Below are 109,939 nucleotides of genomic sequence, written 5' to 3'. Positions count from 1 at the left end.
GGAGTGCAGTTGCAATACCTGAACGTACATTTGGCGGGGACAAGTGCAGACACAGCATTTCGACCTCTTGGGTCTTTATAACACATAACCTTTTTTCTTTTAAATGACACTAATGTGAAGTAGTAACTCCCTTTGTGCACATAAGAAAATGACAAGTGACTGCAAGCTATGGCAGCCAATAAAGCAGAGAGTTTCTGTTCTTTATCATCTGATTTTTCTTTTTTTGCCCTATATACCAGCCCTGCCTATTACGTATCCTTGCAGTAGTTCATGGCTGTGGCCACTAGATGGCAGTGTAGTGCATGCCTCAATCACCATTGCGTTCTGTACAAATCCTTGCATAACTTCAAATTGTCTATAGGTGGCAGTAGAGAGGTTTTCTTTTTTCTTCTTTTTCTAGGAGATCTTATTTGCATAAAACTCAATTCAGAAGAATAACCTGGAATCTAAAGACAAATGCGATGAAATCTGCTGTGAGCAATTTAGTGCAGATAGATAGATGTTCAGCAACCTTGACAGAGAGTGATAAAGTGGCTATGAGACACCTCTGATCCTGCAGATAAAACAGAATGATCAAATAGCCCTCATACCACATATCACTTTGTGAAAAAAAAACAATGACGTAGAAATTAGGGTAAAGTTAGCTGGATTATCACCTAGAAATGTTACAAGTATATGTTCATAAAAGGTGTAACAATAAAAAAAAAGGCGGCCTGTTTTTAGTGCACCGCCATATAGTGTCACCCTATGAGAACTTTTTATACTACAGTATCTGCTGAACATTCCACAGTCCATCAATATGAAATAGGTGTGACCCATTGACTTTTATGGGTGTGGTATTATGTACAATATGGCCATATAGTACATAAAATACTGCAAAGGATCATGATGGTCCACTCCACTAAACATATAATAGATATCAAATACTTTTCAGGTAGAAGCCCACATAGTCGTCATGTTGTGCTGACATTGATTTATATTATGACTACAACTTAAGTGTTCTCCAGTGAAACTTGACCGATGGTGAATGATGTTCTTATCTACTGATCCGAGTAAGTGACTGCTAGGTGTAAATGTGTAGGAGGCCACTGAATGCCATTACTAAAAGTGATGATTAACTTCATATGAGTCACCGAGTCTTATGGAGAGGGAGGCGGTCCCATACATGAAGACAGATGGGCTGCAGAAAGCTCAAGTGGTGTAAAAACAAATGGGAGAAAGGTTAATTATACTAATGGCAGGACGTGTGGGGTGTCCCTGGTGTGTAGTGGTTAGTATCTGCCAGAAGTCGTCCAACGAGAGATAAGTAGTGGTGACTTGGGACGTGGGTGTCTGAGGCTCATGGATAGTCTGACTAGTCCTATCCCACATAAGTGCTAGTCCAGAACAAAAATTCTGATAAAGTTGACGCTGGTTATGATAGAAAAGAGTCATATCCCAAAGGCATTGCGGTTATACAGTATATGCAAGACTAGATTGTCAATGCTAATGCACCAAATTGTCTGCAATGGACATATGAGCATCAGAACTGGACCATGGAACGATGGAAGAAGATGCCTGGTCTGATGAATCACGTTTTCTTTTACAACATCTTATCTAGGGAAGAGATGGAACCAGGATGCATTGTGGGAAGACAACAAGCTGTGGAGGCAGTGTGATGGGTAATGTCCAGGATCTGTGTACTGGTATCATGCCTAACCACTGTACAGCCAAGTTCTCTCCTTCATGGCAGTGAGACCCCCTGATGGCAGTGAACCAGCATCAGCAGTATAATGCCATGGCCACACTGCAGACATTGCTCAGGGATGAGGAACATAGTGAAGAGATCAAGGTGGTGATTTGTCCTCCAGTATCCAGTCCGATCATTTGTGCCAGAAAACAAGTCAGATCCATGGAGGCCACACCGCGTAGGACTTAAAAGATCTGCCGCTTGGTGCCAGATACCACAGAACACCTTTAGAGGACTTGTGGAGTCCATATATTAAAGGGGTTATCCAGCGCTACAAAAACTTGGCCACTTTTCCCCCTCTCTTGTCTCCAGTTCAGGTGCGGTTTGCAATGAAGTTCCATTTACTTCAATGGAACTGAGTTTCACAACCCCACCCAAACTGGAGACAACAGTAGGGGGAAAGTGGCCATGTTTTTGTAGCGCTGGATAACCCCTTTAATGGTTCAAGGTTCTTTTGGTGGCACAAAGGGACCTACACAATGTCAGATAGGTGGTTTTAATGTAATGGCTGATCTATGCACAAGATCCACTATGAACAATACACAGAACATGGCCTCTATATGAAAGCAAGTGTACGCCTCAGAAATATTTCCCACTGATCTTGTGATGCATTGCTGTCTTGTTACGCATTAACAGAAGCCATGTGTTATTGGAGGGACGTTTCACAGCTACCATTTGAATTTTGGCCTCCGCCCTTTTGCCATCTGACTCCTCGCTTCTGGGACACACCTGAAAGAATAGAGACAGCACCCTGCCTTAGAGGCCTGTACATGTGCTGACGAGGCAGGACCAGGGCTGCATGTAACACAAGACTGATCGTCTTACAGACGCCTCTCAGATGCATAGAATTCCGCCAGTGTAAAATGTGAAGGAACCGTCTGGTTAGAAATTAACCAACTCACTAAGGTCCTTAACATTAGGTTAGTTTCCTTACCACAATCCACTCTACATAACCAAAGCCAATGGTCTTGCACCAGAATAACTGGAAGAAAAAAATCAATGACCTCAAGGTGCCAATGGATAATTCAAGAAATGGGGGAGCTCACCTCGGTCACATAAGACCGAAATAACAAGGGGTGCAGCTAAGTGTCCAAAAAACTATCACCAGAATATAAAAAAAGGAAAAAAGCTGGACACTATATATTAAAGCGCACACCACTATTACAAAGAATATACCACTTTTATTGGAACAAAATACATGACATCACAACAAACAGCAGAATAAAAACAATTAAAAAACCACAAAGGTATATACAGAACAAAGTAGGGGAACAAAATACCTCCCTACTAAACCAGGGAATCAGGAATATTAATATTGCTCCACAAGAAAAAAGTATATCAAATAAACAACAGATATGGCTCCTCAATAAATACCAGTAATAAATATGAATGTACTCAATAGATACTAATTATAAATATAAACAGACAAATTGCTGCAGTGCAAATGTGCAATAAACAATCATAGTATCTTTGAATCATGAAATAGAAACCTGATATAAGAGAAGGGGGAGCCAAACCATAAGTATAACACTAGTACAACATGGGAGCAGATGCCCTGGTACGGACCCAACGCGTATCGTCAACAAACCACAACCTAAGATGACGTCAACGGCGTGTCTCATCCAATACTGCGCACGCTCAGTTGGACTATGTCACACGGTCACATTAATCACCATACCCGTAAGTCCATCGGCAAGCTGCGCATGCGCTGGAAAATAATACCACATGGCATGTTCTAGGACACATCACGTGACCGCGCGTATTACCATCACAAATCTAATCATTAAAAGAGTATATCACATAAATTATAGTACAAACGTGACCACGCACATCTCATATCCAATCATTAAAACGAATATATCACATGAATTGTAGTACAAACGTTACCACGCGCATCTCATATCATTAAAGAGTAGAATATGCATCCTGCGCATGACTAGTATAGACATGTCACATGACCCAGTGCGTTCCACCCTGCGTATCAAGGTGAAGAGTGGAGTATAAACCCTTTTAAGCATGTCCAACATCAAACATGTCATGTGACATCATGCGTTCCATCTTGCGTGTCAGGTGTCCCATGATCTCTCATGACTTTTCCTGCCTCTTACGCCGATCGCATATTACGCTTATTAAAATGTGAATATACTTACGATGATATAATAAGTATAATGTGATACGGCGATACTATGTAATAATATGATACGTATAATGTACTACGGCACTAATACAATGTGACATAATACAACAACGATAGTATGATAAGTGTAATACAATACGACGATACTATGATGTATATAATAATAATAATAAACCACGGCGATGATACAATGCGCATTCACAAAAGGACCTAGAAATACAAGAATATAATTTATTGCATAATCTCCCCACCAATAAATCTCCTATATAGAACAATCTAACCTATTTTAACTTAAATATAATACACCAATACCTTAATAAGTGATAATAAGTGATAATAATAATAATAATAATAATAATAATAATAATAATAATAATAATAATAATAATAATAATAATTTGGTCTTGCACCAGAATAACTGGAAGAAAAAATCAATGACCTCAAGGTGCCAATGGGACATGGCAGGACATATAAGGATGGATTATTAATGCAATTCTCCCAGGTCTTCAAGAATGTTCTTCTCCACTTTCCAATCACGATGACATATGCAAAGCTTCATGTGACACCTTGTTACCCTACTCAGAACCCAAAAATAGTAATAACATATCCTTGGCCCTAACGTCTTCGAGAAGTTGCCTATGGTAATCAAGGTGGTCTTCATAAAGTTGGGTAGATCTTGTTGGCATCTTGGTGGACATGTGCATTGCAACACTATTAAAGGAGATGTGCGGCGCCCAACCTTTTTTTCATAAGAGCCAGGAGGTAGCTGAACCCAACTACATGCACCTACCTCCCAGGCTCAAGCACTGGGGTCCGCTGTCTGCCCTGGTTCCCGGTACCCCAGCCGCTTCCTGGTCTGTACAGGGACCGGGGTCTTGACGTTGTGCCCCCCCCTCAGTCAGTCAGTGGTCGTAGTGGAGTCCCGCGAGGATCTATAGAGGGAACACAACAGTTGAGTTGGTCCCATAGAAGCTAAGTTAGGTTTAAGTCTAGGGAATTAGGGGGCAGAGGTCTAAATCTGGGAAAATTGATGAGGTGCAGTGACTATCTGTCTGCTCTGGCACCGCATATGCAGTAGAGTTCACTGAACTCTTCTGTTCGAAAGACGTTTGGTAGCCCCTTGGTTCATTTTAGTGGTGAGCTGCTCTGATATAGCGGGTCGGTTTGCCCTCACACACCTTCGTAGTCAATACTCACTTCTCACATCAATGACATGTGACTCTCCATAGTTTCCATTTTGCTTCTTCATAATCATGTTGTTTTTCCTGTCATGATACACTTTTACCACAGCGGCAGCGAACAATTCACAATGTCAGAAACACTTGGTCCGCAAGCCAATAATCATCCCTTTTTTTAACTCTACTAGTCTCTTTTACCCATGATAGCCACGAGGGATACGTGTGCAAACGCCTATCACACACCAAACCGGCTCACCACACGTGACTCTCTTCATGTGCTACGCGTCTGCCGACGTCAAAAGTAGGAGGTGCTCAAAATAATGCAAGACGCAATGCACAAGGAGGTTCTCTCCTTGTAATGTATCTGCCAGTATGGGACGCAGTGTTGAGATAGGACAAACAGGAACATTGTTAATCCAGTGAAGGGCAGACATCACATGGAAATTTTTCTTTTCGTTAACTTAATGAGAAGAGACATTTCTTCTCGGATCACCTTGTGTGAGGAGCTGCTGAGCCATTATAATCGACAGACGCTAAACGTTATCTTCTATGGTTTGGAGAGAATCAAATTTCTTACTGATGCAGACTTTGATGTTGTTACAAAGGGACAAAAAAGAGATTGAATAATAGTAGAGCGTCTGGGTCTGTGGTGGTTCCAATGCGATTGTTCTCATTTTTGGCACAAAATTTGCACATTTAAAATATGTTCACTAATGAAACTGATTGAAGAATCTGAATTATAGCCATTAGTTTTTATAAGGTTTAGAAATCTGGAACCATTTTATGGTAATAAGGGGAACGTGATGATCAGGAGCTTTAGTCTTTACTCATTACCTATGTGTTTTATTTTTTTTTTGTCCCATGACTTAAGGGTGGCCATAGACACAGGTTAGGATTACAAATGAGCGCAACTTTAGCATGCTTGAGGGCAATCATTTGGCATTTGAATACTGGTAGCTGATAAAGCTGGATGCAGCCTTAGGCTGGGTTCACACTACGCAAGTTTCCGGCCGTAGCACGTTCCGTGAATAAGCGGCCGGAAACTTACGTAGTTTGCGTACAATGTAAAGTATACGATCTACGCCGCACAGTTCACACTACGTACGAACTTACGCCCGGATCGTATGCGGCGCCGTAAAAAATGAACCAGACTATTATTTCGGGACGGAAATGCCGTAACTTACGCCCGTAGCGTTACATGCGGTCCTGTACGTAGTGGTGATTTCTTCATTTTGAAAGCTTTTTGTGCCGATCCAAAAGGTTCTGTGGGGTGTCCGGGGCTAGGCGAAGATTTCCAAGTAAAAGACCGCTGTCAGATCGCTACGAAGAGCGCTCAGGAAGCGTAAGTACACTACGGGCGTAACTTTGCGTTCCGTACGTATCCGGCCGCAACTTGCATAAAGTCCCAGCCGGAGTTTCATACGTATATGTCCGGCCGCGGAAAATATGCGGCCGGACATATACGTAGTGTGAACATAGCCTTAGGTCGCGTTCACACAATGTCACAGAACGTCCAGTGTCAGTGAAGTTCATCCCTGCAGAACTTCACTTCTTTAGAATTGGGATACGGGCACATTCCGGTGTGCCCAAATTCCAATTACTCATAGCACACAATGTAAAGTGCGGACAGAGCTGTACTTTACATTGTCTGCACAGTTAGTTTTGTTCGGCCGCTATTCAACGAATAGCACCCACACAAAACTGACATCTGTTTTCGCTGCGGCTGCTTGAAATCCCGGCAGGAGTGTATACTATGGGGGAGATTTTTCAAACATGGTGTAAAGTGAAACTGGCTCAGTTGCCCCTAGCAACCAATCAGATTCCATCTTTAATTTCCCAAAGAGTCTGTGAGGAATGAAAAGTGGAATCTGATTGGTTGCTAGGGGCAACTGAGCCTGTTTTACTTTACACCATGTTTAATAAATCTCCCCATATGTGTATACACTACGGCCGAGATTCCATAGACTTCAATGCAATGTATATTTTCAATTAATCACGGCCAGTGATGCAATTTGCAACAACGGCCATGATTAATTGAAAATATACGTTGTGTAAACTTAGCCTTAGTGAGTACAGCCATAGCCTGTATCCATGTTATCCCGGATTTCCTAGGGCTGTATACAACTCCTTCAGCCATTGGTATTCAAATGCTGAACTTTCGCACTTGAGCTTGCTCAAGTTGTGTTCATCTCTTTTTTAGGATCAGATATACCTGATCAAAATAATTTCAGTTTCAGATAGTAAAGCCATACTTTAAGGTTCCTATGGTGAGGCATAGCTCATGTGGTGCACATGTTGCAGCTGTAATACAGACCATAAAATGCATCTTTAAAACAGCCATATAAAATTGGACTACATGCATGTGGTAATGTACGGTCATTCAAAAACCTTCATGGGTTGTATTACAGGCTTGATGCTCAATGTCACTGTCTTGATAAAGTAATGCTCCACTGGAAAAAGAAAGGAAGAAAATGGTCTCTCTTGTACCACCTCTAGGTAACTACCCTGTAAGCCAATGAAGTATGGACGGGCACTGACTGTCTGAGACGTCACAACCAGGGGTCCCTGCTCAGACCAGGAAGCGGCTAGGGAATCGGGAACTCGAGCAGAGGACAACGGACCCCAGTGATGGAGCCGGGGAGGAGGTGGCTGAACATAACAACTTGCACCTACCTCCTTGGCTCCTGGGGTCTGTTGTCTTCCGTTCTTTTGAAGAAAGAAAAAAAAAAGGACCTGACTTTTCCTTTAACTTTAGAGGAGAACTGTCCAAATTGCCCAAGATTTTTGCGATTCATTGAGGTTCATGGAGATTGTAGAACTTCTGAGGCCTTCTCACAAGGTTGAGTTAAAGCTCATGAGAAACCAACACCATTGATGAAGATCCATCAACATAATGTGAGTTTTGTATACAACAATCCCTATAAAAGTATCTCACACCACATCCACATATCTAGCTTACCTGAATTACTCAACGCTTAACTATTTAACCATAATTTTTTTATATAGTTTCGTAAAATGAGTCTGGCCAGGGTGGGGAAAGGCTGGGGTGCTGCTGACATGACTTACACATTATGCACCTCCCCTGTTTTCCTGGCTATAGCACAAGGTGATACAGGGTTGTAAATGGAAAAGTGATGTAACCTGTATTTCAGTAACATCTATAACCAGGCTATGCAATCTTCTAGGCTTGGTTTTAACACGGGATCCTGATGGGATTAATGTAGATTAGAATATATTATGTAGCACAAAAACAATAACAAAAGACAGCCACTAAGGCCACCCAGGACCTATTTTGCTGAAATCTATTGTTTGCCTTTCAGGACATCAGGGTGAGGCCTTTGGTGCTACAGAATCCTGTCAATCAAAGAACTACAGGATTTGGTAACAATACATTTCTTTCATTGTTGTTTCTGGTCAAAGGTTTGTCTTATGGTGGCTATAAAGCTAAAGGCCCTATTACACAAAGCGATTATCGGCTGTATTCAGCGTATACCCACCATTACGGCCGCTAATCATTTCGTGTAATGGAAGACAACGATCAGCTGACATGCATTACCAGGCTGAAACTGCAACGATCAGCCTGTTAACGATCCGCCGCTGTCTCCCATGGGCTGCCCGGACAATCTGACGATCGCCCGGGCAGACGTACCCCCCCCCCCTCCCCTCCGCAGCTCCCCGTGCATGTCAGCGCGAGTAATAGTGATGGCAGCGGACGCTGACCTGACTGGTTGGCGCTCACTTTCTCTCTCCGTGTAATAGGGGCTTTAGATAAACATTGGCTAAACCCAACAGATTTGTCAGGAAAGGCCAGCCAGCCAGCCGTCTAATGGGGGTCTCTTGACTCTCTCGACAGCAGATATTGTGGAATCAAGAATCGAGCATGTTGTATTTTAACATTCCTATGTTATACCCTTTGAAAAATCTCCCCCTCTGTTCCTGTCTGTGAAGTGACACAGGAATAAGGCTGGGGGACACCAGGGGATCCTAGACAGGTAAGTATGTTTTTTATTTTTGAGCAAGCCGATTTCGAGAAACGTGTTGGCCTTTTAGAAAATTATATGAATAAAGAATTGAATTTTAGCGAGCTGGAGAGAATCGTTTTGTTTGCGTACACTGACCTATTTTACTATAAAGTGGACAACCCCTTTAAGCGTAAGGCCACCTTTAGTGCCATCACTGTATTCTCCCAAAAGGTGAAAATGTATTATAATGGTCTGTAAGCATACCCCCCACTAGCTATACCCCTATAGGCCTATTTATGTATAGCTTTGGGATTACCACAATAGTCACGTATAGGGATGCGTTGCAGCCCTGTGAGTTATTATAATGTTGCTCATGAACTGTATATAGTGGAACAATGTCAGGTTTATGTGTCCAATAAATGTAACTATACATAACCTGAGTTAGCGTGGCCTTCCATTACATAATCCATTTACTGCTCTGTAATTTAGGATGAGTGGTCGTTTCATCCAAGAGGCGTTCGGCCCCAGCAATATAACTCAGTGCAGAGTCAGGTAGAGGTCAAACAACTTTTCCCAGAATTCTTTGAGCTTCCGCCGGTCAAGGGAATCATCATCCAAGCTTCCCAAACTCCCTTGTCCGCTTTATCTGTAACACGACGAGCCATATCCCCCAGGAAATCTCTGCCGTCTAACCTGATTTATCAATTTACACTGGAACTTAATTACAAGGCGTTCTGCTGCTCTGTAATGGACGCCCGGCTCTGTATTCAATTACATACTGATGGCGGAGAGCTCTGCGATTTCTTGCATTGATAAATTTGCTTTCTTCTTGAATTGCGCTGATCACCGCATTCCCTCCACAAAGAAAAAAATCAATACAAAAATCAGCACGGATAAGAAAAACATAATATAACATTAGAATGAGCTTCTTTGGATTGCTTTATGGTACAGGTAAACTATTGTCTATGCAATGGGTCTGGGTCTCCCATCATCCTTAAAGTGTTGATAAAGATATAAGACTGCCCTTTTGAAAACTACCTAACCTTAGCCATGGCACCCAATATGTCCATGGGCAGCCTATACTGGACATAGCCATACTATACTGGAAAATGTGTAATACTTAAAGCGTTACTGTCGCTTTATGAAAACTTTTATCATGTTACACATACATGTCAAAAGTTTTGATTGGTCTATGAGTGCCATAGACTTACTATAGAACCCATCTCCTGCAATGAGTCAGACAAAGCAGTGAGTTAGGGAATGAAGCACTCAGCCGTGCACTTCTACCAGCTCTATTTAATGATCGGTAAGGGTCTAGACACACAAATCCCAACCAATCAAAACTTTTCAAAAGTTCTTAAAGTGACAGTTATGTATTTATTTGCCCCTGGGTTTCGCCAAAGCTAATAATAAAAAAAAAAGCTGCTTTCTTCCAAAACTAGCGCACCCGCCAGGTTGTGTATGGTATTACAACTTCACTTAATTTACTTTAATGGAACTGCAATACCACAAGCAAACTGAAAGAAAGCTGACAATCAAAATCAGGTTTGTGAGGCTCCGAGACCTGACAGGTTTCCTTTAAAGGAGAAGTCCAGCGAAAATTTTTACTTAAGTATTGTATTGCCCCCCAAAAGTTATACAAATTACTAATACACATTTATTATGGGAAATGTTTATAACGTGCCTTTTTCCCTGCACTCACTACTACATCAAGGCTTCACTTCCTGGATAACATGGTGATGTCACTTCCTGCATAAGATGGTGATGTCACGACCCGACTCCCAGAGCTGTGCGGGCTGTGGCTGCTGGAGAGGATGATGGCAGGGGGACACTGAGGAACACAGGGCACTGGAGGGACACTGAGCATCCCTCTGCCATCATCCTCTCCAGCAGCCACAGCCCGCACAGCTCTGGGAGTCGGGTCGTGATATCACCATTTTATCCAGGAAGTGAAGCCTTGATGCAGTAGTAAGTGCAGGGAAAAAGCACTTTTTAAAGCATTTCCCATAATAAGTGTATATTGGTGATTTGTATAACTTTTGGGGGGCAACACAATACTTAAAGGAGAAGTCAGGCTATTTTTTTTTTTTTTTTAAGGCCACCAAATGGATTTGGGAGAGAGGGCTGTTGGCTGAACAAGCATTGAAAGCTATTTCACGTATGGCTACTTTTATTCAATTGGGTGATGCCTACGACATGAGCCCTACAACATTACCACACAAGGGTGTGGGTAAAACCCCAAGGACCATAGAAAATAGATGGGAGTGTGATACGGTGTGGGGTGCCAACCAGCACTGGAGTGGGACTCCATTTCACTATCATCCAATAGGCCTCTATACCCCAAACTGTGGTTCTCCAGCTGGTGCACAACTACAACTCCCATTATGCCCAGACAGCCACTTTTTGCAACAGCTGTAGGGCCACAGGTTGCAGAACACGACTACTGTAAGCAGAGGAGCAAGTTCCTCCCTGAGTAAAGAACCTGAAATAAATACTCTATCCCCAGGCATGATGCCAGTAAAATTCAGAAAAAAATGTATAGAAAAATAATTTTGAATACCTTGTCTACGGAGTTTGAGCTACTAAACTATTATAGCTTATATCTGTTGTGTCTACAGCTGATCCCTCAATTAGAACCCATTCGTAAAGAGGGCTCTAATCCAGATTTGTATGATTCAGTCCTCACTGTCATAGGCTTCACTCGTCCTCCTCACCCCGACATGTGCCAGCTTTCTATGGAAACGTCTGGCAGGACCAGTAGAGAGTGGATGCGCCCAGACAGGCCAAGCATCTCAGATACTCAGTCCATGCACACCCCTGGGTGGGAGAGGTTTTGAAACTTGCTGTATAAAAAATTTCACTAAAATATAGTCGCGATTCTGAACTTACTTCTGTTTCTAGGGGAATAACATGAATAACATCTCATGTTGGGCTGGCAAGGATTACAAAAAAAAATATAATTTTTTTTTACAATGAATTAATTAGAAATGTCTCATGCACACAACTCACCGGGTGTGGGATGGTGTGGGATGGTTGCCTCATCAATCGGAACCCCGACATAAGCTGCGTTTCTCTATGGCAAATCCAGGGAAACTCAGGGACCCTTTAAAAAGTTCAGTGTACACAGGTCGATTACCAGCTGATCATTCCCAATATAAATTTAACGATAAGCCGGAGAAAATGCTTGTTCATCAGCAGATCAGATCTTCTGAGCAACCATTAAAATCATCGCTATGGTCGGCCACAACAGGTAGTGTGCAGGTAACAATGAAATTAAAGGACAACTCCGGCGGTAAACTTTTTTTCATTAATTAACACACATTACAAAGTTATATAACTTTGTAATGTATGTTAATTACCTATCTGGCAGCATTTCCCCCCCTCTACCACTCCCGGAAGTAAAAGAAAGCCATACTTACCTAATCACTGTCGACCACGTCCTCTTCTCCCACCGCCATTTTGTGACTGTCGTCATCGGCGTCTTCTTGTACAAACGAATGGTAGAGAAAAGGCTGCTGGTGCACTTGCGCCCCAGCAGCATTTTCATTGGCTGGATCGTGTCACATGGCTTCCAGTTTGCTCAGCCCTAATTGGCTGGAAGCCATGTGATGCGATCCAGCCAATGAAAAGGCTGCCGGTGCGCATGCCCACCTGTAGCCTTTTCTCATCTATTCATTTGAATGGAACCCAGAAGTCAATTAAGATGCCGACCGGAGCTGATGGTGGCTGCGACCGGTGGGAAATTCAAGTTATAAAAAACATGGATATAGCCATATGCTCCTTAAGGCCAGGTTCACACTACGTATAACACTGGTAATTCTGTTCATTTCTGGTAAATTCGGATAAGGGAGCATCCATGTACGCCAGCATCACAATTTACCGTTGCACACAATGGAGCGTGCGGCAGGAGCCGCACGCTCTATTGTGTGTACTGACATGTGTATACACTCTGGCTGAGATTCTATTCATTCACATACAACGTATGTTTTGTATAAATCCTGGCCATTGTTGCAAATTGCAACAACGGCCGTGATTTATGCAAAACATACATTGTGTGAACATAGCCTAAGGCCTCATTGACATGTCCAGGGTTTTTCACGTCTGTTCATTGCATCCGTGTGCTGGGTTGGAGCAGGGGAAATGGCAGCCCGGAGCCAGTGACAGGAGCAGGGGAGATGGCAGTCCGGACCCGGTGACGGGGGCGGTGGAGATGAGAACCGGGAGCAGGGAGATGAGAGCCAGAGGCGGGGGACATGAGAGCCGGGAGCAGAGACAGGAGCGGGGGGAGGCATCCGTGGCACCATCTGCACAATGACCTGTCCTATTTTTTTGCGGCAATTATCCTGGCAAGGATGATGTGAATGCCCTAAAATTGTACGTGGTCTCAGATCTGCGACCACTTGGCTGCATCCAACTTTTTCATCCACCAGAATTCAATGGGCGCGAGCATGCTCGAGTTACACTCATCTCTAAAAAGGGCTCACAATATAAGCCAGGGATGGGGAACCTTAGGCACTCCAGCTGTTGCAAAACTACAATTCCCATCATGCCTGGACAGACAAAGCTAAAGCTTTGGCTGTCCAGGCATGATGGGAATTGTAGTTTTGCAACAGCTGAAGGGCCAAAGGTTCCCCTATTCCTGCTGTAAGCAGAGGAACCCGCAGAAGAGCATTTCTACCCTCTGTATTTCTGTGTGGATGCATTTTCCATCTGTATATCATCAACCATGATCGAATACATTCCCGCAGTTTGCCAATTCTGAAAATTCGTCAGAGGATTTGCTGCAGTTGTTCTTGCAGAGGAGCCATTACCTACAGCAGAAATGAGGAGGTTAGTCCATGCATTCCATCAGCAATGATAGGGTTAAAAGTTGTCAACAGCGCAATTGAATCCAGGCTGCCCCCAGGTATAGGGCAAAGGGTCTCGAAGCTGGAGATAAGGAGGGGGGGACCCTGGAATGCTGTCTGGCCCTGGATAGCATCTGTAGTGTAGCGGGATAGGTTATGTGTGGGTAGCAGACAGCTGCGGGGAAGATGGATGGCCATCTCACAGGCTCTGCAGATAAATGCACATTACAAATACATTTTATCATGCTGAATAAATAAGCAGTTCTATGGCATAACAGTCCCGGTCCAGGGCATCATTTATCGAGCAGACTGAGACGGCAATGTCATGAGTAGATGACAAACAGACACAATGGGGTATATACATCAATATCATGGATTAGAATAGCGGAGCGCCTGCTATCAGTCTATCATACTTTTCTGTCGAGGAAATGAGGCGTGCTGCCTAATATTTCCAGATATATGGTCTTCGCTCAGCCTCTCGCATTACAAGCCATCAATAGAACTTCTCCTGTGCTGCACTCATTCTGTGGAACTCACTGCCACAGGCCATTACACTTTCTGCTTACCCGCCTGCACTGTAAAAAGGTCTGTAGAAGATGTCAACCCGCTGTGTTGCTAAAGGGTTTGACTTATGGCTAAAACTGGAAGCAAAGTCTAGAAGATTCTAAGTTCTTCACTTTGCAAGAAGGTCAGGGCTTTCCCACAAGAAATCCACAGGACACTACCGTAGAGATGTATCTGCTAGTAGCAGCTGACAAGAGGCTGAACAGATGAGACCAAGTAGAGTGAGGTACTAAGTCAGCAGTCAAAAGTCACCGTCAGGTGGAGCAAGGATCATGCAGAAAACGTTCAGTCACCAAAGGTGGACAGGTATACGACTGGAAACAATTCAATATGCAAGCTGGGTCTGTACCATAGATATAACACCTTGGCATGGCACTGGAACCAAATGGACTTTGAAGAAGAAGAAGGGTCTCTTATTAACACTCCAGTTCCCTAAACATTGGATAATGACAATGGAATTTGGTAGTCCAAGATAGGAGACGGTTACTGAATATGGAGTCGCCAGACACCGAGGAATTATAACATGTTTCCATGTTTGTTTGGTCCCTTTATCAGGTTCAAATATCAGTATGATGACCTGATGAAGGGACCAACCCAGCCCTGGAATGTGTTATTTATTCTCTGTAATAAATTACGGACACCTTGAAGAATACCTTGGTGTGTGGAGCTTCCATATCCAGCGATCTTCTCTTATTTTGGACTACTGGTTATATTTGTTGTCTGAATTAGCTGCAACCAGTCCATTCTGTTCTTTAAAGTGTTGTGACTACACGCAACCAGGTCAGCATGATTCTGCATCGTTTTCAGCCAGATATCACACTATTGGCGTGCTACACCTGCTTTTGTGCTTTTTCGTGACAATAGAATTTGGCACTACTGACCCTCTAAAAGAGCAGAGGTTGGCACATGTGCATGCCTTGGCACAGTGACAATGCAGTATTTGTCAGTAGGAAGAAGCCAGACCCGATGCAGGTATGCTTGCAGATTGTGACACATGCCATGGAAACAAATGTCTTCATGGAGGCCTCATAACCATAGTCTATGGCCCACATACAACCTGACCTAGTCTCAGATCTCTTCACTTGGCCATATATTTAAAGGGGTTCTCCAGCTAAAATATTTTCTCTAATGTAGAACAGTTGATACCTATGGGAAAAACAAGCATTCGGCTGATAGCTATTTTAAGCTACCTCACGTGTATGGCTACCATTATGCTGGGAACTCTTATGGGATGGGACTTCTCTACCTTTGTCTCATTGCTTTTTGTTCTGACTATTTGTACGTGACTCCATAATACCACAGCAAAGCACAGTCTATAGCACCAGTCAGTGACCAGCTGGAAGTTTCCCTATAGGTAAACTTGGGTATTTCATCCCGACCACTTTGTCCACCCACAAGATGAAATTTTGAATTGCTCAGCATCTAGGATAGTTTGCTCGGCTCTTCTATATAAACACACTCCTCTGCAGTACTGGAAGGGTTAAAGCTTCTCAAGTTCTAAGACTGTGAACTATATGCAGTGCCATCACTTTCTGGTCAATTCCCTATAGTCCTAAGAGGGAGACGCCTGTAAAGTGAGTAATCCTGCCCCTTGGCTTCCTGAATGAATAGCTGAAAATCCATTAGGAACACAGAAGATACAATGACCTTCAGGCTCCTTCCCTCCGATAACACTGAGATAACCGGATGAAATCAATTAACTGCCCCAATACCCTGGGGCTTGTGGGTATTCTACCAATCCCTGTGGTCAAGTGATCTTTGTTGCCGGATTCACGCAGTGGAGGTAGCCATGGGCTGCTTAACATCTACTACAATGGGACAGGGTTATCAATACCAACAAATTCATGTAAAGTGGGGATCTGAACCAAGAATCTCTGGTTACCACAATAGTTTCATGTAATATAGATTTTCCACTACGAATGGTAGGGATCGGGACCCGAGTGTGTAGAAGAACCCAGTGTAAAGCATCTTCTTAGAATGGAAGAATAGTCTGGTCATAGAGTTGGCTGCTGCTCTGAACCTGACACCAAGCCTCCATTTTCTGTGCAGCACCTCCAGAGGAAGAATGAAGAATTACATGCTACACATTGGAATCAATGTGATATAGATGTGGTGGGTCCTCCTGAGAGTGACGCTCTTCGTAGTTGATCTCTACTCCAGCTATTTGATGTAGGTCCACAGGTTGCGTTAAAACGGAAAAACCAGCTGAACCACTTGGTGAGTAGAAAAGATACAACTCAGTAGCTCCAGTGATATCAGCTACTAATTATTCAGGTGAAGCTATTCCTCTCAGTGCAGCAGCATGGGGAAAGCAGAATACGGGCATCAGGCACCTTTAAAGGAGGATTTGGTGTTGAAATTCAACAAGCTCAATTCTTCCTGACAACAACAGAATGAATATTGGCAGGTCTGGCACCTCTACTCAAAATTCTTGAAAAGTGCACCGACAGAAATGGCCACCTCTAAGAGGGGTTGTCCTGGGAGGAGAAATGGTATTACCTTTCCTCGCTCCCTAATGCTCCACTTCTGTATATCTTTAGAGACGCTATTGGAATCAATGCATGTGGGTGCAAACGACACCACTCGGCGGTAAACTATGGCCGCACATTGTAAATCTTCTGATATTGATCCATTGAACAAAATCTGATCAACCAAGTACCTAAGCAGGGGGTTAAACTCTCCAGCTGCTGCAAAACTAAAACTCCCATCATCCCTGGACAGTTAAAGCCAAAATATACTGTATATGACGAGGCTGAAAGCCAGCATAATAAATGTGACCCCAGTTCTTGAGCTACCCATTAGGTTCCTCTCCCTTGGAATATGTTGACAGGTAAGTAGAAGGATCTCACACTCATACCTCAGTACATATGACTCTTAGTCTTTCGAGTGTAGACACTGCATGGTTGTATGACACATGTCTGGGGAATGCTGCTGGACCGCGTATGTTTTGGGAATATAAGGAGGTGGATCCCCTTACACAAAGAGGGAGAGCAAAGCGAAGACAATACAGCGAGACATTGCATTGTATACATGTCTTTTCTACTTTCTACAAGACAATAATGTTATAGGATATATAAAGTGTCACGGTCGTTAAAAATATTTTTGCAGAAATCAATAGTCCAGGCGATTTTAAGAAACTTTGTAATTGGGTTTTTTAGCCAAAAAATGCATTTTTATCATGAAAAAGCAGTTTGAAGCTCTCCCCCCTGTCTTCATGGTTCTCTTATGGAGAGGGGAGGACAGGACAACAAAGAGTATCTCCTCTGAAGTTAGCACTGACCTCTCTGACCTCTGAATACCGCTTTCACACAGGTCCCGCTTTGTTCTCTGCTCTCTGCTGGCAACTAATCTCCCTCCTCCCTCTTCCCCCTCCCCTCTCCATAGGTTACACAGGGCCCGACTGATGTAAAAGAGTCGAGATTTCCTGATAATGAGCACTGAATGAGAGAGAGGAGGGAGGGGGGACCTGGGGAAAGGCTTTTTGAATGCAGATAATGGCATATTTGCCTAATAAACCCAATTACAAAGATTCTTAGAATCGCCTGGACTATTGATTTCTGCAAAAAAAATATTCACATGAAAGACAGAGCTGGGCTGTTTACAAGAAGTACTCACACAGGACTTCATTCCCGTACTTCTCTGGGAAATCACAGCACAGCACATACTCCTCTCTGCTATGCCTTAATGTTGTGTTGGTGGATGATTTAGGGCAGGGATGGGGAACCTTCGGCCCTCCAGCTGTTTAAAAACTACAATTCCCATCATGCCTGGACAGCCAAAGTTTTAGCTTTGGCTGTTCAGGCATGATGGAAATTATAGTTTTGTCATTAAAAATAACTCTTAAATTGTAGTTTTTGTCATAAAAAAATAACTTGACATGTCATGACATAATGAGTCAGAATTAGCAAGCCTCTGGGGAGTAGATCACACAACCACTGTGCTCTCTTCCCAGTTATATCGCCTGATCACAGTGGGGTATTTTTAATGACAGTGCCTTTTAAGGCTCAGCTTGCAGGTACACAACCCAGCCTCTCCCCTTTCTCCTGCACATACACATGCTAAGCTCCATCTCTGGTGTTCTGTCCGGATCTAGCTGTTACTAGAGACAGACTTGGCCTAACAACAGGCACTGCACACCAGTTTGCAGCGAGACACCAGTGACCAAGATTATGGCCTCCTCCACTACAGAGGTCCCACAGTAACTGCAGTGTCTGCCCCTGGTATGTTCTTGGTTATATATTATGCATTTATTTATTTATGTATTTTATTCATTCATTAGTTACATTTCCAATCAGTCCTATCCAGTTGATCTGTGAATGTTTTATTCAGCATTCCAGTAAAACCACCGCTATCTCTGTTATAGCTAATTAAAAGATTGGTGTTTTCATTGGCAGCCTGAAAATATGCGAATAAATAGAACAAGATGTAAGATCAGATGAGAAGACTGCACAGAGCTGCCGTAATGTCACAGAATCAACATGGCAAAAATCATTAACCCCTTCCGGACAGTTTTTGTTTTTACCTTTTTCACTCTCCGATTCAGAGTCCATGTGCGGCACACTTGGTTTTTAGAGAAAAGCCCACCAAAAATAAAAGGGGTAAAACCCTCAGCCATATGCATTTTCATGAACAGTTTTAGCTTTGGCTGTCCAGGCATGATGGGAGTTGTAGTTTTGCAACAGCTGGAAAGCCAAGGCTCCAGGGGCTGGCTGGCAGATTTTAGCCTGGGGGGCAAGCACACGGCACTGGCCCTTGACTGGCAGGCTAGCGGCCCATCCTTTAAGGACCACTCTGGCCCTTACCTGGTATTACCCTCCCCAAATAAGTGCGGGAAAGGAAGATACTACATGCGCCACAGAATTATAGTATTGTGGCCAGTGTTCCCAGCCACGAAAAGCCCTTGTAATTGTCTCACCTCCGGATGAAATGTCTCAAGCCCCTGAGTACTTCTTTAAACCTAGTGGTCTCTCACATGCTATATAGTATGTAATGAGAGCTATCCCAGGATATATATCTATTGGATTAAAGGGAACCTAGCTCAGGTGCACAGCATAGTACCTTAGGGGGCCTTTACACAGAGAGATTTATCTGACAGATGTTTGAAGCCAAAGCCAGGAACAGACTATAAGCAGAGAACAGGTAATAAAGGAAAAACTGAGATTTCTCCTCTTTTCAACTCCATTCCTGGCTTTGGCTTCAAAAATCTGTCAGCTAAATCTGTCTGTGTGAATGCACCAGGGTTAAGGTACCATGCTGTGTACCTGGTGACCCTGTTATCAGTGCTGTAATCATTTACAATGCCCTTCTGGTTCTCTTATGTTACAACCATCAGCCCTGAATCTCTACAGCACCAGCTGTTATCATAGGAGGTACTACAACTCCCAGCATATCCTGAGGGCTGCAGACTGTCAGTAAATGCTGGAAGTTGTAGTGTTTGCAGCTGTTGTACTTGGAGGATTCTTGGTGTATTGTATACTGGAGGCTTTGTGGGAGATCAGGATACAGAGTTCTGTGGGGGCTCAGTATGTGGATGTGACCCCAGAACAGAACTGATACAGTTATATACCGTTACTGACCAAATCAAATACACCAGTATATAAGAAACATATATTATCACTGTGACCACAACCATTACCACCCCATACTAACTAATACCACCAAACCATAACTGAGATCCAGTATACCCAGACCAATAATACCAGTATAAAAGAAACAAATATCACAACCCCTTCACCACCACCGCCATTACTAACTAACATCCACTGTACAAATACCAGGATCATCCCCATAGAACATGGGTCTCAAACTTGCGGCCCTCCAGCTGTTGCAAAACTACAATTCCCATCATGCCTGGGACAGCCAAAGCTTTGCTTTGGCTGTCCCAGGCATGATGAGAATTGTAGTTTTGCAACAGCTGGAGGGCCGCGAGTTTGAGACCCCTGCCATAGAAGGTTCTCATTATTAAAATGTGTCTGCTGGTCGAGATATCATGTGTAATCGAAGATACATAATGAGCTGCTAGATAGCCACTTCCTACTATCTATCTCCTATCTATCTATCTATCTATCTATCTATCTATCTATCTATCTATCTATCTATCTCCTATCTATCTATCTATCTATCTATCTATCTATCTATCTATCTCCTATCTATCTATCTATCTATCTATCTCCTATCTATCTATCTCCTATCTATCTATCTATCTATCTATCTATCTATCTATCTCCTATCTATCTATCTATCTATCTCCTATCTATCTATCTCTCCTATCTATCTATCTATCTCCTATCTATCTATCTATCTATCTATCTATCTATCTATCTATCTATCTATCTATCTCCTATCTATCTATCTCCTATCTATCTATTACCTATCTATCTCCTATCTATCTATCTATCTATCTATCTATCTATCTATCTATCTATCTATCTATCTCCTATCTATCTCCTATCTATCTCCTATCTATCTATCTATCTCCTATCTATCTCAGGTATAAGAACACAGACAATAGAGCACACTTGTCAAACTCCGTCCCTCCAGTTGTTACAAAACTACAAATCCCATCATGACTGGACAGATAAAGCATGATGGGAATTGTAGTTTTGCAACACTTGGAGGGACGGAGTTTGAGACCCTTGATAAGTTATAAGACCTTATAAGTGATTATAAAGCAGTTACATTCAGTGACTCACAGTAGGCGTCTTCTCTGCATGAAGAGACGTCCACTTTTCTTTTTCTTCTCCATCTGGCATCATGAAGGCTTCTCTGGCCATGACTCCTCCTCTCCACGGGATCTGTCAGACAGACATTTTAGGCTTCTTGCTCCAGCAACATCCTCATTTGTACATCCCTCCATATAGAATGCCCCCCCCCCCCGCTGCACATCTCTCCATATAGAAAAGCCCCCCTGCTGTACATCCCCCATATAGAATAGCCCCCCTGCTGTACATCCCTCCATATAGAATAGCCCCCCCCCCCCCGTGCACATATCTCCATATAGAAAAGCCTCTCTGTGCATCCCCCATATAGAATAGCCCCCCCCCTGTGCATTCTCCCTTATAGAAAAGCCCCCCGGTGCATCCCCCTTATAGAATAGCCCCCCTGTGCATCACCCTTATAGAATAGCCCCCCTGTGCATCACCCTTATAGAATAGCCCCCCTGTGCATTCTCCCTTATAGAATAGCCCCCCCTGTGCATCCCCCCTTATAGAATAGCCCCCCTGTGCATCCCCCCTTATAGAATAGCCCCCCTGTGCATTCTCCCTTATAGAATAGCCCCCCCTGTGCATCCCCCATATAGAAAAGCCCCCCTGTGCATCCCTCCTTATAGAATAGCCCCCCTGGGCATCCCCCCCATATAGAATAGCCCCCCCTATGCATCCCCCCATATAGAATAGCCCCCCTATGCATCCCCCCCATATAGAATAGCCCCCCCTATGCATCCCCCCATATAGAATAGCCCCCTGTGCATCCCCCCATATAGAATAGCCCCCCTGTGCATCCCCCCATATAGAATAGCCCCCCTGTGCATCCCCCCTTATAGAATAGCCCCCCTGTGCATTCTCCCTTATAGAATAGCCCCCCTGTGCATTCTCCCTTATAGAATAGCCCCCCTGTGCATTCTCCCTTATAGAATAGCCCCCCTGTGCATTCTCCCTTATAGAATAGCCCCCCTGTGCATCCCCCCTCATAGAACAGCCCCCCTAAGCATCCCCCCTCATAGGATAGCCCCCCTGTGCATCCCCTCATAGAATAGCCCCCCTGTGCATCCCCCCTCATAGAATAGCCCCCCTGTGCATCCCCCCTCATAGAATAGCCCCCCTGTGCATCCCCCCTAATAGAATAGCCCCCTGTGCATCCTCCCTAATAGAATAGCCCCCCTGTGCATCCCCCCTAATAGAATAGCCCCCCTGTGCATCCTCCCTAATAGAATAGCCCCCCTGTGCATCCTCCCTAATAGAATAGCCCCCCTGTGCATCCCCCCTAATAGAATAGCCCCCTGTGCATCCTCCCTAATAGAATAGCCCCCCTGTGCATCCCCCCTAATAGAATAGCCCCCCTGTGCATCCTCCCTAATAGAATAGCCCCCCTGTGCATCCTCCCTAATAGAATAGCCCCCCTGTGCATCCCCCCTCATAGAATAGCCCCCCTGTGCATCCCCCCTCATAGAATAGCCCCCCTGTGCATCCCCCCTAATAGAATAGCCCCCTGTGCATCCTCCCTAATAGAATAGCCCCCCTGTGCATCCCCCCTCATAGAATAGCCCCCCTGTGCATCCCCCCTAATAGAATAGCCCCCTGTGCATCCTCCCTAATAGAATAGCCCCCCTGTGCATCCCCCCTCATAGAATAGCCCCCTGTGCATCCCCCCTAATAGAATAGCCCCCCTGTGCATCCTCCCTAATAGAATAGCCCCCCTGTGCATCCCCCCTCATAGAATAGCCCCCCTGTGCATCCCCCCTAATAGAATAGCCCCCCTGTGCATCCCCCCCCTAATAGAATAGCCCCCCTGTGCATCCTCCCTCATAAAACAGCCCCCCTAAGCATCCCCCCCTCATAGAATAGCCCCCCTGTGCATCCTCCCTGAAGGGGTTTAAAAAAAAAAATAAGATAAACAACTCACCTCTCCTCGGGCCGGATCTTCAGTCTGCAGCAGCTTCTCCCTGCTGCTGCAGCAAGGCGGCTCCTCTCTCCGTTCTCAGGTCCTCAGCGGCGCGTCAGGGAAGTGACGTCACCGCTGGGGACCTGATGTAGGTGCCTGCAGACGTGCCTGCGCGCGGCACGTCTGCGGCTACTGGGGGGGATCAGGCGGCCTGAAAGAGACTGAGGGAATAGCGCGGCGGCCGGCCGCGCTATTCTTTCAGTCTCAATTATAGCAGAGGGTCGGCCACGGGTCGCGGCCCACTAATTGGTGGGGAAGACCAGCCCGGGGGGCACATGCCCCCTTGCCCCCCGGCCCAGCCCGCCCCTGCAAGGCTCCCTACCCCTGGGTTAGTATATGGATAGTAAGTACCTACAGTCTTCATATACATGGATCTATCTTTGTGACTGTGTCATCCCTGACTGACATACACTGCTCTCTATCTGCACCTAGGTTTCCTTGTATGGTATATTACGTAAATTACATTTACAAAATTTCCCCCCAAAAAATTCTGTTGCTTACTTTGTGAGGTGAGATATAACTAAGACCCTTACCAGTGTTGCCCGAGGCCCGATGTTCAGTTCCCAGCTTTCTTCTCCTTACAAAAACCATACGAAACCACAACACATCCATAAATATAGATGAAGCGAGCGCTACATACACACGGCATGTCCATATAAAGGAAAAAGAAACAGATTTAGACATAGAATATTTATGCGGTTAAAAAAAAGGAAAACATGAAGATGAGCGAACGCTAAAAATAAAGCACATAAAGTAATAAAGCTGGGTATTTCCGATATGGACGTTTATGGCTTAGGCTGCGTTCACATCTGAGTTTGAGTTCTCCGCTTCTTTTCCATTTGTCTGAACTGTTCAGACATCAGAATAACTGATTCGGTTCATGTAAATTTTCAGTTTCAAAAAAAGGGGAAAAAACTAACAACAAACGGAAATCAAATAAAAAGTTTTTCCCTGATGTAAACAGAACAGTGTTCAGTTTGCATCAGTTTGTCATCCTTTTTTATGAGTGGATCAGCTCTGAACAGATGCCAAACACATAAGTAAACTTAAAGGGGTAGTCCGGCGGGGGGGGGGGCACTTTTTTGCTGGGACCGCGGCGCTCCGGTGCCCGGCCTCTTCCTGGTGTCTGACACGGGCCCGAGACGTGACGTCTCAGGTCCGCTCAGCCAGTCAGTGATGGAGGCGGGATCCGTTTCAAGTCCGCTCAGATCCCGCCTCTGTCACTGACAGGCTGAGCGGATCTGAGACGTATTGTCTCGGGCCCGCGTCAGACACCAGGAAGCGGCCGGGAACCGGAGACCGGAGCGCCGCTGGAACCGGGGAGGTGAGTGGACGTCTTTTCCCTCAGCCACCTCCTCCCCGGTTCCAGCAAAAAAGTACCCCCCCCCCCCGCTGGAGTACCCCTTTAACCGTATTCATATAGAGGCAGGTCCCACCTCTGAGACCTATGTTGAGAATTGGGGTCCCCTGACCTACCTAGGGAGACAGCTGGAGAATGGAGAGGTGGCTATTTATTTGCAACGTGCTTAAAGGGGTAGTGCGGCGGTAAAGAATTATTCAGTTATACAGTTATGCAACTGTTATACAACTTTGTAATATTTGCTATGTCTGTGAATGGCCCCCCTCCCCCACCCGTGTACCCGGAAGTGTGGTGCGCTATACTCACCTGTCACGTGCCGACACCCGTCTCCGATCTTCAGCGAGTGACGTCTTCTTCGGGCGGCCGGCGAACAGCTCCGACTGTCCCGAATGCCGGCCGCCCTCTGCAGCGTCATTCGATGCTCAGCCGCGATTGGCTGAGCATAACTGTGCTCAGCCAATCGCGGCTGAGCACAGTTGTGACGCGGCGGAGGGGGGACGGGCGGCAGCGACTCGGCCGTCCGTCCGAAGATGGCGTTTGGCACAAGATGGCGGACGGCCCTCGACACGGATCAGGTAATGTATAATGCACCAACACTTCCAGGTACACAGGTGGGGGTGGTGGGACACGGAAAGGGAGCAATTCACAGACATAACATACATTACAAAGTTGTATAACTTTGTAATGTGTGTTATTCTGTGAATAATTTCTGAACGCCGCACTACCCCTTTAAAGGCAATGTATCACCTAAATTTTCTTTTACTGATTACAGTTAGATACTAAAACTTGTTCTTTTATTCTAATCTGTTTCTATTTTCTGACTTTTTAATTTTTTTTATTTCACTTTTTGTACACAGTTATGGGGGCTGCCATATTGCTTGGGCTGTTCTTAACAGCATTTAGGGACATACTTTACAGCAAGACTCATGGACATAGATGACAACACTCTGTCCACTTGAGATGAATGTGAAACATCATTGAGCGCACTCTGTGACCTGTGAAGAGGTCATTCCACACAGAGCTGCTATTGTCTTGTAATGATGCTATCTACCTACTGGTGTTACATGTTGCTGCAATGCTGTACAGATCACTTTACGGCAGTCTCATCACCACAGACAGACCTGGAAGTCTCAGCTTTATTTTATAATCTATTCTAGGTAGAAAAATCGAAAATTAGAAAAAAATTAGACAAAAATTCTTTAAAAATATATTTAATGTAAAAACAATATTTAAACAATAAGTCATTTTCAGATGACACATTCCCTTTAACTGTTACAGTAACTTTTAAATAGAGAGACAATGTACATGCACAATTACCACCTCCCATTAAAAGGGGTTATCAAAGTTTCTTTTAGAAACAGCTCCACTCCTGTCCTCAGTTTGGGTGTGGTATTGCATCTTAGTTCCATTAAAGTAAATAAAGCTGAATTGTAATACCACACACAACCTGAGGAAAGGGGTGGCGCTGTTTTGCAAGAACCTAGCTGTGCTTTTTCTTTTCCTGGATAAGCCCCCTTTACGCGTCAGTGTCAGTTTTTCCGGTCAGGAAATCCTGATCAGGAGGCAGATAATATCTGCGGAATTCAGCTGTCTGTCCGCGCGCACGGCCGCGCGCCTTTCCGCAGGCTCCATAGACACCATTCTATGGGCCGGCGTATTCCGCTATCCGTCGAAATAAATGGCATGTCACTTCTTTCGGCGGATAGCGGACTACACCGTCCCATAGAATGGTGTCTATGGAGCCGGTGGAAAGGCGCGCAGCCATGCGCGCGGACAGACAGCGGGATTCCGCGGACATTATCTGCGATAATTCCTCAGTATGAACCCACCCTATGATAGGGTTCCATTGATTCTAATGGAGTCATGTCATGGAGGGGCTGGAGTTTCTGCCCACTAAGGGTGGGTTGGCTCGCCTCCTGTGCTTCAGCCTGGGCCTGCTGGTACAGTCACTTTAAGTACACAATGAGTCCTACAACCCCATTCAAATAGCTGAACTGTGGGGGTGGGGTTCAGACCCTGCTGATCTAATGTGGATGCCCTATCCATATAATAGGCTGGATAACCCCTTTAAGGCGGCCATACACTTTCAATAACTGACAGCGAAACGATTGTTTAGTGTTCAGTTACATCTCCTGTCCGGCCGCCGCCTTCCCCATCCACTCGAACATTCTGTATGGCTGACCGATCCTGTGTTCTCTATGGGGAGGGGAAGGAGAAGTCCTGCCAAAACTCCTAATTACAGGGCCTGCTGGGGGTGGGGGGGAACATAATAAACAACCTATCCTTACCTGTGCCCATGCTCTTGCTGCGCCACATCATGGAGCTCCTGGACCCCCGTCATTATCTCTCCTTTTCTTAGTACATCATGATGCGTCAGGGATGGGTGGGGGATAGTATGCTCAGCCAGTCAGTGACTGCAGCGGTGTCCCGTAGCGTAGAGCATCCATTAGCCGGGTGGTGACGTAGTGGGAATGGGGTAAAGAATCCCGGAAGGGGTCCAGGAGTGGGGGGGTGCTGCAAAGGCATGGGAACTGGTCAGTATTGGTTGCTTTTTATATAACGTCCACCCCCTGCCCATTCTGATTCTTTTTTTATATTTGGCCAAACTTCTGTGGCAGCAGCTTATCTCTCCTAGAACAAAAGGGTTGGACTGTCATTGTCAATCACTCCTCTCCATATTAATACCGACATCATCTGTGGGTGGATGGTAGGGAGAGCCCCATAAACTTGATACCAATGGCCGAACCCGCCGCAATACGGAATACAAAAGCGTAAGGTGTATGAGGATCTTTAAAGTGTCTGTACCACCAGGCCCAGGCTGAAGCACTAGGGTTTACTCCCACTAAGGTCGGCCCGCCTCCAGTGCTTCAGCCTGGGGCTGGTGGTACAGTCACTTTAAATTCAGAGGCACTGTCCCTCACCTATCTGTACACTGCTGTTCTGCATGATTTGACTGCCTGCTGTCAACCATCATAGGGACAGGTAGTAACTGCTTGGAAGAACAGGAAGCCTGTAGGGCCATGTGATCCTAAAGAGAGATATTACACGGCTTACTTTCCACTATACCAGAGCAATGTACAATGGTCTATGGCTGCTGATGCCATGTTCCCGCCCCCGAGGAGCTCAGGTACTGGCCTATCAGGTTAATCCCAGCACAGGACGGTTTCCCCTCCCACCTGTGAGTTTCTGGACCATCCGAAGGCAGCCATGATGTAGTAGACCGCCGATATATAACCCATAGTAATCTGATTAGTTGGAAAATTACAACTCCCAGCATGTCCAAACAGCAGTTCAGGGGTTGTCGTTTTGCAACAGCTGGAGACCATTGTTATACACGGCTGAGCAACAAATGGGGGGTATAGCTATTAGGGCATGCTGGGAACTGTAGTCTTATAACAGATGGAGAGGCCCAGAATGATTATCACCACCCTATACCAGGGGTAGGGAACTTTGGCCCTCCAGATGTTGCAAAACTACAACTCCCATCATGCCTGGACAGCCAAAGCTTTAGCTTTGGCTGTCCAGGCATGATGGGAGTTGTAGTTTTGCAACAGCTGGAGAGCCAAGGTTCCCTCCCCCAGCCCAGACCCCCAGTAGTCAGCCATGACTGGCCCTCCGTGTTATTATGTGTCTGTCTGGATATACAATGACTAATCCCTGACTCACCAGCCCTACTACTCCTCACCTGCCCAGGTGAAACCATAACGTCATCCCAGGGCGGGGCCCCCACATAAAACACAACGAGGCGGCCGCAGGCCTCCCTATAGGCTCAACTAGATTTAAATGACATGAATAATAGCCAATCAGTTTCCACGCTGTGAACTTGTAACCAATCGCAAGTCGGAAAAGAAGAAGAGCGTGCGGCTCAACCAATCAAATTCGGAAAGGGCGTGTGCGACAGGGTAACCCTGGGAATGATAGATGGATGTGTAGTCCAATAGAAGATCAGAGAGGTGCGGTAGGTGGGCGGGCATAGGAGAGGGGCGGTTCCTTATTGGTTGGGAGGGGGTGTCGCTGTCAGCAAGCTTTCTGTTCGGGTTAGTTGTTAGAGCGCTAAGGTCTGGGTGAGTCCGGAGTAGAGAGAGGATTGAGGCGCTTCTTCCAGCGACTTTCACCGCAGGGTAAGAGCCCGGATTCGGTCTGTGAGGGGGGAGGCGATTGGCTGTGCGTTACCTGTGTGGGCGAGTTATAGGGAGGGTGCTGGGCATTCACCTTGTATTGTGTTATACCAGTGGGCTAACGCTGTTGTGGGACTACATATCCCAGCATGCCCCCTACGCTTGCAATAGTAAGCCTAGTCTCTAATTAGTGTTAGGAAAACTACAACTCCCAGCATGCTCTCTGTGCTTGCAATAGGGCATGCTGGGAGTTGTAGTGCTCTCCTGTCTGCCCACTCTTTAGTGTTAGGAAAACTACAACTCCCAGCATGCCTTCAAGGTTTGCAGTAAGCAGTGCTTGCTGGGATTTGTAGTCCCCCCCCCCCTTAGCTGTAGAGTTACAGGTTGGTCCAATTTAGTATTCTCCAAGCAGTGGTTGTTGCAGAGCAGAACTCCCAGCATGGTGCATGCCACTGCTTGTGGAATATATATATATATATATGTATATATGTATGCATGCTGTGGCTTTACACCGCTTTAATATATAGTAGTGTGCGTTACATTCTGCTCATTCACGATTTTTTTTTCCCTATGGTCGATGTAGCAGAGTTGAGTTTGTCGCTGATCGATTGAGCTCTGTGTGGATTAAGTGTGGTGGGTTGTGTCAATACCCTTTCCTTTTTTGCCCTTTGCTCCCCCATATCCGTATATGACGGGGTAGGGGACCTTGGCTCTCCAGCCTTTGGCTGTCCAGGCATGATGGGAGTTGTAGTTTTGCAACAGCTGGAGAGCCAAGGTTCCTTACTCTGGTGTATGACCTTCAGTGTAGCGGAGCTGAATTAGTCATGGGCGTGCGCTCCTATGTTACCAATGCAGCTTATAACAAACTCCTCTCTGCTGCATCTCCAGCCTGGGCTCTGCTTCCTTTGTATGACCTCATTGTGGGTTGGCGTTGGCTCCTTTGTCATGGCTCCTCACCTGTATTACCCCGTGGTATGGTTGTGTCCACCATATGACAGGCAGCAGCTGGATCCTTTCCTGCCTGTCACAATATTGATTGTAGGGTGTTGTGCAGTACAGGGTGTACGCTGTATTCCCCCCTCCTCCGCTGTCAGGAAGGCAGCTCATCCCCTGAACTTTGCACATTGTGTTTGGGCAGGGCGCCCGCCCACATGCCCGCTGCTGCCACTAATGGAGAATATTCTGTAAACTATCCGGCTTTTATTTGCTGATCGAGCAGGACAATGGCTGCCTGTGTGGGGGGGGGGGGGGAGATTCCGCCTTTGTCATCAGTCCCAGCCTGATTGAGGCTTCTGGATGGCCCCGGGCAGTGTTGGTATATAGGGGTAAGCGTACAGAGGCGGGCATGTGATGAAGGATTACTGAAGGGGGGTGCTTGCTGAATAAAGATAGGGAATAATATTACGGTACGCTGTGGGTTTGCGAAATTCTGATTACGTTTCCTATAAAAGTATTGTATTAATGCACTATATGGTGAGAACAACTGCTAATCGGGCAGAGGTAGGGAACCTTGGCTCTCCAGCTGTTGCAGAACTACAACTCCCATCATGCCTGGTCAGCCAAAGCTAAAGCTTTGGCTGTCCAGGCATGATGGGAGTTGTAGTTTTGCAACAGCTGGAAAGTCAAGGTTCCCTACGCCTTTCAATGGTGTGTAATGTGGATGGCCCCTTAAAATTTCTAATTTTTAATCACTCATTGTTCAATAGCAGCCTCCATAATTTTTTTTTGTAGGAGTTCCCCTTTAAATGATATCTGGGTTCCTAATGTCAGTAAGACAACTAAGTGCCGCCAGCTTATATCAAACGATAACTAATAGCTATAGATAGTTACTACTTTAAGGGTAGGGATGGGGAATTCCTAGCTCTCACAGTTGTTGAAAAACTACAATTCCCATCATACACGTTGGCTGTCCAGGTATGATAAGATTTGTAACAGCTGGGGGTGATGATTCCCCATCCCTGTGGGTGTCCTATCTTTTTAGGTTGGCAGTCTGTATTCTGCAGACAGGTTCAGTGAAGGGAAGATAGTATAGCAGAAGTGGCAGTGTGCATGCCTGACCACCATTATGATGTGTTTATGATGTTATTATTGAAGCTAAAGCCAGGAACAGACTATAAACAGAACAGGTCATAAAGGAAAGACTGAGATTTTGCCTCTTTTCATGTCCATTTCTGGCTTTGGCTTCAAAAATCTGTTTGTGTAAACACACCATGACACTTAAGCAGGACCACTAATCCTATGACTAGTTGGGGGTCCCAGTGGGCAGACTGTAAATGGGGATAATGTTGGCATGACCCTTTTAGGGTATGTTTAAACACAGCAGGTTTGTTGCAAAGTCCAAATCTGCAGCAAATCTTCCACATGGGCTATAAACCCCTTTAAGGGTATGACCGAAACAGTGCCACTCTGGTCCAGTAGCTGTACCTGGTATAGCAGCGTGGGTTCAATCTCTTGGCCTGTGGCTTGGTAGTTGTAATTCTGAAACAGCTAGAGACCACCAGTGCTGGGCTGCAATACAAAGCTACAACTCCCAGCATGCCAGGACAGCTGTTGGCTTTGTAGTCCATTGTAGCAGTATAGAGTTAAAGGGGTTATCTAGTGCTACAAAAACATGGCCACTTTTCCCTCTACTGTTGTCTCCAGTTCAGGTGCGGTTTGCAATTAAGCTCCATTTAGTTCAATGGAATTGAGTTTCAAAGCCCCACCCAAACTGGAGACAACAGTAGGGGGAAAGTGGCCATGTTTTTGTAGCGCCGGATAACCCCTTTAAAAATACCATTGCTGGTTTCTTCCAGAAACAGCGCCACTCTTGTACGGTGGTTGTACCTGGTATTGCCTCGTTCTCTAAAGTCAGCAGTCTCTAACTCGCTGCCCTCCCGTAGCTGTTGCTATATTTTCTCATCTTGGATAATATCTTAAAGGGAGTTTCCGTTTGGGATCCCCCGTGTAAAACACCTTTCATAAAGAGGAGGGTCTTGGTGTCGACCTTATTTTAAGAAGCAGTCGTCATTGTGAAAATCCCTTTAAGACACGTTGAGGACCCCCTGATGACGCCGGGAAGGTCTTGGTTCTCCATAGTGTCCTGTGGGATCCTGTACAGATTAGATACGTGTGGTTCCTCACAAATGTGGCTCTCTCCTCAGATTTACAACTTTATTTCCCTCCCTCTCGCAACATCTCAAATGTGGAACTAATTGTCACCGCCGCAATGGGGACATAGAATATAGATTGGTTTTTCCCGTCGCCGTGTCGGGCAGTTTTTTTTTTTTTTACGACTTTCTGGCGTTGCAGGGGTTAATACCGCCAGGTCTTTCCATATCTCATCCATGTGAGAAATTTCAGGGCTACTCCCTAGTTTAGTCATGGGAAGGTTTCTCACTACAAAGAGTAATCAGACAAGGGCAGGGCCTGGGGCGAGGCTGAGACGCTACCAGGTTATAGGGAGCTGAAGGCAGCTGGGCGTTGCTGGCTTGAGGAAGACTTGTCCTGGGTGACTAGCCCCTAATCTCTCCCACTGCACTACCTGCAAGGAGAAGCTGAGTAAACACTTTGACGGGAGTTTCTGTTGACACATCGGCGCTTTCCTGCAGGGGGTGGTGGTGTGCGTTGGCCCTTACCTGCAGGGGGCAACGTCCTGAAGGGAGGGGGAGGTATCATGTTTTGGCCCACCATGGATGCCTTTTTACAAGTGGTGACCATACAAGTCCGGTGTGTCAAACTTTAGGGCCCTATTACACCGGACGATTATCGTGCGAAAAATCGTTAAATTGTACGAATTTAAACGATAATCCTTCTGTGTAATTGCAGGCAACAATCGAAAAATCGTTCGTATGTCGTCGATTGTTGATTTAGCTCTGGACCTAAAATTATCGTTAATCGTTCGCTGTAATTCCGCATTCGGCATCTTTTCACTAATCGTTCAGTGTAATTGCACATTGTCCATTCTTTAGCTGGGATCAGGAGTGGTAATGGTGCTTTTACGCAGACACATTTATCTGACAGATTTTTGAAGCCAAAGCCAGGAATGGGTTAGAAAAAAGGAGAAATCTCAGTCTTTCCTTTGACCTGTTCTTTGTCTATAGTCTGTTCCTGGTTTTGGCTTCAAAAATCTGTCGAATAAATCTGTGTGTGTAAATGCACCATAAACGATCCCTAGTTACGACCATTACTAGGATCGTTATTACGATTATTGTTCTGTGTAATATGGTGAATTTCAGGTTAACAATAAAGAATCTCGTTTGCAATCGTTAAAAATTGCTCCATGTAATAGGACCCTTAGTCTAGTGGGCGAATATTGGGCTATATACAAGATTTAAAGGGATTTTCCACTTTGGCTACCCCTGACCATTAGTCCAGAGCTAGGACACCTTAAAGTCTAGGGGTGTAGAGCAGGCATGGGGAACCTTCAGCCCTCCGGCTGTTGCAAAACTACAATTCCCATCATGCCTGGACAGCCGTTGGCTGTCCAGGCATGATGAGAATTGTAGTTTTGCAACTGCTAGAGGGCTGAAGGCTCCCCATACCTGGTGTATAGGGACAATTATTCACCTATGGGTAGTGGGAAAAATCCCCGCACTCTTGTGACATGGTGTAAAGTGAAACTGGCTTAGTCGCCCCTAGCAACCAATCAGATTCCACCTTTCATTTTCCAAAGAGTCTGTGAGGAATGAAAGGTGGAATCTGATTGGTTGCTAGGGGCAACTGAGCCAGTTTCACTTTACACCATGTTGGATAAATCTCCCCCACTGTTTACCTGTTGAGAGAAAAAGTTGCGAAAAAGATACAACATTGAGTCTCTCCATCCCCTTCCTCCCCTTTTTGCCGTTTTATAATTTCCGCAACCAGCGAACATCTATACAGCTAACTGTAAAGGAAATCCCTCAGTACAGCGTGACAAAGTTAAAGGGGTACCCCGGCAAAGTGTTTTTTTTTCTTTTAAATCAACTGGTTTCAGAAATTTATATAAATTTGTAATTTACTTTTATTTAGAAATTTATAGTCTTCCATTACTTATCAGCTGCTGTATGTCCTGCAGGAAGTGGTGTATTCTTTCCAGGCTTACAGTGTTCTCCACTGACTTCTCTGTCCGAGACAGGAACTGTCCAGTTCAGCAGCAAATCCCCATATGAAAACCTTTCCTGTCTCAGACAAGGGTGGCAGCAGAGAGCACTGTCAGACTGAAAACAGAACAGCACTTCCTGCAGGACATACAGCAGCTGATAGGTATGGGTAAGATACTTTCTGATACCAGTTGATTTAAAGAAAAGATTTTCACCAGAGTACCCCATTAAATCATAGTCTTCCAGAAACAGCGCCCCTCTTGTCCAGTGGCTGTACCTGGTATTGCAGCTCGGCCTCATTCCCTTAGATCGGGGATAGAGAAGCTTCTGCCCTTCAGCTCTTGCTAAACTACAGTTTCCATCATGTTTGAACCACCATAAGACACACTCTCTCCATGTTAAATGGTGCTAAGCTGCAATACCCGACACGACCTGCAGACAACTGGGGTCACTCTTCCTGCCGGAAAGCTCCCTCCTGTTCTCAATGTATATTTTTGTTCTATCTGTTCTTGGGAAAGCTGGTTGGCAAAATGGCAACAATTACAGCTCCTAGAATCTTGGAGGGTTTATCTTCTTATCGGCCTGACTAAAGCCGTTTGTGGCGATTTGTGCGCTGGCAGCCATATTGGTTGTCGCCCAGCTTTCCTATGTCTGCGGCTACCTGCGAGCAGAGGTTGTGCGGGTAACTAGTGAGCACCGCGGGCTATAAACCATATTGCCCCCCCGTTGCTCTGCTGTTATTAGCCGGCTCGTCCGTACGCTCACAACCTCCGCTTCTGGCGGTCGCGCTCCGTTCGCGCTGGCTATTTTTGGCACGGTCGCCCTGCCAGTTGGAATCTTTTTGTTTTTTGCTTTTCAAACAAATGGAAATTCTTTTCCTGGCAGCTTCTGCCGCGTCTGAAATCTGATTTCATTGTGTACGGCGTGATGCACTTCCTCGTCCTTAACCCTTGCCGTGCCCCATCTCTGATACTGCCATGTCCACAGGCACAGCAGGGTTGTCCCATTGGCATCTTCGCTGCCTTTCAGGACCCCAGCAAACCTCCTCTTGTCCCTTATAGTGTTGGTTTGGGGTAGGATAGATATCGGATAGACCTGGTGTACTGCTTCCCTGCCCCCCGTCCTCTATTTAGCTTCAGATTTATGGTAGCCGGGTTAAAAGGCTAGAATGCTTTTGCTAAGCTTCTGTCAGCAGTCCCACACAATGGCCGACAGAAGTTGCCAGCGGATATTTCGGCCATAACCCTACATGTGAGAACTTCCTTTCTTCCTAGCCTTTTGTTGTCCTGACCCTAGAAGGCTTTTTCCTGTATGAAAAGGGACGCCATGTGAATTTGGAGTCAGTTGTCCTAAAGGGCTTGATCATTTTTCTTTATTCTCCGTTATGGGGGTATCTGGGCCTCGGGTTTGTATTTGTAGCATGGGTTTTGGGTTGACCATGGTTCGTCTTCTGCTAGGCTGGATGTGTGTTTGGTATATTGCCTGTGACCATAGGGACAGTCTTGGAGAAGATGTAATTATTCTGTGGTGACAGTCTCTACTATACAGGAAGCAGGTGAAACAGTCCCTGCTATATAGTGAATAATTTTAAACATATCTCCAAAAAATGTGAGTCTGTCCATAAGATGGCCGACATGGAGGAGCATGTGACCATGCCCCGTCCTGCAGTGTCCACCACTGAGCCTGTATATGCCTATGGAGAACACTGGGGAGTGGAGCATGATCGCATGCTCCTCCATGTCAGCCATCTTATGGACAGACTCGCCACAGAGCAGGACAGCTCAGCCTGGAGGAGAGGAGTCTGATTTTAGCTGATATTACTATAAAGTGGCCAACCCCTTTAAGGGTGACAGATAACGCCAGTTCCGGACAGCAGGTTTGCGTTGCAAATCTTCTCATATGTAGGCGTACGTGTGTTTATTTAGAGCAGGTGGTGGCTGATGTCTCTGGCATCTGCTCATACATAGGATGCTAGAGTGCTTCAACTGAAGGCTGTCAGGGCATGCTGGGAGATGTAGTTTTGCAACTAAAAAGCTGGAATATGGTGGGATTCCATAAAACTGTTCAAATGGATGTGTACAGTGTATGTTTCATTCTTTGATATGATGTAGGTGATTCATGACATCACATCCTATGGTCACAAGAAATTGTCACATTAAGGTAATTGGTAATGGAGGAAGGGGCAGCAAACAATATAGTACATTCTTTTAATACTCCATGGCGGTTGTCAGCTGTTATCTTCAGCCAACTACTCTAGTCAGTGGCCGTGATTGGCGATAACTCTGATCCCACCCATTTACCCCCTACATGCTTTGTTGAAACTTGACTTTGGCATCTAGGTGGCTAAATCCCACTTGTTGGTCACATCTTAGCCCTCCACGGTACAGTGTAGCTACTTTCTGGATCATTGATCGGTGATAGAGGATGGGCTAGTATCTCCTGTTTCTTTAGCTCTCCCTATCAGATTATATTGTGGTAATGCTGTGTTATTTTGAGTAGCCGCTGCTTCTTTGTCTTGGTTTGTCGTGATCTGAAGCCTATTGGAGGAATCCACATAGTCTCTGCTGGTCCAGGGCGGCCATTGTCCGTTGTGTACTCTTTCTCTCCTAGTGTAGGGGACGGTTTTTGCTGCCGGCGGCCCCTGTGGGTGTAGAGAAGCTGCACCCATTGCTCGCATTGTTTTGGTTTCTTGTAATCTGGAGGGGGGAGGCGGAAGGCCCCCACATCAACCTGTTTTCAGGCTACATTCACATTCCTCACATTCTGACAGCAGGGGCCCGGCCTCTCTTTACCCTTGAGAGTCAACAAGCAAATCTGCCCGGCCCAGAGCTCTGTGATCCCAGCACTGATCCCTGCATGGGACAACGCTGATATTCGACATGACAGGACTCTGTGTGGGTGGCCATAGACAACAATTACCCCAGTCTCCCTGGCACCCAAAAATAAATTTCTTAAAAAAAATCAGCATTTTTGATTTTTGTTTTCTGTTTGGTTTTCTTATATACGTTGTCACAGTTCTGCAGTGTTTTTCAAAGTCTGCTTGCTGGCGGTGGATGGAAACAATCCTGGTTATGTACCTGCAATATTACTGGTAAAATTGTGCATCTGTTTACTGCCACATGTGGGCGTAGTTTCTCTTGCGGGAGAGTAGCCGAAGGGCAGTGTTCATATGTAGTTTAGTGCATTATAGCCATAGAACTAAATGATTAACACTTAATATCTGACCATATTTCTTCTACCTTGTGATGCAGGACAAATCATCAATTTGGGTGTGAAATTGCTTCTCTGTTCAATTGACTTGAATGGAGAACGGTTGCAAAACCACACTCAGTCTGACAACAGGGGTGGTGCTGTTTTTGGAAGAGACTGTGTTTTTCTAATCCTGGATAACCTTCTTTTTGAATATTGATTCCTGATTGTCACTGGCCGTTTTATGGATAGCATCTCTCCTCTATGACCGATGACTGGCCATCTCGCTGCCAAAAAACTGCCCTATTCTTGTCCACAGGTTGTGTGGTATTGCAGCTTAGCCTCTTTTACTTGAATGATCCTAAATTGCAGTCTATCCATGGGCAAGAGTGGTGCTGTTTTTGGAAAATAGCAGCCATGATTTTTCTAGTTTTCATACAACCCTTCAATGCAAAGTTGTTTTTGGGTCATTAAAGGGAGCCTGTCACCGGGGACGAGGGCACAAAGCCTGCCCGAACGTCGCCTCCCAAGCCCCCCCCCCCCCCCCCCCCCCCCATTCCTGGAGCTGGTCCCGGGATGCAGATATCAGTGCCCGAAGCCATCCCCGGTGAGTCCGATGCCCATAAAGAATGACCGCACGGCTTCAGGGGCGCTGATATCTTCGTCCTGGGGCCGGCTCCAGGAATGGGACTCTTCGGAAAGGGTAAGTATCCGGGGGCTGCATCGAGGGTTTGGACTGGCTCTGTGCCCGCATCCCCGGTGACAGGTTCCCTTGAAGTATAGATCCTTTTTTTTTTTTTTTTTTTTTTTTTTTTTTTTTTCTCAGATAGTGTTTTAAATCTCGCAGCTACTGCTTTTCCAGCCAGATGACCGCGCCACGCACTTCTGTCTGTGGCTGACAAATTGTCTATATAATTGTCCATATTGACCTCTAGTTGTAACTGGCGTCAATACGCGGCACTCGGGCCCATAGGGATTTTTTTTGATTACTGCCGATTCCACCTACTCAGTTTTTTTTGTTTGTTTTTTTTTTTTAATTTAAGCTTCTCAAGCGACAATTAATAGATTTTGGGAGGAGGCCGCTCTTCGGCGTAAACCATGGGAAACTGCACATTCATCACAATGCCTGTCTGCAAACGCGTCTAACCAGAGAGGTCACATTTTCAGGCTTGTTACTTCAAGTGAGTCTCGAGCTGGCGGCAAGTCAGACTATATAACCTGTGTATTATTCACATTGTTCTGCATGCAGCCAAATGCATTCGATCTGTGCCCTACAGCTGTTGCAAAACTACAAAGTTTGTCTTTGCATGCTGGGAGTTGTAGTTTTACCATGGCTGGAGAACCACAAGGTGAACATAGATGTATCAGTGCAAATAAACTTTGTTGATTTTCCCCATTGAAATTAGTGGAGAAGGTCAAATTTCACAATGTTTAAAGCAAACCTGTTGTCTTTCATACTGCCCCAACAATCTTGATAGATCTTTACCTGTTTACCCATTGTGCGATTTATCAATCCAAGGCTGGTGAGGTAGCGAGAATCTGCTGGGCACTGCCCTGATGACTCTTGGTTCGGGCAGCATTAAAAGGATGACAGGTTCATGACATGGTAAAAATTACTGATTGCAACAGGCCTGAGATCCTGAGATAAGAGCAGGAAAGGGCAGCACTCTTCACTCCTCAGTTGTTCGTTAAATCAGACTCCTTCCCTCCACTAGAGTCTATGGAGTGAAGAGGTAGGATGTTCTGCAGACAAGGCACTGCTGTTCACCCCCATCACTCCTGAGACCCGGTGTGATCATAAACTTTTAGGGTACAAACCCACACAGCAGATACGTAGCAGATTTGATACTGTGTTCAGTTATTTAGATCTAATCTGCTGCGTATCGCAGCAGTAAATACGCAGCGTATATGCCATGTGTGTTTGTACCCTAAACATGTGAAACGTTACTAGAAATCACAGAAATCACGTGTTCATGCTACTGTACTGACAGTAGACAGAAGACTGACAGAAGATTTAAACCAATGTGGACTGTGCAAAGAATGTGTAAATGACAGTAACTCTTCAAAATCTGGAAAACTTTTGGCATATCCGTCTTGTGACTTTATCCTATGGGAGCATATAGAACCCTATGGCCTGCCATAGGGATTGGGACCATACCGGCTCTGTGTATGAGACCTCCAATCGAGAAGATCACCCAATGATCGACAGCATTTTTGCCGCTGACCCCCAAACGACTTTGACACAGACACGTTTCCTCCAGCCCGCGTATATTATCGCCCTGTAATGAATAATGTAGTTTGCCCAACCCAGATAACTTACTAGGACCTTTGCCCGGCACAATGGGAAGCGATCATCACTGCCGCCCTCCCCGCTCAGGATTACATAATGCATTTACTTGCTGTATATAAGCAGTCGTTGTCAGATGCATTGTGTGCTAATGGATTGGGAATGGAAGAAAGGTCTAGCGGGGGCTCCCCATCTGTACGAGAGCAGAAAGCAAAGCGCCGTCGTCCAATTATACCGTCCTCCTATGCTGAAGTCTGTAATTCTTCTGCACATCCGAGAGGCCATTATCCAGATTTATGTGCGTTTCTCACCACGGACCTTGCTGCCTGGGGGGGGGATGGAGTTGTTCTGGCGTGTCTGTTGAATACTTGCTTGATGTTTCAGTGCAGGGCTAGTGCAAGTTTGCAGGTCTACGGTACATTTCTCTCCATGATATAGTCCAGACTGACACTATGAGATAATGGCATCTTGTGTTGAAATCTGTATATATATTGGTGTGGTACATATTGGTTCCATCCCATTTGCTCATTGACCTTTCTTTCTTAAGAAACTGGAAGAAATCTTGGGGCCCTATTCCACCGGACGACTATCGTTTGCATAATCGTTAACGATTAGCTATCTCAAACGACCGCTATTGCGAAAGACCTGAAAACGTTCACTCATTTCCATGAAACTATAATCGTTGCTTATGATCGTATTTGCGATCGTTTTATCTTCGCTATTGCATTCGTATCTACTGCAAACGACGTCTTCAATGTGAAGGATTTGCGAACGTTTTGCGAATGAGCAACGATAAAAATAGGTCCAGGTCTTATAAAGCGATCAACGATTTCTCATTCGGTCGTTAATCTTTAACTGCATTTCAAGCGAACGGTTATCGTTTAGATTCGAACGATTTAACGATAATCGTCCGGTGGAATAGGGCCCTTAGGGTCCATTTACACAGATTATCTGACAGATTATCTGCCAAAGATTTGAAGCCAAAGCCAGGAATGGATTTGAAAAGAGGAGAAATCTCAGTCTTTCCTTTATGACATGATCTCTGTTTAGTCAGTTTCTGGCTTTGGCTTCAAATCTTTGGCAGATAATCTGTCAAATAATCTTTGTGTAAATGGACCCTTAAGGCCCTATTCCACAGAACGATATTATCGGCTGTTACGGCAGATAGTCGTCCCGTGGAATAGGAGGTAACGATCAGCCAACATTGTTCATGTCGGCTGATCATTGAAGTTGTTTGTCTTTCAACATGTTGAAAGACAAACGGCTTGTATAGCAGCGATCTGGTGGCCCCGCTCCGTGGAATAGGAGTGGCGGCAGCAGACCGCCGCTATATCCTATGGGCTGCCCGGACAATTAGCGATCACCCGGGAAGCCCTGCCGCAGCTCCCCCCGGCCCTTCCTGGACTCACCCTCTCGCTGTAGCCGTGTGGAATAGCGGCAGCAGCGAGCGGGGAACGAGGAGCAAACGAGTGCTGACAGCGCTCGTTTGCTCCTCAGAGTCGGGCCGTGTAATATGGCCTTTAGGTGCTCCTGTCCCTGGGACACAGTTTTTGGTGTCCTTGGCCAACACCTGGTGATCGCCAGTCTTGCTATGCCCCTTCCACCTTTTAACCTGGGAAATTCTCGGTCATGTCTGCCTCCATGACTTTCAACCTTCTGCTTCCCCATTTGGAAGCCCTCACAACCCCCTAAAGTACTATCCTGCCCTTTTTGTTCAGTCTGTTGTCCGTTTTGTGACCTGAAGCTCCAGGAATGTCCCGGGACGCGGAGGCCCTTGGGTGTCGGGTTCAGGTCAGTAACCAGGAATGCCGCCCCTCCTTGCCAGAACACTGAACTCTTTGCTTGGTCATGTGTCTTTTTCACACCAAGCGGAGAGACTCTGGTTATGTTGGGTATCCCTAGTAACCAGATTGTCAGACATGATTCCGATGGTGTAAGTCACCATTGAGCTAAACATGTGGATGAGGACTGGGAAGGAGCGGCAGGTGTGCACAGTATGGCAGAATTTTTCCATTTGTGTTATAGACCCACTGCAGTTCTACTGATCCAGAGATGCTATAGAACCATATAGGTCCAGGACTTGAGGGCTCTCTAGTACTAAAGGATTTATGACCCCTGAGTGGTAATTCACACGGTCTATAAATACGGCCAATGTTCTACGGAACAGACTTTGGAGTTCCTGCCATTATTCATTATAATGCTGGGAGCTCCAAAACTCTCTGCTGTGTCAGTACAGTAGCGCAAAGACTTCCGCAACTTCTGGCATCACCATGAATGATGATGCTGGGAACTTCAGTCAGTTTCGTAACACATTGTCCTTATCTATGGACCATGGATGGAATGTGTCAGTGACTCCTAATGTTGGTTCCTATTCCTAACCAGCAGTAATTAATAATAATAATAATTATTAATTTTTATTTATATAGCGCCAACAGATTCCGCAGCACTTTACAATTTTCTGTGGCAAAACTAACTCCCACGGCATGCTGGAATCTGTAGTTTTGCACCAGCTGGAGGCTACAGATCTGTATACTTCTCTATGGTTTTACAGCCACTATGCTAGTATTGCTTCAGTCCTCAGGTTCCTTTCGACCACGAAGCTCCAACACCGTTTTGATTGTCCCAGGGACACATTACGGCGTGACACGATTCATTAACCCGTTCCCTCCCACCGGCTCCATTAACAGATTGGACCCATCATTCTAATTAAAATATCTTGCAGCCGCATGGGCACAATTTCCACTTGCTCTCGGTTTCTATTCAAACAGATGCAGCTTAGCATCTGTTTTAGCTGCACTCGGCTGCCTTAATCTCTTGCAGCAGGGAAGGTGGTGATTGCACCGTAATTGCTGTTCAGTGGGATGGAAGAACGGCTCGTGTGACCTTACGAGACCTGAATGTACACACCACTTTATAAGAAAGCACAATAACCACCCCCTTTGCAGATGGTTGATGGCGGTTCATCTAATCAAGTGGTATCCGTGATGACTGATGCAAAGTGGAAAGAGGGTGCAGCCCCTAGCAATTAGTCCAGACTTCTTATAGCTTTATAGCTGTTCAGTATTCACTTCAGTTTTAAACTAGGTTGCTATTATATGCTATGGCCTATTTACGTAGTGTCCGTTTTTAAAAAGTGATTTGTATAGAGTACGCAACTTTTGTAATTTTAATTATAATTTGGGCTATCTGAAAGTTATAAAATCTGTACCACTATTTATGGCTTTCGCCCTCTAAAGACTGATATTCCACGGAAAGTGAGGGTCGGCATGTCAGTTTGGTGCTCTCTTCCCCCTTGTTACCTGCTTGCTGTCTGTGCTAATACACACACACGGGGAGCAGCTCGAAGGGCCACCCGAATGATCCTTAGATTGTTTGGGCAGCCCATTGAAGTCAGCAGGGGTCTACTGCCGCTGTTTCTATTACATGGAGCGATAGGCAGCAGACTGCTACTGAACAAATCTTGATCTTTCAGCGTGTGCTATTGGGTCGGGTTCACACTGAGCAAAACTAGCGGAATTCCGCGGCGGAATTGTCCGCAGCGGGATGCCATTAGCCTCTATGGGAGGTGCGCGCTCCTGCTCTGTCCGCGCTGAAGAATGAACATGTTCATTCTTCAGCGCAGAGAGACGCGCGTGCCTCCCATAGACTCCCATTATGAGAGGGAGGCTAACTGCATTTTGCGGCTAACAATTCCGCTGCGGAATTCCGCTAGTTTTGCTCAGTGTGAACCCGGCCTTAAACTAAATGATTATAGGCCTGCAATCGGCCAAGTAAGGCCGATAATCATTTAAAGTCTTAGGTAAAGGCCTTATTACACTAAGGGGGTTATCCAGCTTTAGAAAAACATGACCACTTTCCTCCCGAGAACACACGTCTTGTCTCCAGTTCAGGTTTGGTTTGCAGTTACCCTCCATTAACTTCAATGGTACTGAGTTTATGTGAAAATTCAAACGATAATCGTTCAGTGTAAATGCAGCATTACTATCGCATATGAGCGATAATTGCACCGTGCTGAAAATTCGCAGATCGTTTCGTGTAAACAGTCTTTCACCCATTTACCCTATGTAAAAGATGGGCTTAAGGGATCTTAAAAATGATCGCAATAACGATTTCTTACGAATCTTCAAACGATTTTTTTTAACTACTTATTCGTCTAAACGCTGATCGTTATAAAAACCAAATTGTTGCTTCAAAATCGTTAAACGATCGATTGGGCCAATTATCGCTCCATGTAAACGTAGCATAACAAAATCCCACCCAAACTGGAGACTAGAGTCTTGTGGTCTCTGGAACAGAGGGTCCATATTTTTTTATACCGCTGGATATCCCCCTTGGTATGCACTATAGCTGAATTATCTCTGAGCACTCGCCTGATCTAAAAAAGTGCCCATCTTAACCCACACCCAGTGGGTCACCCTGTAGGCCACATGGTAACAGGCCTTTAAAAGGTACAGGACTAGCAAAATGAATCTTTATTATTTTATTTATTATTCTAGTACATTGAACTTAGTGGGTCATCTGCCTTCTAGTCATATTGCCAGGCCAATAATGTAGTGGTCACTTATTTTCCAGACCCAGAAACCACCCACCTTGTGTTCCAGAATCGCCCAGTTCATCTTGCAATTCCGGTTGTGTCTCTTTAAGAGTATTTAGCGGATCTGTATTTTAGCTGCCGCTTCTCTGCCTTGCAATGAAACCTATCAAGAAGAATAAGTAGATTCCTAAAAGCCTGGAGGCAGTGAGCCGCCCCAATTCTGTAGCGTTCACACCGAGAACCACAATGCAGTGGTAGTCAGTTCTCGGCTTCGTACAATGCCTTATCTGGAGGATGCAGGGAATTTCTGCTCATTTTCTGAGTCATCCTGTCCTTGCTTCACTTTCCTTATTGTCTTAGGATAAAGAAGCCCCAGAAGCTTGCTCAGCCACGTATACAATAGTAGCCCTGTACGATGACCCGTGCCTTCCTCACTGCTTTATATAGCCGGCTAATTGCTATGAAATCTCAGTGCCGACTTTCTACAGTAGCTCTAGTGGGTATGGAGATGCTTCCGACAGACACTTGAGTCTATAGGGCTTTAATACCCTTATATTTAATGCTTATCCGCTTCTGCCGACTAGCATGGTACTGTTTTGTTTTTTTTTTAGAGGAGATTCCTTTGACCCCCATTGAGGTGATTCCTTAGAGGAGAAAAGTATGTATTGGTTTGCCTCTGAAAGCATGAATTTTCTAATGCCACCTATAGGTTACAACCTATAAGTCATTGTTGCATGCCTGTAGCTTAAAATTAAAAGCAGTCTTCCTATATACATAGATTTTCCCATGAATCCTTGCTGCAAGGCTTCTTGCAAACAGCCTATAGTGGTTTTACGGTCAGCAGAACCACTTATCGGTTACCAAATGCCTCACAGGGCGTCATTCATGGACCATACAGGCAATAAAACCACCGGAGCCGTGGTCATGTGCGTTGGCCTATAGAATAGAATGGGTCTTATAATTGCCGATTGTATATGGACTGTTTTTAAGCAGCATATGGACTGTTTTTAAGCAGCCTAAGTGGGCATTCACATGTCTTATAATTACGGTCCATGCACGGATGATGTGCTAGGGAATGGAATTCGGAACTCCGAACAAGTTTAAATTTTCACTCTACTGAAATGCCGTGTCAGTACAGTTCTGGAGCTCAGGGCATAATCAGGAATGATGATGCCGGGAACTCCAAATTCGACTGAAAGCTTTTAGAAAGGTAATACTCTCCACAGATAAGGGTCCACCTCTGCAGGGTGTTAGACTCCCGATGGGATCCTTTATTTGTAATTCTCTGACCACCCTGCCAGTATCTTCCGTTCTCTTCAATAGTTAATTTAGTTGTACTGAGCCTGGAGTCAAGTGCATACTAAAGCTCCGGAATGGATGAGACGCTAGACTTCTGGAGCCAGACTAGACGTAGACATGATTCGCTGACTATTACAAAAAAGAGCCAGGTATCAGAGGCAGGTAGCCGACAATTACAGGGAAAAGAGAATTGTAGAGTCCTAGGTTATGGGTGAGTTACCTGGAGAGAGCTCAATGGTTAATTACAACTCTTGCCTACAGCATGATGAGTGAACCAGTGTGCCAAAAATGTGCCAGCTGGGGACATGTGAGCTCAGTAAATATTTGCTTGCGCTCTATAGTCTTTGATGTTTTGGTCTATTGAAGGTGGAAATGGTGGATAATTATGTGTGTATACACTCACATGATCAACATGCTCTTCATGATGATCTATAGGAGTTAGTCGGAAAAAAATACTGAAATCATGAGTGGCTGCAAAGTGTCTTTTGCCCTGGAGGACTTTGCACATCCATGAGTACGTGTACAGCCTGTTGCCTTCGAAGGTCGCTGGTGGGGAAAGAAATGGACAAATTGGTTCTCCTTCAGGGTATGTGCACTCTACGAAATCCGGGCGGCCCACACGCATGTCCGCCCATGCCATAGACTCCATTCTATGCACAGACTGATTCCACCATCCACCCAAAGAATGAACAGGTTCATTCTTTGGGTGGACAGTGGAATCTGACTGTGCATAGAATAGAATAGTCTATCGCACGGGAGATACGCCGGAGCGAGCGGCGAAATCCGCGGCAGGTTGTTCTCCCAGATTCTGTAGTGTGCGCATACCCTTAGATAGTAGAAAGGTGTCTCTAATGTCGCTTGTTGGTAGCTACTCTGTAAGTCAATGTTCGACCCATAAAAGAGACCATCAACATGGTTAGAGGTATAAGCCTAACCAGATACCAATATGTAGACAGCTGTTTTGGATGTCTATTCACATAGAGGGTACCCAGCTGGTATATGGAGTCTTACAAGAAATACTCCATTGAGGAACAAGTGTGCAGATTAGTTGAAGACCACTGTGTTTTAAGTGCCACTTGTAGCTATCCTGTAAGACAATATCCAACCTGTAAAATCTACCTTGTCGGGTTTGTTTGTTCTGGAGTAGAGCTCATTTGCATTGCCTGTAGGAACCTATACACCAGCTGGCTGTCCTCATGGCGAACTAGTACCCTAGAGAAGCTCCCAAAGCATACTACTCTGTGGGGGCACAGGAAATTTTTAACAAAGATTGTCAAACGTGGACAACCCCCTTCAATAGTCGTAGTATAAAATGAAACCACACCCCCAGTCTTGTGGAGACATAAAATTGACATAAAATGCAAAGTACCTTGCTCTTGAGAGCTAAATGTGTGTTCGTTGGCCAAATGTACAGTCTACTCCTTGGTCGATTATGGTATAGAAGGTTTGTCAGGTTTTTAGCTTCACAATGGAAAATGAACGCCGTTGTTTGACTTCAGCTTAGTCCTTGTTGACTCTCCTCACCTTGTGATCATTTGTTACACCTCGCTGGTGCTCACTCCCTCGCACAGTGCCTGTAAGTGAATTTCCTGCTCCACAAAATCTAGAAGTTTTGGGATATCCACCGGTTACCTGCACAGTCATGTCTGACATTTCATGTTAATGCCGCTAGGTGCACACAACCATTTTGTTTGTCGAAAGCCTACCCTTTGAAGGGAAAGAGAGAAGAAAAGCCACAACAGAATGGATTTAATCTGAGGACATCGTTTATACAAGTTATGATCCCAGCTAGACACAGGACAATAGGAGCAGAATCTTCTAATTTGAACCATCTAAGGACCCTATTCCACAGGACTATTGTTTAGATTATCGTTAAATCGTTCAAATCTAAAAGATAATCGCTTGTTTGAATAGCAGTTAACGATTAACGACCAAACGAGAAATCGCTGATCGTTTAAGAAGACCTGGACCTATTTTTAATCATTGCTTGTTCGCAAATCGTCCGCATTGAATAAGATGCCGTTCGCAGTAGTGACGAACACAATAGCGACAACAAGACGACCGCAAGAACGATCATAAGTAACGATTATCGTTCCATGTAAATGGGTGAATGATTCCGGGTCTTTCGCAATAGCGATAGTTTATCGTTAAGCGAACCATAATCGGCCCGTGGAATAGGGCCCTTAGGATAAGTTGATCTTTCAATGAAAAACTTGAAATTGAACCTCATGAAGTGAGTGACTGAATTGAAGCTGGCTTTTTAGTCTGGGCCGCTAACAATGTCACTTCCTGCCCCTCTCAGGAAGGATCATTCTCATTTCCATCTGTCTCTCCACGGGAACTTCATCCTTTTTTAGTTTAATGCCAACAATCACATAACCTTCTGTAACCCACCAGCCCCAAAAAAATTCTAGGATTAAAATGTTTCAAGCATATGATTGTACATACCATGGATACTATGGGACCATGGAAAGAGTGGGTCCAACCTTGATCTCGGTGGTAAGGGGGAAAAATGGGTCTAGAGGGGTAACAAATGTCCTGTTCTGAGTGGTAAAAACCACTATTGTATTGAACTTTGCTGTAGTACCACCTTTTATGTGTGCCACAATCATATTGGTCCTTTAATGTTAGTACATCAGTTGATCACTTTGATCAAGAGCCATTCAGTGCCTCTATAGTAATAACCTTTTCACCACCTGACAATGTATTTACTTCCTGTGTTTTAGGTGGGCAGAATCATTGTGATTACTTTGATGTAGTTTCCTGCTACTCCTGGATTCCATAGTGCCATCTAAAAGTATCTGCAGCTACATCTCCCTCCTCCCCGCCTTCTACTTTTTTTCTTTCGCCCGCTCAATAAATCACATCACAATTCTGCTGATCATGTGTATAGGGGAATCAGGAGGAATAGATGACAGCTGTTAAGGGTAGATGAGCACCTGTGGGTGGATTGACCGAACTCTGTGCCTTTATCAGGACAAAGCTACATTGCAAAGGCGAGAAATGTAGCTCGATCACGCAGGGTCTCTCCATGATGTCGCTTATATACAGCTCTGCTAATTGACTGACTTGACACTTAGTTTTTTTTTCCTAGCTGGAAGGATTCTGTAGGGTAAATTGCAGATTTTTTTTTTTTTTCTTCAAAGTCTATTTTGAAGGTTGTTAAAGAACATGTCCTGGATAATGGCGTCTCTTCTCCCACCATGCCCTGCAGAAAGGCTCATTCTGTTCCCATTAAGCAGATAATTGTAACAAGCAGCAGTGAGTGGAGGCAGTCAGGGCCTGTTAATCAGAATTAACTTGACATCTTTGGGGTTTTCAGAATTACAGCTCATGCTTGGGCTGTCACATATCCGCGCAGTTACTGGAGCTGTCAGCGGTGCTGGGGGACTCCTCGCCGCTTTGCAGTGCTGGTAACTCATCAATTGCTCAAGTTGAGAAGACCAATTTGTCTATGAGCGAAGTGGAGGAGGGGTGGATCAGACATGATGATAAAGAATCGGGGATCTAAAAAGTCAAATGTATGATCTTGATGGAAATTTGCTTGTACTCGGGGGGACGAATCCTTGTTTTATGTTAAAGCAAAGTGTCAATATTTTTGACAAGTCTCTTATTATGGATTTGGATTGGTTTGACTCCTTCTGCATCAACAATCAATGGGACGATCAAGAGTACATACTTCAATCATAGAGAGTAAATAGAGGTCAGCACCCATCTTTGTACTGCACCACTCGTTTCGGTATTTCCTGGAGTCCTTTTATACGGCCCAGTTTTTGAGATTTGCACTATTTTGAACATTGTTCAGTGTAATAACACGTCGTTCCCTGGTCTATCAGCCAGAAAAGGACGAGCACACGAAGGTCCGTAAGGTAGAAAAAAGAAATCGTCCCTTTCCCTACAAGGGTTTACACGTAATGGCTTACAATGTAAGGTTTAGGGTGTTTTTATACTGTTGGAAAGGTCCCAGCTTATATATCCATTGTTGTCCATCCACCCAGGTATCATTTTGTATGTCTGTACAGTGGAATATGTTAGAAGTATATACTTGTTGTAAACCTCCAAGGGACCCTTATGCTGTTTTCACAATGCACTTCCCAATAGTCATTGGAGGTATAGATTTCCCAAAGGATGCCACTATATAGGCTTGCCATGGCATCTGTTGCCCGCAGTCTTCAGTGCAGTTCAATGCAGCCCAAAAAAATTATATTGATTTAATTACAAGCTGTTGGCACCCTAAAAAACTGTGAAATTCCACCAATTTGGTGTCCAATTTGTTCTAGAGAAACAAATGGGAATTTACAGATTTTCTAATGACACACTTGGCTTTTCTTCCTGAAGGTTCTCTCCTCTTATAGGTGAGCTGTCTATACAGTACTTACTCACAAACTAATATCCTAATCCGAGTATCTGGCTAGGCATTGTGAACATGGCAATTTCATATGCAGATCTATGGTGCCTCCAGATAAGTGGTTGGCTGAAACCTAATTAAATTTTTTATTTTTTTTTCCTTTTTGCATTATTATTTTGCAATGCAAAAGTATAAAACATTATGAGAAGGCTATAGAAGAATCAATTTGTCTAGAATGGAATTGTTCTGAGGTTGTTCAGGTCTTGTCCTTGTTTCATGGAGCGGAACCATTGTCTACTGGAAGCTTTGGTCCTCGGGTTGTATATTTTACGGTTGAAGTCTTTCTGTGCGCTTTCTTAATCTCATTTCGAGTCCCCATCCTTCTCTTTGTCTCCTCTAATGGCCACGCATCAGCTGTGTGTGTCTCTCACTTGGTTCCAGCAGAGATCAATGCAATCTAATGTGTCCCCTCCGGGGAGTAGCGCCTCGTCTTCTATGTGGCAACTTTCACTCACAGCTGTAATGAACAGAAAATTGAACTTTTTTCAGTCTACAGCATCCGTATGTTGGACACCGTTCACTAGTTCAGAATGGAGCTGTCTTTGAGATGTCACTGAGGCAGACGTGGAGGAGTAGGGGTTAGTCTTATCCATTCATGTAGAACAAGTGGCATCGTGAAGCCATTATAATGATAGTGGACATTTATAGGGTTAGGGTTGACCTTTTTTGTAGGCAACTTTTTTGGATGAGATCTGCCAAAGCAAATTCTCTATGTTCTTTGCATATTTCTATTGTAGAGTTCAAAGTTTTTTGAGAGCCAATTAAAAGATGCCTATGCCCTCCCTATCTACATGCTTGGTCCAACTTCATCTCGGTCTGGCCTCATACTACAAGGAGTCCATCTAAGTAGTAATCAAAACCTGTACCCAGAAGATGTCATCACTTTCATGCTGCTTGAACTACAAGTCATTTAGGTGATCCTCAAAGCCTTGTCTTGATGTTCCCTATACCTAAGTAGGGGAAGATCTAGCCATTAAGACTGGTGGGATGGGGGAAAAGCTGTCAGGAACCACCCTGATGACTCTGGATTTGGCCAGCATGAAAGTGATAACTGGTTCCCTTTAAGAAACTGATTATCAATGACCTGCAAGTGAGAAGCCTGAACAAGTGGATGAATGTAATCCATCGTGGCTCATCCATCCTTTAGCAGATAAGCGTCCAAAACCAAGAAGGATGTCCTTTTTATCCACTACACACTCCACTAGCTTGGCTATAAAGGCAGCTTAAAGGGATATTATCCCAAGGTTATAACTTATCATGGACTTTGCTGCTCCATTAGCTCGCCATTGGGACAGCTAAAGATAGCCAAGCGAGCGTTGTGCTTGACTGTCTCTATCAATCTAAAAAAACATTGAAATCTAGGGCTTATGCTTGACTTGAGGCCCCATTCACTTGTGGGGGAAAGCTTTCTCATATATAGACATGTGAAGCCAAATCTTATTACAACTGATCACCGAAGTCAAATCTATGTGTATGGGGGTGACTTTGGGGGTTCAACATGCCTGATCCTTTTTCACTCAAGATTATCCACCAGTGGGGTCTTCAGTGGCTTATTCTCCTCCCCATTGAAAAACATTTTCCCTATTCTCCTCCCCATTGAAAAACATTTTCCCAATGTCCATCTTTAGGGTATGACCAGCTCTAGTTCACCTGACTACTTATTGCAGAAAGAGTGGCGAGAGAGGCTACGTGAAAGAAGGGACATATATAATGGATGCTCCAAGAAGAGAACAACATAGTGTTTCTAGTATTATCTGTGCTCCCTGTATTACAACTCTTGCAGCAGGGTATAGCCAGCATTGTGATTCACCTTTAAAATTAACATGAACATTACGGAGTTACTAATACTGTGTATTGGATCTGACAGATGTCATGGTAGTTTAACAAATGGATTCATAATGTCCCCCGCCCCCCCCAATCCTCCTTCAAGAGTATTTCTGTCAGCCCTGAGTGATTCACAGTGCGGTAGCACATGTATACAATACAGATGCGATGTGGACACCGGACACTAAATAATTGATGCTGCCATTTGTTTTTAATTTGGGGGATTCGCTATACTTTAGTATTAGGCAAGACAGATCCTTTGTGACTGTCTTGGTCTCCCCCATCAGACGGGAAGTGAATGTGTCACTTGGTGCATTATTTAGCAGTGTGGCAGAGCATGCCTGGCAGTGCAGGATAATGTGCCTGACAGGCAGCCCCCGGTTTACCGTGGCAGGGTAGAGACGTCGGTGCCCCTCACGCTGTTGTGAGCTGACAGCACCGACAGATAATGAAATATCATTGGCCACGCCATAGTGCCAGTCTCTGAAGACCAGGGTGTACTGGTAAGAGTCAGCAGTCCCAGCCATGTGTGAATACGCTGCTTGTGGTTGGCTTTCTCCTCTCACCCTTATCTATAAAGGAATTTATGATGAATATGAGATCTGCGTGAGCTTGTTGTTAGCGCAGCATTCCTGGTTTGTGTCATAGCTACAGGGTGGGGGAGGGCGGCACATGGCAGAATCAATTACCCCTGCCTAAGGAGGCGTCTGTACATATGCTAAACTCTGAGCAATGAACTCATGGTATCTATCATGGTCTGTAAACAGAATGCAAGGGGTACTGTGTACACTGACACATGTGGAAGAGGAATATAAATATGTAGGTGATCACTACCTGTAGCTCCTAGTCCTCCGTGTAATATCAGACAGAACTCGGGCATTATATTTCCAGCTTCTATTTGTGCCATGCATTATTAATAAACCCGGTGTGAATGCTGGGACATTACGTCCCTTGTTCTGCCAGCTGTAATAGTCCAGGTGCTTCTCATGATTGCCGTACACAGATAAGTGCCCCTCGAAGCCTGGCATCAAGTGTGGGCTCATTGTTCCCCCCTCAGACTGGGAAAAGCAGACATGCTGCCAGTATAACAAAACCTTGCAGCGGCTCATTGATGTAACAATGTGTTGACATGCACTTCACATTGTGAGACCGATCGGGGCTATGAGTGGCCCTTTTGTCCGCCTGTCCCGTGGGGCGGCTGCAAAGAGATAAGCCTGTGCCTGGAGAAAGCCCTGCGAGCCCTTCTCTATCCCATCCCTTCCTCTCCTAGGTAAACCAGCTTGGCTGCTTCTCCCCCACCCTGTAACTCCAGAGGAAGCCCTGAGCGGGGACTCTGTGACAGGCTGACATTCCAGATCAGGGTGTGCCGCCCTATGACGAGCAGCTGGCTTTGTCTCTGCTTGTTTATTGTCTTCCTTATTTTTCTCTTCTCCGCACCCCCATTTGGCAGATTATCCTGTAACAAGGCGTCTTCCCTCCTTCCCTGCCCCCTGTCTTCTCTTCTTCGGCCGCAGAATCCTTTGCGCTGCTTTGCTGTAAGTTTTTATATTTCTCTTTTTGAGTTGGGGCCATTTTTCTAAGGGTCTCCAAAGTTTTAAAACTCTTGATCCTTTTTTTTTTTTTTTTTTTTTTTTTTTTTTGGGTGGATGGGGGGAGAAGGGATCGCTTAATCGATCAATTCTACATGTACAGTTGGCCAACTTCATTGGGCGGGACTGGCCGACTATCTTGTGTATAAGGTGGTATTGACTCTTCCCCCATTATCTAAAGCTAGCACACACGTTAGTGGGACTGGCCATCCATCAAATGGGTATGGTGAACTTGTAATGCCATCAGTGGCAGATGTTACGAGAATAGGATCTGCCATGATGGATTTCAGGCATCTAAACCTATGGCCACAGGAAGAAAAGCCACTGCCAGATGTGTGTTTGGCTGCAGCTTTATCCTATTCCCACTTAAGAGAGCATGCACACTCAGCCAAGCATGCATACGTATGCTGGGACCAGGAGTGACGTGCTTCTGACATGCCCAATGGCCGAGCATTCATATGTTTAAGGTGCAGTCTGACAGCACTGGCTTATCCCTCCATTAATTGGGTCAGGAGGCGAAATCAAACATGACTCAGCTGCCATTTTCTCCAGACATAATTCACTAGTGAAGGGTCAGGAGACTGCCATAAAGACTCTGCAGATAATGACCGGTTCGGTCTACTTTAGTCTAAGGTATTTTTGCACCTTAAGGCTAAAAATATTGAATGTGGTCATGGGTCTCATGACCAATGGGTCCATCCATGTTGCCGTGAGATTTCTGTCAATTAGTGTATGACAGGCTGTAAGCCACCAGCTGTTGAAGGTGTATGGCCACATTTCATTCATACATTCAATTCTGATTTATTGCTTAACAATATTTCCATACCTGTCTGCCCCCTTCCACTCGATTCCTTAGCTGAACAAATATTTGCATTCATGGTAAATTCAGCCTTTTAGCTGCCCAGATTTGGTTATGACCCTTGAGCTGTCTCGTCTGTCTGCTGCGTATTGCAGTAATCATTCAAAATGTCTCGTGAAGTAATTGGTGTGTTTCAGAGTAAAGGGGTGGACACAACCATATGAGAGAATATCCGACTGCAGGGTTTGTGCCTACTACATCTACCTTTTTGAGTTCTGATTTGTTACTTATGTGTTTGAATTTTTACTATATGAGATTGTTAACCATATTGTATGTGATACTGGGCTAGCTCAATTCGATGACCGAGAGGGCTTAGAACGTGGTCTTTTTGCTTCTGTAGAAACGGGCTTTGTCAGGTTGGCCAAGCACGGTGAGATGTTTTACTGTGAGAAGAGAGTCCGATGTTTTGCTTCTCTAATAAAAGAAAATGTGGTGGAATGAGAACATTTTGGGTCATCTGAACCTCTACTGTACTGCCAATAAAGAAGCCATATTATGTAAAGGGTTTCTTGGCAGATGTCACAATGTTGGGGGGGCTCAGGCGTTGACCCTGCATTGCCTATTAGATGGGGAGATGTGTGATCATCCATTTTTAGGCATGTTGGAATTGCCCAATATGGCTGATAATCTGTCCTTGTAGCCCTGCTACAATTGTAAGGTGTATGGGCACCTGAATGTCTATGTTGTCTAGATCTATCGGATAATATGTTACGTCTATGACCTTGTTAAGTTAACAGCGAAATCTCACATTCTAGCTTGACTGGCAGCCAACTATACTCTTGTCTATGGATGTAGTAATAGTTCTGCGTGATTTGCACTAAAGACTTGTCTTTTGCCATGAACGCTCACTGGTAGAATTGATAGCAAGTTTTCCTCTGTTGAATGAAGAGGATAAGAGGAGGCGATAATGGGTTTTTGGTTTGCTGATTCCTTTAGAGCCCTGAGACTACTCAATTTATTCTCCGTTCCAACACCCCCTTTATAACGGAATTTTGCCAAGCATCTGCCGATCTCAAACTGGGAATAATCTTTTCTAGCATCTGTTCTTTCGAGGCCACTCGTGAGATGGAGCAACCCGACTGTGTATCTAGTTATTAGTGACATTGCTATTAACATGGTCACGGTGAACATAGTGTAGTAGCACTTGGATTAGGCTATGTATGGACCTATATACCACCCACCAGACTGACTGTGCACCGAGAATCCCGGCCACTTAGTTCCCATTCCATTACTGTATGCCAGCTGTCTCCTGCATAAAACATACCGCCATGTACACCAGCTGTACATATCCTGTGAGGTTTTTTGTTTTTTCCCTATGTAGGACAGCTGAATGTCTTACAAAATCCAGTGGGCTCCTTAGAAGGGGCAGCACACATTACTTTTACCTTCAGTGATATACAGATTTAGGGCAATGTCTTCCTTTGACTGCATTGTTTGCTCCATACCTGTCCGTATGGATTTAGCATTGAGTCTTGCCATTATGTTCAGCTTCTGGTTATTCTTGCAAACAGATGGCTTCCTGTGGACTCGGTGCGCTCTGTGTATAGCAGGTAAATGAGTTGAGCAGACGTAGCTGATTCTTGCTGTTTCCTTCTCCACAGAAGTAGAATGGAGTTAATTGACGTAGCGGAGCGGCCTATTAAGGTCACGGAGTGGCAGAAAACTTACACCTACGATTCCGGCATCAACTCTGGTATAAACACCTCAGCGCCATCGCTGAACGGCAAGACCGTGCTGCTGGACGATGATGACATGGGCTACTCTAAACAGTACACGACGGTGAAGACCACCACGTACACGCAGCAGCAACCTTCAGGTATGTTCTGTCAGAGTAAAGGTAGCCATAAACATATAATAACTCGGCTCTACTTGTTTCCCCCTCCATACACGTGAACGCTCTACTTGATTATTGGTCTTTCTGAGAACAATAGATTGGGTTGCTGAGATTCAACATGCCTAATCCTTCTTCTCTTTCCCAACATCCTCTGTCTGATCAAAATTGGGATATCTCCATAAACCTGTAATGGTCAGATGTTCCTACCAAAGTAATCAAGTTTAGCCAACGCGTCTAATGTGTATCAAGGCCTTAAAACATTGTGTGTCTATCTCCTGGAAGGTCGGGTAACTCTGGACACATCCACACTGGGCGAGTTCTGTGCACAAACCTTATTCTGACCTAATATTTGTGCCCTAAACCCACCCAGTGTGGACATTTCTGTGGTTAGCCGATCCTCCGGTGACAGAAGCCAATCAGGAGAAGTTGCATAATGACTGGTACACTTTACAGCGTGGGTGCAGAACTTGTGGCTCACTAGCTGATGCAAAACTACAACTGTAATCATGTCTGTACAGCGTTTGGCTACCAGGCATGATGGGGAGTGTAGTTGTGCAGCGTCTGGAGGGTCACAGGTTGTGAACCTATGCTTCAGGGTCCTTGCACACAAAAGCAAAAGCTGCTCCTCTCTCCATGCTAAAGAATGAACATGTTCATTCTTCAGCGCCGAGAGATGTAGCACGCAAGCCTCCCATAGAGTGTCATTATGACAGGGAGGCTGGCGGCATTGTGCGTTTGCTCTGTGTGCACGGGGCCTTAGAGGGAATGTTTTGCCTAGATGTTGATGTAGAGCCAGATACTGAAACATGTACCTTTCTGGTGTCACTTTTTGCTGTAATGTTGTACAGGTCACTTTACAGCAGCCTCCTCATCACACACAACAGGAAGTTTTCATTTTAGGCCTAGTGGTGAGAACGGAAACGGCAGGTTTTCAGGATTATTTTATAATATAAAAATTGTTAATGTGTTTGGCATAAAACTGACAAATTTAACCTGCTGATGGCTCCCTATTGCGCACGGGATGCTGAGAATGAAGGTATGTGTCTTACCTTCATCCTTGACCGTTCCCGTGCAGTGCTCTGTCCAGTAAGGCTGTTTGGAGCACTGCCCCGCCTACAAAACACAGATCCACCCCCCAGCCAGTTTGGGGCTCTGGGACGGGGCAGTGCTCCAAACAACCCTACTGGACAGAGCACTACATTAAAACTGCACAGGAACGGCTCTGAGGATGGAGGTAAGAGACACTCCTTCATCCTCAGCACCTTGTGCGCAATAAAAAGCTATCAGCAGGCTAGACTAATCTAGTTATGTAGTTCCCCTTTAAATGTTACTACTTTAAGTGTAATGTTCGTCAACTACCAATTACTCATCCAAGAACATTTAGTTACTGGTTCTGGTGGTAATAGCCATAGTGTTTAAATGGCTACTGTATGATGCAGTAAAGCTGGCACCTACCTAATCTGTTAGTTCACTTTTCTTTTCGGCCCTCAAATTTCGATCCTGTCAGTCTGGAGGGGCGTCCATGGATAGCTCCTTCCGAACAAGGCTATTGTTTGCCTGTTCACGCAGTATGTCTCGTCCGTGTGAATTTCCAGGGGGAACTGTAACATTTCCTTTTATTGCAGCTGGCACCGGCAGCCTTAGCGTGGCAGCAATCCTGACCTTGGGCAGCGGTATAAAAGCTTCATTGTTACTCTGCACTTGTCTGCAGCATATTTAAGCAACCTCTTTAGAAGCTGTTTGGGTCTTTATGGCAACTTCCCATGATGTCGGCCTTGACTGCAGCCCTTTAACGCCCGTATCATAAAGCTCATCATGGCTTTTGGGACGACATTTTAGGGTTTTGCTAAAAGCGATCAATGGTCGTGAAAGCACAACTGTTACCTGGATGCACGTTTCAGCCCCGTTGTATTTGCTCTATGGATATGTAACCAACCTATAGTGTTCATGCTAAACAGTCCTGGCTTTGCAAGGAGAATTTTAATGGACTGTCTTTTTTTTTTTTTTTTTTTTTTTTTTTTCTGTAATGCATTGTATATTTGCCAAGTGCGTCTTGTTAGGCATTTTCTTTGCTTTTAATTAACTCCCCGGTTCTCTCCCGTCTGTAACGGTTTTGGGTTATTAGCCAAGTGCACTGTAAATAGGGATGATAGGAATAGCTGCTGGAAGAGACTGCTCAGGAAAGCTGCCCAGATCTGGGGGATGAATCACGTTACGAAGTCTTTCTTAGTATAGTGGCTAATGTCTAGGATCTATGAAGTTGCAGGTGGGGCTTGTCTTGGGCTGCTCCTCTGATCATACAGCAAGTACCTCGGCTCCATTATACAGGATTACTGCTAGTAAAGTTGCCCATACACATACGGCAAAACTAATTGTCTAGACAACTCTGGTAATGGAGATTTAAAAAGATTTTGGTATGCTGAAATCAATCAGTTGGGGACAACATGGGGAGCCGCCATACTCACTAAATGGTCAGCCAATCCTACCAGAACCATTGTTTTTAGCCAATTCCTATGACCAGCTTTATTTAGTTTCTTTTTTTAACCTAAGTCCTTGAGATCTCAATATACAATCGAGCAAGTAATTTTTTTGCGTTTTCTGTCCTCCTAATTGTGTTCTGAAACTTTCTTTGCCACACAGACATGGAGTCCCAGATGGCCATGACCCGAGCCCAGCGCGTTCGAGCAGCTATGTATCCAGAAACGGTGGAGGACTCCACTTATCTGTTGACAACACAGATTGACGGACAGCAGACCAATGTGCAGAAACTTGCAGAGCCCTCTCAGATGCTGAAGTCTGCCATTGTCCACCTCATCAACTATCAAGATGACGCTGAGCTGGCCACCCGTGCCATCCCTGAGCTGACCAAGCTCCTGAATGATGAGGATCCGGTAAGGGCACATTGCATCTTCAGTAGATATAGATGGGTGAGACTTTAAGTAGGTACGGTGCAGTACAGGAAGACTAAGGACCTAAGTATAGTCTTTTTTTTTTTTCAATCAGGTGGTGGTAAACAAGGCCTCCATGATTGTCAACCAGCTTTCCAAAAAGGAGGCGTCCCGCAGAGCTCTGATGCAGTCCCCACAGATAGTCGCAGCCGTTGTGCGCACCATGCAGAACACAAGTGACATGGAAACTGCCCGTTGTACTACCAGCATCCTGCACAACTTGTCCCACCATCGAGAAGGACTTCTATCCATTTTCAAGTCTGGAGGAATCCCTGCTCTTGTTCGTATGCTCAGGTAACCATCCCACCATCTTACTTTATACTCCGTTCTTGTGTTCTATAGACCGGCATTGGATCATATACGTTTTGTACGTTCTAGCTCTCCAGTGGAATCTGTGCTATTTTATGCAATCACAACCCTGCACAACCTCCTGCTGTACCAAGAAGGTGCCAAGATGGCCGTACGCTTGGCTGACGGGCTGCAGAAAATGGTTCCCCTGCTCAACAAGAATAACCCCAAATTTTTGGCCATTACAACAGACTGCCTGCAGCTCTTGGCATATGGAAATCAGGAGAGCAAGGTAAGGTGACATCACACATAATGGATTATTTAGCCCTCATCTAGTTTCCAGTCTCTCATTGAGGTTTGGCATGTTAGAACTAGTGTGTTCAGCCACCCTAGTAGTTAATAAACCTGAGTGCACCAACCAGGATCAAGCTGTTGGTTTTTAACATGTTAGATCCTTTACCTCTAATGGGAGATGAGCTAACCTTGCAGATGTCTGGCAGTGGCTTACAGAACTCATGCACACTTGGCTGTTGGGTTTGAGGGGAATAGTCGTCTACTGTTTACTTAGAGTGTTTGACTTATCTTAAAGGTGGTATCCCAAGATTATAATCACCTATTCTGTAAGTAGACTAGAACTACTTGATTGATGGTAATTCGATTGCTGGTATCTCCACCGATCACTAGCATAGGGGTTCATTGTCCCCTGAGAAAATGGTGCTAATTGAGCATTAAAGGATATGTCCAGAATTAGAAAAAAAAACATGGCTGCTTTCTTCCAGAAACAGCACAGCTCTTGTCCTCGGTTTGTGTCTGATATTGCATCTGAAGCACATGAATGTTTATAGGGGAGTTGGGAGGTATAATGATCCGGCAGCTGAAGCCTCTGAATCTGAGCTTGGAGACAGCTTCTTGTGACTACACGTTTTCCCCTGCAGCAGCCACTACAGGAGACGCATGGTATTACATGGAGACCATGCAGATGATGTCCTCCCGCTGTTTGCTGTGACTGTCCACTGTGATAGATGGGAGCAGCTCTTTCTCAGTTGTCCATGAGCCTTAATGGGACACTGTAAGCAACATTGCTTACAACACTCAGCAGAAAAATGGAACAAAAGTTGACACAATAATGATGACCTTGTCTATTCATACAAAACATTTTACCTTCCAATGTGCAATCACTAAACATTTTAATGCAGACGTTTTGTCTATTGCAACAAGACAAGATGCTAGCGCACAGTCCTTACTTTGCCCTTGATGGTAATAAACGTGTGCTGTGCCCATTGTAACAAGCTGTCATCCAAACCACATAAATACATAAAGCGTTACAGGGTCTGAGATCTGTATTTCGGGAATCTCTGCAATGTCAAAAGTAGAACTATGGAAAGAAAGACACATCCTTGTTAAAAAAAATATTCATATTCAGAAATTACATAGAGGCAAGGACATGTTTTAAGATGCTTGATGGGATCAAATGGCTGTAAATGCGAATCTATAGAATATACTAGGTAGGACGTATAGCATGGCTAGTTTGTCTCCACCGCTTAAGCTGAAAGTATAAATGGGATTGTGCCGAAAACATGACCTCTTTTAAAGTTAGAGATTGTGCCAGGTTAGAAAAACATGGCGGCTTTTATCCAAAAACTGCGCCATACTTGTTCAGGGGTTGTGAGTGGTATTGCAGCTCAGAGCTATTCATTTAAATGGGGCTTAGCTTCAATACAACCTGTGGTTAGGTATAGCACCATTTCTAAAACAAAGCAGCCAATATCTTATCCTGAACAACCCTGTGAAAGCAATCGACCACCCTTTTGAGTTGAAAAAGATTTGTTTTCTAGAAGCATTGCCTCCCATGACAATGGCTGTGTCTGGAATTGTGGCTGAGACCAGGTCAGGGTATGCAATACCAAACCTGACCTATGATTGGTTTTATGACTGAGTTGTATTAACCTTCAAGGTTCTACTTGAGTTGAAGGTCCACTAAACCCTTCCATTTCCACAGCTCATCATCTTGGCCAATGGAGGACCTCAAGGTCTTGTGCAAATCATGAGGACCTACAACTATGAGAAGCTTCTGTGGACCACCAGCAGAGTGTTGAAAGTCCTCTCCGTGTGCCCAAGCAACAAGCCGGCCATAGTTGAAGCTGGTAAGGACAATGTGATCATCTGGGTGGCATGAAGGTCTTTTTTGTGTGGTACAGCAAGCCATTCTTTGTCTTCCTTAATTTCTCCTGTGTTTTTAGTCGCTAAGCTTGTGACAATGGTGGATTCTTCTGGAGTAATTCTTTGTAGATCCAGCTGGAGGAGATGTTTTAGCTGCAACATTTCCTAGTGTTTTTGTTTCTTTCTTTTTTTTTTTTTTTTTTTTTTTTTTTTTTTTTGATAGGGTTTCCCAGCTCTGTTTTTAGGGTCCAGCTTACATTAAGATTCCCATGAACAGTGCACTATAAATAGTGGGTTTGGTTTAACCCCTTTAGTGACTAGTACTTTGGCCCTAAATACCAATACTGCCAAAAAGTTCCAGCATATGTGTGTGTATAGTGTATGTGTGTCCTGAGGGTGTCCAGTGCTGCAATATACCTATCTATGTGCAGTGTTGCAGTTTAGTCCCAAGAGAATGTGGACAGATTTGGTGCTGTTCTGTTCCTGGACAATCCCTTTAAATTTACTATGTTGAACATGAAACAGGTTATGCTCTGGAGGTGTCTCCAAAACCCCTTTAGGCACTGAAAGTATCGTAGGCCGCCATCAACCTGAGGGGTGGGGACTCTTTCTTGCTTTCTTGTGATTTATGATTGAAACTTGCTGTCTTGAGGAGGGGACAGTATTCCTTTAATCTCACATTTTAGTTCTGTTTACCCCTATGTAATCCCTCCGCCACTAATTCCGCTGAGTTGCACTCAGTGAGTCAGCTGCCCAGCCGTCTGTTCTGGGCCGTCAGACATCCCTTTGTGATGCGTTCTGGCAGGGATCGAAGGCAGTGAGCGTACAAAAGCTGCTCCATAACCCGTCACACATGTCTGCGTGCAACGCTGGCCCACAAGGGAGGCTCAGCCATGTACTCCTATCCCCAAGAGTTCAGATCCTGGTAGTCTTGTTTTATGGTGTGGAAGTAATCGCCCTCCTTGGTTGTGCTGCTTTAGTGCAGGTCACAAGAGTTTGACTTCTTACATTTTATATCCATCCTCTTGTTTAAAAAAAACAAAAAAAAAAACAAAAGATCTGTAGTCCTGTTTTGAGTGACCCCAGTTTAAGGTTGCGGTGGGTTAAACATTCTGTATTCATTGTATGTGATCCCTCTGTTATTGATCTAATAGTGTCTGAAACTTCCGGGACCAAGCTTCTATCCTCTGCTAGAGTTGGCTTTCCTATACGTGTGTTGGGGCAATGAAGCTGTCCAGTGCTCATCGTGATTGATCAGAGATGAAAGGGAAGATGATCACTTAGGAATGTTAATAGCATAGTGTTCTGTGTTGGAGCCTGAAGGATCCCGTTGCGTTTTTTTAGGCTGCTGTAGACCCTGGGAGCTGGCGCATGTCATAGCATGTGCTTTATGGTTGCCTTGGGTCTCCACAACCTTTTCATCATTTCATTTGCTTAGATTGTTCTTCTACATTTTTATCTTTTTGCTTCTAGGAGGAATGCAAGCTCTGGGGAAACACCTCACCAGCTCCAGCCCCAGGCTTGTACAGAACTGCTTGTGGACTCTAAGGAACTTGTCTGATGTGGCCACCAAACAGGTGAGCAGCTTGACCAGCCATGCAGAGGGCCGGCAGATGATTGGCAGGTATCACTGATGTACGTCCGGTTTATACTCGTTACCGTATTTGGCTTGGAAGACAACAACCAGGCATGACGTCAGTAATCCAGTAAGATTCATGACCCACAGCAAAACAACTTGAGATCCAACATTTTTTTTTTTTATTTTTATAGATCTCTCAACTTGGAAAAGAACATAGGATATTGTAGCTAGTAGAAATACTGTGTAGACAACCGTTTCAGGCATAATGAGTTGTACTAAAGAGTGTTATGCCTGAAATGTCTGTCTGCACAGTTACTGCTTTTAAAGATGTTAGGGATCACACTACGTTTTTGCAATACTTTTTTTGGCAAAAAAAACTGATGCATTGGTGTGCATCCATTCTTCCATTAACTTTCATTATAAAAAAAACAAAAAACGATCAAAATGGATCCCTTTTTTTTAACAGACACAGAAATAAGGTTGACTACATTTTTGTGTGCGTTAAAAAAAATAAAAATGGATCCGTTTTGAAGGTTCAGGAGCTTCTCTGTTGTGCAAAAAAAGAACTTCCGATTCTTCACACGTTTATAATTACAATTACTTCAAAACATGAATCAGAACATAGGAGACTAGTAGGACATGGTAACAAGTCGAAACACTGTGCAAACCAATGAGTTTCAGACCAACATCTTTAGTGTAAACCGTTACATATCAAACGTGTCTGTCTTATCACTTAAAGGATCCAGGATTTTAAAAAAAAGCACAACTCCTTTCTTGCAGAAACAGCACCACCCCTGTCCTCAGGCTGTGTGTGGTAGTACAATTCAGCTCAATTCACTGAACTGAGCTGCAAAACCCCACACTGAGGACAGGTGAAGCGCTGTTTAGGAAGAAAGTGGCCATGTTTCTCTAAGCCTGGATAACCCTTTAAGTCTGGGAACATCCATACAGGAAGGTTTTTATGAGAACGTGGTGGCTTTAAAGAATTAACAAGTTTCATGATCTTGCAAAAGGGAAGTGTTAATTTTTTTTACTGAAACTCTGACTTGTGATTTGTTGGGCAATACAGTATACTAGGAAGTAGTCAATGATTACACCAGGCGCGTACACATGTGTTCACTACGTGACTACTTTTTCACCCCGTTTCATATAATTACACGTGGTCATGTGACCGTTTCATAGTTTATTACAGCAGGCAGCTCTAATACCTTTCTCATGTGGTCATGGTTTCAAGCCATAGCTGTGTTTTTGCTGGGCTTTTAATGGGAGTCCATGCAGATGGGTCCATATATATTAAAATATCTGCGTTACGATCTGGTATAGAGAAGCAGAACTTCGCCCTGATTCACATTGTATGTCCTGTGTTCTACGTGTGAAGTGCATAGCCACCTTGGTTCAGCGATGACGGCTGATGTAAATGATCCCACAATGACCTGCCATTTATGGAGCCGGCCTCATTTCACTCCTGAAGAGCAATATTCTAGGGCAGCAATTAAAGCAAACATGGGTGTGGGCCCTTGTGAGATACTGCACACACCTTGCTGTAAGCCTGCAGAGGTTTGTGGTTTATGAGCGGACCACACCTCGGCGTGTGTTGGAACACTTGGCCCTTGTGTCCTCTCCCATTTGTCACCACTTACACCTTCATTTGTAGCCATGTAATCCGGAAGAGCGGATATATATGCACAATTGAAATCTGTGCTTTTTGAAAGGCAAATTACTCCAAAAAAGGGGCCTTTGTGGCTTTGTGAAACTATAAAATTTGTTTATTTTTTTTTACCATCTTTTTCCATAATATAAAAATTCAATACAAAACATCAGAGTATCGTTATACAAGCATCACATAAGGAGGAAAATTAGGAGCCAGTACATTTCCAGCAATACAATAATGCAATGCCACTTATTCAGCCATATAGTCATAAAATACACATTAAGCCCTTGTCATTGTAATTTGCTCTTTTAAAGTGACACTGTCACCTCCTTTTTGCATTCTGACATCTCTACACACGTTTAAAGGGTAAATTTAGCGGTTTTCATACCTTATTTTATATCATACGTCATGGTGCTTGTTCAAGTAAAGTGTCATCTTTTATCAACTGCAGATTGTGTTAAGTGGGCGGAGCCTTGCAGCATTGGCGCCCCGCCCCTCGTCGGCCGTTGGAACAGGCTGGCCGAAAAGTGTAGACCCCACCGCCTTTACATCGGCCAACCAATGGGCGTTAAGGGGGGGGGCAACGGTGCCGTTGTGGGCGGGGGCAACGGTGCCGTTGTGGGCGGGGCTAAGTGGCGCTAATGCCACAAGGCCACGTCCACTTAATACAATCTGCAGTTGATAATAGGTCCCTTTTTACTTGAACAAACACCATGACGTATGAAAAACGCTAAATTTACGCTTCACACCTGTGTAGAGATGTCAGAATGCACAAAGGGGGTGACAGTGTCACTTTAATGGGGTGCTCGAGCAAAAAAAAATTCAAATCAACTGGTGACAGATTTGTAATTTACTTCATTAAAAAAATCATCAGTCTTCCAGTACTAATCATCTGCTGTATGTCCTGGAGGGAGGGGTATATTCTTTCCAGTCTGGAGACAGGAGAGGTTTTCCATGGGGATTTGCTATTGCTTTAGACACTTTGTCACAGAGGTGGCAGCAGAGAGCACTGTCAGACTGGAAAGAATATACCACTTCCTGCAGGACATACAGAAGCTGATACACATACAGTGTGACACGGTGCTCTCTGTTACCACCTCTGTCCATGTCAGGAACTGTCCAGAGCATAAAGAAAATCTCCATAGAAAACCTCTCCTAGTCCCCAGACTGAATACACCACTTCCTGCAGAACATACAGAATCTGATAAGTAATGGAAGTAAATTACAAATATCTGACACTTTACGACACAAGTTGATTTGAAAGCAGAACAATTTTGCTGGAGTCCCCCTTAAATAATCATATAGCATATTGTCTTTTAGAATTCCTAAGGTTGTTTTTTTTTCATCCACTGGAAACCATCAGCAAGTATCTAATTTATGTTCTATTATCAGTTTATAATGTTGAATGGCTCATTATTATATGTATATCCTGAGTCCTCTATTTGGGGCATACAGTAAGATCTGTCAGTAGTTGTAGGTCGTGTTTCCATGCACCATTAATGGAAAAGAGAAGAGAAAAATACCTAAAGTGAAAGATTAGTGAAGAATTTTGATCACTGATAGAACAGTGTTGTCCTGCACAGACTGGGAGAGACCCCACTAATACCCTAATCATAGTGTTTATAGGGTGACATTACCAGGGAAGATGTCCCTTGCGGGAGTGTGAGTCTTGAGGAGTGATACTAAACTCCCCATAGGATTAAAGGGTCTTATGTGGTTGGAGCCCTGATTTTTATATGGCACAATAGTGAAAGTGTGCGCTATACTCCATAGTTCACCACAGTGATCGTAGGGCAGAGTTCACATTTGTTTAGTTGTCTCAAGTCACAATAACACTGTTTGCTCCTTTTGCTCAATGACGTCTTGCTTTTGTTTGCAGGAGGGCCTGGACAACGTGCTGAAGATCCTGGTGAACCAGCTGAGCTCAGATGATGTCAACGTCCTGACCTGCGCCACCGGCACCCTGTCCAATCTGACCTGCAACAACGGCCGCAACAAAACTCTGGTGACTCAAAGCAACGGTGTTGAGTCTCTGATCCACACCATCCTCCGGGCAAGTGACAAGGACGACATTGCCGAACCTGCAGTGTGCGCTTTACGGCATCTCACTAGCCGTCACCCCGATGCAGAGGTGGCTCAGAACTCGGTGCGTCTACACTATGGCATCCCCGCCATCGTCAAACTGATCGGTCAGCCCTTCCAATGGCCATTAGTCAAGGTAAGATACCGCTACTTGTAAAGCAGGAAGAAGCACTCCGCTAAGATCTTCTCTCCCATCGGGGAGCAGGCGGGCTCCATAGTCTGGCCATAAAATCTATCTCCTGCAGCAATGAGAAAAGCTTACCCAAAAACTTCTACCAGCTTGTTCTTTTGATCGGAAGGGGTCTCCACACCCAGACCTTGGCCAATCAAAAGTTTTAACAGTATTTAAAGGGGTTATCTAGACCTACAAAGCATGACTGCTTTCTTCCAGAAACAGCACCACTCTTGTCCTCAGTTTGAATGTGCTCATGCAGTTAAGCTCCATTCCCTTTTATAGAACTGAATTGTAATACCGCACAAAACCTTAGGTCGGGTGTGGTGCTGTGTGTTTTTACTAATCCTTTGATGATTGACCTGCATGGCTCCCATAGAACTCTTGACTAGTTGCAATACCAGGTACGGCCACTACCAAATATATGGAGCTGTGCCGGTTAGGGAATAAAAAGTTTAGTAGTTTTCAATCTGATTACTCTGTCATTTTGTTCGAACAGGCAACCATTGGCTTGATCCGAAACCTGGCGCTGTGTCCTGCCAATCACGCCCCACTTCATGATGCAGGGGTCATTCCCCGTCTGGTGCAGTTGCTGGTTAAAGCTCATCAGGATGCACAGAGACATGCAGCTTCAGGAACCCAGCAGCCATACACGGTGAGTTTAGAGGAGAAGTAATCCCAGTGTCTGGGGGGTTATAGTAGGGCTGAGATATACTTTGAAGGTTCCTATGCAGCGCTTTGGCAATAGGCTGTGGCAAGGTGCCTCAGACGGTGCAACTCTCCTTGTACTCCCCACTTAAAGGGGTACTCTGGCAAACAAAAAAACTTGTTTTCAAATCAACTGGTGTAAGAAATTTTATACAGATTTGTAAATTTACTTCTAAAATCTCCTGTACTTATCAGCTGCTGGATGTCCTGCAGGAAGTGGTGTATTCTTTCCAATGTGACAGTGCTCTCTGCTGCCACCTCTGTCCATGTCAGGAACTGACGGCAAATCCCCATAGAAAACCTCTCCTGCTCTGTACAGGTCCTGTCACGGACAGAGGTGACAGCAGAGAGCACTTTGTCAGAGTGGATAGAATACTCCAGAGTATCTTTTTAACTCTCCTTAGGGGAAGGGTTGAGCACATAAACTGCTGCATTCTGAGACTTAGAGGGGTTGTTCATGGTTGCAATAACGTGACTGCTTTCTTCTAAAAAATCACCCTTTTAATTGTAGCATACTGTACCACCTTAGTTATATACCCATGGCCTATTCACCTGCCCTTGCCGCCAGGCTCACATTTTACATGTCCATACTTGGTCCCCAAACAGAATCATCCGGATTGTTGTCACCGTCCCGCAGACCTGACAATATGAATTTTTCATGTCCAGCCATTCCCTTGATTCGGGCTGCTCTATATTTTGAGGACATTATTCATTGTGCTAAGTAGAGTGGAAACCGGTCGGGCTAGTCCTCATCTGCTGTCACATACTATTTCCGCAGGATGGAGTCAGAATGGAGGAGATTGTGGAAGGCTGCACCGGAGCCCTGCACATCCTGGCCCGAGAGCCCATGAATCGCATGGAAATCTACAGGCTCAACACCATTCCCTTGTTTGTGCAGGTAAGGATGCGTTACAGCCATTGTACTGGGGCGGTATGGTATATATAAAACGTGAGCAAGCATATCATATGAGTTTATCCACCCCCAAAATACTGGCGATTATAGCGCCACTCTTGTCCATGGCAGTGTGTGGTATTACACCTAGCTATAATATCAGACCCATTTAAGGTGGTGCCACGACTATAACAAGTTTGAAATCACTTTATATTACAGAGCAGTTTGGTTGTATAATATCATAGCAGTGAGTGTCATATCTCTGAGGGTGTTGCCACATGGTACATAAAACCAAAGGGCGGCATTTTATAGGCCATAAAAACATAGCCTGCTCCTATGCGATGATTTATTTATTACAGAATATAAAACCCATCACCCGTTCAGAGGCTTAGTGTAACATGCTGTCTGGATGCCCGATCCCTCATTGTATTAGTCACCGCACCGCTTGCCCTTTTCCCGGCCTTGGCCATTAGGGCCGTCATGATGGCTGCTGGAAGCCTCCAAGTAGGTAATAAATGCTGACAAATGTGCCAGCTGCTCTGCAGAGGAAGTGTTGTGCGGTGGCGGTCCCTGGATATTCCAGAGCTTAGCGGCTGATCGCCATCATTGATCAGCATGGACATGCAGCGCTGGAGGCCTCCGCCTCATGAATTAGTCATTTGGGCTTCTAATTGCTCCATTAACTTCAGCCATATTTCCGGGATAGTGATGGGCAGGGTTACTGTTTTAGCAGAGGTTTCTTCAATGAGACATGGTGGATCAATACTCCGTGTATAAGATGTGCTTATCGGATTGTTTAGTGTATGTAACCCTTAATGGTGTGGGCCATGGATTAGCTGCTTATAGAGATCAATGCAGCTGCGTATCACTCAGGGGACCCACTGGGCGATCCTCCGGTGGGCCCCAGAGTCATGTGCAGATGTAGGTCCGTCCCTGGTGAGTGCTTTAAAAACAAAACTCACCGCCCACATGCTTCTCCATCACCCGACTCTGCTCTCCCCTGTTCTTTTCCGGCACAGGCTAGCATCTATTTATCTACTACAGGGGGCCGCAGACTAAAGGGGGACCTACGTAGTGCGCCATCTACTATATACAGAGTGCACTGATATGAGCGAGCTTGTCGCTCTAGGGTCCACCACCTTTAATCCACCGCTGGCCGTTGATTTAGGCAAAATTGGGCATGGTTTTTATTTTCCGATCTGCAATACAGTGCAGAGTGCCACATAATGCTCAGGACAAGCATCAGAGACCAGTAGTTGGCTCCTGCTGTGTATCATCCTAAGGAGTGTGATGGAGCTCACAGGGTATTGGCTTCTTCCATTGTCTCTATAATCTCGCCCTGGCGGCATATGAAATGTAGCATGCACATAGGCCTATCGTAAGCTGTGTGATCACATGATGTGATTTCTGATCCCCACAGCTCCTGTACTCCCCGGTGGAGAACATTCAGAGAGTGGCAGCCGGAGTGCTGTGTGAACTGGCACAGGACAAAGAGGCAGCAGAGACCATTGATGCAGAGGGAGCCTCCGCCCCGCTTATGGAGCTCCTGCATTCCCGTAATGAGGGCACAGGTAAGGTTCATAGTTTGCCCCAAATGTAGGGGGGCATCGGCTTTGGGTGCACATCCATTAACCCCGGTTCCTCTTATTACCCAGCCACCTATGCTGCTGCTGTCCTGTTCCGTATCTCCGAGGACAAGAACCCCGATTACAGGAAGAGAGTATCTGTGGAGCTTACTAATGCAATCTTCCGCCAGGACCCCGCAGCCTGGGAGGCGGTGAGTAATTACAGCTCCGCTAGATTACCTGTAATAACATTGCTATTCATGTTCAGACCGTTAGGATTTCTGTGCACGTTCTACATCTGCAGATTATCGCACCAGGTGGATATGATTTAGCCTGACTAATCTCCTTTATTCTTTTGTAGGCTCAAAGCATGATCCCCATCGGAGATCCTTACCCAGATGGTAAGTCGTACAACCTATTGTCCATAGGTGTTGACCTGCTGTTTTACACTTTGAGGTGTAGCAGAGCTGAGTTGGTCACTTAATACTTAATGTACTCTAAGGGGGAGATTTATCAAACTGGTGTAAAGTAGAATTGATTTCACTTTTCATTCCTCAGATTCTTTGAAAAATAAAGTGGAATCTGATTGGTTGCTAGGGGGAACTAAGACAATTCTAAACAAATCTCCCCCCTAAGACTTTGGAAAAAAAAGGGTGGTTTTATGTAGAATTATTTAGAAAACTTCTTTCTCATCCGCTATAATTGATGACATGGTAATTGATTGGCTGCAGCTGCTGTTAAATCATGTGAGTCCCAGTCATGGTGCACAGCTCTTTCTAATGGTGCGTTTACACACAGATTTATCTGACAGATTTCTGAAGCCAAAGCCAGGAATGGATTGGAAAAGAGGAGAAATCTTAGTCATTCCTTTATGACCTGTTCCCAGTTTAGTCTGTTCCTGGCCTTGGCTTCAAAAATCTGTCAGATAAATCTGTGTAAACGCACCATTATGCTCTCCAATTTAGTGTCAAGATGTTCATCAGCAGTATAAACACAGGGACTTCTTTCCCTTAGTTCTCTGGCCAATCAAAGTACAACACTTGCTGCTTTCTGGTGAAAGCGCCCTGCAGAGAGGTGGAGAGTGCAGGTTTATAGAAGTGTTCCTATGCAGTTTTGGGAGGGGGTTAGGGGCTATATATATCTTTAGGTTTGGAGTTAAAGGAGAAGTCCGGCAAAAAAATGTATTACAGTATTGTATTGCCCCCCAAAAGTTATACAAATCACGAATATACACTTATTACGGGAAATGCACATAAAGTGCATTTTCCCTACACTTACTACTGCATCAAGGCTTCACTTCCTGGATAACATGGTGATGTCACGACCCGACTCCCAGAGCTGTGGCTGCTGGAGAGGATGATGGCAGGGGGACACTGAGGGACACAGGGCACTGGAGGGACACTGAGCATCCCTCTGCCATCATCCTCTCAAACAGCCACAGCCCGCACAGCTCTGGGAGTCTGGTCGTGACATCACCATTTTATCCAGGAAGTGACATCACCATGTTATCCAGGAAGTGAAGCCTTGATGCAGTAGTAAGTGCAGGGAAAAAAGCACTTTAAGCATTTCCCGTAATAAGTTTATATTGGTGATTTGTATAACTTTTGGGGGGGCAATACAATACTTTAATAATAAAAATTGTCACCAGACTTCTCCTTTTTTTATTGGTGAGAGTTTAAAGCGTTACGTTTTTTCAAAGGAATGGATCTTCGCCAGGCCGGGGTAGCCGGTGCCACAGTCCTCCCTTTGGAGCGGCGCCCAGTTCCCAAGCAGGGCACCGCTCTATTCCGGCCCGGCATGAAGCACTTGGGGTGGGCCTGCCGGCCTTCAGTGTGACAAAAGCCCAACCTTCTGTGATTTGGCTACATTGATTGTCTCCAGTGCCTTGTGCCGGCTATTGATGTGCGCCGGTTCCATTTATGTAAAAAAAAAAATCTAAACTATGTACTTCATGGTACAGTTGCTTTAACCTTTAACAGGTATATTTAAAATAATATAATATAAAATAATGTAATTTCTTGTTGCCTGATACCCCTGGAGGCAACCATTGGTAATACTCAAAACCTTCCCACTTTCTTCTCCCCTCACTTCTATGAAAGCATAAGCCCTATTTAGATTTTAAGGTTTCTTCTACAAGGTTCTGCACCCTTTTAATGCAATGGTACCTTCCTTGCAGAAATGGAGAATTACCGTACCATGTACAACGAGGACATTCCACCAGACCACATGGGTGACTTGGACCAAGAATATGGAATGGATGCCTACAGTGACCATGGAGGAAGGATGGCATACAATGATAACATGATTGCTTGAAGACACATGTTCGAGGTATATAGACAGGATGCGGTTCCCTTGCCCACAGTCCTTAAGAGCTCCACCACATGGTGTCCAAAGCTGCCGTTTAAAGGCATCATTTTATAATGTTTAGGAGGGTCTGATTTGAGCAGGGTCTGTCTAGGGATGTTTGCCTGGTAAAGAGGTGCTACTGATGGCCTGGGAAAAAGGACTCTGCGGAGGCAACATATCCCTGCTGCAGGGTCTAGGTGTAACAGGATGACAGCTGCAGCACGATACACTGTGCTACAGAATTGTTGTACTATCCATAGTGCCCTCTAGTGGTCAAGTGGGGGAAAGTTTAAATGGTTTTTATATTGTAAGGTTATGGTTTATTTACTTAAAAATAATATATTTATTAAAAAAACAAGTTTTTAATCCTCTTCATTCAGCGGCCCTATAGACTTATGGAGATGTCTCGATTTGTGATTACTGTGAGCTGGGGAGTCAAATGCGCTACCACACCCTTCTCCTTGTTCTGATCAGTGAGCGACCCCAGTCGATCAAAATTTTTGGCATTTCCCTGTGCTTTTTAATGTAACCCCCACAAGTTAAAGGTGTTCATTATAAAGGGAATTTTCACAGAATTTCCAGTGTTGATTTTTGACCACACAGGTGCACTGGTCTTGGAGGAAATGGCTTTGTGCAGCTTGCTGGAGTTCCTGCATAATCTCTAGGGGCAATTTTTTTTTTTTTTATGTTTTGTTTTTTATCTGACCCTCTTTTTTTCTTCTCTTTAGCTCCTCACAGTGGAAGACTACAATCCAGTCAGAAGTGCCTACAAAGACCCTGCCCCCCCCTCCTTTTACCTTAATGTCTCCTATTTTAAAAGAAGCTTTTATTTCATAGACTTCGCATATTTTTTATTTTTTTTTTTTAATCTTCTAAGCATTTGGGATCTTGCTTTTAGAAGCCATTGCATCAACCCCCATCGTCTTAGACCCTGCGGTTAATACGTGGCTCTGTTCCATGCTCTTTTACATCTTCATTGTTTTGCAGTGGCCTACTGAGGTTGTTTGTTTTTTCTAAAAAAAATTATAAATATATATAAATATTTTTTTTTTTTATAATTTTAATATGCAAAAAGCTTCTGTCAGCTTTATTTCTGCAATCTCCCACTATTTAGGAGCTGTATTAAGAGGTTGTTTAAGTTGCCTGTTTACTCATCTAATATAGTGCTTTGTGCCCTCAATAGTGACACATATATAGAGATTTGGCACACGTTTGATTGGTGTTCCCCTCCATTTTTTTTTTTTTTTTTATAGAATATATTACAAAGTGGTAGAAGAAAAAACAAAATATATGTTAACCGCAGGTTTGTTGGCTAGTCTCCAATTTAATATATTCAATTCACCATGTGAAATTTTTTTAAAATTCTGTTTATATAAACTTGTTAATTCATAAGTTTCTACCTGTCCTGTCATAGCTGAATGGTTTAAAGCAGCAATTTGACAACCTGTGGCTCTCCAGCTGCTGGGAAAACTAAATCTCCCAGCATGCACTGGTTTAGAGGCATCTGATTCAAGTTGACTTGTATTGAATTTATTTTCTTGTATACACTCCCCCACCCACAACTTCCCCACTTGCATTATTTCAGTTTTGTAGATTGAGGCACAATGTAAATTTTCTATTTTTTTTTTTTACATTTTTTTCCATTGACAGTCTTCTTTCACCAGATGCCAAATATTTTACATACTGAAAGACCCCCTACATATAAGTTCCTAATGGTTCCTTTTTTTTTTTTTTTTTTTAATTGTGCAAGTGCTACTGCTTTTTATCACCTTGTTGGAGATCTTTTATTTAGATTAAAAAAAAAATTTTTAATCCCTTTTTTTAAATGACAGTAATGGAAAAGTATGTATAGTGAATAAAAGTAAAAAAAAAAAAACCTAACACTTAAATGTGCAAGTAATATAAATGTTTTAAGGGATTTTTTTTTTTTTCTTTCCTAAATGTTGTGTTGAAGCCTAACACCCTTATACTTGGTCAAAAAAGTTGAGTACCAAGGTGGTTGTCTCCATGTGGGCAAAAGGTGCACTTTAAAGCCTTTTTTTTTTTTTTTTAATTCCTTAAAAAAATACAGGACTCTGTTGCCGTTACTACTTTCTACAGGCATCGGCGCACATAAAGGAGTCCAGATGGAAAGAATGCTCAAAAATGCACATTATATACTAGTAACTCGTAGAAATGTTTTTGACAATGTATATACATTCCCCTGTTCAGTTTCATATGAATCTGTTTTGGCAATAAATCTAATCTGCTGCTTTGTGTTTAACTTTTTTTTTTTTTTTTTTCTCATTTATGTTAAGGGATAAATGAAACTTGGAAAATGCTTACCTTTATACTGTAATATTTGTATAGACTCAAAGCAGCTAATAAAAAAAAATTATATAAAAAAAATCATGTTGGTTTTTCATGTTTGTTCAAATTTAAAGTGTGCCTGTTACTTTAAGCTTTTGAATGGCCATTGCCGGTAGAAGAGCTTAGGTAAGCAACTCACTCCCTGGCTCACTTGCTCTCTTCCATCTCGTTGTTGGAGACATGAGCTTTATGAACTTACAATATAGAGATTGTAACAAGCCGAGGAGTGAAGCACCTAGACAAGCACTTCTTCTAGTACTATATTGTGATCAGTCTGGACACCCAACATCTAGCATCAAAACCTCTATTTGGATGTGACTTTGTATCTGGAACCAAAGCTGCAGCGGTTATCGCTGGGAGATATATATCTTAGCATCCCCACATAGCGATGGGTGTCCCAGGCAGAGATTTTGCACTATGATATTCATGTGCCCTAATAATTTCCTTTAAACAACCCAATTTGAAGGGATTCTGTCAGTTCTATATCATGTGAAGCAGATAGCTGAAGGGGAGATAAAAACACAAATTATACCCAGCCCTTAGCTAATGGCTCTTTGTAAAGTTTTATAAAATCATGTTTTCCCTCCAAGCTGACATGTCAGAGGTCGTGCTTCCTTCCTCACCTCACTGCCTTGCATGATTGACCCTTAAGGCTCAGTGCTGGAAGCCATGCAGGGAGGGAGGAGGCGTGCATGCTGCAGCTCAGCACTGCATTTGATACTTGGAAGAAAAACATGAGATGACAAGAGATGAGTATCCTTTTTCTTTATCAGCTGTCTGCCCATGTTTACAACTTTGATATACAACAAGATATACAGTATAGATTCAGATTCATCTTTTAAAGGTGATGTAAAATTGGTGGCTTCTCTTCCTGGATAGGCCAGCTCTTAGGTGGCTCTCTATTTCTCCTGCCGATGTTCGACACATACAGGTCACCTAACAAACACTACCAAATGTCCATACTACAGCAAGAAGTCTACAATTTTACACGCAGAATATATTGTGTATACTGGGCAGCAGGACAGGGTCAAGGATAGATGATACTGGTATGTAGGAGAAACCAATGAATCAAAGACAGTATCGGGAATGCTGGTGAAAGTCCATAGAGACTGGAGAACCGAGATCTGCATGCTACTGAGGCACTAATGGCTGGGAAGAACACCCTCCACTTTGTAATAGCCATAGGTAAACCCAGATCATGTACTTCAGTGATCAAATGGGCATAGTTGGATTAACAAAAGTTTTCGGTTTATTTTTTGGTAAGTGCCCCTGTACCATTTCTAGTGAGCAACTCCTATGTAAGAAGTTGTTTTTTTTTTGTTTGTTTTTTTGTTTCCTGAGGTAAGGCTACATTCATAGATCTGTAGCCACGGACCCACAGCTACAGACAAGACTACTGATGTGTGGTTGCTTTGGACACCTTCATTCAGTATAGATCAGTTATGTCAAACTCTGACCTGTGGTGCAATTATTTTTGGCCCGCCATGCTTTTCCATTGCTGTTAAATTTGGCCCACCTGACGTTGCAGCAGATTATAATATGGGTGGCTCAGGGAAGAAACAGAGTGCTGCACATCACACCCATGGCTGATACTAGTGCCGCTTGGCTAAATAAAAAACACATCAGAATTTTGTGTAAGAGCCACATTTTGTTTCTCTCTTTTCACCGTGTTTTGCACTCCTCCTGGTGAGACCCACATGACCGCAATTAGCAGGAGACACCTGAGTGCACATGGTTTTAATCCCTCCTGTTTTTTTCCCATTCTGTTTGCTGCAGCTATGGTGAGCGCAATACCTTATCCAGACTTGTGCTGCTTGGGGGCGACCTTCTCCGCCGGCGGTGCTGGCCGGGTTCTGGTGTGGTGTTTTTGGGTCTGGTCCTGTGGCATGGGGGTCGCAGGGCCGTCCCATGGCCCCCGTTCCCTGGCTGTGCACGCCTGCGGGGTTGGTGGCCACTGACTGGCACGGTGTGGACTTAGTGTAGGGACCCATGTGTATCAGATACCGGCACGAGGTACATGGGGCAGTATGGCTTGATCAATTCATACACAAAATTCTGATGTGTTTTTTATTTAGCCAAGCGGCACTAGTATCAGCCATGGGTGTGATGTGCAGCACTCTGTTTCTTCCCTGAGCCATATAATATGGGTGGTCCTTAGAGCTGCTTGGACCACCCATATTATAATCTCGTAGGCCGCAGGCAGTTTTTAGCCCGTGGCCTAGAAGTATCTCAGTAGTGCCCCTGCAGCCTCTGGAGCCGGAAGGGTGAGTCCAAGCTAAGGGGGCAGTCATGAACACCTACAGTAGGGGCTGGCGACTATTTTAGAGACTATTTTAGGGTCTGGCTTCTACATAAGAGACTGTTAGGGAGGACTGGCTACTATATAAGACTATTGGAGAGGACTGGCTACTAAAAAAAAAAAAAACTATTGGGGTGGGCTGGCTACTATATAAAAGACTATTTTAGGGACTGGCGTCTATATAAGACACTATTGGGAGGGCTGGCTACTATATAGGACACTATTGGGAGGACTGGCTACTATATAAGACACTATTGGGAGGGCTGGCTACTATATTGGGCACTTAGGAGGGCTGGCTACTATATAAGACACTATTGGGGGCTGGTTACTATATGGGACACTATCGGGAGGGCTGGCTACTATGTAGGTCTCGAATAGTAGGTCTGACTAGTATGTGGGGCACTATTTGGAGTGGCTACTCCATGGGGCACAATTATGCTTGAGGGATGTAATGGGTAACTACTATGTCGAGAAAATTACTTTAATGAAGATTGCATGCAGAGTTCCTGGCACTGCCTATCCTAAATATCATGGTTGGCCCGCGACTTTGTCCAATTTTTTTTTAAGTTTGTCATCCCTGGTATAGATGTTTCAGGCTACCCTATGGCTTGCACTTTTTTTTTTTTTTTTTTTGTGACTCAGGTTGCATCTTGAATATGGATCTGTAAATTTAACTGAATAAGGGCTGTAAGAGTAACTGGTCCGTATTGTGCCCATATTTGCAGATGCACAAATATCTAACAAATATAATAATGTGTGAAAGGGGCCTAAGAGTATTTGCACACTACGGAATCTGGTTGGATTCCGCCAGTGCCATAGACTTCATTTTACGCATAGGCAGATTCCGCCTATGTTCATTCTTCGGACGGGCAGCAGAATCTGCCTGACGATAGAATGCAGTCTATGGGATGAGCGGCAGAATCCGCAGGAACTTCTCCGCTAGAATTCCTTAGTGTGTACATACCCTAAGGCTGAAGTACTTTGCCCTGCTGCCAGTATGATAATCATGGATCATGAGGAGAGACCATTCTAGTTACTATCTTGAATTCTTTTCTAGTCTCGTGAAGATTGAGGGCTTGCTGTCCCTTGTAGCTTTTAGTATCATAACATATCTGTGATGGCCATTGTATAGCAACAAAGAACTCACTGGGTGACAACTGCAAGGCTGCTTTATCATGTGTATTCTGCACTAGTCATTAAAGGGGCAAAAATCTTTTTCTTCAAATCAACTGGTTTCAGAAAGTTATACAGATTTCTAATTTACTCTATTTACAAGCTCAAGTCTTTCCATACTTATCAGCTGCTGTATGTACTGCAGGAAGTGGTGTCTTTTCAGTCTGACACGGTGCTCTCTGCTGCCACCTTTGTCCATGTCAGAAACTGTCCAGAGCAGGAGAGGTTTTCTATGGGGGTTTGCTACTGCTCTGGACAGTTCCTGACAGGGACAGAGGTGGCAGCAGAGAGCACTGTATCAGACTGGAAAAAATACACCTCGCTGATCATACAGCAGCTGATAAATATGGGAAGACATGATTTTTAAATAAAAGTAAATTACAAATCTATACAACTTTCTAAAACCTGTTTATTTGTAAGAAAAAGATTTTGCCGGTGTACTCCTGAAAATCTTCTCCATGCTTAGTTACAGAAGGTTGAAAAAGTCTGTCAAGTTCAACTTATAACCCTACTATAATGATGCAGAGGGAGTCAAAAACCCTCATGAAGCAGATGCCAATTGCTAACTTTCCCGACCTCAGTGGCAATCCGAATAATCCCTGGATCAGCGTCCTAACTTGTAATATTATATTTCCTCTAGATGTAGAGCATGCCCCCTTGACCTGGTTACAGATCTAGTAGTAAAAGATCTCTGTACTGTCCATTCCTATATTTGTAGTATCTTCTAAACCAGCGCTTCTCAAAAAATTTCTACTGGAGCCTCATGATCTGGGGTCTGCACACTGCCTGTGACATGTATGCTGCTGCACAGGGAACAAGAAGCAGCCTCTCCTGGTACTGGGGTGCCCCCTGATCTCCTCTACCTGTATACATGGAGATAGTAAATGTATTCATTAAATATCACAATATTCCAGGTGCATCTGATTGGCTGAGAAGGCTTAGGCTGCATTCACACGTTCCGTATGGAACACGGACGTAGAATGCCTGTAATGGGCTTCTCCCCCTACCCGGGCAGCATCTGTGATAAGATGCTGAGAGCGGGGGAACTGTATTCAGTTGTGCGGCTCTGTCATTACAGCGCGGCGCATATCTGTACGATTCCCTGGCTCCCAGCATCTTATCACAGATGCTGCCCGGGCGAGCGGAGAAGTCGGTTACAGGCATTCCACGTCCGTGTTCTGTACAGAACAGGTGGATGCAGCCTAAAGCCTCTATTACACAGGGCGACTTGCACCTCATTCCCCGCTTGCTGCCACCGCTATTACACGCAGTGGCAGCGAGTTGGTGAGAGCTGGGGGGGTGTCGGCCATCTGGCCGATAATCTGTCTGTGTAATAGTGCCTTAATCTGCATACAACCCCTAAGAGATGTCCTAACAACCATGTATGTGACTACTGTGGGTGTAAGAAGCATCTGTACTGGTTTCTGCTATTCTACATCTGTCCATTAGGGGGCAGGCTTGTTACACTTTCACATCCCTCACTGAGCCATGAACAATCTGGGATCCCCACGGGCAATCCGCTTACACTGTGCCTCTCTAAATAGAGGGGTAGCCCCTTCTGTTATGTCATAAGCAGCAGACCACAATAAATTTTAGACTTTCTAACATGCTTTTGACTTCTCGCCATTTTAAGGTCTCTGCTTGCTGTCAGTGAATGATAACATTAATGTGTACATCCCGAGACTTACATACTGCTGACAGCCCACACATCGGTGTTGTCATTTCTAGAATCTTTTAACATGTCTGCACACTCCCACCATGATACAGCCAAAGTTTGCAGAAACTTTAAAGACATCATCCAGGAATAGAATGACATGTCTGCTTTCTTCCATTAACAGCGCCACACTTGTCTTCAGGTTGTGTGTGGTATTAAAACTTGGCTCCATTTACTTTAAAGGAGTACTCCGGTGAAAATCTTTTTATTTCATATCAAATAATTTCAAAAAATTATATAGATTTTTAATTTACTTCTATTTAAAAAAAAAAAAAAAAAAAAAAAAATCTCAAGTCTTCCTGTACTTAAAAGCTGCTGTATGTCCTGCAAGAAGTGATGTATTGTTTTCAGTCTGACACAGTGCTCTGCCACCTCTGTCTGACGAAGTTCATGGTGGACGTAATGCGTAGGGCATCATGGGTCACCCCGATTCTGTTTCCTTCCCTTTGAACATTGTATTGTCTTCTTAGCACGTAATAGGTCATTTATATCTCAGGGAAGGCATGGTATGAACGTGTAATTGGGTTGTAGGCTCGGGAGATTCTTTGTATTGTATAGTTCTCCCATGTGATTTGGGTGTTTTAATCATGTATGGGGATTCTAGTCTGTTTGTCATTTTTTGATACCAATCGTGTGTGTGTTAAATCAAGATATTATTACTAGTAATATACTTTTGGTGTGCTCCTTCTCTAGTTTGGCCTACTTCTTTTTGCTCTTTAGGTTTTGTGCCACCTCTGTCTGTGACCGGAACTGTCCAGAGCAGCAGCAAATCCCCATAGAAAATCTATCCTGCTCTCGACAGTTCCTGACATGAACAGAGGTGGCAGCAGAGAGCACTGGATCAAATGCCGAATGATCGTACAGTATGAAAACAACAGGAAGCAAAGATGGCGGAAGTGACTTCTGTTTACGTGAAGGAAACAGATGACAATATAAGGGGAACAAAGATGTCAAAGTCCAAGGAGGAAAAAGCAAGAAAAAGGATCTGCGACCATGCAGGAATATAACGCTGCCTTACATCCTTGTTATATTAGGATGATCACAGTCCTATTGCTGATGACATCCAAGAGAGGAACCATTTCCTGGTAACAAGCACAGATTTTTGAAGCATAAGTTTTCATTATACCATGGTAAGCTTTATAGGCCTTTTTTTTTTTTTTAATTCATTATTATATGAAGTTAGAAAAAAAATCTCACACAGCACCACTCATGGCCACAGGCAGAGTCTGGTATTGCAACTTGGCCACATTTGTATAAATTTGACAAAGTTGGTGTCGCATTGCAGTGAACATGAATGGTAAAGAAGCCGGACATTTGTGCGAATCTCATTTTCAGCCATAGGACCATAAAATACTGTACAGCATCCCACACAGTGTGAATAGGTCTGTAACACGCCGGCACGTAGCGCATTTAGTTTGTATGTAAGCAGCTCAAGTGATGAAAGTTTTTTTAGTTTTTTTTCTTCAGTTCCATCTTCTTTGCAGGTAATTGATCATGCGACTTAAGGCCCTATACCCCAGAATGATTATAGGCCGTACGCGGCCGATAATCGTCCCGTGGAATAGAAGGAAACAATCAGCCGACATTGTTTACCCAGTCGCTGCTGCCGCGTGGAATAGTGGCGGCAGCGAGTGGGGGACAAGGAGCAAAAGAGCACTGATACCGCTCGTTTGCTCCTGACAGTCGGCCCGTGGAATAGGGCCTTTAAAGGGGTTATCCAGGACTAGAATAAAAATGTCGCCCTTATTCCAGAACAGTGTCACCTCTGTCTGTGGTTTGTATGTGACATTGCATTGAATGGAGGACAGGTGTGGCGCTGTTTCAGGAAGAAAGAGGCCGTGTTTTTTTCTAATCCTGGATAACTGCTTTAAAGGAGAAGTCCAGTGAAAATGTTTATTATAGTATTGTATTCCCCCCCAAAAGTTATACAGATTACCAATATACACTTATTACGGGAAATGCTTATAAAGTGCTTTTTTTTCCCTGCACTTACTGCTGCATCAAGGCTTTACTTCCTGGATAAAATGGTGATGTCACGACCCGACTCCCAGGGCTGTGGCTGCTGGAGAGGATGATGGCAGGGGGACACTAAGGGACACAGGGCACTGGAGGGACACTGAGCATCCCTCTGCCATCATCCTCTCCAGCAGCCACAGCCCGTACAGCTCTGGGAGTCGGGTCGTGACATCACCATTTTATCCAGGAAGTGAAGCCTTGATGCAGTAGTAAGTGCAGGGAAAAAAAGCACTTTGTAAGCATTTCCGTAATAAGTTTATATTGGTAATCTGTATAACTTTTGGGGGGCAATACAATACTTTTCGCCGAACTTCTCCTTTAAATATTTTGATTGAAAAATGTGAAAGTGTTCCACAAAAAAAAAAAAAACTATTCGGGGCCATAGGAGAAAAACGACACAGACTAGGGGGCCTTATTACACAGAGCAATTATAGTTTAAAAATTCGGTATTACAACCAAAAATGAGCGATTATCTGTCCATGTAATAACACCCAATGATCAAACGATGAAGAAAAAGTCTTTAATCGTTGTCTTTCAGCATGTGGAAGAATCATTGTTGGTAGTTTCTCAATCGTGCGCCTATCTGTTCTATCGTCTGATAAGTAATTTGCAGTAAAACATGCTGTATGGGTTGTCCTGAGGAACGTTCAGCGACCAACGACGCAAAAAAACAGCAATCGGTGAACGTAATAACCATGTTTCCGAAAATAAGACACTGTCTTATATAAATAGCTCCCAAAGATGTGCTATGTCTTATTTTTTTTCCATGAAGAAGAATTTACACATGTGTGTGTGTGTATATACATATATATACACTACCGTTCAAAAGTTTGGGGTTACATTGAAATGTCCTTATTTTTGAAGGAAAAGCACAGTACATTTCAATGAAGATAACTTTAAACAAATACACTCTATACATTGCTAATGTGGTAAATTACTATTCTTGCTACAAATGTCTGGTTTTTGGTGCAATATCTACATAGGTGTATAAAGGCCCATTTCCAGCAACTATCACTCCAGTGTTCTAATGGAACAATGTGTTTGCTCATTGGCTGAGAAGGCTAATTGATGATTAGAAAACCCTTGAGCAATCATGTTCACACATCTGAAAACAGTCTAGCTTGTTACAGAAGCTTCAAAACTGACCTTCCTTTGAGCAGATTGTGTTTCTGGAGCATCACATTTGTGGGGTCAATTAAACGCTCAAAATGGCCAGGAAAAAAAGAACTTTCATCTGAAACTCGACAGTCTATTCTTGTTCTTAGAAATGAAGGCTATTCCATGCGAGAAATTGCTAAGAATTTGAAGATTTCCTACAACAGTGTGTTCTTCTCCCTTCAAAGGACAGCACAAGCAGGCTCTAACCAGAGTAGAAAAAGAAGTGGGAGGCCTTGTTGCACAACTAAGCAAGAAGATAAGCACATTAGAGTCTCTAGTTTGGGAAACAGATGCCTCACAGGTCCCCAACTGGCATCTTCATTAAATAGTACCCGCAAAACACCAGTGTCAACATCTACAGTGAAGAGGTGGCTGTGGGATTTTGGGCTTCAGGGCAGAGTGGCAAAGAAAAAGCCATATCTGAGACTGGCCAATAAAAGAAAAAGATTAAGATGGGCAAAAGAACACAGACATTGGACAGAGGAAGACTGGAAAAAGTGTTGTGGACGGATGAATCCAAGTTTGAGGTGTTTGGATCACAAAGAAGAACGTTTGTGAGACGCAGAACAAATGAAAAGATGCTGGAAGAATGCCTGACGCCATCTGTTAAGCATGGTGGAGGTAATGTGATGGTCTGGGGTTGCTTTGGTGCTGGTAAGGTGGGAGATTTGTACAGGGTAAAAGGGATTCTGAATAAGGAAGGCTATCACTCAATTTTGCAACGCCATGCCGTACCCAGTGGACAGCGCCTGATTGGAGCCAATTTCATCCTACAACAGGACAATGACCCTAAACACACCTCCAAATTGTGCAAGAACTATTTACAGCAGAAGCAGGCAGCTGGTATTCTATCATAGGTAATGGAGTGGCCAGCGCAGTCACCAGATCTGAACCCCATTGAGCTGTTGTGGGAGCAGCTGGACCGTATGGTACGCCAGAAGTGCCCATCCAACCAATCCAACTTGTGGGAGCTGCTTCTAGAAGCGTGGGGTGCAATTTCTCCAGCTTATCTCAACAGATTAATAGCTAGAATGCCAAAGGTGTGCAATGCTGTAATTGCTGCAAAAGGAGGATTCTTTGACGAAAGCAAAGTGTGATGTAAAAACAATGTTATTTCAAATACAAATCATTATTTCTAACCGTGTCAATGTCTTGACTCTATTTTCTATTCATTTCACAACGGATGGTGGTGAGTAAGTGTGACTTTTCATGGAAAGCACAAAATTGTTTGGGTGACCCCAAACTTTTGAACGGTAGTGTGTGTGTGTATATATATATATATATATATGTTAGTTAATTATATTAGTTATACTATACAGTGGTGCATAATTTGTTCCGGGACCATGCTCGTGATCCAAATCACTCTTAAATAGAGATGAGCGAACCGGGTTCGGGTTAGAGTCCATCTGAACCCGAACGTTCGGTATTTGATTAGCGGGGGCTGCTGAACTTGGATAAAGCTCTAAGGTTGTCTGGAAAACATGGATACAGCCAATGACTATATCCATGTTTTCCACATAGCCTTAGGGCTTTATCCAACTTCAGCAGCCCCCGCTAATCAAATGCTGAACGTTCGGGTTCTGATCGACTCGAGCATGCTCCAGGTTCGCTCATCTCTATGTGGAACCAATTGTCTGCATTTTAGTGATTTCTAATGGGAAAATCTGATTTGGTAGAGATGAGCGAACCTGGAGCATGCTCGAGTCCATCCGAACCCCTTTGTACGGCATTTGATTAGCGGTGGCTGCTGAACTTGGATAAAGCCCTAAGGCTATGTGGAAAACATGGATATAGTCATTGGCTGTATCCATGTTTTCCAGACAACCTTAGAGCTTTATCCAAGTTCAGCAGCCCCAGCTAATCAAATACCGAACGTTCGGGTTCGGATGGACTCGAACCCGAACCCGGTTCACTCATCTCTAGTTCTACAGCCCAAATATCAGGATTTTTTTAAATTCTGAATAACATGTAGAACAGATGAAACAAACAATGAGGAGCAGCTGAATCTGTGATATTATAAGTTACTATGGAGTATATATGTATAGTAAGTGCATAACCCTGATAACAGCAGCAGTTTGTAGATACAGGATGGAACTGCAGATCCCCATAATTCAGTAGCGTAGTACAACAGGATAGAATAGAGAAGCAGGGCTGCTATCAGAGGTCTGTGTGGTCACATGACAGCAATGAGGAAGGGGCGTGTGTTCAGCATGGACCAATCAGGAAGTGAGAATCACAGAGCTGTGCAGGAGGACAGTGACAGAAACATTTCTATACAGCAGTGTGAATGGCTGAATATAAGTGCACCCAGTACAGGAAGCTCTTAAACCAAAGCAATGCTCTTAAACCAAATCAGAGTTTTGAAAAACTGTGAGCTCTTAATCCAAGTTACTCTTAAACCAAGGTACCACTGTACTTTGTTTCTTCGTTTGAAGGCATCAGAAGTAGTAAACAATCGTATTAAAGATAGTAACTAACGATTATCGCTCTATTTGTTATAGTGAACGATTTCAGGTCATTCATTTGCAATCGCTTATCGAAGAAAACAAAAAATTGCTTCATCTAAAAGGACCCTTAAGCCCCTATTACAAAGGGCGATGTGGAGAGCAAGCGAGCGCCGACCTGTCAGGTTATCGTTCCCTCGGGGGGGCTTCCCGGGTGATCGTCAGATTGTCTGGGCAGCCCATAGGAGACCGGTGGTCTGCTACCGCTGCTTCTATTGCACAGAGCGACGGCAGCAGATTGTTAACAGGCTGATCGTTGGTGTTTCAGCCTGTTGAAAGACAACTATCAGCCGACATTGTGCATGCCAGCTGATCGTTGTCTTCTATTACGCGAAACGATTATCGGCCGATAGTCGCTTAGTGTAGTAGGGCCTTTAGTCTAGGGCTCAACAGGCGTCCGTGTTCTACCATTATCTCCCCTCAAACTCGGGACACGGTCAGTGACCGTCCCACCTTCCCTTAGGAGAAACTCATTTCCCTGTTAGGAGGCACAGGACATTCCTTCTGCAGCAGTGTTCCCTGGGAGTTGTAGTTTTCCCTCTATACTCCCTCACTGCTATCTATGACTCTATGAATCCATTTCCCAGCATGCACCTGTGACACTCCACACCTGCCTGGAAGTTAGGGCTGTTTAATGATTGTCTACGGTTCCTTGCACTTGTAAAGTAGAAGGAGATGTGTCCTGAGGCGCAGAGTGACACTGACAGACACCGAGAGGTGAGTACGGTCCTCTGCCTTCATGAAAGACGTCACTGTCTACAACCCCCAGCATGCTCTGACAGCCAAAGAGTCTAGTGCATGATGGGAGTTGTAGTCCAGTCTAATCTAGAGATGCATGTTGCAGACTCCTTTTAGAATGTCAGCTCTTTGCAGTTTGCTTTGTCTTTTCACAGTTGTTATTAATTGTGACTAAGCCAGTAGTTTGGAGATTAGAAAGAAAAACAAATATGGCAGCCATTCTATTAAAGGGATTATTTCACATTAGAAGAAACAGCACCACTCTTTTCCTCAGTTTGTGTGTGGTATTGCAGCTCAGCTTCACAGAGAAGAATTGTAGTACCGCCCACAACTTGAGTATGATGCTGTTTTATGAAAAAAGCAGCCATGTTTTTTGAACTAGTGCAGAATGGAGCTGTTGCCCATAGCAGCCAATCACATCCCAGATTAATTTAATGTGAGGCTTGTTTGAAATGTAAAAGAAGCGATCTGATTGGTTGCTGGGGAAAAGCTTCTCCATCTCCCACTTGTACCTGGAGACCCTAATGACCTTCATATTGGGGCTATACAAAGGAAGTCTGCCGTAATACATTGTGGTGTGCGTATGAGATTTCCATAGAAACATGCCAATAATAGGGCGACAAAGCGTTGCCCACCTGTTGGGGTAAAATTACAAGGCTCTGTGCTTTCCTAAAAATAAAAGATAAAAAAAGATAAAAAGTTGCAAGCAATGGTTGCAAAGTTTCTTGTTCCTTAATTTTTTCATAGTAAAAAATAGAAGCTAAAGTGAACTTGTGATTTTACCCCTAGCCCTAACCCAAGAGAGAGATGGGATGGAACAAAGTTGCATGACAGTTGTTTAAAGGGGTATTCCTGCAATTTATTTTTTCTTTCAAATTAACTGGTGTCAGAAAGTTATATAGATTTGTAATTTATTTCTATTTAAAAATCTCAAGTCTTTCAGTACTTATCCGCCGCTGTATGTCCTGCAGGAAATGTTTTATTTTCAGTCTGACACAGTGCCCTCTGTTGACATCTCTGTCCATGTCAGGAACTGTCATGCTGTGGAGCAGCAAATCCCCATAGAAAACCGCTACTCTGGACAGTTCCTGACATGGACAGACTGAATACACCACATGGACTGGAAAGAATGCACCACTCCCTGCAGAACATACAGCAGCTGATAAGTACTGGAAGACTTGAGATTTTAAAATAGAGGTAAATTAAAATCTACTGATCGCCTAATGTGTATAGGGGGTCTCCTGATTCTTTCTCCGCACAGATGTCAGGAGAGAGTCAGACAGGCAGGTTGGATTTTGACATTTTGATCACCTTTGTTTTGGGATCATAAGTTTATGCAAGAGCGGCTTTTTCCCATCTCCTCATTCATGTAAACTCCTCCAGCTGTTGCAAAACTACAATTTCTATTATGTCTGTCCAGACATGATGGGAATAGTAGTTTAGCAAAAGTGGGAGGACAGAAGGTTCCCTATTAGAGATGAGCGCAGCTTGAGTTGGATCACTAAGCATGTGAATACCGGTGGCTGAAAAAGTTGGATGCAGCCCTAGGGAGACCTGGAAAATATGGATACAGCCTGTGACTGCATCCATGTTTTCCTGGCAGCCCTAGAGTAGCATCCAACTTGTCCAGACACTGGTAGTCAAATGCTGAGCTAGGGCCAGGCGAGCCGGGCCACCACACAGGGCGCTGACAGCTAGGGGGCACCCCACAGTTCCCGGTCCGCACCCCCTGACTCCTCAGGGCTTGTCCGGGGATATGGAATCTAAGTTCCAGATCCCCTGACCAGAGTGACCTTTAGCTGTGCGTATGCCGACAGCTAAAGGGAAACAGGACGCAAGGACAGAGACTTGGGGGCTTCCTGTGCAGGCGGCCTCTGTATGACAGGCTGGCTGCCTGTATCGGAAGCCAGAAGAGGATGGACTCACCCAGAAGAAGAGCTGGGGGCAGCAGGGTGACAGGTGAGTAGCTGATGGGGGAAATCCTGCACGACACAGAGGGAGCCAACAGCCCAGGGTATGTCCCGGTAAGCCCCGCCCCCAGTGCAAAAATTCACAGGTCACCCAGTATCCCTTGGTCAGTGTAGAGGAGGTCACCCAGCTTTCCCAGCATCCTGTGTGTCAGTGTAATAGAAGTCACACAGCTTTCCCAGCATCCTGTATGTCAGTGTGTAATGGAGGTCATCCAGCTTTCCCAGCATCCTGTAGTCAGTGTATAATGGAGGTCACTCAGCTATCCAGCATCCTGTAGTCAGTGTATAATGGATGTCACTCAGCTTTCCCAGCATCCTGTAGTCAGTGTATAATGGAGGACACTCAGCTTTCCCAGCATCCTGTATGTCAGTGTATAATGGAGGTCACTCAGCTTTCCCAGCATCCTGTATGTCAGTGTAGTGGAGGTCACACAGCTCTCCCAGCATCCTGTATGTCAGTGTAATGGAGGTCACACATCTTTCCCAGCATCTTGTATGTCAGTGTAATGGAGGTCACACAGCTCTCCCAGTATCCTGTATGTCAGTGTATAATAGAGGTCACACAGCTTTCCCAGCATCCGGTATGTCAGTGTATAATGGAGGGCACCAAGCTCTCCCAGCATCCTGTATGTCAGTGTAATGGAGGTCACACAGCTTTCCCAGCATTCTGTATGTCAGTGTAATGGAGGTCACACAGCTCTCCCAGCATCTTGTATGTCAGTGTGTAATGGAGGTCACTCAGCTTTCCCAGCATCCTGTATGTCAGTGTAATGGAGGTCACACAGCTCTCCCTGCATCCTGTATGTCAGTGTAATGGAGGTCACCCAGATTTCCCAGCATCCTTTTATGTCAGTGTAATGGAGGTCACACAGCTCTCCCAGCATCCTGTATGTCAGTGTAATGGAGGCCACACAGCTCTCCCAGTATGCTGTATGTCAGTGTATAATGGAGGTCACACAGCTTTCCCAGCATCCTGTATGTCAGTGTAATGGAGGCCACACAGCTCTCCCAGTATGCTGTATGTCAGTGTATAATGGTCACCCAGCTCTCCCAGTATCCTGTATGTCGGTGAAATCGGGGTCACCCAGCTTTCCCAGCATCCTGTATGTCAGTATAATGGAGGTTACCCAGCTCTCCCAGCATCCTGTATGTCAGTGTAATGGAGGTCACCCAGCTCTCCCAGCATCCTGTAGTCAGTGTATAATGGTGGTCACCCAGCATCCTGTATGTCAGTTTATAATGGAGGTCACACAGCTCTCCCAGCATCCTGTATGTCAGTGTAGTGAAGGTCACACAGCTTTCCCAGCATCCTGTATGTCAGTGTATGATGGGGGTTTCCCAGCATCCTGTATGTCAGTGTATAATGGCGGTCACCCAGCTTCCACCATCCTGTATGTCAATGCAATGGAGGTCACCAAGATTTCCCAGACGTCACCTGTGAGTCACTGTATAATGATTTTGTACTTCAGTTGAACATCATCTGTTAAGAGTGCAAGGCTACGTTCACACAGAGCAAAAGGGGCAGATTACGCGCGGAAATATTTCCGCCTGAAATCAACTGACGCTGAATTCCGAGCAGAATGTAAGCAGAATCCCTGCGTATTCCGCTAGGAAAGTGTTCAGCTCGTAATCAGCTCTTGACAAATTCAGTGGGGAATACTCGAGGAATCCGCGCTGAATCCGCATGCGGATTTGGCGAGTAAACTAGACTATACCAGAATATATACTAGAATCTTCCTCCCCCCCTTTTTTCCCCATTTCCGCGCTGATTCAGCGCGTAATTTCCGCTTGTATTACGCTAGTACACACGTATTCCGCACTGAAACAGAAAATCAGAGCCCCATTGATTTGTATAGGCTTCTGGGGGAAAGCGGATTAGTTCAGTGCGGAAATTCCACCGTGTGAACTGCAGAGCAGAATTTCCATTCAACACAATGGAAATTAGCTCTGCACCTATTTTAACGGCTGAAATTTCAGCGCTGATTCAGCGCAGAAATTCAGCTGCTTCTGCTCTGTGTGAACGAGCCCCAACACTGCGAATCTTGATAAAAGCCCACCTTTTTCCCCAAAGCTGAACAGATTGAGGTAGGGGGGGGGGGGTGGTAGCTCTCCACACTATTGATTTTCAGTTTGTTCAGTCTTCAGTCTTTTTTTTTCCCCTCAGCGGGGTTAAAGGGGTTATCCAGTGCTACAAACACTAGACGCTAGACAAAAATGGCCACTTTCTTCCAGAGACAGCCCCACTCTTGTCTCCAGTTCAGGTGTCATATTACAATTAAGCTCCATTCCCTTCAATAGAATGGAGTTACAGCACCCCGCCCAAACTGTCCACTTTTTCTTTCAAATCAACTGGAATCAGAAAATTGTATAGATTTGTAATTTACTTCTATTAAAAAATCTCAAGTCTTCCCATACTTATCAGCTGCTGTATTTTCAGTCTGACACAGTGCTGTCTGCTGACACCTCTGGCCGAGACAGGAACTCTGTTGCGGTTTTCTATGAATCCCCATAGAAAACCTCTCCTGCTCTGGACAGTTCCTGTCTCAGCCAGAGATGTCAGCAGAGAGCACTGTGTCAGACTGAAAATAAAACATTTCCTGCAGGACATAAAGCAGCTGATAAGTATGGGAAGAATTGAGATTTTTTTTAACAGTAGTAAATTACAAATCTATATAACTTTCTGATACCAGTTGATTTAAAAGAAAAAGTTTTTCGCTGGACAACCCCTTTAAGTTTCCACCAAAGGTGTCAGAGCTGTCTGGCTGCGACTTACTACTCTCCCCATTCACGCTGGACTGCGAATATGTGTGGGTTTATGGAGATTGAGAGAAATAGTTGTCGCCAACAGCTATCCAGATTTCATGGCCAGCTTAAAGGGATTATCCTAAAGTTACAATTTATCACCTTTCCACAGGATAGGTGATAAATAGTGATGGTCAAATCTCTCCAGACTAATTTACAATCTGTCAGATTGTATCCCAGTTTGGATTTGGCCCTTTTTGTCTGTACAGGAGCAGGGACGCCCGTCAATAGCAATGGGAATCCCTGCTCCTGTACAGTACGCTAAGAAGCTGGGCTGCTGCAGAGTACCTAGAAATATGACTATATGTATAGTGCCATGGACATTCCCAAGGCAGGCCTGTGTTTCCTTTGAGCACCCCCTATAACTCTCACATGTATAAACTTTATGCAGAGATGATTTACTGGCGGCAATGCGGTGTCTGTGGGAAATGTAAACTGTTAAAGTAATATTTGCTTAGAATACGGTGTAAAATAATCAGATGATCAGGCGTTTATGAGCAGCCTGTAATATAGGAGAGTGGATACAGGCATTATAGGCGCTATTAGCCTTTGTTATACTGAGGCACATTGTGCTGTCTCATGACAAGATGGAGGGTGCCAGGAGCTAGACTCCCCTGAGTCAGGGTGACTGTCATTGTCACAGCCAGTCTGTGTTTTACTAGGCGAGCGGCCGGCCGGGATCAGCTGCTCTACACACCTGAACACACCATTTCCTTGCTGGAAGCAAATAAGTTGCCACAGTGCTGATCTCTAACCTACAAAACTAAGGGCCCTATTCCATGGGACGACTATCGTTCGGATAATTGTTAACGATAAAGTGATCAACGATTTCTCATTCGTATTTAATCGTTAACTGCTATTCAACCGAAGGATAATCGATTAGTTCCGAACGATTTAACGATTATCCGAATGATAATTGTCCCGTGGAATAGGGCCCTAACTCTCATTATGGGATTTTGGGGGGTACTAACAGGTTTTACTTTTACATCATAGAGGCTTCCAAGAGTGATGTACTCTGCTGAGGAGGTTTAGAGGTGACCTTAATGCGCTTTACGGCAGCCACATCAACATTGCATTAACAACCGGCGGCTGCCAGATACATCTGGAGATACTCATCTCAGTGCCATAAAGTACAGGCCGGAACAATGTATGAGTGGAGGGACTGCTGGCCCCTGGTTAGGAGACCTTACAGAGCTAACGCATTGCTGAGGGACAATGTTGTATGACATTTTCTTGTCTTTCACAGTTTTTGCTTCTTTTTAGTTGTTCTCTTTCCTGCGTTTTCTCTCCTCCATACTTTCTCTCTTTTCTCTGCACTTTCTCTCCTTTGCATTTTCTCCTCTGCACATTTTCTCTCTCTACCTCTTCCCAACACTTTCTCTCTTTCTCCGCTGAGCTTCCTCTTCTCTACATTTCTCTGTATTTTCTTTCTCACTGCAATTTGCACTTTTTTCTCTCAATTCTACAATTTCTCCCCTCTTCTCTGCACTTTCCCTTTTTTTTCTGCAATCTCTCCTGCCTCTGCCCTCTCGCTTCTCTGCACATTCTCTCTTTCACATGCGCTCTCTCTCCTCCCTCTGCACTTTCTTTCCTCTGTACTTTTCACCGGTCTCTCTTCTGTATTTCTTTCATCATCTCTATTGGCTGGGCATGGTCTCTCGATTTTCTCAGCACCTTCTCGCTCTTTCCTCTCCATTTTCTCTCTCTCCTTTTCTTTTGCACATTCCCTCTCTATCACTCTTTCTTCTGCAGGTTCCCTCACTCTTGGTTTTTCTTTGGTGTGTTCCCCCTCTCTCACTATTCTATCTGCACCTTCCCTCTCTTGCACTGTTTCTTTGGCAGGTTCCCACTCTCTCGCTCTTTGCCACATTCCCTCCCTCTCCCTCTCTCTCTCTCTCTCTCTCTCTGTCTCTTTTTCTCTTTTTTTCGTCTCTCTCTTTCTTCGGCACATTCCCTCTGTCTTGCTCTTTCTTCAGCGTGTTCCCTCTGTCTTACTCTTTCTTCTGCACGTTCTCTCTGTCTTGCTCTTTCTTCAGCGCGTTCCCTCTGTCTTGCTCTTTCTTCTGCACGTTCTCTCTGTCTTGCTCTTTCTTCAGCGCGTTCCCTCTGTCTTGCTCTTTCTTCTGCACGTTCTCTCTGTCTTGCTCTTTCTTCAGCGCGTTCCCTCTGTCTCGCTCTTTCTTTAGCGCGTTCCCTCTGTCTCGCTTTTCCTTCAGCGCTTTCCCTCTGTCTCGCTCTTTCTTCAGCGCGTTCCCTCTGTCTCACTTTTTCTTCTGCGCGTTCCCTCTGTCTCACTTTTTCTTCTGCGCGTTCCCTCTGTCTCACTTTTTCTTCTGCGCGTTCCCTCTGTCTCACTTTTTCTTCTGCGCGTTCCCTCTGTCTCACTTTTTCTTCTGCGCGTTCCCTCTGTCTCACTTTTTCTTCTGCGCGTTCCCTCTGTCTTGCTCTCAAGCCTGTTCCCTCTGTCTGTCTCGCTCTTTTTTCTGTGCGTTCCCTCTCTTGCTCTCTTTCCTCACTGCGTTCCCCTCTCTTTACTTGCCATGTTCCCCCTCTCTCTCTTTCCTTGTTGCGTTCTCTCTCATGTGCTTTCTCCAGCTCGTTCCCTATCGCACTCTTTCTCTGGCGCGTTCTCTTGCTTTTTTCTTCAGCGTGCTTATTCCTTGTCGTATTCCCTCGACGCACTTTCTCTGGCACTTTCCCTCTCTTGCACTCTTTCTCCAGCGTGTTCTCTCACTCTTTCTTCAGTGCATCCCCTCTCTGTCTCTCACTCTCTTTCCTCGCTGCTTTCCCTCTCTCGCTCTCTTTCCTCCCCACGTCCTCTTTCTCTGGCTCATTCCCTTTCTCGCACTCTTTCTCTGGCCCGTTCTCTCACTCTTTCTTTAGCGCACTCTCTCGCTCTTTCTTTAGCGCACTCTCTCGCTCTCTTTCCTCCCCACGTTCTCTCTTTCGTCCCTCTTTCTCTGGCTCATTCCCTTTCTCGCACTCTTTCTCTGGCCCGTTCTCTCACTCTTTCTTTAGCGCACTCTCTCGCTCTTTCTTTAGCGCACTCTCTCGCTCTCTTTCCTCCCCGCGTTCTCTCTTTCGTCCTCTTTCTCTGGCTCATTCCCTTTCTCGCACTCTTTCTCTGGTCCGTTCTCTCGCTCTTTCTTTAGCGCACTCTCTCGCTCTTTCTTTGGCGCACTTTCTCGCAGTGCTCTTTCTTTGATGCTTTCCCTCTCTCTTGCTCTTTATTCACCTCATTTTACTTTTCTTCCCTATCTCATGCACTTCTCTGAATATTCTCTCAGTATTCTCTGCACCTTTTTTCTTTCGTTCTTTCTCCCTTTCTCATGCTCTCTCTCTCTCTCATACTCTCTCCTTGCTCACTCTCCACACTACTATCTTTTCTCATACTGTTGGCACTATGGTCAGACCGTCGAATCTCTTCCATTTCTGTACATTTGCATTTACAGACATTTCGGTCGTCAGTCTGTCAGAAAGTTTCCTACTTTATTAGGAAGTGAATCCTGCAGCTGAGTCCTCACACGTCCTTTCAAATAAAACATGTTCAAGCCTCATCTTGTCTGTCTGTCTAATACGTTGGCATCTCAACTTCCAATGTTATAATCCACATAGGAATGAGAGGGAGTAATGTTGTAACAAAGCTGGGACATGCCCTACGTGACCATCTTGTGGTAATAATGGCTACCGCTACAGTATGGGTAAATAAGTATTTACACTGTGAACATGAACTTTATGGAACAATTCTAGTTCCACCTTTCAGAAACTGAGTCCAGTACACAGGACCTTTGGTGTTCTTTTCCAATGTGGGTAGACTCTAAAGTAGGGATGGTCCGAAACTGTTGAGGTTCGGGTTCGTGTGAACCTGAACACTCGGCATTCGATTCCCGCTGTCTGCCCGCTCCGTGCAGCGGGTGGATACAGCGGAAGGACCGCCTGAAAACTGGGATACAGCCTCCTGCTGTATCCACCCGCTGCACGGAGTGGGCAGACAGCGGGAATCATTGCCGAGAGCTCGGTTCGGACCATCCCTACTCTAAAGGTAACCAGTTTGATCACTTGTTCGTGTTTTGGAAATGCTCTGGTACCTGAAACTTGAACCCTGGTCCATTACGATAGCCAAAAAAATAGAATACCCTGTTAACATTGGATAGAACCCAGTAGACTGGATTTTTAAGGGGGATTTTACAAGCTTCCTCTAGTGTCTCCAGTAAATCGTCCAGACACAGCTCACTTATGAGATTAATAGGACGCTATAAAGCTGTGTATGAAATGAAGCCCTGGCATGTATAACTAGGGGCCCTGGAGACACTTGTCTGTAGTTTAATCTACCCATGATAGTGGGTGCGGCACTCCACACCTCCCTGTGATTCATCAAAGTATCAGATGCCCGGGTGTGGGTTGTTGGCTTTTATTTCTTGGTCAAATCTATCCAGTAATGTTCTTATACTACTTGCTTGTAATTCCTATCGTAATGAAATGATGTAGGTCTAGATATGTCATTCCACCGTGCTCCAAAAGTAGTACATATAGGTGAACGGGCACAGTTTATTTGCTGCTAAAATAGGACTTGAGTATATGACCCCCGATAGAGGGCAGGGCCCAGGTGCATAGGTGAAATCGTTGAAAGAATGTTTACACGGAACGATCTGCGAATTTTTTGCGAACGATCAGCGACGATTTGAGAACATGTTGAAAGATCAAAATGAACGATTTCTCGCTCGTCGCTTGATCGTTCGCTGCGTTTACACGTACGATTATTGTTCGAATTCGATCGTTATCGTGCAAATTCGAAAGATAAATCGTTCCGTGTAAAACCACCATAAACTGTTAATTCAACCTAAGGACTCTTTTACACAGGCTGATTATTGGTAACAAGAAATCCTAGGAAAACTCATTCAGCCAATAATCGTCCCGTGTAAAAGTGCCGGAGACCAACTGAGGGGCAGGAAAATGCCTGCTTGTCTGCTGATTTATACTTATTGACGGCACACCTCTGTGTAAACAGGAGACGTGGGGCCGATAACAATGAATGTCAATGGCCGCACAAAGGATACAGCGATCGTTCATGCATCCCGGACGCCTGAACGATCTCGCTGTGTAAAGGCATTATAAACAAGCGCTGATCTCGCTTGCGGTACTCTTTTCCAGCCGCAAACAGCTGTACATCGGCAGTGTAAAATTGCCAATAGTGGAATGTAGCCATAGTGGTCAGTAAGGCATAGGCCTTTGATGGTCTGACAGGGAAAGCAAAAAAAAAAGGAAAAGATCTGTTTTTAGCTTTCTGCTGAAGTCACAAAAATCTGCGTGTGAGCTTTTCTCTCCATCTATCCCTCCACCCCCCTCCCTTCCCAGAGGCTGATGTAAACAAGTCCCTATCTGCAACTTTGTAATGCTGGGAGGATTAATCACAGTGAGTTCATCAGCAACTTGACCTCAAATTAACCCTCCCAGCATTACAAAGAAGCTACAAAGTTGCAGATACAGCCGGCCAGGGACTTGTTTACATCAGCCGTCTCGGAAGGGGGGGGGGGGGAGAAAAGCTCGCACACAGCTTTTTGTATCTTCAGCAGAAAGCTAAGAACAGATTTTTTTTTTTGAGTGGAAACCCATTTAAAGGAGACTACAATAAATTGATGGCCAAACCTGCTGAATTTGGTGCCACCTGTTGACTGACTATGGTGGATGTCGGGGAAAGAGAGATCAGGCTGCTGACATTTAATTGTCGGGGGAGATATGCCGCCATCAGAAGTGCCTGGCAGCAGCTTAGTCCCCATTCAGAATACATGCATGCTTAGTCGAGCGTGAATGTGCATGAGGGGAATCGGAAGAAACAACCATCAGCTGAATACACTTCAAGACCCAGGAGCCCTGAGTTATATCTTTGGCTTAAAGCGAGTTTATCCAGATTTGATCACTTGAAATGTGTGATCGGCAATGGACCAACCACTGGGACCCCCCCTGTGATCCCCAGAACAGTGGTGCACAATCACTCCCTATTTAAGTCAATGAAAGCTATGGAGGCGTCTGTTCCTGTATCTCCCATGAACCATCTTATAAATTATTTGGTAAGGGTCATGTGCTGATACTGGATCTTCTCACTTTCGTTGTTCTGATTTCTTCCTCCCAGGTAAAGTGGCGGTGAGCGTGAGACAACAGACATCCGGGCAGTTATATCCACACACTCAGGGGTTAATGTGCCGGGAGGCTGGGACTGAGGAAGTGTAGACCGTGCACTTGGAGACCAAGAGAGGGTGACAAGCAGTTCTACAGGGACCTGTCGCAGAGCATTGCACTGTTGCTCATACACACAGTAAGTCCGCCCTGCCTTACTTTACATTATATTCTGCCTGACTTGCGGGGGGAGAAAGCTCTGCAGGTGGTGATGAGTGTGTCCAGCCCTTGAGACCTCTACTATAGTGCCCTGTGCTGCACCGCCTAGATGTACACCCTGTGCAGCTCAGTCATCACACCCACCAGAACCGGCGTACTTATATACAGAATAGGGGTGGGTACACAGGATTTATTCAGGGCTACCATTCATCTTCATCAGTCCATCCCTATACATAGTACATCGGAGTATTCCCTACTCTGCAGCACTTATAACGCTGCATTACTGTATAACTCTGCATATCCAGACTATGTAGAACACCCCTATAATATGCGAAATATGGAGACCTATACTGGTCTGCAAATGGGGCGATTACTCAGGACCCTTTATTTACTAGAAGGCCTCCCAAGGATGGGGACCCCTGTAACAAACTCAACCCAATATTATTTATCAATGTGTGGACTGGCGGTATTATTTGGGAACTGAATTGTAGTAGTATTTAGAACTATGTCGGTATATTGTGAAGGTTTAAGGATATGTCATATTATTTGTGCACTATATGGTGGTATATTGTGAAGGTTTAAGGCTATGTCATTATTTGGGCACTATATGGCGGTATATTGTGGGGGTTTTAGGACGTATCATATTATTTGGGCACTATATGGGGGGTATATTGTGAAGGTTTAAGGTTATGTCATTATTTGGGCACTATATGGCGGTATATTGTGGCAGTTTATGGATATGTCATATTTGTGCACTATATGGTGTTCTATTGTGGGGAATTAAGGATATATCATATTATTTGTGCTGTACTTGGCGGTATATTGTGGGGATTTAAAGATATGTCATATTATTTGGGCACTATATGGTGGTATATTGTGGAAGTTTAAGGATATGTCATTATTTGGGCACTATATGGTGGTATATTGTTAAGGTTTAAGGATATGTCATTATTTGGGTACTATATGGCGGTATGTTGTGAGGATTTTAAGATATCTCATATTATTTGGGCACTATATGGTGGTTTACTTTAGGGTTTTTACGATTTGTCATATTATTTGTGCACTATATGGTGGTATATTGTTAAGGTTTAAGGATATGTCATTATTTGGGCACTATATAGCGGTATATAGTGGGGGTTTTAGGGCGTATCGTATTATTTGTGCACTATATGGGGGTATATCGTGGAGGTTTAAGGATATTTCATATTATTTGTGCACTATATGGGGGTATATCGTGGAGGTTTAAGGATATTTCATATTATTTGTGCACTATAGGGGGGTATATCGTGGAGGTTTAAGGATATGTCATATTATTTGTGCACTATATGGTGGTGTATTGTGCTTAAGGATATGTCCTATATGGCGGTATGTTGTGGACGTTTAAGAACATGTAAAATTATTTGTGCACTATATAGCGGTGTTATATGGGCTGAAACTGCAAGAAAAAAACGTCTACAACTGGCAAGGGCAATACTTGGATCTATAACGTCTTGTAGAGAAATTACAATTATGCCCTCCCTATAAGCTTTATTTACTGGCAGCTTAATGTACACTCTGTATAAGCTCCAATTGGGCTAGTTACTGTATACAGTGCCTCTATGGGAGGATTGCTGACTAATACAGCATATCCATTCTCACATTCAGCAGGATTATTACATAACTTTCTACAGTTCCGATATGATAATGGAGTTTGTTCTCTTATTATGCGGTGCTGCGTGATATCCTCGCCGCTTTGTCTGTAGCTCCTCTCGAAGGGATGACGGCCAGCCATTTGGCCCGGCCACCGCTGCTGTCCCATAAGTTATGTGCATTCCTCTAAAGCACTCAGTGTAATAGGCTGAGACGTGCCCAGCATCCCATTCCCATGATTACTGTGGGAAGGATGGATGACACCGGCTAATAAAGAGGGAGGTCGCCTCCTTACTCAAATTTACTGTTGTGAATTACAGCTGTTTTTTTGCCTGTATCAGCCTTCTTTATAGAGGACTATTTTGCAGCTCTGACAGTGGTAGAAGCATGCTTACTGTACCGTATTGTGCTGCTAACAAATGGGGTTACAGGTTGGTATATTTCACAATGGCAAATAGTAGAGCTGCCTGTCCATTAGGAAATGGTTTTAGATAAAGTTACATGATGGCGCGTGCCGCTCATGGGAACACTCAATATGTTACTAGACAATCCCAAGGGCTAAAGGAAGTCTGGATGTGACTACGGATGGGGTATGGTGGTCGCAGTGTCCATTGTCTGTGCTCATAGCAGTGTCCAACCTGTGGCCCTCCAGCTGTTAAAAAAGTGACAACTTTTCCCATCATACCAGGACAGGCTTGTGTACCATTGCCGTAGAACATAGAAACTGCCCACAGTAATGGCAAGCATGGACTATTTTTATTGGAAAGGAGAGGTGAGCGGGGCTGGTATATGACCTGTGTCCTTCATTGTTTGCCTCCGCCTCTCTGGCCTTTTGGCTCCACCTATCTGACTCTACCTCTCTGTCTCTTTTGTTTTTGGCTCCACCTTTCTGTCTTGATGGCTCTACTTTCTTAGCTTTACCTTTTTTTTTTTTGCACCTCTTTTTTAATATTTGTCCTCTCTCTTTTTTTTTTTCTTTTTATAATTAGTTGTTTTGCTTTCTTTTACTTTCACTTTTCTTTCACTTTTCTCGCTTTTTGGGCTTTCTCTCTGGCTTTTTTTTTTATTTATTCGTTTTAGCCTCATCTCCCTTAGGGTATGTGCACACTGAGGAATAGGCAAGGAATCCGCTCTTAATTTCCGTTTGAAATTTCTCCCGTAAAATATGTACAGAGCAATGTCCCATTATGTTCAATATGCTCCATTCACTTCAATAAGACTGAGCTGCAATACCACACACAAACTGAGGACGAGGGTGGCGCTGTTTATGGGAAGTAAAGAAAAATTATTTCCCTGGCTACCCCCTTTTTAGTTTCTGCGCACAACTTTTTAGTACTATAGACCATTGTACAAATGAATTGGGTGACATTTTTGGGTAAGCGAAAACATGTTAGTAAGTTTCCCTTCTATATACTATATGACATGGTACAGTTTCTGCAGTTTTATTTTCTTATTCTCATATTGTCTTTTAGTGTCTTATTGCTAAGTACCACGTGAACTGCGGCTTGATAACTGGGAACAGGTGTCTTTCCTGGATAGGACATTTATGGTGTTCCCTATCAGTTTGTATGTAGTCAACCTGCACGTATTCCTATAAGGAAGAACACATAATGTGTTTATTTATAGTCTTAAAGGCGTTATACCATGAATCATATTCACACCGCAGGTCCACAAATGATCTTAATAGAGGTTTTAAAGTAATTTTCACTGCTACTATATAAAAAAGTTATCTCTTTATTTATTTTTTACATTATATTTATTTTTTTCATGGGCTTTGAACAGAGTTAGTCTCCTTCTCCCTCTGGCAGCTGACAGTATAGACCTTTTTTACTTCCCTGAAATATAAGTACAGTAAGGTCCGTATTACACGGACACTCGTATATTGGTCCATATACTTGGTCCATATTACATGGGCGCTCCTATGCTGAGCCTATGACACGGCTCGATTATCATGCAGCAAGGGCTGTGTACATATCGTAAGGGATGTCCGTGCAGCCCTTGCTGTATATAGTAAATTACAAACTGTATGCGTTTTACCTCTCCATCCTCCCGGTGTGTTGCTGGTTTCTCTACGCTCTCTGTAGCCGCCAGTACAACTTCTCTAAAGTGACAGGCTGCTCAGCCAATTACTGGCCATGGCAGCCGTCCCAGACAGGGATTGGCTGAGCAGCCGGTCACTTCAGAGACCAACTCTTCAGAGACAAACCAGAAGGCACCAGGGAGCTTAGAGAGGTAATGTATACAATTTATTATTTCCGTCCACCACTCTTCGCTATTAGAGATGTGCATTAGAGTCGGCATTGTCATCGGTTGGTCATTGTCTTTATTACACGGAGCAATAATCTGCCGAATCAGTGTGATTCGGCAGATTTTATTGCTCCTTGGAACAGGGCCCTTACATGAATAACATAGTAGAAACCAATAGAAATAAACTGAAATAGACCAGGCTGTGAGAGACTAAGGGCCCTATTACACGGGACGATTATCGTGCGAAAAATCGATAATCGTTCTGTGTATTTGCAGGCAACGATCGAAAAATCGTTCGGATGTCGTTGATTGTTGATTTAGACCTAAAATTATTGTTAATCGTTCGCTGTAATTCCACATTCGTTCGCTCAAGTTCCGCATTTTTTCACATTGTCCATTGTTTAGCTGGGATCAGAAGGAATAAACGATCACAATAATGATCGTAGTAACGATCGTAACTAGCGATTATTATTCTGTGTAATTTGGTGACCGATTTCAGGTTAACGATAAACAATCTCGCTTGCGATCGTTTATCATTAGTCGTTAAAATCATTAAAAATCGCTCCATGTAATAGGACCCTAACTGATTACATCCTCCAGCAGCCAGCTTAGGTGGACGTGCACATTGTTATTCCTTTTGAACACCAGGTGTCACTATACTATGTAAGTAGATGTCGTAACTTTTCAATAGATGATTTTTATTAGCATGTAAGTGACAAAACATTTTGCATTTTAATGTTCTATGTAATGACTAGAATCCAGGGCCAAAAAAACTGTCAATTATAGAGCTTGGCACTCTCCGACAGTCTCATAGGCGAAAAATTGGAGCAGTGGTTGAAAATGAGCACTGCTGTTCCATTAAGACAGGAGCTTCAGACGTTTCCAAGATGGAGGTTTCATTGGTCCAGAGTGAATGATTTTCCATCTGCGGCCCTTCTCTCGACCACCCATTGATGTTCACTACCCTACAATTATCCATCGTTGTAGCTTCACTTATATTACCCAGTATTGTAAACCTCTACTTTTAATTTCTGCATCTACATCTCAACACACAGTTGTTATTTACAAGGAAACAGCGAAAAAAGTGAATATTCCATTATTAGACTTGGTGAAGTCACAGGACAGTCTGTTGGGTAAAGTCCATTTGTGTGCTGGGAAGTGGCGGAGGTGTGTGGGAGTGAGTAAAGTGTAACAGAGTACATAGAGAACGTGCAGTATAGAACAGAGCCTCGTCTCCATGGAGCCTGTGTATTCTGATAACGGCCGTGCACATTTCCTATGGAAAGTAACTTAAAGGGTTTCTCCACTTTGGACTATCCCTCCTTATTAGAAAGGTTCTTTGATAATAAGCTGATCATGAATAGTCCTCCTACTGGGACTTCCAGTGATCGGTTGTAATCTGTGGGTAAATCTGACAGTAATTTCCCCACAGTACCATCACGGGTCGTATACATATGAATAAATTGTAGGTTTAAAGGACAGCTGTTCCTTGTAGCTGCTGTACACTCTAGCTGGGAGCTGAGATACCTTTCGGGTATGTGAAAATGTTTCTTTCCAAACAAGCCCTTTAAACATATCACTGTGTCCAGGTTACCATGAACACATCCTGCCATGAGGGACACATATTAGGCTGGGTTCACACTATGTTTTTGCAGTATGTTTAACGGATCCAATTCCAAATTTAAAAAAAAAAAGTTTAACCTTAGTGAGAATTTTAGGACAGGTGCAAAGAAGAAAATGCCAGTGGTGGGACACCACACGTACAGAGTTGAATCTTGCATAGGTAGAGGGGATAAGACTATTATTAGGTATAATAGCTTTCCCCATAGTATGTTGTCTTGTTCCTCTTGTCCAAGGCTTATGGTAGTTGTAGTTCTCCAGGTAATAGGGCAATAAAAAATAAAGTTTGGGCTGCCTTTTGCCACCATAAGAGGGAGCTACTGAGCTTACTGGATAATAACACAGAATGCCATAAGTTCCATGTAGCGGTGACTGCAGGCAGGTAGAATGTCATCTCTTAGCTCAGCACAGACATCTAGGCCCCAACTTTGCATAATGATGAGAAATAAAGCTGGGATTATATAAAGGAACAATAGGAACATTTTAATGATATTTGCTCAGTCTGGTAACCATGCAGGTCAAGTAAAGTCACGTGTATCTACTACTAGCAAGAAACAGCAGCTGTTAACCAGGTAGAACTGGAAGGAACTTGAGCTGTAATGTATGCTGTGACCATCTGTGCTACAATGTTGATGCTACTGTAACTAGTATTGCTTTAACTAGTTATGGCTGTCATGGGGTCTTATAATGGCCCGGTTCTATTCATGGCCACTGGCCGGGGGTGAAGCACTGGAGGTAGGCCAGCCCGCTCCCAGTGGGAGGGAACCCCCGCCCCTTTATGATGTGGCTCAATTGATTCTAATAGAGCCGTGTCATAGAGGGGCAGGGGTTTCCTCCCACCGTTTTTAACAGCATTTAGTGACATGCTTTACCGCAAACCTCATGGCCATAGACATAATGAATAACTCCAGACCCTAGGAAGGTGGAAAAATACAAGTTTTATGGCTCTTAGAAGGTAACTAAGAACACAGCTTCGGTGTGACCCGGACATCTGTGCATTAACAACCGTTGGTCTTGAAGGGGTTAAACAATAGGTCATTTTCGGATGACACGTTCCCTTTAAAGGACCCCCTCAGTATAGGGTAACGGGTCTCTAAATGAAGGTTAATGTGCTCTTCTGATAAGGTTTATGGATCATGGCGCTTCTTGGAAGAGATTAATGTTGTCTTCAGTGACCAGATAGTCGGATGTATGTGACTTTGGCAGAAAGCCTAATGGGAGTCACGTCTCAAGGACTGTGTCAGTGTATTATTATTTTTATCACCAGTGTTTACTGATTATACTCCAGAAGGTCTATGTAGGGCTAGGGGTGGACGAGATATGAAGTCTATTACATCATAACATAGCCTCTCTACATTACTGGATAAGGTTTATGCCCTGAATTGGGCAGCTGGACTGTCTGCAGTACTTTTTTTTTTTTTTTTTATTGCTGACAAAACAATTACAGGTACCTGTAATTACCTGTATAGGGGTTGGAGCACGGTTATTCATGTTATCAATATGGTGAAGGAAGAAAGCTGCTGTTCTCTTATAATAACATAAGGATCAAGCATACTAAAATCCAAATGCCTGATCCTTTCCCCATGGCATGCCAGGGGGTAAAGTCAGAAGGCCTCACTATACACTAGAGCAGGTATGGGTGTGGTGGCCAGTAGCTGGCATCTCGGGGGTGTTTAGGGTCACTTGGACACTTGTCACTGTAGCCTGGAGTGGTGTTAGACCCACCCCGGACTGTCGGTACCGCCACAGCACAGAAAGAGAGGATAGCCCAAGTATACAGAGGTGTGTAGGTGCAGGTGTTCGAAGAGTAAACCAGAGTTCAATGCGTTTGGCAAAAATAGAATACTTTACTGAAAAGTAACTTGGCGCAAACAGTACACGTGATGACAGTACAATGGAACAGTGCAAATCTTCACTGAAACGTAGGTGCTGAAAGTTGAAAAGAAACAGGTACTGTTCAGTAGCGAGAGAGAGGAGTTGCCAGAGTAGCCCTGCCCAATGTAGTTAGTGTGCTCTGCAGGTGAAGTAACAGAAGAGGTAAAAGAGAATACTCGTACTCACGGATGACTTGCTGTCTCTTACCACCTTATGCCCCATAGTTGCAGGCTACCCGTCCTAGGTGGGTAATAAGAGGTAAGACTCCCAGGATTTCCCAATCATCCTGCACTGCGCAGTGAGATACGTAGATGTACTGTAGCTTTGTCCCACTGGGGTCAGTTCCTATTGCTTCAGGTAACTGCCCTGCACGTTTTTGAGAGGTTCCTGAAAAATTCATGCTTTGGCCATAGACTTTCTGCTACTACAGTTCTGTCCCATCCAATGGTCCGGAGAGGAGCTGCAATAATAGATAGTCCATCGATAGTATAAGCAGATCCTTCTCTCTAATCTGGACCAAATGATAGAGATTTTCTATGACCATCTACAGTCTTTGTCTATATAACAGATCTGGACATTAGTAGATAGCCTCATGCACTATGTAATAATAATTTATATAATTTCCGTATATGACAATACCTATGTTATACCGGCCTGGGAATTACTCTTTACAATGCACTGTAAATTAGGTAGGAAAAATGCCCCCAATACCCTGTAAATCCAGTTATCATCCTCTTGTGTGCACAAATAATACCACCAATTGGATTTGGAGAGGGTAAAGTCCTCTTTGAGCCAGAACCAGGGGTTGTAAACCTCTCTGAGCGGCGGCACAAAGGGGCCCATTATTCTTTCTTAATCCCTCCTTTATTCCCCCGTCTGCAGGGGGCTCCCCCCTTTTTTCCTGATCCTTTATGCTCAGATGAGCGAATGATAGGACAGAGAATTCTCTGTAAAAGAAGCCTCAGAAGAAGAACTAAAGGTAAAGTAATAAGAGAAGAGGGAAATAAAAGGAAGGGGGGTCACACGTCATCTCCAAAAAGTAAATCACAAGTGAAACAATTACATCTTCTGGACCCGTCAACCCAAATATTGCTGATGTCCCATATAAGACAATAGAGAATTTCTCAGTAAGGTACATCTGACCCACCAAAAAGTCTGACTACTTTAACAGTGTCAGTATATACTGTGGTTTTAGTATTCTATCCTGTATGGTATGATGGCTACATTGAGTTAGCACCATGCTTAGGGTTGTATTACACGTCTCGATATTCAGGAGCAAGCGAGCGGTAACCTGTCATGTCAGCGCTTACTTGCTCCTCTTCCCCTGCTATTACAGGCCACAACATAGAGCAGGAGGGGGGAGGGGGCGCGTTGAGCAGCGGGAGGGGCTGCTCGGATGATCTTTAAAGACAAGTGACAGCAACGATCAACCGACATCGTGCATGTCAGCTGATCGTTGTCTTCTATTACACAAGACGATTATCGGCTGTAATGGCCGATATTGCCCGAGTACGGCCGATAATCGTTTGGTGTAATAGGGCCTTAAGACTGTGTGTTTTATTGTTGGGGAAAATGACCTGATTTCTGTGTAAAAAATTATGCAGTGTTCCCTTAGGGAAAAAAAAACTCCCATTCAGTCGGAGACAGGGAACTACATGGAAAAGAAATGACGTACCCTTTTTCAACAAATTACATTCTAACAATCCAGTGGAAATCAGTGGCAGCTGATCACTGTGGCTCTGAGAAAGCCGACATTGGGTTTTAAAGAGGTACTGCGGGACCCGGCGCTGGAACCGGGGAGGTAAGTGACTGGCGGCTTCTATATCCACCCCCTCCCCGGCCATATACTGAAAATGACCCCAGCCCAGAGAAAGAAATTCCAAGCGGAATCCCCACCGCAGACTCGGAATGCCGACTCCCCGCCTGCCTCAGTGTCTCAATGATAAGTATAGGTCTCCGCTTCTCTCAGCTCAAAGAATTGACATATCTATTCTTTCAGCTGAGGCGCCCTATACTTATCATTGAGACACTGACGGGGCTCCACATTCCTGCGGGGAGTCCACATTTCGAGCAGAGTTGGCGGCGGGGATTCAGCTCGGAATTTCCGCCTGTTTTCCGCAGTGTGAACGGTCCCGAAGAGATTGCTCCAAGCAGAACCGATATTTGTGTCTAATGGGGTGGAGCATAACCGAGGAATTATCTCTTTAGAATTTTTGGAATCCTCGTGCCATGCTCCTCCCCTTTAGGATCTGTACTAGCATAACTGCCAATACCTGAAACTGCAACATGGAAGAATGAGACTTGTGGACACTAGTTGTGCAACATCTTTTAACTCTTTACTTCTGATTTGACATAGGATGGGAAGTATAAGACATGAAGTTGACAGTTTTACTGGAATACAGTCACTGGAAGCTTTGGAGCACCTATGTGTTGCTGGTAGTATTGTATACCGCTTAGTGTTGCTAGTGGAGATGTTCTGATGTGCAGGTATTTTAGACTCTGCTGTAGAGGATGCCCACAGATTTGTCAAACAGCTGTGTAGGGTACCAAAGACCTGACCTTACTCACGGTTCCGCATGAAGGCCGTGCACAAAAAAACAGGTGTGACGTAATGCACTAAGCACTGACTCGGATATAAGCTGACAAAGACTTAAAGGGAACCTGTCAATATGAAATTGCTACCTAAGCTATCGGCATCATGTTATAGAGCAGAAGGAGCTGAGTGGATTGATATATATCTTTACTTATATATAATTTATTGATTTAATCTGATCTAATCTGTTTTGATCTAGTTTATTGATTAAAATCTCTGCTGTTTCCATGCTGAGGACTCCAGTTCATTGAGTGACACCGCCCACTGGACTCCTTACCACAGAACGAGCAGAGATTTAAATCAACAAGTTACAAGTTATAATGAATCTTTTCCCACAAAGATATATATATATATATATATATATATATATATATATATATATATATATATCTGTTTCCCTCTTCCTGCTCTACGAAATGATGTTAATGGATTAGATGGCACTGTCTTGGTAACATGTTCCCTTTAAATTTTGCAAGAGAGTCCTAGAAACACCAATGTCTCTCCTACTTGCCAGTTATACCTGCCTGGATTAGGAAAGGGTGCTTTAAGTAGAACTTTTCTCTCAGCATAGACTGTAGGCATTCTTGGGTGAAAACTCATAACTCCACATGATTTAAGTGACCATAATCTGCTGGTAAACTAGAACTCCAGCCAAAATGAAAAATCCAGTGCAGGCAGGGGGTGCTGGAACATAATAAATAATCAATACTTACCTGCCTGAGTGCCCCTGTAGAGCTGCAGCAACGCTCCCAGGCCCTCACCAGCCTCCTGCAGCTCCTGCACCCACCACGTCGTGAACATCCAGGAAACCACTGGCTGAGCGGGCTATTCCCTTCATGACAACACTGGAACCCGGCAGAAACTGGAGCCTGTCACATGTCACATTGAAGCTGCCTTTTGTAGTGTAATGTGTCCATAATCTTTACTGCCTTGGGATGTGACCACCAGGTTTTGCAAATAAGTCACAATTTTAACCCTTGCACCTCCAATATACCTTCAGTATATGCTGGTTTAGCAGTGCTACAAGGACATGACAATACATACCTAGACCTAGTTTAAGATACTAAGAAAGATATTCCTCATCCACACGACAACGTCATACAGCCAGGATATGGGTACCGGGACACTGCACTAAGGCCTATACTGATATCTGTACAGCCACCTGCGACTAATAGCCCAGATGACCTTCATTTTGTGGCTAACCACAGCAATCCAACATGGCGCCGCTGTGTAGCCTGCAAGTAAAGATTAACATATACAATATATACTTTATACATAGATTCCAAGCTGAAATAAAGAAGTCTCTCAGATGTACGTATTGTTGAATTAAAGTGACAGGTCGACATTTAGAATGGATTCAGTACTGGCAAAGTAAAATGTAAGATTTAATCCCTTACAATATAGTGGTTAGGATCTGCTCAGTTGTTTGCAGTCAGTCCCTAAGGGCTTTCCCTATGGATTCAGTACAATACGAGTGACAGGCCTGGGTTATTTATAGCGGTGGCACCACATCACCCCGAATTTAACAATATAGCATAAATTAGCACAAGTTTCCCCCCCCCCCCCACTCCTTTGGCCTGGCTAGTCCACATAACATACGTGTGAGACGGCACGCAGACAGCTCGCTCCGGGCAACCAGAGGCCCTAAAGCGAGAAGGAGGAAAGGGAGGGTAGAGCTTCCCCTGACTGACTTCATAGCAACACAAAAGCCACACAGGCACAGTTTCCATCTATATGTTTACTGGGCAAACATCACATGGAGAATGACATTTTCTCTGCCAGCGATATCTGCCTTGGCACATTGTCAGCATCTCAAGTCCTATCAGTGGTGAATACAACCAGTGATGTAAGTGTGTAGGATGGAGAAATCCTACAAAATATACATAAAGAGTAAAAGTCATAATAAATGAAATAATATTTATTTAAAATGAGTAAATTTTCATATCCACTAGGCGTGACTATATTCTGCATTGTAATGAAGAATAATGTAGGCCATAATAATGAGGGAGATTACATTATACAGTGGTACCTTGGTTTAAGAGTAACTTGGTTTAAGAGCGTTTTGGTTTAAGAGCTCGCAGTTTTTCAAAATTGTGACTTGGTTTAAGAGCATTGCTTTGGTTTAAGAGCTCCCTGTACTGGGTGGGAGTGCGAGCGGAGGAGAAGCATGGTCTGTATAGTGTGGGGTACAGCCCTGCACTCTGACCAAGTCTCCCTCACCTTCCAAATCATAGCAGATCCACTTCAGGCTGGGGCTTACATCAGAGGACAGGATTATGGAGGTAATCTCTCCATAGTTGTAACTCTTCTCTCCCCCGATAGAGAGCGCTGCGTGTATGTGCCCACATATGTCCTGCTCATTCCTTCCTGCTCCCTGCAGTCTCTGTTAGTCCTGATTGGTCCATGTTGAACACACAACCCTTCCCCATTGCTGTCATGTGACCACACAGACCTCTGACAGCAGCCCTGCTTCTCTATTCTATTCTGTTGTACTACACTACTGCATTATGGGGATCTGCAGCTCCATTCTGTCTCTACAAACTGCTGCTCTTTGTTCAGGTTTATGCACTTACTATACATTATACTTCACATGCTGATTGCTATACTGTACAGTAACTTATAATATCACATATTCAGCTGTTTCTAAATGTTTGTTTCATTTGTTTTACATGTTATTCAGAATATAAATTATTTTTGAGGTGTGGAACCAATTGTCTGCATTTCAATGATTTCTTATGGGAAAATTTGCTTTGGTTTAAGAGTGTATTTTGATTACAAGCACGGTCCCGGAACGAATTATGCTCGTAATCCAAGGCACCACTGTATATAGTTTCTACAAGATCGATAGATAGTTTGCTATTGTTTGCTGTGGTGCATATTTCTTGAAGATGGAATAAATTGCTCGTTTGTTACACCGCCGCTGGAATACTTTGGCTAGATAGATGGATAGATAGATCAATCGATCTGTGGAGATTTCTAGAGCTTATCCCAAGTGGGGATGAAGGGGATTCTGATGCCAGGTCTACACCAATGCTGCATAGAGTCAGGAATGGTGAGTTTTAGGAGAGGTTTAAAGGGGATTTACTGGA

The 109,939-nt window shown here is 44.3% G+C and overlaps 1 protein-coding gene across 1 annotated transcript; it reads left to right on the top strand.

Moving 5' to 3' along the window:
• The first annotated feature begins 28,450 nt into the window (after positions 1-28,450).
• JUP (junction plakoglobin) lies at positions 28,451-74,093 on the top strand. The gene is made up of 15 exons (XM_069952491.1): positions 28,451-28,559; positions 55,207-55,421; positions 58,080-58,330; positions 58,443-58,681; positions 58,766-58,967; positions 60,675-60,819; positions 62,309-62,412; positions 65,945-66,283; positions 66,819-66,974; positions 67,806-67,925; positions 69,340-69,490; positions 69,575-69,696; positions 69,846-69,885; positions 71,661-71,812; positions 72,559-74,093. The coding sequence occupies exons 2-14, from the start codon at positions 55,214-55,216 to the stop codon at positions 71,795-71,797; spliced, it is 2,214 nt and encodes a 737-aa protein (XP_069808592.1). The 5' UTR covers positions 28,451-28,559; positions 55,207-55,213; the 3' UTR covers positions 71,798-71,812; positions 72,559-74,093.
• Positions 74,094-109,939: the final 35,846 nt, after the last annotated feature.

Source organism: Dendropsophus ebraccatus, chromosome 14, assembly GCF_027789765.1.
Source record: "Dendropsophus ebraccatus isolate aDenEbr1 chromosome 14, aDenEbr1.pat, whole genome shotgun sequence".
Taxonomy (NCBI): domain Eukaryota; kingdom Metazoa; phylum Chordata; class Amphibia; order Anura; family Hylidae; genus Dendropsophus; species Dendropsophus ebraccatus.
Note: the sequence above shows the minus strand (reverse complement) of the source record. Positions and strands in the feature narration are given on the sequence as shown.

Coding starts and splice junctions, on each gene's coding strand:
- JUP (XM_069952491.1), top strand. CDS start 55,214: ATGGAGTTAATTGACGTAGCGGAGCGGCCTATTAAGGTCACGGAGTGG. Junction 67,926..69,339: donor CCATTCCCTTGTTTGTGCAG/GTAAGGATGCGT, acceptor TGATCCCCACAG/CTCCTGTACTCCCCGGTGGA. Junction 69,886..71,660: donor CGGAGATCCTTACCCAGATG/GTAAGTCGTACA, acceptor CCTTCCTTGCAG/AAATGGAGAATTACCGTACC.